The 125465-nt window shown below is 46.4% G+C and overlaps 1 protein-coding gene across 4 annotated transcripts; it reads right to left on the bottom strand.

Moving 5' to 3' along the window:
• Nucleotides 1–10092: 10092 nt before the first annotated feature.
• Nucleotides 10093–105464, bottom strand: LOC142560879 (cytochrome P450 3A4-like). Of its 4 annotated transcripts, none has more exons than XM_075673288.1 (6): nucleotides 50819–51033; nucleotides 32892–32975; nucleotides 30015–30207; nucleotides 26263–26452; nucleotides 12917–13128; nucleotides 10093–11176 (listed from the first exon to the last, which is right to left on the bottom strand). In XM_075673288.1, exons 3-6 carry the CDS (start codon nucleotides 30192–30194, stop codon nucleotides 10229–10231), a joined length of 1530 nt encoding a protein of 509 aa, XP_075529403.1. In that variant the 5' UTR covers nucleotides 30195–30207; nucleotides 32892–32975; nucleotides 50819–51033; the 3' UTR covers nucleotides 10093–10228. The 4 variants fall into 4 exon arrangements, with proteins under 4 accessions (XP_075529403.1, XP_075529402.1, XP_075529405.1 ...); XM_075673287.1 differs by having other exon boundaries at nucleotides 50886–51033; XM_075673290.1 differs by lacking the exons at nucleotides 32892–32975; nucleotides 50819–51033 and adding an exon at nucleotides 105306–105464.
• Between the last annotated feature and the right edge of the window lie 20001 nt (nucleotides 105465–125465).

The following is a 125465-nucleotide window of genomic DNA, read 5'->3' as shown; positions in this document are numbered from 1 at the left end:
TCGTCGCACGCGTCACCCACGTGTTGCCTGTGTCGATCTGCCGATTAGCGAGGTAAACGCTCCACTTCACTCCGTTTGCAACCTGCCGCGTGAGACAGATTGTACGCGCCAGAGATGTATATATATCGCGAAATGAAAACACGCATAGAGCTGAGCTCAAATTTCACATTAGGGAGTAGGGTAATTGTCGGTTAATTTTTCAGTTCGCACATTGCTCCTTGACTTCGTGCATGGGGTTTTAGTATCACTTTCGACGAACAGTATACTAGTGGCAGAGCTTGGATTTCGTGACGCTCAGGCGGCGCATTTTATTTCAGACGCAGGAAATCTGCACCATTATGTCGCAATGGAATGTTATTTTAGAACCTTGACATGGAAAGTCGAGGGTGCATGGGCAGTCTCCCAAGGCACTTTCAGGACTCTGGTCCGAAGACCTCGGGCAATGCACAAACCCTTTCGTTCGTAGCTCCTCACCGTTGGTCCACCACCTTGGCTAATAATATACCCAGCTTCAGAATTGGCTTGGATATTCTGAACGATTCGGGCGTAAGAGCACATGTGTTCCCGCGACCGTCTTGTTACCTTGAATCAACTTATGGGACCTCTTTTTCTGCGTACGAAATCGCGTTTATTGCGGAAAGATGATGATGTCGTTCGTAGATAGCATTTGCATTTTGAATGTTCGCTCATAATTCAATGAAAAGAAACAGTTTAATGGGCTAAATAGTGCCAGCAAGCACAAAAGATTAACTCGGCAGTTACAATATTGACAATCACAGTAGCTGCTGGCAAATCAGAGCCCGCATTCACAAAGGGTACTCACGTTAGGCCTGTTAGTAGGAGGTGGCGCTAGCGGATCATGATGATGGACATATGATTAACAAAGGTAGCCGGCCAATGACCAACAGCACTCAGGAAATAAAAGTTTTGTGGATTCAGCCCAACATTCTCGGGAAGTGATGATGAGGAAGCGGTCGAACTCACAGATAAATCCAGGTTTTCTAACACGCACGATTTGACGCATCGCATGAAACACCCGGCGCGGTAGCTTAGCGGCTTTGGTGTTGCGCTGCTACGCACGAGGTCGCGGGGTCAAGTCACGGCCGCGACTGCCGCATTTACACGGGGACGAAATGCGAAAACGCCCGTGGTCCCGTGCATTGGGGCGTGTTAAAGATACCCTGGCGGTTAAAATTAATCGGGAGTCCGCCCCCCCCCCCCCTCCGCTACGGTGTGCCTCATAATGGAATCGTGGTTTTGGCATGTAGAACTCCCGAACGCATTCACTCATTGCAAGAAACATAAAACACATAGAAAGTCGAAATGCGTTCGACACTCCTGGTTTAGACGCACGCATAGGTACATGTTGCTGAATAAACTGCCAAGAACGGCGTACTTCGAGAGCAATCCGTTCGCATTCTATTGGAAAGCTAAAGCACTGTCATAGCCGTCAGGAATTTTCAACGCCTGAGCAAGGAATTTGTTGCGCGTACGCTAGCGAAGGTGGGAATGGTAGAAAAACCTTGATGTCGGAAAACTCCAATGCTTGAGGCAACGCGCGGAGAATAGCTCTTTTATGGTGGAAAACCATGCAGGGAGTAGGCACTGGTCCAGCTGATCGGTACGGGCATTTGGCATGCAGATGATTTGCTTGAATCGCCTACAGGAGCTTTCTTAGCGTTCGTCTCCGTTAGCACGCAGCAGGAGTAGACGCCTTCGCATTGCACCCGGCCCTTGTAAAGCAGTGATGAATGGCATCCGAAGACGATGACTTGACGGCTTGTCTGTGTAGCGGGTCCCCTCCGCCGGTCTGGTCATAAAACGTCACTTTGTTATGTGCTGACTCCTGAGGGCCTGTCACCTACATCAGCTTAAAATAGGGTGTTGCTGAAGAACGTGGCGATATGATAAGAAGCCGTCTGCCAGGTAAGATAAAGAATTCCAACAAACGCCACTCGGAGCAACAGGGCTGCATAGAAATTTAAATTTAGCTCATGGTTGGCTAAGCGGCAAAGAATGGATGTTGTGGTTACGGATGGGGAAATTATGGAAGTCGTTCGATTTCCACTGGGACAGTGGAGTCTTGCCCGCAAGAGGGAGAAGCAATTTACGTGCATCAGTTTTCGACAGCGGTATAACTACTGTTTAGTTACTATAGCTGGTCTGATGCGCAGGTAGTTTTATTGGAATGGTTTAGCTGAGATGCAGCAATGGGCCGGTGTCATTGTTGACGTCTGTACAAGCTTTCCGCTTGAGTAGGCATCGCCCTTTCGCGGACGCCTATCGCTATGAAACTCAAGACAACTCATCTTCAAGACATCGCTTAAAATGTTAAGAAAGCGAATTGAGACAGTTATTCCCTTATGAAAATATGAGACGAGTTTCACATGAAAGTCTGATGAGTTTTGACATCACAGCCATTAGACTTTCTGATGAATTTCTTTGGAATTTTCTGATGTATTCCTAATGTCATTCTAAAACATATTGGCCACCGTCTTTCTGTAGAATTCTTGACGAGTGTTTTTCTTGTGAGCATGAAATGTCTTCCTAATGTGCGCTCCAAAGCAGTTTCCTTGCGACTTTCTCATGTCTTCCTAATGAATCGCTAATGAGCTTATACATTCAACTGCTGGTGCTCATAGCACACCTATAACAAAATTGGCCACCACGTGCGGTAAAATTTTCTTGTGTCTCAATGGCAGTCAGACCTTATTTAAATATGTTACCTGTGCGTGACTGTCTTTGGTGCTTGATATATGCAGCCTGTATGCATGTATGTATGTCCAGCGAAGATGCAGCACTCTTGAAAACATGTATATGGGCCCTACTTATGCTGCATGTTAGACATTACTCAACGAAAGAAATTTAACAAAAACATTTATTGGGCATATCAATGCTTCCTCAAATGCAGAAGGAGGTTAAATGAAAGGAAAACACAGTATCAGTCTGGTTACAGATGTGATATTTTCCTTTCATTTAATCTCACTACTTATCATTGAGGAGAGGCTGTTCTTGAGGTGGAGTGTCGTCATCTTGAAGTGCACGTGTACCCTGCATGGTAGAAAGGACAGAAAATTAACAAAACTTGGCAATCAACCACAGAAATACGCGCTGTATCACTTGCTGCAGAACGATCTGGAGTTGTTGTAGCTAGTTCTGCGAAAAATTTATGTGGTGTCGGTTCACACAAAGTTGTTGAGGAACCGTGTGGCCTTTGGGTGCAGCAGTAACTACAGTAAACAGAAATTGCTCTTGGCTGTACAAATGTGCAACGTGGATCAGCTGTGGCATGTGTACATGTCGTGAACTACTTCAGCTATATCGGTTTCCATTTGACAAAGGACAGCAGTGTCTGTGGATTGCTAGCGTGAATGAGACAATCTATTACTTGGCATGGAAATGAGCGTAGGAGTGTTTGTGTACAGGCAACCCAATGCATCTCAGAGACATCCAAGTGCCAGTCGTTATAGAATATTTGCATCAGCTACGGGCACAGTTCTCATACATTTCAAGCCTACTATGTCATGCCTGTGTTGGCCTCCTGAATGATGGCATATATCCCATTCAAGAAATACACCACACCATGTCTGGGGTTTTTTATCGTTTACACCCGAGCGCTGCTTTCAGAGGGAGGGCACAAGTTGAAAAACAAATGCGTAGAAGCATGATAAACAAGCTTGCATAAAAAGAATTTAATAAATAAGCTTGGTGGTTGCTATCCCACGTAGTTAGAGAGTATTCCTCTTTGTCATGCAATCATAATGAGCATTGACTGACACACGTCCCATTTTTGGATGTGGTATTCCTCACTGATTTTGTTGTATCAATCGGGTGCCATAGGCGAACGAAACAGATAATCTAAATCCAGTGCACAGCTTGTCGTGTCAATGCATGGTCAAATTGGACGAGCACGCTGGTTTTTTGTGTGAATTATGGTGCTCTCCTAGGCGCATGCTGAGGCACCGGCTAGTCAGCGTGCCCTATGTACATTGGACCAAATATGCACGTGATCAAAAGAATAGCCTACATTACCCCCGACAGATACGAGACAAATTTTGGGTATCTTTAACTAAGCAAGGCTCCAATGCCTGGGTGCCTTTGTCAATTAACTTGTGGACTGCAATGCACATATATTTCCAGCAAAAATAAGTTAGACAGCATATGCACAACAGTCATGTTGTATGGTCTCCCTTTCCTCGGTGCGCAAAATTTTGTCCTGAAAAGTTACCTGAACTGATTGAATTGAAAATTGAATTGAGAAAGGTAAGGAGGCAAGCGAGGCTTGCTTGGTTAAAGGTAGCACCAAATTTGTCCAGCACATGTAAGAGGCACTGTACTGTATTCCTTTCACATGTGGTCAAATGTACATAGCGCAGACTGGCTGGTGCCTAAATATGTACCTTTGAGATCAGCATATTTCACTCAAAAGACCAGTATGCTCGTCCGACTTGGCCACACATATCCGCAATGGGGCTTCAGGCCGGATTAGGATTGTTTATCTGTTTTCACCCATGGCTGAAAATTGGCAAGAGAATTCAGTCAGGCACACCACATAAATAACAAGAAGTGTGAGCCAGCCCCCATTATCAATGCATCAAGAAAGGTATCCTTTGTAGATTACAAGGGATAGAAATTAGTCTGTGCCTATTTACTTACTTCTTTTTATGCAAACACCGTTTATCATGATTTTATGCCTTTGTATTACAACTTCTGCCATCCCTCTCAAATTAACTGGTGCACAACACAAGCGTACATCCAGTGCTATTTTTGTTAATCCTTCCATCAACTTAAACAGTCAGTTGTCAGCCAAGGTCATGTTGCATGGTCTCCCTTCCCTCGCTGCCTAAATTTTGTCCTGAAAAGTTACATGAACTGATTGGCAAATTCAAATGGACACTACAAGTTTCGCCGAGTGGACACAGCTGGTTCTCAGAAATGCACAAAAACAGTGATGGGTATCTGTTGGCATCCTGTAGTGTGTGCAAACTAGCTGTGACATTGCTGCAGTAGACACACTCACAACTGCTACAATGCCTACCAGCATGAATAGGGGAAGATTGCAAAGAAAAAAATACGAAGAAAGTGAGAGAAAAGATAGCTTACCAGAAAACACCTCACTAGTTAAGTAACTGCAGCACAATGAATACTGGCCTTCCTATTTCATTTCAAGAAATGCGAGTCCATCAAATGTGTATTTGCCAGTGACAGTTATTCTGAGAACAAGACAGACATAATTGTAAATATCAATGTTAAACAATGGTATGCGTACTGTGTGCTTAGACCTGTGACATATATGGCACACTACACTTCGAATTCTAACATGGACAAAACAGCACATGTGTGTATCATAAGCAGAAAGGAAAATAGGGAAATATATGCTTCAGCATAGGAAACAGTTCCAAACCAATAAAACCAAAATAAAAAGGAAACATACTGTGTAATAGGCAAAAATAAAATGGACTTGCAGCCAAGCACTTGATGCGAGAAAAATACTAAACGTCAGGGCATGCGAGGTGTAGTTCTAACAGAACAAGATAACGTGTGCATAATGTCTGCAAACACAAATAAGCAGCAAGTGGAATAAAGTTGCATAAATATTTAGCCTATTTAGCAAAATGCATTAAGTAATCTGTCGATACACTTATCCACTAATGATACCGCGACCCTTTCTTTTGTGAACACGTACACTTAAAGCATACCTGACATGTCCATCCAGATTACACGCCGTGCTGCTGCAGCCATGGCCAAGGGTTATGTGGACACTGTTGTGGGTCACGGCTTCACCACTACAAAGAGAATTCTTTGTTAACGTATAGCTGTGGCACAATAAAACTATCACATCGTGAACACATGCAAGGAGCATGTAAAAACAGTCACGAAAATAATGCCTGCGCTGGTGCAGATTGGCAACAGAGCACATAGTTGAAGTTACTGATGAATGTCACGATAACAGGGACCCCTTCAACACGGCGAAATTTCACACGCAGCAGCAGCAGCGCATTACATGAATGTTTGTTTACATAACGATTCTAGAGTTTCTTTCACGACTTTAAGTAACTATCCCTTGTAATGTTTAGTTACGTCAAAGTTATGGCAACACTCCTTCAAAACAAACCTGTACCAGTAGCACGCTGTGATTGCTCACATTTTTTTCCCTAATACTGCTCGTAAAGCGAAAACCTTATAAGCAGATGTTATCTACAACGTAGAATCATTTATAAGCGAGGAAACGTCATTGCAGTAAGAATCGGTCAAGAGGTAGATGAGTAGTTATCATGCGACTTCAGCAGAAAAGCGGGAGCTCACGCACAAGCGCGCATGATGAACACGATTATTTCCGAACGTAATCTTTCTCATCAGAAGAAAACGCTTATCAAGATTTTCAATTCCGCATTATGGCAATAAATTCGCGCAACTAAACTCTGACACCCAGCAAGCATCGGCATAGGTTTCACTGTTGTCGTGGGAGTTCTCTTTCCTACGTTCGCAAGGCACCCTATGCCCACACGAGAGGCACGCACAACACGTGTGCAGTTAGCAAGCACGGTTACTCACCTTTTGAATGGCACGACGCGGTTGAAAAGCGCCGTCCAAGTTGCCGGTGCTTCGATGTTACTCCCAGCAGACATACCGGTGCATAGTGGACGAGTAGTGGCACGCTAAGAATAGGCATTATTTCTTTGCGACGTCCACCCAACTTTCCACGACAACCAGAGACAAAGGGAACGCACTCCACGGCATGAACATCGTTGGTCCACATTTGGCTGGCGCGCCACGCACACGGCGAGTTTGCAGCGAGACACAAGCTGTCTGTGGCACTTATGCGCACGCGAACTAAGTCACATTTCGTTACAGCAAACACAAATACACACGATCAAACAAGCACACCGTTGCAGCTCGCACGACCGACAGACTCGTAAACAGAGCGACAAGCTGATTGGATTGGATTGGATTGGATTGAAAACGGGGCGGTGGGTGGCGCCACCAACAGGTCGGTTGGGGCCAGCCAATGCCTCGGCCAGCGTCATCTGATGATTTGTGTGGCTACCTAATTGCGCATAGCTGTTGCAAGACAAACAGAACGACAGATAAGTCTATATTGTAAGCTATAGCTTGGCATAGAAAGAAATTTTATAACGCATTTTCAATTTGAGTCGCTTCTGCTATCTGCAGCCAGCAAAAGCATGGCCTTCGAGATCTGAAAATGTTAACCCTATAGAAAGCCGTTGCTGTGACATTATTAGAACGATTTGCACTTCGGTTACCTGTCATAAAACCCGTGAATTACGCATTTCGCTGCTCCCCATGCTACCTGCGCCGTCACTTCAATTTAAATAACTTCCTGCTGTCGTTAACATCAACTATATAGCCTCAGACATCGTCAACGCGATCTCCGAGGGCCACGTGCAGTGTGCGATGTTTCAGTGCCCGTTGCAACAGTGTCAGAGGGAAAGCATAAAATCTGCTCGTGTCGCGAAGCTTACACACCTGTCGTCCGTATCTTGCTTTCGTGTAGTGTGTTTAATGTTCGCGGGTTGCACTCCTGTCGCTCGTGCCTTCTGTGTTGATCGTGCTACCCACGAAGATTCCTCGAACAACCCACATGTCTCGGCAGTGTGCATTTGTCCTATGTGGTATATGCCAGAAATTTGCGCTGGCATACAATGTGCTTGCAACCAAGTACTACAGTGCGTTCCAGCAAATAGACGCTGCCGCTTACGCGCAGTTTTTTTTTTTTTTTTTACCCGCCGTGGTTCCTCGCGGCGGGTAAATTTCGCGGCCATAGCACGACCACTAACCGAGCTTTTGAAAAAAGACGCCACCCGCCGTGGTTGATCAGCGGCTATGGTGTTGGGCTGCTGAGCACGACGTCGCGGGATCGAATCCCGGCCTCGGCGGCCGCATTTCAATGGCGGCGAAATGCGGAAACACCCGTGTACTTAGATTTAGGTGCACGTTAAAGTACCCCAGGTGGTCGAAATTTCCGGAGTCCTCCACTACGGCGTGCCTCATAATCAGACAGTGGTTTTGGCACGTAAAACCCCATAATTTCCTTACGCGCAGTTTTTCAATTTATGATCATGTCAGTCTGCACAATTGTCGGTTTGCCACTTAAATACTAGTAACACATCCGAGAAATCAAACTGCTCAGAACAAGGCATACGCTATATGTTTGCACTGTTTACCAAATGTGAAACGGGGTAACACGAACTTGCACTGCTCTATAAAAAGGAAAGAAAATGACGTCGTTGTTTTGTGCCTAGCCCTGACATATCGGAAGCGATCCAGAGTACTGGGCGCTCACGCTGTGTTATATCGTTTTCTGCATTTTTGTCTCATAGACTGCCCCCAACGATGAATCGGAACCACTCCCACCAAATGCCAAGGGTCCGATTGTCTTAATTAACTATATCGTAATTAATATCGTCTTCAATAACACCAATGGTCATGAGTTCGACTCCCACCAATAGTCATGGGTCCGAGTGCTTTCATCAACTATATCTTAATTAACTGTACATTAATCAACATCGCCTTCATTAACGACAAAGTTCGTGGGCACGACTCCTACACAATATAATGGGTTCGAGTGCTTTCATTAACTATATATTAATTAAATATGCCTTAATTAACATAACCTTTAACAACAAAGGCCGTGGGATCGAGTGCCTTAACTGACTATATTAATTAACAGTACCTTAATTAACATCGTCTTCATTAACAACAAAGGTCGTGTGTTCGATTTCCACCCGAGGTACTGGGTGTGAGTGGCTTAATTGCTAGATATTAATTAACAAAGTATTAATTAGCACCATCTTCATTAACAAAGGTCGTGGGTTCGAGTGCCTCAAATAACTGTATCTTAACTTTGCCTTAATTAACACCGAAGATCGTGGGTTCGAGTGTCTTAATTGACTATATCTTAATTAACATTAGCTCAATTAACACCGCCTTCATTAACAACAAAGGTCGTGGATTCGATTCCCACACAGGGTAATGTGTTCGAGTGACTTAATTCCTAGTCGTAATTAACTGTGCCTTAATTAGCATCGTGTTCATTAACAAATGTCGTGGGTTCGAGTGCCTCAAGTAACTGTATCTTATCTGTGCCTTAATTAACACCGTTTTCATTAACACCAAAGGACGTGGGTACGAGTGTCTTAATTAACGACATAATAATCACCTGTGCCTTAATTAACATATTAATAGGCTTCGACTTCCACTAAGGGTCGTACGTGCGTTCGAGTGCACTAATTAACTATATCTTCAATAACTGTCTCAACGGTGCCTTAATCAACATCAAAGGTCGCGGGTTCGTAGCCTTAATTACCGCCAAAGGTAGTGGGTTCGACTCCCGTGAAAGGTTGAGAGTTTGTAGCCTCTTTGTACACCGAGTGCTCACGCCGACAATGCCGGATTTTCCGGCTCATGAGCCATTTAATGCAATGGCATTACAAAGAATTTTTCGCGACTTGGCATCGTACACATTCATATATGATGTGCTTTGACATTAGCAATAACACAAAAAAGCTGTATACTCCTCTCATCAGAAATCATAAGGTGCATTCTCATTTGAGTCTCTGATGTACTTGTGATGCCAAAAAACATTAGACGATGCATTTCTTATGAATGTCTGATGTCACATTAGGAACACATAACGTCCTCTACAGAAACTCATGGTTCATTTTCATAAGGGTTTACTGATTTTATACAGCAAATTATTGTTAATAAAATGCTAGTGTCCGCACGAAAGTTGCAGACAAGACGCTTCTGCTTGCCTTGCGTTAAGTTCGATTAGTGGAGCGATTTCATTGGAAAGATGGTGGTTCCAAGTTCAATTTCCGTACATCAGATCATATTTTTTCTCAACTTGAACATATCCTTTTTAGTAAGGAGAATGTGTTTCGTTGTACCTTCGATGTGCTTATAGGTTCATGCGAACTAACCTGTATTATGCAACTTTCTCCCATTGTGCGAACATGCCCGCAAATAATTTTCTTATTATATTGATATCCTTAAGTCACTGCTCACCTTCCGTATATATGTTTCTATAAGGAGAAAACTAGCAAATGCATAAAGTATGAAAGATATATGTACCCTGTACAACATTTATTTTATTAGAAAACGCATGGCGTCAGCTCAGTAGACCAGCAAATTAAAAAAAAATAACTGAATTCAAAGCTTTCGAGACGTAAGCGGAAGCCATGGGAAAACAAAAACAAAGTTCGTTTCAGTAGCTCCTTCGTGTCACTCGAAGCTTGATGTTCCGCATAGGATTGAGAGTGACGGTCGGCACGGTGAGCTTCATCGGCTCTTCGGTCTCGCCGCACAAACTGAAAACGTACGTCCTTACCAACTTGGCAAGCACTGTCTTCAACTCCAGAAGAGCGAACCGGCGCCCTATGCACTCGCGTGGTCCCAAACCGAACGGCACGTAGGCGGCCGCATGCCTTCGTTCTTCTTGTCCGGTGTCTGATAGGAATCGATCCGGGATAAACTTGTGCGGTTCGGGCCATATGTTTGGATTGTGATGAACATGCCACGTGGGCAGAATGGTATGCGCACCAGCGGGCACTGTGTAACCTGAGATCGGCGTGTCCCTTGCGCACACCCTGGCGGTGAACAGGACGATAGGAGGGTAGAGCCGAAGGCACTCGCTGATGACTGCGTCCATTCGCTTTAGCTTTTGCACGTCGTCGTAACCAAGGTGAGCAGAGCTCTCCGTTATCTGAGACTTAACCTCCTGGTACAGCTTGTCCTGCTCTTCTGGATGTCGGGCCAGTTCGTACAAGAGAAATGCGAGCGTCGTAGCAGTAGTCTCAAAGCCTGCGGCGAGGAAAACGAAGCAGTTTGCTACTAGGTGTCTGTCCGTGATTTCTACTTTGTCGATCCCTTGTTGAGCAGCCTCGATTCTGGAGTCGAGCATCAGCTGGATAATGTCCCCGGAACTTCGCTGCTTCCCTTCCTTTTTCGCCGATCGGACAGCGATAACCTCACGCAAGTTGTCCGAAATTTGGAGAAGCAGCTTCCCATAGGCGATCAGAGGAAAGATCCAAGCGTAGATCTTTCGGAGGATAGGAATGGCGACGGCGGAAGTCATCATACGTTGGTCCACTTGGAGGAAAATTTTCTGCAGAAGCTTGAGCGTAGGGTCATCGACATTTCTCTGGCAGTCAACCTGCATTTGTGTCAAAATAAAGCGCAAACAGAGTTAAAAGTAAAAAAAAAACGTATTGCGCGATTATAACTTACAATTTGATTTAAGAGGCACTAGGCGTCGCTATAACGGCGGGAGATATGTCCAGGTTTAGTAATGAAGGAGAGATGTTGCCCCTTTAATAATTACAGCGTGTCGTTGATGCATGTACAGAGAGTCCGCTAAATAAAAAAGAAGTGCAAGAATTTTGTGAAGGTGACAAGATTATGGTTGTCCTAGATTGGTCTGGGCATTGCACGTGCCACCAGATTTAAACAAGGGAACGCCATCAAGCATTCAATACAACACACAGCGACATGCGGATCATTTTCTTCAACTACGACGTTCATGTGAACATTCGTGAAACTAAATATGACATAAATTATTCTGGGCCATGAGTCTCTCAAATTGACAAATTAGATTTCCTTGTTGAATTTTTCTTTTTTAATATGTTTTCATACTTTGGGGTTTATTTGAGTCAAATAGAAGAACAAAAGGAACCAGTGAACCATTACTGGTTCACTTATATCTACTTCTGCAGTTGAGGCATCATTATTTTATTTCACTCTTCTTTTAAACATTAAGCCGTGCTTTTCCTATTGGCCCTAAGTAACGAGAGCTGAGTTCGGTGCTGTAAACTAGCTATTCCTTTTGTGACATAAGTTATTCTGCCAGAAAGAAAAAAAATTCCGCCTGCGGAAATACATTTACAACAAAATCATAAAGCCGCAATAGCAGCACTACGAGTCTTATCATATTTAGTCTGAGAACTAGAAAATGCTAGTCTGATCACTAGCATTTTGGTACGATGGCCTTTGAATGCTTGCACGTAAGATTGCGCGCAAACGTAAAGCAATGCTACAATCAAGTCAACCAATACAATTGCAAGACTTCTCGTTGCTCGCGTAATGCTACCCATATCGGAAGCCCGCTTTGCTTTGTCGGTTGAGCGTGGTGACCTGAAATCGTCAATTTTTCCTCCATGTTATGTACCCCGTGTCAATCACTGTTAAAATACGCACGTGTTTCTTTTCCTCTTTATTGACTGTCTTTTAATTAGCAATCTTTGGTATCCACATTCTTTCTTCAATTGTGTTCTTAACAAGCCAACATCGCTCGCACTTTGTGCTCGTTGAGGCTCCGAAAGCAGCGAGCACACTCTTCACAGCATCGCTGGGCTTCATCAGTTATCTGTATTGTGAACACCCACGACTGAATAATTGAGGTTTTCTATTTCGAAGTGAAAAAAAAAAATTTTCACTATGACCCAAGAAAATGGCAATCGCATGAACCTCCCTTAGATGGTGGATGAATATTTTGTCGGTTCTCTAAGTGGCATCAGAGATGATACGAGCCAGAATAGACATAGATGACAATTGTGACAAACTCGTGTTTGCTTCAATTTACAAGCAACACACGGCGTGATCAAATATTCAAGCACCTGTGACATATTCATGTAGGTGGATTTGTGAAGTCACCGTTCTTTTTCTCTTTTACTTCCTTTTTACTCCGCGGACTTTTCATTTCTACTGCGGGTTATTGTTGTTGGTGTAGGGCTCGTCGCAAGTTAGAAAACCGACTATGTGATTCTTTCGTTCCTGAACAATCACCCGACAAAAATATTAAAACTTGACAAGTGCTTGCTGGCCAGCAGTTTGCAGCACTGAGTTGACGCGAAACGTTGAGTTTCAGTGAAATTTCTTTTTCTCTCATGCGTCTCACCTGCCAAGCCAAAGCGCACTTAGTGATGACATCCATGGAAAGTGCCTGAGAGGTTTCAGTTACGTCGATGATGTCTCGATCCGCGGCAAGTCTCTCCGAAATCACCTCGACCAGCGTATCGGCACAAGCATTCATAACCTGCGACATCAACTTCATCTTGGCGCTGCTGAAGGTGGGATTGAGCAGAGAGCGCACTCTCTTCCACTCGTCACCTGCAGAAGAAAAGTGGCACTTTGCATTCTATGCACGCAGCGCAAAGACAAAATTAGAAAGCGCTTACGACACAGCAACAACATAAAAAAAAGCACTACACCAGGGATGGTTGCGACCATTCACGTAGTGTTCGCTGTTGTCCTTAGCGACTTGGAAACATTTTTTGTAGCTTCCTTAATTAGATATTTCCGGTAAGATTATAAAAGATTGGCTTAAGTTAATACATACTCGAAAATCTGCAGGGCGGTTTGTTATAAACACCCGATGCAGTTTTTCGCTTGAGGTGATAGGGTTTTGTCGGGCTTCCGACAAAGTTAGTCCGAGAAATATAAATAAGAAATATGCAACCCTTACGGACATTTTCGCACCCGTATTGTAGCACTACTATCAGCATTGTTTGCGTAGAACGAAGCCCCTATGCACTTCGCAGAGTACTTGGCGAGTGGTCTTGGCACACAGCATACGCTCGATAGTGACGTTTTCTTTTTGAAAAGAAAAGCTAGCTGATTGCAACTGATATAAGCAACGGGACGCCGCCGAAAGTGGATTGGAACTTCCTTGTCAGTTTGTTTTGGTGGCCGATGCGCAAATGTCGCTCGTCAACAACACACACGACAGCGCTGCAACCCAAGCGACCAAAGACGCCAATGAAGTCATTTTCTTTTTTTTTCATATTGCCAAGAGAATGCCACCGTCTTTCTGGCGCATCCTTCCATGCTCGGGAGGATGCGTGCTTCAGTGCGCGGGAATAGCGCGTAACATAGAACCCCTGCCGGTGAGAGTGCCATCTCGGCGCACAAGGAGCAGTAGGATCGTGTCTGTAAACTTAAGGCTTAAGTCGGGAGACGCGCATGATATCAGTGGCGGACGCGGCAGAGGATTCACTGTCCAATCGAGCGATCTCGTACGTTACGTCAGTGATCCTGCATAGGAACTTGTAAGGCCTGGAGTAGCGGGAAAGAAGCTTTGACGACAAGCCAACGTGGCGGCAAGGCTTCCAGAGGAGGACCAAGGAGCCCGGAGAGTAATTAACGACGCTGTGATGGCGATCGTAGCGGGCCTTCTCGACCAGCTGGGAGGCATAAATATTATCCCTCGAGATATGGCGAGCCGCTGCGGCCCGCGAGGCTCCATCGCGGGCGTTGTCTGTAACAAGGTGCACAGGTGATGGTAAAAGTGTCTCGAAGGTTAATGTGGGATGGCGGCCAAACAAGAGATAAGAGGTGTAAAAGCCAGCGGTGTCATGGCGTTACGAGTTGTAGGCAAATGTGACTTAAGGCAAAGCACTGTGGCAATCACGGTGGCCTGAGGAAACGTACATGGATAGCATTGTGGTCACCTTGCGGTTGAGGCGCTCGGTAAGCCCATGGGCTTGCGGATGGTAGGCAGTGGTTATCTTGTGACTTATGGAACACTAACGACAACGAATGTCGTCGATGGACTAGGGAGAGACATGAGCGACCATGGTCCGTTAGCAGCTGTGGAGCGCCGTGATGAAGAATAATGTCGCAAAGGAGAAAATCCCCGACGTCAGTGGCACAGCATGTCGGAAGTGCCCGCGTGATAGCGTATCGCGTTGCGTAGTCCGTAGCTACGGGAATCCACTTGTTACCAGTCAGAGATGCTGGAAATAGCCCTATAAGATCAAGGCCAATGCGGTAGAACGGGACACCGGGCATGTCTATGCACTGAAGAGCATGTGCTGGCGACAAGGATGGATGCTTATAGCACTGGCCAAACTCACAGCAAGCAACGTATCGGCGCACAACGCGATGGAGGCCTGGCCTGAAGAACCGACGCCGAAGGGGATCGTACGTGCGAGTTGCTCTGAGATGTCGAATGTTTGGGGCGTCATGAAGCTGTTCCAGAACAGTGAAACGGAGTGTTTCGGGAACACCAGGAGAAGCTCTGGGCCATCGGAGCTGGTGTTGCGTCGGTATAAGATTCCGTCACGAAGTACGAATAACAGTAGGGATGGAGCAGAGTGATGAGAGCGTAGAAGGTGGATAATTGACCGCAAATTGCCATGGTGGAGCTGTTCACTGCGTATGTCGGTTAAATCCAATATCGCGAAGACAAAGGGGTCCAAATCGTGCGCTGACAAGTCGGGAGGATCCAGTTGACGACGGGATAGGCAGTCCGCATCATGGTGCACTCGGCCACACCTGCAAGTGATGCCAAAGCTGTATTCTTGCAGGTTGAGTGCCCAGTGACCAAGTCGTCCAGTTGGATCTTTGAGGGAAGACCACAAGAAAAGCGCATGGTGGATTGTGATCACCGAAAAAGTGCGACCGAACAAGTATGGTCGAAACTTGCCGACAGCCCAAACTAGTGCGATGCGCTTGCGCTCAGTGATCGAAAATTTGCACTCTTAAGAGGAAAGAAGGCGAATGGCATCGGCGATGATGCGGTCTAATCCTTGTTGCTGCTAGGCTAGAAAAGCGCTGATGCCATGTCCATTGGTGTCGGCGCGAAGTTCAGTGGGGCCTTACGGGACAAAATGGGCCAAGATGGGTGGTGACGTGAGTAAAATCGTGAGCGTGTGAAACGCAGTGGCCTGTTCAGGACCCCCAAAAAATGACGTTTCCTTCTTCAAAAGCTGCGTTAGTGGACTGGCAACGCCGGCGAAGTTCTTGACAAAACGTTGAAAATAGGAGCACAAGCCGACAAAGCACCATACGTCTCTAGTGGAACGTGGCTAAGGGAAGTCTTTGACAACGCAAATTTTTCCTGCATCAGGTTGCTCGCCTTCAGCAATCACAAGGTGGCCAAGCACAGTGATTTCGCTGCAGCCAAAATGGCATTTGGCAGGATTGAGCTGGAGACCTGCTTGCCGGAAAGCTTCAAGAACTGCCGACAATCGGCTGAGGTGGCATTCCAATGTCGGTGAGGAGACGATTACATCGTCAAGGTAACAAAGACATGTTGACCATTTGTATCCACGAAGGAGGGAGTCCATGACCCTTTAAAATGTGGCTGGGGCATTACACAGTGCAGAAGGCATTACCTTAAACTGGTAAAGTCCATCGGGCGTAGCAAAGGCGGTCTTTTCACGGTCTTGATCATCGACGGATATCCGCCAGTATCCTGACCTCAGGTCGATAGAAGAGAAGTAGGCAGAGCAGTGCAGACAGTCGAGAGCGTCCATCCGCGGCAGAGGGTAGACGTCCTTGCGCGCTACTTTGTTTAAGTGATTCAGTGTACGCAGAAGCGCCAACTGCCATCTTTCTTCTAGACTAGATGATGGTGACCGGTGATGCCCACGGACTGCATGAAGGTTCAATGATGTCCTTGGTAAGCACCTTGTCGACTTCACGCTGTATCACTTCTAGGCTCGGTATAAGACACGCGATAAGGACTTCGTCTGATTGGGCTGGCGTCCCCAGTATTGATCGTATGAGTGACATCAGATGTCTGTCCCTAAGGACGGTCATTAAAGTCAAAGATGTTGCGGTAGGACTTTAATATGCACCGCATATCGGCTGTCTGAGCAGGAAGGGGGTCAGACGCTTTCATCTCGTTAATATCACCGTCGACGAGACTGTGCGAGGAAGGGGAAGTGGCAGAGGACAAAGAAGCGCCGGTGACGAATGCAGAAATGGCACACTCATCGATAGAAGAGACGTGGGCTAGAGCCATGCCCACTGGGATAAGTTGCGTGCAACAGCTAAAGTTCAATATGGGTAGAGACGTTCGATTATCCGTAACTGTAATAAGTGTTTGAGGAAGAGCAACGTTTTTGGCGAATATGACTTTAACGATCGCGGTCAAGATGTAATTGCCATCGGGAAAGGGAGAAAAAGACCGCAAGTTCACATATACAACGGCTTGAGGAGGTACACGAACGTAATGCACTGAGCAAAAGCGCGGTTGACATGCCGCAGGAGCGTCATGGTAGCACGGTAGGTCTAGCTGAAGCAAGCCGGTTCCCCAGTCAATAAGGGCAAAATGGGCAGAAAGAAAATCTATAGCGAGGATGAGTTCATGGGCGCATTTCTCGAACACGGCAAGTAGTACGCTTTTGGATCGGTCAGCAACACTTATTCGAGTGAAGCACATCCCTAGCACGGGAAACGTTCCGCCGTCGGCGACACGAATGAACGGTACTGTGGGTGGTGCTAGGGCCATCTTAAGGCGGCGAAGAAGCGCCGAATTCATCACTGATATCAGAGCTCCAGCATTCACTAGAGCACCAACATGTGCGTCATCCAGTTTGACGTCTATCAGGCTCCTTCTAGCCTGCAGTGTGGTCAGATCATTTGGCATGCGAGTTGTTGATGCAGCATGACCTCTGGGAGCTGCATCGTCTTGCTTTCCCAAGGGAGTCGTTCAATCGGTGACGTATGGCAGCGAACGTGCGAGATGACTGGCGTTGAGACAACGGTGAACGGGACTGGTGACCACGTGGGGATGGTGAACAACGATACGACATGGAGGGGGCGTTGTCGCCGGTGGTTTGGGGAGGCTCGCGGTAGGGCTGAAATTGGCAATGATCTATGTCGGGGTGACGGTTGTATCCATAGGGAGCATGATACCAATACCACCGGCTGTTATAATGGCGGGCCACGTGTCCAATACGGCGGCAGTTGAAGGAAATGGGACGGTCATGAACACTCCTCTACTCGGCTGGATTGCGAGTACGGAACGGCGGTCTTTGGCCTTGGGCGTGCGAATGTGAGGAACGGCGGTCGATCGGCTGGTAAGGAGCTGCGGCACACACAGAATCCAGGCCAGCATTGGAGAGCTCCTGATGAACGACAGCTTGGGCTAGTGGCACCATCTGGGAGCTATGGTCACAGGTACCGCCGCACGTAGAAGCAGGAGACATAGCGTCAAGTTCACGTCGGATGATCTTCTTAACGTGTTCTACGTTGAGCGGCGCCGACGGCTCAGGTACGTCTTCGCACGACCACGTTGCTGTCGTGTTCGAAAGTCGATCGAAATGACGCGCAATGCGTCGACTTTTGCCGGCCTCAAAGCGCTTGCACTCTTGGATGATGACATCGACGGTTCAGATCAACGGTGCATTGACGGTCCTTGCAGATTAGCAGATTGAAGACATCACCTGCTATGCCCTTTAACACGTGGCCCACTTTCTCAGACTCCGTCATGCCGTCATCGGCTTTACGTCAAACGGCAAGCACGTCCTGTATATAAGTCAGACACGGCTCTGTCGCTGTCTGTGCACGAGATGCCATCTCCTTCATTGCTGCTGCCTTTCTACCGGCAGACTTGCCGAAGAGGAAACGCATCTTTTCCTTGCATGCATCCCAGCTCCCAATTTAGTGTTCTTTATTCTCAAACCACACCTTCGCTGTTCCTTTGAGGTAAAATAATATGCGTGCAAACATGATCATCTGATCCCAGTGATTGTTCTTATTTGCACGCTCGTACAGGGGTAGCCAGTCCTCGGTGTCGGCGTTGTCAGTCCCGCAGAATGAGCCTTGGTCCTTTAGCTGAGCCAGGATGGCCGCTCTCGTTGCAGTCGCCTAGGTGGCCGCCGACCACTCATCTGCCATCGCGGAGAAAGCCAAGTATCGGCGGCTGCGGAGCTCCGTTTTACCGTATGGGTACCCGCACCTCCCACCAAAAGCGCCACGGGGATGAGAGCAGCCAATAGGGATAGAAAATTGCATTTACAAAACACATACACAGAGAGACGGATGCAGGCTAGATGGCAGAACAACACGAGCGCTACTCGGATCATCGTTTTCACCGTTCTTCTGGCGCAGTCTTCTATGCTCGGCAGGATGCATGCTTCAGTGCGCGGGAATAGCGCGTAACAATATTTAGTGGGCTTTTACTGTTCATGGCCCGAAACGAAAAAAAAGAAAACTACGTGCAATGTAATTTCATGGGACCAACAGCTTTGTTTTTGTCGACATTTCGAAATATACCTAGCAGCCTAGGCCGAATATTTAAACAAACTGCAGGACTTAATTACTAACTGAAAAACAAATGGCGCACTTACATTATCCTCAGTCGCTGAAGGCAACTAAAACCAACCAAACCGTTAGTCCCATCCGTCTAGAATCTTCACTTCAGTCCACTTTATTTCCTTAGAGATTCACGATTTGGGACGTAATATAGAAGGGGTGGGGTACGAGATTTAGGAGTTTGAGCCCATGTAATGATGCCAAGCGCCCCGCATACGGATTTATTACTTTTGAGTTTTATGAAATTTTTGAAAATCGCTGGTTGCAGAGAACATAATTCTAGTTCTTGAGCTGGATTGTGTGCTGGAGTAGATGAACCAACTTGCCCCCCAAAAAGTATTCATGGATTATTCAGATAGGCGGCCATAACTTGCACTAGAACTCGAAACATATATTACACTCTAAGAAGAAAAGGGGGAAATGGGGTATTCAGGTTACTCCTTTATGGAAGAAACTGATCTGCCACAACCATTCCTCCCTTTAGGGGGTAGGTGCGAGCGGATGAACTATTACTCCTCATGCGGTACTCCTTCAAGGACTAACAGTTGCCCTTTTCCGATGATATTCAAGGGCGCAACTGTCATTCTTAACGATGCTCCGCAAACGTGGAATTATTGAAATTAGGCATTTATACCCAGATAAAAAACTACTGATCTGAAAATAAAAAGAAACAAAAGGTCCCAGAAAGCAGTATTTCTACTCAGGTACTCATGCTCACAGAGCAGGTCTTTAAGGCAAAAAACCACGGCGGGTCGGTTGGCAGGCCGGGATATTGACACAAGGTTAAGCTCCAGAACGCAGGCGCGGCAATGTAAAAGCGACTCGACATTTTGCGTATGCTATGCGGGGGATTCTAACGCTGAGCGTAGTTACAACCATAAGTGACTGCAAAAAAAAAAAATCTGCCCGTTATTCATAGAGTGATTTAAACTGAGGTGCTACGCGATGAATACGTGCAGCTAGCTCAAACGGGGCACCTAAGACGACAGAGAAAGTGATTTCACTGTCGCTTAGCGTGTCCCGTTTGAGCTACACGTCGCTTCCGTTAAGTTTCTAATCTCCTTGGAACGGAAGGAATGGCAATATTGACCAAGAAAACATATCAGTCTATCAATTACTTGAGCGTTAATGTGTATCGCTCACCTATGGTGTGCGAAGGGCATGGCCTAGGCATGGCTCTTCACATTCCAGCTTTTAAATTTCACGCAGTTTTCTCACGAAGAGGCAAAGTGCTGCTTTGCATGCAGTTCGACAGACCGTGCACGAACTTCGAACTATTAATGATTTATAGACAATACCGTTTTCGCCGCATCGCTCCACGACACGGACGAAAACAAGCGGAGTGCATGGGGAGTAACTGTTGCCGTTCGTCCTCCCGTTGCTCTCTTTTCGACCAGGGACTAAACACTTACTCGTCGAAATTTGCACACGGCACCCCCATTCACGCAGTTAGTCCCTTGAGTGAAGAAGGCGCCCTTTTTAGGACCAACCGCCCAGTTCCTACAGTTTTCCCCGGGATCATTCTTAGAGTTTAAAGTAATTCACAAAAATCACTAATTATCTTCATAAATAATTACTTTACGACACACATGACGGTGTACGAATTGTAGCCGGTGTGTTTGTGAGGTGTATCCACTCGAAATGAATTTTAAGTTTTACACGAGCCTGAACCCCTCCCCGGCCACTCCAACGTTACTAGACTAGGTTCAGTTGTCAAACTCTCCGTAGGCGCCGTACATCGCGGGTGCCCCCTTGTCTTGGTTTGCCGCCAGAGGGCGGGAGCACCGCAGGTAGCTCGGGCGCAGCTCGACGCGGGCGCAGCTCTGCGTTGGCGAAGGGGCTTGAGTCCTCAGACTTCGCAACTTACGTACTCAGCGTTTTCACCGATGCGTCTTTAAATGTTTGCATAGTCTCGCGTTTAGGAGATTGATTAAAAAACTTTACGTAGCTGTGAAAATGCTGCTGCGCTGCCCCAGAGTGCACTGTGGAGTCCTTAGTCCAGGGCCACAGCAGCCCCGGCCGTCCACTGCGCTTTATATTAATCAGCTGTTGGTGATGAGTAGCTGCAAGTAGCTAATTAGTAGTTGTAATAAGCTGTTGCTGCTTAGTAGTAAATAATTATTAATGCGAACGCATGGTATGACTCATGAGGCGATGTTAGCGCGACCACACGATGGTGCAAAAAAGTCACGGGAGCCCAAGCGAACCAATCAAGGCAGTTCACGACGCCAGTCAAGGCAGAGTTAATTAGGCGAAGTTAATTAAGGCACAGTTAATTAAAATAGAGTTAAGGCACTCGAACACACGGTCGATGGTGAGAGTTGAATCCTCGACCTTTGGTGGTGGCAACAAATTACATAACTAGATGAACTAATTTATTAATGAGTGAATTAAGAAGTACACTAACAATTATTGGATAATTATTAATTAATTAATAATGAATTAACTACGCATTACATAACTAGGCGGATTTTGTAATTTGAATATCTCTAAGCTACGGCAAACAACATTACCTTGGTTGTGCCCAGCTACGCGGCATTCGCATATTTTAAAACTCTCGCTGAAGTTAGCTGGGACACACTGTATATACACACCCTCAGAACTTCATTTCGGGACGAAAAAAAATGAAGCTAGCACTATTTCTTTCATCAGAGCACCGCTTTCACAAGTGCAATGTTGAAACCTATTTGAGCTTTGCTCCCTTGCGAGCAGACTTGCACATTCAAAGTAGGTTATCGCTGCAGGAACTGAGCATAAATATGCATTCGCGTCACCAAATAAAATCGGATGATACGGCCCGTAAACTCTTCAAAACGCACACGGCATTTAAAATGCATAAGAGTGTCGCAAAAATGCACTGAGACTGCATCAAAACACGCATGTATACAACCCGCCAAAACACAAAAACAACGGACAGTGCTTCGTCGCCCTGTCCACGCCGCGCTGACCGAGCAAAGTGCGACAGCAGCGCCACGAGATGCGAGGATCGGTGGTGGGTCCATGCAGTCACGGGAGTTTGAAAACTGAACCTAGTCTAGTAACGTTGGCCTACTCCCTATACGGAGAGGGCTGCTGTGGCGTTCCACTAGCAGCTTTAATCAGCTGGGCGTTGCCACTGCCGGCGCCCAGTAACATACAAGTTAAACAAGGAGTCATGTTAAGAACTAGAATTACTGTTTTCAGGGGCGGTAAAAAGAACCCGTACAAGTAATTGCTTATGCTTATGGAATGAAGTATGTACGTACACCCTTCGAATTTTTAAGTTTATATGCACGAACGTAGACTTGATCTTTTGTTGCAAATGATGTGCACAGAACACGACGCACGTATGCAAATATGTTTGGTTCTTGCATGAAGTCCACAAACGGGTGGTCACATTGCTCCGGTCTCCGGCATGGCATGTCAGGAAGACGGCCCGGGTGAAGACCGATTGCTCTGAAGAGCTGCAGACACGCTTGGTGCCGTTCAGGGCAAGTGTACCTCATGGTCAATGCATTAACGGCGATGTCCAAGAATGAGCCCGAGGATCCTCCACAAGCGGCGCAGTATTGTGGCGGCCAGACGGCTGTCGCGGCAGACATAAACGCAGCCCCGCCGCGAAACCTCTGAAGCACCGGTTCCTCTCCTTGAGTGAGGCGCCTCACGGAATATGAATGCTCGCGTGGTGCGTCGGAGACGGTCCTTCTGGCGTAGCAGTTGTCCGCAGGCATTTTTGGCAAGCTGCGGTAGGGCGTGCCACATGGCGGGCGGGCTACTAATCCGTTTCTAAGTGGTCACGTAGAGCTGCATATGGGGCACCCACTAGATGAAAATCGGGGCACTTCTCGACAGCTGGTGAATATCTGGTGGCGAGGTGGAGTGAGCTACACTACTAATGTCTGTGCGGATGACAAGCCCCAAATACGGCGCGACCTCGACGAAACGTAGCAGTGAGTTGAATTCCTCTCGTACGGTGGCGAGTTCAGCGAGATACGCTTCAGGGTCGGCTTCATATATGCGCTTGGTGCATCTTGCTTCTGGTAGATTTGGGCACTTGCATTGACGTATTATGCAAGAGTTTCCAGCTCTTGTGTGTCATCGTTGCGACTGAGGCGGGCGATCAGTGCCATTGCCCGGTGAGACACCGGGTGAGGGAGATAACCAAAAGACTTGTCCGTGAGTCGCGCTCGATGCAATAGACGTTCCGGGTTTGTGGTGGTTATGGTGTAAGTACTGTGTCTTCCAACGTATCAAGCTAACACGGAAACGGGTCAAAATTTATATTCACATCGTAAGGGCGCGAGGAGAACAGCGCTGATGCACCAGCACTTGCTCCTCTTTCCTGAAAAGCTGGAACGGGAGTCATGCTTGGCAACACAATCATGGCCCGCTGATCCATAGACTAATGATGTGGCCTTCGTGAAATGGTGGAACTGAGTTCGATGGGCGAGATGCGGCAGTTGTATAGAAATTATCGAGCGAAGCTGGTGCATGCTCCGCCCGACGTTAAGGCTATCGGGCGTATTGGTGTGTCGTCTCTGCTCGCATTGCTTTGCGCTCTTGACCCACGGGGAAGCAGAACCTGTCAGCGACTTCGAGGCCCAGTCTTACTGTACAGGTTCCTGACTGAGGAACAAGCAAATGGGCCTGTTCAAAAGCTAGTGGAGCTCGTACTTGTTTGCTACAGGCGTATGTGATGCTGTATCTTTCGAAATTTGAGTGAGTGAGAGAGAGAGAGAGAGAGAGCGAGAGAGCGTTTATTTTTTTTCTTCACAGAAAATGAGGCATAGCTAAAGGCTGTTCAGTTGACGTGGCTGCATTTCAAGCAGAAAAAAAATATATGTCACTGTACTTATGACAGACATAGAATGGCAATCAGCAGTCAGATAATTGCAAATTACCAAACGAATAAAAAAATATAATAATACATCAAGTAAGACAAAGCTGTTCATACAACAGGCGTTTTTAGACTACATGGGTTATGGAAACAATGCTCAGCTTGACTGTTAAAAAGCACAACTGAAAATAAACGGGCAAGAGAAACTAGCAGCGCATATAACTTAAAGGGACACAAACGTGAAAAATGATTTCTTCTGCATCAGTAAATTACCTTTCTACAACACCAAAAACACCACTCTTACAACGATAAGACGTTTGGCAAGCCAGAAAAAGCGCAATACCGAAATACGGGTGGCGACGCCTACTTAAGTTCCTGCACCTGGGGGCTATGACGTCATGAACTTTTATGGCATCTTCTAGAGCCTAGTAATTATAGACAGAGGTACAGATTGACTACATTGTGTTCTAAAGGAACCAAATATTAAACATGGCAAGTTTCGGGAACCTTTACTCAGCCAACGCGTCCCAAATGCGAAAACATACTTCGGAATCCCTGACGTCATGCTGACGTACCGGCACTGGGGTTTCGGCGCGAAATTCAAATACTGATACTTGGACCTTTATTTTCTCATCTAATATCCAAACTATTTTTTTTAAATGACTGCCGGCAGGGTTCTGAAGCAACGTTTCATTAGACTAAAGTGATTTATTGTTTCACTTTAGTGTCCCTTTAAACTGTGGTTACTAAAAGATAGAAAATTAGGCGAGTTGGTATAAGTTGAGCATCTGGAACTGTAGCGCAAAAAAAAATGGAGCAGAAAAGAAGAGGAAGCACACAGATGATCAATACACCCACAGCTCTACACTGCAGTTCATAAATGGTTTAATTGTATTGTCTGCAAGACAACACCGCCTATTCTCATTTGGCCCTATCAGTGATCAGTCAAGTTTAGGGCTGTATGGAACGCTTACTTTTGGCGTGCGAGACCAGGATAGACAGTCCACATAGTAATGCCGTCGGCATACATGACGTAGCAAACGTCGGGTATCACCGTTTTTTACCAAGCGAATGGAAGAAGGGGGACGCTAACGAGCATTGGTGCAAGAAAGGAGCATTCTAGGGCATTTCAGTATGATTTGAATAATCCTGCTCGTCCAGCCAGGTGAACAGAGGAGGTTGTGACTCGAAGATAGGCCTCGAAGAACGTGCACACGCGTACAGTGAAGCCTGTGGGAAATTCTCACAATTGCTTCGTCGTAGGCTTTACAGATGTCCATCACCAGTATGGTTCGAACGCGGCAAAAATATCCTCTCACAAGTATTTATGGTTGGACAGCGCATACAATAACTCCATAAATTATGGAGGCTATCAACGCCGTGACGCGGAGCAATGCTGTCAATGGGCCAGAATGCGCGCAATTGTTAGTCCGATGGAAGCGTGGTCAGCTGGGCTTTTCTGAATAACCGACACCGCTCAACTTTCTTGCGCCCGTCATAGCATTTCGTTTTGTTTCCTGCACGCCGATAAGTAGGGATTAGCAAAAGCCGCGTGGGTGATCCTTGAGCAGACTCGGATGCAACGTGCGCTCGCTAGCTATGCTACCTGTGTCTGTTTTCCTTTATTTTGCCAATGTTTCACGAAGCGATCGCAAGGAGGGTGTGCGAATAGTGAGTTTTAAGACCGAATTGAACATGAATAAAGAAATGCCCGAACCAAACCAAATATAACATGGAACAGTTTTCGAATAGTTTTCTAATAAGCAACGTCCGTCTCGGAATTATCAAACAACGATGTTCACACACTAATATTCATAATGTTAGCAAGTTTCTGCAGTTGCAAAGTTCTTTATGAAGCTTTATTTCTTAAAAGCACAAATGGAGCATCAGGAAGAAACACGCAGTTTCTTTACATGCACAGGGCTTTTCAATAAACGCGAATGATCGCTGTATAGCCTGTAATGTATGGCTACTTAAGCGAAGCACGTAGGCTGCTCTGCTACGCAAATTCTCGCGTTTGATGTCTATACTATGCCCGCCGAGGTAAACATTTACCCTACTTTTGCTCCAATGTTATTATGTTCGTTCGTGTGCAGTGGACGTTTTGAAATATTTGGAAATATACTCGTACTTACGAATAATGACTGCACCATTCGAAGACCGAATCGAATAGGACGTTATTCTATTCGTTATTGGAAAGTTTCCAATATTTGCACAACCCTAAATCGTAAGAGAACCAACGTACTCTGTAACATTGCGTTGGTCGACTTTGCGCTTCCTGTGAAAAAATTAACAAGCTGTACAGGATATCGCAGCCGCTGGGATACCACTACCTTTGCTATAGGCCTTAACATTTGGTAGAAGTTGGTAGCACAAGGTACCTCTAAGAGCGAGTAGACTGCTCTTCACGGGCTCCACTTCTATGATTAAGGGCATTCGGTCACGGAACACGTCTGCCTGCTTGACGAAGCATTCCTTGATCATGTCGAGATCACTGATGACGACTTTTGGAATCTCGCCCTCGTAGAAGCCGAACACCTTGCCGTATTCCCGGATCCAATCGTCCATGACCTGTAATAGGTAAAGAAAGCTTGATGGGGAAATAGAATTGATCTTTAAACTTATACTCTTAAAGGAACTGTTGTCTCAAATTTCGCAATGCTAAGTTATAAACATATTTTTCAGGAGCGGCATTTCAAGCCTACGCAGCTCCTTTTATACTTTTCTCTTGCTCGTGAACTATATGGCGTTGGATTTGTCACGCTTGAACCACTCAGTGTACTGGCCATGCGCATAATGCAGCCTCACTTTTTCCAGCATTGTTCAGTCATGAAAAGCTCTCGGCCTCATGATGGTGGTGTCTATAACCAAAAATCCAGTGCACAGCTTTCGGGATTGGCTCATCGAAGTATATAGTGCGCCGCTGATGTAGCACACCTAATGATACGCACATTTCAACGTCTAAAGTAATTTACTCATAAAACGGCTCTATAACGTGAAGCTATTCCAATCTGTTTTTATTCCAATCTCCTGACATTACATTTGCGTAAGCACTGACGCAAGCTATTGGGCGGTTACCCGCAACGTTGTTACAACAGCCCAATGAAACGCATTCCTCGTTTATAGGAGGTAACGTTATTTTTAGTTCAAAGCGAGTATTGCCTATAATGAGCAGATTTTCTCATAAAGTTGGCTGAAAAGTGGTGAGGAGCACGCTCAAGCGGTGAGGGGTTCGATAGGGCTGAAAGCCAGCGCAGTGAATGTAGGTAACCGGGTGAAGAGGATGGTGCCGGCGTCTCCGATTGATCCGCTTCCCCTTAACTTACAGTGGCTGGACAAAAATCGCGGCGGCTTGCAACGGAACGTTGAAAATGCCGCCAGAACCTATCCTCAGCAAAGAGTTGGCAAAGTCATGTCGTATGCGTGCCGAAAGGGCTCGATAACGTTAAACTGCCACTTGAAAATGTTTATTATGCACAAATAAATCCACCCCGGTCACTTTGAGTAGTTAGTGCCAGAGCAATCGGCGGGCGGCCATCTTCTATTCCTTTCGGCACGGGGCAGTCGCCGGATATGAAGAAAAAAATTCGCTTTGTTCGGCATATTAATGCGTCTTTAACGCCTACACGTCACTTTGACGCGGTGAGTTCTCGCGGTTTTGTGACGTCGAGTGACAGACAGGTGAAGTGGGCGCAGCCCGAAAACGTTTCATCAATGGCAGAGTATTGTGGCGAAAAAGCCGACGAATCAGAAATATTATTTTTCTTTTGTTCGATCCAATCTTGCGTAATCAGTGTCCACACTTTATATCAGATTTCGCGACGTCGCGTGAAAGACAGAAGAAGGGGGGAGGCCCGAAAATCTTTTGACCCGTCATGGAGGACTGATTGCAGAATTGGAATAGAAAAGTTTTGCAAAGCGCTACGTTAGAGCGCCCATGGTCTTACAAAAATTGACAATCACTTTAGTATACGCCAAAGAACGTGAAAGCGAAAGACTGCGCGCTCAAGAGACATTCATTAAGTTGGTCGACATGCTCATTGGAATTCGTTGTTACTTCGCACTACTTGCTTGTTTCCACCAAAGGACGTGGGATTGAGTGCCTTAATTGACGTTACCTTAACTGTTTCCTAATTACCTCCACCCTAATTAACAGCAAATGTCCTCGGTTAAAGTGCCTACATTAACCCAATATTAATCACCTGTGCCTTAATTAGGTTCGCCTTAACTCCACAGGTTGTGGGTTCGACTTCCTCATGAGATCGAGGGCTCAGCTCCCACCGAAGTACATGGGTTCGACTGCCTGTAATAACTGTATTTAATTTAACTTTGCTTTGTTTTTTGTCAAGATGAGCGGCATCGGAGCCAGCTTTGAAAGAACGTGACGGCGAACGCGCGAGCAGTGGCACGAGCGCGTGTCTTTGCCAGGCGAGCTCACCATCACTTTCTGTACCGCACACCGCATTCCGTCAGCGAGTGTTTTACATGCGACGCATGTACTACTAATGCATGGAGCGTACCATATTCGTGCTAGTGGAAGTAATAGAGAATTCGAATTGCAGTCAGACGTTGCCGCAAAGTGCATGGGGACCCACCTTGCCTTACTAGCTCAATTGGGTGATAAATAAGCGAGTTGATGACTGTCGATATCTTTGTTTTTGCGCTTTATGCGAGACGGAGAGATGAACATATAGATGAACCAATTCGTTTTGTTCGTTTGTGTCGTACACAGCGCAAGAGGAGAAATATTCCTAACTAGGCACGCCGTGTGGAGCACATACGATATAAGTACACAGGTGCATGGTCTCGCGTGGTTACAACTCAGGTTTAACGTTTAAACACGTTAAATCTTTAGCCGAGAGTTCCGAATACAAAATGCACCAACATTTGTTTTTGCACGGTTACTTCTGCATGATTCTATAGATTTATGTTTACATACGTCGGAACGTAGTGAATGCTTCGCGGGCCTTATATTAAGGACGCCGGAATCGTTCTGACTATTCGCAGAAGAATCTTATATGTGAGAACTATATATATGTGTATTATACCATTGTTCCCCCAGGCATGCAAAGTAACCTGAAAGTGGTCATATCAGTGTATAGTCAGAAATCCCTGCCTTCCAAATGAAGCCCCGCCACCCTCTTTTTTTACCATCTGCAGTGCACTCTTCACACTCCGCCCGCGCCTACATCCACAACACAACAGCTTATCTATTGCGCAGGGGCAGTTTGCTAGCTGCGACGTCGCTGCGATTCCGCGGCGGTCACTTAGCAGCCATAGCGTTGCGCTGCTATGCGCGATATCACGGGTTCGTGTACTCGCCGCAGCGGCAGCATTGCGGCAGCATTTCGGCAGTATTTCGGCAGTGCCCGGGTGCGGTTGTGCACGTCAAAGTACCCTAGGTGGTTAAATCCGGAGTCCCCCACTATGGTGTGTCTCATAATCGGATCGTGCTTTTGGCGTCGCAGAACGCCTGGTTTTAAAAGTTTTTCCATGTCATTGCCAGAAATGTAACTGGCATACGGGTAACGCCGAACAAACATTATACATTAAACGAATTGTGTGGGGTTTCCTGGAGGAGCTTCCTGTTGTTTTAGTGTTTCGATGAATTCTATATGTAGTACTACACTTCTTAATTACCATCTTTGCAGCCATGGTGTCAGTAGTAGGTTTGTAGAGCACATTTGAGGACATTACTTACACGTGTTTGCGACCGCGTTATCGCCGCTCTTTATGCGAACAGCCTCATATTAAGTGTTCCTTTTTGACCATTTCGTCGTAGGGTTTCGCAAGCTCTTCGTTGTGCCACGCACGGGAGCTTATCATCAGTCGCCCGTAAGTACAATATACTGTTTATTCAGCAAAGAGAAGTAATTTTTTTTCTGCAATTAGTTGCTACACCGACGTTACTATGCTTCGTGTTCACAACGTTTTCACGCCAATATGACTACACAATATCAGCCACCCCACTTCTTACCGGAGATGTGACCAATATATACAGCGAAACAGAGAAACAAGTATTTTTGAACTGTTTCCTTTGTAGCTGCTTTGCTGCGTTTGTGTTTCTGCGCGTAAAAACAAAGAAAATATATGAAACTGAGAAACGATACGGAAGAAAATACTTGATTCATACCTCGAGTCTATCTTCCTTCAGCTGCTTCCAGTTTCCAAATAAAATGCTGGGCGCGGGTCCAGGAATCCCGTACCTTCGGAATAGACGCTGCTGGTGCCTTCTCTTGACCACCCAGGAAATGCAGAGGACAACCACAGTCGACAGCAGCGCTGCCGTCACACCTGACGCTCCTATCTCCATGACTAATATTCACCTGCCGTGCAGAAAGATGCATGGTTACATTAGCGGCGTGCCAAGTAATTTTTTCCATAGATATGGGATCATTAATTTATTTATTTATTTTACCCTCAGGGTACATTACACTACGTTACAGGGGCGGGAGTGCGAATTGTACATGAATATATAAGTCTGATAATAGTCAAGGAATAATTAAGAAAATAACATGGCTAAAACAATATAGGAGCAACGGATGAGCAAATAAGCACAGAATTTCAATAATAAATACAATAAATATATAAGACAACACGCAGAAACACAATAAAGAGAACGTAGCTGCACAATGGTTAGACCAGCTAATCAACTGCTAAGGCGTGTTTAAAACGTATGGGGTCGCGGATCCGTCTTATAGACTGTAGGGGAATATAACGATTGATAGTTTCTTGAACTTTGCTTTTGCGTATGCACAAGTTCATTTCAACAGCGCGTTCGAGATAGATAAGCAATTTTCAATGAAAGTAAGGAGTTCGGCGTTTACAGCTGAGAACTTAGCTTTTATATAATCCCTGATAAATTTATAGGTTTTACGTTGGGATGGTCATGTTGATGTAACCGGGAAATGCAAGATGTAATGATGACTTAAACCCGGTAAATCTGTTATCCCTGCAGTGTGATCAATAGATGACGTTAGTACTTGATCAAGAAGTGATGAAGTATTATGCGTTACACGTGTTGGTAAAGCAACGGCCTCGGAGAAGTGAAATTCAGAACATAAGGTGATAAAGTGTTCAGATTGTGTGCAAAAGGGCGGTGAAAAGGGGGATGCGCATGTCCAGTTAATATGCAGCAAGTGGAAATCACCCATTAATATAACTTCTGCTTCAGGAAAATGAACTTTAACTTGATTCAAAGATTCATGTAGGCTGTTGCAGAATGAACTCAGGCAAGTAGGAGGGCGATAACAAACGCTGATAATGAGCTTCTTGTAGTTGATGGTAACACAACACCAGAGTGATTCTAAAACTGTATTTAGAGATACACAAAACGAATTTACGTCTTCTTCTATTGTCAGCATGAGACCAGCATCAGTTCTTTGTGTTCGGTGGTTGCGGTAGACAATATATTTGTGATTTGCATAAATAAGCTTCAAGTTAGATATTTCGTTAACCACGTTTCGGCTAGCTCTATTACGTTTGCATTTGTATCGCTAATTCTGCTGCATAGTTCATCTCTCATTGGTATGATAGTATGTATGTTGGCGTATAGCATCGAGATGGCTGATGGTCTAGGTGTGTGGCCACCACCCCTCTCTTTTTACCTATTTCTTTGCCACAGGGTGAGCGTGACCTGAGCGAAGGGTCAACGGGGTGAGAGACGGCGGTCTCTAACTGCAGTCGTTCACGGAAGAACTTCGTAAACATTGCCATAGATTGGATTATATTGATAGCATTTCCCGTCGACCAGTAGCCTCTTATGCCCCAGTTTAAATGGTCTCAAGGTTCTTGCCGAACTCAAATAACTTCTTCCGTAAGTTGCGAGTCTTCGGGCAGAAATCTTCGCGAACGGCTCTGTTACAGCCTTTGAGCATATGACAATTTGAAAGAATCACTTCTTTTATTTTGCTCTGGGTAAATTTTAGTATTAGTGGCCGGGATTTAGATGGGTCATAGCGTCCGATTCTGTGTGCCCGGGATGTGCACTTGTTGAAGACAGGACCTATTTTTCTCACACCGCTGAGTAATGTACACCAGTCTGCTCATTTAGGCATCAAGGGCTCCTTTGGTACGTTATTCAGTCGGTTTACTGAGAATCAGTACACTAATATTTTATCTAATTAATTAATTAATTAATTATTAATGACAGAAGATGAACTTTCAAGAACGCACTACCTTGCATATGGTCGCAGGGCATGATTTGAAGCGGCAAACTTATATGTATGCTTTTCACTCTCCAGGTACTTTTCATAGCACCTTTCTGTGTGTGTGGAATGCGAACTCCCAAAATATAACTTTCTTATTTTGCTATAGCGGTTTAAATCCTTGTATGCACAGTAATAACAACTGCATCAGCAAAGCACTGAAATTAGAAATTGTAGCTATCCGTGGTCCATTGCTGAACTGGGGCCGAATTCACAGTTAACTTACTAAAAACAATTTGGCGTAAGAATATTTCAACAGCCTAAGTGCATTCTTCAAGTTAACAAAAAAAGAACCTTGTCAGACTTCCCTAGTTATATTTTCTGCCGCGAACATGCGCACTGAGGTTCTTGGGCGATACGAGAGCAACGGTGACGGAGCTCCAATGTTTTCGGTGTAGCAGGAAAGGTGCTCCAAATAGAATAACAAAAATAAACTATTACTTACCAAAACCACGGTATGATTATCAGGCTTTCCTTATTGAGGGCTCTGGAATAATTCGTAAAACCCTTTTGACCGCCACATTCAGAAAAGTGACCCGCCGTGGTTGCTCAGTGGCTGTGGTGTTGGCCTGCTGAGCACGAGGTCGCGGGATTGAATCGCGGCCACGGCGGCCGCATTTCGATGGGGGCGAAATGCGAAAAGACCCGTGTACATAGATCTAGGTGCACGTTAAAGAACCCCATATGGTCGAAATTTTCGGAGTCCTCCACTACGGCGTGCCTCATAATCAGAAAGTGATTTTGGCTCGTAAAACCCCATAATAATAAATAAATAAATGAAAAACTTTGAGAGAAGTGCTGACCACTTATGTGAACTTCATGGCTCGGACGATCTTACACGGCTGGTGCAAGATGAAGCCGCAACCGTACCGTTGGCATTGGATTGCCTAAACGAAATAACAATGTGCGCATGAGTGGTGCATGGTGCTTATTAGATGGCAGAATGATTTTCAAGCCCTCGTGTTGTATTTTGTGACGTCGCGTTTGTTTGGTACACAGTCGTTATTCCCTTTACGGGAGTACAGGAGGCCACAGTTAAAGATTAGCTTCGTTTTTTTAGATATTTGCGTTCTGTGCTATGCTTTAGAGGATTGCGAATCGGCACTGTGAACTAGATTAGGCGTTGCGTACTTACTTCCACTTAACGACTGCGTTTGGCTCTACAGTTTTAAATGAAGAATTATTTGCCATGTTTGAAGAGAAGCCACGAATAGAGAAACGCAAGCTGTGTTGGAAATACACTTACATAGTGGGACAATAACTTTCTGCATGGTCTCGCAAGCCTTGAGGAAGAAGGAGGAGGATTCGATTATAATGAAGAGAAAGGAAGAGAGAAGTTCGGCCTGGAGAGCGTGTCGCTAGCCTTCTGCTTCTGATGGGGTAAGGGTAAGTGGGAAATACAGGTAAAGGCAGGTGGCAGGTGATTATGACACATTTCAGTAAGCTACTATATACATGTTGTCTAAAACGCTGATAGGCGTTTTAGATGGACTACGCGCAGAAGGAATCTTGTCCGCAAAAACCCTAATCGTGCAAACACATTTCGCACTGTCTTCACCTCTCAGAGGTCCTAGAGACGACCGTCTATGCCACAGATGAACTTCACTTTGGCCTAGTTGGTTTTCGCGCCAATTTTGTGCAGGATTTGTTAAGTGACCTGAGACAGGGTGCTTGATGAGGCATTTGGGGGCGCGTTTTTAAACACTTTGAACCTTTTTAGATATATGGATGACTTCTTAATTGCTTTCAACGGTCAAGGCAGTTTAACTACTTGTGACAGCCTTTTAGACGTTTTAGCCACGCGTTCTGGCACTACTTTCCTCGGGCACAGAAGGTTTTGATGCCATATGACTCCACCCAGTGAAAGATAGTAAATTAAGGAGTAACGATGCTATGTTTAGAATTGGCTCTCCTGAAGTCGTGCATACACAGGGTGCAGCTTGCATTTGATAATCAGATTTCCTCTCTTATGATGGTAGGGTTCCCTTACTCGATGGTAACGCCACTGATGGAAACCCTTCTGCAGAAGGTAAAAGGATCGAGGAGCAAAGAAAGGGTGAAGACGACTAATATGGCCGTAAGACCTAAAGTGGTACCGTATGTTCACAGGGTCGCTCACAACTTAAGTAAGGTGGCAGGCAGGTTCGGAGTCCCCCTTGGTTTTTCTGCTCATTTTAAGCTCGCACGGCTCTGCCCTCGCAATTACGGCTATCCTAAAAGAAGGCAAGGCTGTGGCGAGAAGCATGCCAAGCTGTATGCCAAACAGAATGTAGGAGTTGTGTATGGTATCCCCCTGGCGTGTGGCAAGTCTTGAATAGGGCAGACTGAATGATCAAGCCAGGGAACACGAAGAAAAGTTACGTCACTGGGAATTGGCGCATTTGCCTGCGCACTGCAATGGCTGCCCATGTAAAGCACGTTTCAGGGAAATAAGGACTCTGGGGATAAACAAGGAGCAGACTGCACGCGAACTGATAGAGGCATATCATATCAAAAGAAAGGCCAAGACTGGGTTAGTGATACTTCCATTACGCTGTTTCAAGCGGAGATATATGTTTTTTGATAAGTGGTTGCCCCTCTAGACTGATGAGGGGTCTTATTTCTGTGTTCTGCGCATGTTATATTTGCCTATATAATTTCATCTGTTAGCGTAATTAAATCAGTTGAAAGAGACCACCCGCGTCGTCGTTTTGTGTTCTCTTCCCCTGTCATCGTCTTTGTTAGCGCTAAATATGATATGCGTCTAAGCCAGTGTGACATAGAAAGTTGAATAGTGATATTATGGCCCTTCGGATGTTCAAATCTTCTCGATTAAAATGTTTTCTTCCTAAAAATGGCGGGAGTCCAAGCAGTCAACACTAGATATAAGTTTCCTTCGCTCGGCCTCATATTTATGGCGTACGTAAAGCATGTGAGGTATTGTCTCCGGAGTGTGAATGACGTTAGAATCAGGGTCCGATTCTCGCCCAACCTTCTGAAGGTAACGGTGAGAGTAGCCACACGGAGCCGCAATTGATGAATGAGTGTTTCCTGGCCTCTCCGCCAAATCTATGGTGGCGTTCCTGTCGATGTTCGGAGTTGTCCCATTTTCGTGCCACAGAGGTTTGGGTGCAGTTATAGAGCAAGGCGTTGATGTTATACCGGGAAAAGTTAGGTTTTATAACCTTCCCCTCAGCGTGTCTCTTTCTTGCCTCCGCGTTAGCCTGTTCATTTCCAGCTATTCCACACTGGTTAGGAATTCACTTCAGCACGGTGGTATGCCCGGATTGCGACGTCTCAGCAAGCATACCCATGATGTAATAACCCATAGGACTATATGCGGTTCTGTGATTAATATGCAGAAGTCAAAGATAATGATAAATAACCGGGTTAGGGAACAAGAGTTCAAGATCGTAAGTCAGCATCTGGAGTCTGTGAAGGGGTACGTTTACCTTGGTAAACTAATCACAGGGAACCGTGGCCATGAGAAGGAAATTCAGAGAAGAATAAAAATGGGCTGCATCGCACCCGGCAGGCATCGTGAGCTCCTGACTAGGAGCTCGCCGTTATCATTGAAAAGGAAGGTGTACAATCAGTGCATCTTACCGGTGCTGACATATGGGACAGAGACATGCAGACTGACAAGCAAGCTTGAAAACAAGCCAAGGACCACGCAAAGAGAATGGAACGAGGAATGCTAGGCATAACTTTAAGAGACAGAAAGAGAGGGGTTTATATCAGAGAGCAAACGGGTATAGACGATAGTCTAATAGACATTAAGGGAAATAAATGTTGCTGGGCAGGTCATGTAATGCACAGATTACATCACCGTTGGGCCATTAGGGTGACAGAATGAATACCAAGAGAAGAGAAGCGCCGTAGAGGACGACAGAAGAATAGGTGGTGCGACGAAATGAGGAAACTTGAGGGTGCTAGTTGGAATCGGTTGGCGCAGGTCAGGGGTAATTGGAGATCGCACGGAGAGGCCATAAAAGTGGACATAATATATGATGATGATTATTGTAATGATGATTCATATGATCGCCTATGAGACAACTACGCATTTTTCGAGGCTTTGTTGCAGTATGCAGCGGACTGCTTCTAGAACGCCGCTCAACTCTGCTGCTGTTGGCAATGTTAGATGTCCTATGTTGACCCGTTTCGTTGTCTCCATTCCAAGTATGGTTTGCGTTATCTCCGCTCGAGGTATGGTGTAAGCTGCCGTGGGAGAGATCTGTGTTACAGAACCATCTGCAAAAACATTTTCAATGTATCCGTACATATAAGCAATGGAGGTTACACCGAAATGCTTGAGCGCAGCAAGTGGCAATTTTGACTTCTTTGTTATTCCGTGGATTGAGAGTCTCACTGTCAGCTTGACACCGTCCAGAGTGCAACTTCTTCTATGTCATGCGGTGCGAAGTCCCACGGCAGTAGATATTGTGGCCACAACACGGCTTCTGATTAGGCGGCGTCAGGCCGTATGCTTGTGACGTTTGTCAGTGGATGATTCCTGCGCCGAGTCAGTAGCCTCACATGTACTCGTAATGGCTCACGTTCCAGATAAACTAGAGCTCGGTACGCGCGTGCATCTGCGATCGTGCCCCAAGTAGAACCACATCGCCGTAGTCCTAGGCAAATTCCTAATGCACGAGCCTGAGCACTTTCAAGTCTGCGTACGCAGATGTACTCATCCGAGATAGCACAGGAGCACTGTAGCAGAGGTATCTAACAAAAAAGTGCCTGCTAGAGCTGCAGAAGATGTGATCTGGATGGCCCCCACGATTGTCCCGGCATATGTCGAATGACTTGAGCAAACCTGTCCAGTTTTTTCTTAATGCAGAGATGCGCTTCGACCAAGACAAGTCACGGTCGATGCTGAATGCTAGAGACTTATAACTGGTTTCGAAAGGTGTAATTTTCCCATCAATCATAACGGGGTAGCAGACCATTGACTTCCGTGTAAATACCATGGCTACATTCCTTGCAGGGAGCGCTGTAGTCCACGACTGTCTAGGCATGTCGGCATTACTGACACTGCACGCTGTAGCTTTGTTTGTACTTTCAAGCGCATTATGCTCTTTGTTTATTGCTGATGTCATCTGCGTGCACCGGGACCCAGACTGTGCCTACGAGTTCTCTGACGAGCCCGCCTCCCCCCCCCCCCCAAACCAGGACAACATTAAATAAAGTTCGGCTGACTACACCTCGCCCCACGATAGACACGATGGTTCCTTTTATCGCTCTCTAATGTTGTCATAAATATCATTGTTTGTTTAACATAGCCAGCTATCCACTGATGCAGACGACCAACAATACCATATTTTTCAAAGGCATTTAAAACTGCATCATATAGAACATGGTGAAAATCACATTTGATATCAAGAAAAACAGCAGCCGTCAGTGTATGGCGACGTTTTTTATGTTCGACAGCTGTTACTAGGCCAATAACGCTGTCGATTGACGACCTACCCTTTCGGAAACCTGTAATTGTGTCTGGAGGTAGATTACGCATCCCCAAGAACCACTCCAGTAGCGTCGAAACCATGTGTTTTATGGTTTTTTCTACAACTGCCAAGCACCACATGTTCTTAGGAAAGCATAGCATGGGGTGTCTTTCCTGATTTCAATATTGCCATGATCTTGCTTGACTTTCAGTGTGCGGCTGCTGTTCCCGAGGACCAAGAGAGATTGTATAAAGCCAGAAGCTCTTTAGTCGATCGAGGGCCTAGATGGTGCCAGGTAGGATAAGGTTTGCCATCGCGCCCAGGTGCACTTGAGTGTCTTGAAGAAGAAATCGCTGCGCATAGGTCCGTAGCTATTGAAGCGTGAATGGAAGTTGGATAGCATCGTCAATTGCTAGAAGAGCATACCTGAGGGGTGAAGCTACCGCTGCTGTAGAGCCGGAGAAGTGCAATCAAGAATGTTCCGCCATCTCCTTCTCACTGCGCATCTGGACGATTGCCAAAGCTCGGAAGGGGCATAGTTGTTGCGGAGAAGATGGCAGGGCTCGTGCAACAAGACATATCGTGGAAAATGGCTTTCTTGGGTCCATGCTCGTTCAAAAGGATCTCCAACGTTGTCACTCGAGCTTGAATAAGTATCTCTGAATTTTCTTTTGCACACAGCGTGATGTCCTCCAGTATCATACCAATTTAGTTCGCCTGTATGTCCTCCCTGAGCGATGTCGGACTGCTTGCAGCTCTTCATATGCAACCTCATTCATTCATTCATTCATTCATTCATTCATTCATTCATTCATTCATTCATTCATTCATTCATTCATTCATTCATTCATTCATTCATTGATACTGTTAGCCTTTCTCAGGCTATTACTGTAGTGGAAAATCTAATAAATTCACATTCTAAACAAGGTTCATACATTTCACAACTACGATATCGACACAAAAACGGATGTTCTGGAATTTGATGCTGCGACGGCGTGTGTGGTTGCGTGCATTGCTGCTCTAATGCGTTCTTGTACCTCTTTCCGATAAATAATACAGTCATAGGCCACTGTCAGTTTGTTTTGAAAAGCATCCCAGTCATTGCGTTGCGCCTGAGAAATTGGAAGTCTGGTAAACCATCTGAATTGTACGTAAGTAGGTAGGGGATCATCGCCATACGTTTCAGCATATGTGTAACAGGCAGCAGAAGACGAAAAGCATCGTGAAGCGACTGCTAAATCGAGGCAGCTACTGTACGTTGTGCCACGAAAATATGTTGGTGAGCCGTCTTTCAGCATGCCAACGCCATTTTTGCTTATGAAGTCAAGAAGTTGTCTTCCTCGAATGTTTATGACCCTGCTACCCCAAAGATGGTGGTGTCCGTGGAAGTCAGTTAGGATAACATGAGGTTCTTGGCTGGAGTCAAGAAGAAATTTAATGTGTCCAGCGTCATATAGCCACCGATGACTGAGATTGTGTGGTGCTCTAGCTTCAGTGTTATAGAAACGTACTCGTTGCTGTTCTGCAAGGGATCATGGTTTAGCGAATGCGTCAGTACACATCGTATGCATACTAAAGCTTTGCTAGGATATCCAGTTGTCTCAGACGCGTACTGTTCGCATCCTATCCAAGAAGTCTAAATGTGGATGTCATGTTCGCCTCGCAAATAACAATAACTCGAAATTGTTACTTGAGCAATGTCTGTTTAAAATCTCCGAGGTGACCTGATAGACCTCGTGCGTCCCACTTAAAAATTGCGGAACAGGCGATCCCTTCCTGCAGTGATAACATCGAAGGGATGATTCCGTGTTTTTGCTAGTTTATATGACAGCAAGCACCGGTTCTAGTGTGTCTAGAATTTGCACCACAGTGTCGGCAAATGGCGCCTTCCTATAAGCAGCATTCGCACGCAACGAACCAATTGTGCAATCGTCCAGCTGATGACGGAAATTTACGTTCATGCTGGCGTTTCGGCTGCAATTCTGTTCTCCGAAATGGCAGGGAAGCCCATACGTAGGGTACTTGGTGTTCAGAAGAGTAGACATAGAAGAGTAGTTCAGAAGAGTAGACAGAGGTGGCCCCGACAAATGAAATTTAAGAGGAGCGCATGACGACTTTTGAGGGAGTATAGGTTGTCCAGTTGTCGATGCTAATCTCCTCGTGCGATTATGCGAACTCCTATGGTGGCAGTGTACGTCGGTAGCCGCTTGTCTGTGCAGAGTTATCTCGCATCATTTTCCTCAGCACGTATATTTCAGTCCTTTACGGACATTTCAATCCTTCGACGTTACTTCGTGCCGCCCGTCGCAGTTACGGAACTGCAAGTCCGCCACATCCCACGAAGACTCATCAAGATCACTGCCACAGCGGGGACATGTCTTGCTCGCACAAGCAGCACTCACGTGCCCGTTTCTCTCACATTTACGGTACTGTAATAGCCTATGGATGTATGGACGGGCAGGATGTCTCATGTATCCCACTTTCACACGTGTTGCTAAGTTGTCTCCCTCAAAAATGAGCTTTATGCACCCGGCCGTCCAAAATGATGCGGGTCTGTGATATGGACAGTTGAGGAGACTAGCATTAGTAGATCGCCATTATCAATATCTGTATTCACATCGTCGATCACAGTGGCAGTAGTGCTGCCTGCATGCACGCTGAATAATCGGACAAGTATATTTCCTAACTTAGTTACCCTTTTCAGTGTATCCAGAATGGTTCGCGTAGACACATCGGCAGCATGCTCCTTCTGCGATTATTTCGGACCTCTCTAATTTGCCCTGGAGCCAGGCTCTCGGGATAGGCAGTGAGAGTTTGCATGCTGAGGGAATTGGGGCTGCCTGTAGCAGCGACTGGGATTTAGGCGATTGTGTACGCTTGCTGTGAGGGCGGCCTATTGAAGTTAGGCTCATTCACGCTTGAAGTCTTACGAAGTTTCCTCTTCAACGAACGGTTTGTGGCCAAGGTATATGCACCGTCAGATTCCATGTCGTCTACATCAGAGAAGCTCGATGACCTTAGAAGAGTCACGTTCGGGTGGTCGGGAGCAGAAGACCGACTTGCAACTTTGAGGTAGCCCCCAACCTTGGCGGCTGAGGGGGTGGAACGCCCTTCATTGATGTTGATACTGTGTCCCTGTGTCCGCCACAGAAGAGTCAATACGCACAAATTTGACTGGAAGACCACAGCGAAGCAGTAATAGCAGATGGCCGAGAACACGAGTTCTTTGCCCTTTCATACCTTAAACCAATCAAGACACCATCAATAGCGCAAAATACCAGCCTCTTGGCTGACGCTGCTTACTTTGAAAATTGCCCCTGCTCCAATTATATGAGCATTCTGGAGTGCGATGCAGTTACTGGATCGCATTGCGTATAAAGTACCACAAAAATGCACTGGCGAAACGCTTTCTATGAAATTTCTATGATCTCGACAAAGCCTACCATGTATTAATAATTTGTCTGACGAAGCGTTCAGCATTAAACTTCGGACACACAATGTTGTGGTGACATCGATTCAGCACTGTCAATTTGATAGATCTTCAGGTTGAAAAAAATCGCTATCAGGGCCATATACCCTAAATCTCAGGGCCATATACCCTAAATAATTTCATAGTGGGGACAAAAGTTTCGCTTCATCTTGAATATTTAAGGAGTAAGGTCTCCTATTCTCAGGTATGCCCACCCGCAGATGAGTAGCGGATTGTATATTACTCATGGTGCCCTATAAGAAATTATCTAAGAACAGCGCGCAACGTTCCTCCAAGCGCAATGCTTCCGCTTGACGAAGATAACAGAAACAACCAACCTTTTTGATGCAAACATCGAACTAAATTTTTCCCTCTTTGTGCGCAAAAAAGTGAAAATATCGGATTGCCCTGTCTCAACAAAAATACCAAAGGAATGTCACTTGCATGGAGTATCTTTTACATCAAACGATGAGGCAAGCAGGGGAGGGTTGTTGCAGCAAGTATTAGGAACACTAAATTCGTTGCCTAGCTACGTAGCTCTCGGCAGGAGGCCGACATTGAACGTTAACAAGGTGACGTCACTCACTTATTTCATTGCACCATCTCTGATGTTCGCTGCACCGTTTCTTGGGCGCACATAGGAGAATATTAATATTGCTGGCACTTTCTGAATGCGTCTTATTTCTTGCATGCAAACCCTAAAAAGTGAACACACGAGGAACACACTTGTGTGGTTGTGGCACCGCGTGAATTCAACAACTACGTATTCATGACGTGGCTTATAACCACTTACAATGGATCGGATAGTTACTTGAAAGTGTAATGAATGCTGCTTCCGTTCTTGAATATTCGCCATCTAGCATCTTCAAATGCGCCAATCGCTGGACCGCTACAAAGGAATAAATAGCTGGGCGATTGGCCACATCTGGATCACTTGTCCGCTGTAATGTGAGGTATCCGGTAGGCAGCTGTAGTTCCTTCAGCGCTATGGTTCGTCTGGCGAGAACAGATGGAAGGATGGATGAATGGATGGAGGGATGTTATGAGAGTTCCCTTTGTAACGGGGTGGTGGGATGTGCCACCAAGCTCTTGCTATTATACTGCCTAGTATCCTACCTACGCTAAAGAATAAAAAAATAAAAAGGAAGGGAAAACACGATGAACTCCCACAACAAAGTTTTCTGACCCCCTATTGTGAGCTTTGCTTTTGTACGTCCCCATTTTTTCATGTTTCCCTACTTTTCTTCAACCAATCTTCCAAGCGCCTCTTACTAATCTCCACTGCGGACATGTTTAGTTTCCCTTTGCTCTAGCTGAACCTACATCGACCGCTGGGCAGATGTCTTCATATTATAAGAAAACATGCTCTATCGTTTCCCTAGCTTTACCGCAGGAAGCACATGCTTCTTCTTCCTTCTCATATCTCCTTTTATAGGCGCGTGCTTTAAGGCATCCTGATCTCGCATCGAAAAGTAATGAGCTTCCCTTTGAGTTGTCATCAATTCTTTCTTTCCTGCTTTCGTTTTTACCTCTTAAGTAGTTACTCATGGCAGGTTTCTTTTCCATTGCCGCCGCCCATGAGATTATTTCAGCCTCTCTGACTTTCCTCTTCACGATCTTGCCGTGTTGCTCACCCTACAGGCAGCATACTTGCTGGTAAGCTTCCTGGTTCTTTTCCTCCACTGTGAATGAATCTTTTTCCTGTACAAATACCTCCCAACAGTCTCCCAGCCAATTTACATCCTTCCATATTCCTCATTCGTTCTTCATAATCAATTTTGCGGTGAGGTTCCCTCACTTCAAAACTAGTCCAGCCCACATCACCCTGCACAGCTTCATTTGTAGTCTTCCCGTGAGCGTCCAATGCGAGCGTCGGTGGAGTTCAGCGTCACTTGTGCGAGCGGCTGCATGTAAGGGTCACGCGGGGCGGTCAAAAGAGACGCGTGGTTCGACAACAACACGGGGGCGGAGAGTTATAGCCATAGGGAGGGGAGGGGGAGCTGTGGTTTACGAAGAGCGCTAAGCGAGTTGACTATGAGTCGGGGCTTCCGCCGGTCGGTTCGCAGAAGCAGTGCCGTGGCTTTGAAGTCAACTCCTCGCCGCTGAACCGCACCATGGCGAAACATTCCGCAAATGCACCAGATGCCCCAACGGGGGGTGGAAGTGTTTCCTTCGGGGGAGTGTGTCTTGCGAGGTTGTGAAAGAAGGAGACTCGTTGCGCTGCAAACGATTTGTGGCAACGGCCTGCAACTCCGGATAGTGTCACCCTGGAGCCCCGTTGTGCGCAAACTGCGCGCACCGCAGTGTGATTGGACGAACGATGGGGCGAGGAGGGTGCTGGGAATGCTTTTAGGTACGTGCAGGGCCGTTGATCGCAGATTCTGTGGAGATTCCCCTAGTAGTTTTGACTCGTAGTTGGATGTCCTTGTAAATATTTTCCATTCTATCGCCCGCCTACTCTGTCTTAATAAACAGTTAACCCCTTTGCAATCAACCTCCCTGCCTTGCCTACAGTAATGTGACTTCGCGTCATCCATAACATCTTCAAGTTTCCCTCACTGACATTGCGGCGAACATCAACGGCGTCCCACTGACTTTTGGTTCCCATCGAGTCCAAATTGTACCCCTGATTTCAAGCAAGCAACCGCATTTCCAAGAGTAAGTCCTCGAACCGTTCCACCTTTCCACATACCACGGAATACCTCGTGCCTACTGTATGACCATAGCGCTCTATGCTTACATTATGGCTGCATTTCTCTTCCCCTTTACTGTTTTTGTTTTTTCCTGTATTTTTATATAGTTGTTGCCTTCGCTTACCACTATACCAATCTATATATATATATATATATAAATATATATATATATATATATATATATATATATACTTTTGCTCGAGGTGTTTCCTGGCCATGTATTGCCACTATTTGTGCACTGTTTTCATTGAATACCATAACATCTGATTTTCTGACACTAAATTTCAAACCTATATTCTCTACTTCCTGTACACAAATATTAGCCAGACGTTGCAAATCACATTGCTTCTTAGCCAGCAACACAATGTCATCCGCCTAAAATAAACAAGGACGCTGTTGCTCTACTACTGTACCCGCCAGTTTGTATGAGAAATTAAACCCGATATCACTTTCTTCTAGCGTCCTCTCCATCCTCACTGTGTACATCATAAACAGCAGTGGGGATAAAGGGCACCCCCGCCTCCGTCGCTTGCTGATATAAACGTTCTTCTCGCTGCTAATCGCTTTTTATTCAACGCAAACGGTATTTTCTAGGTAAATCAATCTCAAAAGCTTTTTACAATCGTCGCCTAAGCCTTCGCCTTCCAGAATACCCCACAAAATGTTGTGGTCTACCTTGTCATAGGCTCCTGTAATGTCTGAAAAGGCCACATATAACGGTCTACTTTCTACACTTGATATTTCAATACACTGTGTAGGAACAAATAAGTGTCACCCGAACGCCTACCTATTCTGAAGCCATTCCGAAGTTCTCCCAAAATGCCATTATTCTATGCCCATGCTGGTAGCTTTAATTTGATTGCCTGCATTGCTGGCCTGTATATTACGAATGCAATGGTCAACGGTCTGTTCGAGTGGATTCTATCTTACTCTCCCTTACCTTTACAAATTAAATTTATTCTACTTTGTCACCAACTATCTGGTATTCGTCTTTTAAAGTTTTTTTGGCACTGCTTTCACCAGAGCTTCCTTACTTTTTGGTCCTAGTTCTTAATTCAGCCTTGTGGGAACCTCGTCTAGCCCTGTGACTGTGCGCTTAGGAATTTTCTCTTCGGATTTATTCCAGTTGAATTTTGTCAGCACCAGCTCCTTTTCAATCTGAGTCCCTTCCATGCTCTTCTTTGTCTCCAAACACAACCTCGTCGTTATTTTGGAAAGATTGGGCGGTTATTTTTTAGATGCAATCTAATGCCGCTTCTCCTTCCAGTTTGTTTCCATCTTCGTCTAGGATATGTTATTGTAATCTTGCTGACTTTCTGCCAAATAAATATGTGCGTTTTCAAAACATTCGAGCAGCTTTCTTTTTCTGACGTATTTCTGACAACCAACGTTCACTTTCACCTTTTATATTTGCATGCACCAGTGTTTAAACCACAGACTTTTTCTCCCGGTATATTTCCCCTTTACTGGTTACTTCATCCTGCGTCAACTGTGCCTTCTTTTCCAGCCTGTGCTCTCGCGATGCTTTCTGTCGTTCGGCGATCGCTTCTCGTATCGCGTCTCGCCTTTCGGTTTCTTTTCTCCTATCCAACGAACACGGTTTTATTCCCTATTTCTGCCGTCATTACACTTTGAAGCTCACTATTTTCCCACTGAGAATGCCTGCCAAACGCACCCCAACCCATTTTTATTCTTTGGATTATGTCAGTCTCATGATCCGGATACGCGGTCACTAACTACACTAAGTAGATGTATCCTTTACCCCTTCCAGTGTCTCGCTACCTATTCTAAACTGCTGTTCTCTTAGTCGACTGTTAAACATCACTTTAGTTTTCTGCAGATTAATTTTTAGACCCACCTTTTTGATTTGCCTCTCCAGGTGAGTGAGCATGCATTGCAAATGGTCCCCGGAGTTACTAAGCAAGGCAATATCATCTGCAAATCACAATTTACTAAGGTATTCTCTATTAAATCTTATCCCCAATTCCTCCCAATCCGGGTTTCTTAATATCTCCTGTAAACACGCTGTGAATAGCATTGGAGAGATCGTATCCCCCTGCCTGACGCATTTCTTTATTGGGACTTTGTTGCTTTCTATATGGAGGGCTACGGTGGCAGGCATTCTGAGATCATGAACAGCAGGTTGCCATTATCCCTCAAGAGAAAAGAGTATAACAGTTGTGTGTTACAAGTATTCACATACGGAGCAGAAAACTGGTGGCTTACGGAAAGGGTCCTACTTAAATTGAGGACGACGCAACGAGCTATGGAAAGAATGATCGGTGTAGCGTTAAGATATAAGAAAAGAACAGATTGGGGTGTGGGAACAAGCGCGAGTTAATGACATGTTAGTTGAAATCAAGGAAAAGAAATAGGCATGGGCAGGACAGATAATGAGGAGGGAAGATAATCGATGGTCATTATGGGTTACGGACTGGATTCCAAGGAAATAGAAGCGTAGCAGGGGACGGCAGAAAGTTAGGTGGGCGGATGACATTATGAAGTTTGCAGGGACAACATGGCCACAATTAATACATGACCGACGTATTTGGAGAAGTATGGGAGAGGCCTTTCCCCTGCAGTGGGCGTAACCAAGCTGCTGCTGCTGACAATGATGATGATGATATTACCATTCTTGGCCATTTAACAAGTTCTTCCTCGACTCTAGTGACTATATTTGTTATTTGTTCAGTGTTCAAATTTGGACTGTCCATTTTGCACTTCTTGTTCTCTTTCCCAATTACATATCCTATTTTCAATATGATGCATTTATGGTGACTCCCTATGCTGGTATACGCTTCCTCGTCAATGGCCTTTTCTCGCAGCTTATCATGAACTTCTTCTGTTATCAGACAGTAATCAATGGCCGATTGCCAGTTTCCAACTTCCCACGTGATCTGGCCTTCGCACTTAGGCTCGGTATTTATGATAGCTAGGTTATGTTGCTCAAAAATGTCCAGCATTGACGTCCCGTTCTTGCCGGTATAGACATCTAAATCCTGTATGTGGGCATTCATGTCGCCTAATAAGATATGTTCGGCATCATTCCCGAAACCATTAATATCAGCACCTATGCACTCCAATAACTCTTTATTCTTCACTCTGCAATAATTTCCTGTCCACAAATACGGAACGCCCCGCCATGTTGTTGTTTTCCACTCATCGTACTTAATAACCAAAGATAATCTTGACAGTTTGAATTTACTATTTTCCATTTTGCTCCCTGATGGATGAGCATTCCGACTCCCCCTCCCTTTCTGTCCCACTTAGTACTGTTGCATCCTTCTCAAACATAATTTTCAATCACTGTCGGCTCTTCGGAGTCTCTAAGATGCTTTTCTGTAACAGTATTGACCCCTATTTGTTCTCTATTTAACTGCTCCTCAACCTGTGCCCACTTTTCTTCTGCCGCGCCGCATGCTTATGTAGCCTATTGCGTGACGAGCTCTCTTTCTTCCTTACCTCCTTTTTCTGTTATTGAGAGCGGGGCTATACTGAGGTTTCATTAGGGGACCTTCTTCCTTACTACCTACTCTGGCCTCCTGAGTGCCCGGAAGCCCTCTAAAAAAGAAACAGCGTGACCAACAAGTCGCCAGCCCACTTCTCGTTCTAGGCTGTAGTTGAAGTGGACCGTCTCTTTGAAAACTACCACACGTTCTCACTTCCTTGCTTACTTCGGCAACCTCGAAGCCTTTCTCTCGGCTGATTTTCCATATCGCCTCATTAGCAGTCACTACGCCTCTTTGTACGTGACTGCCACGTACAGACACCTCCGGCACCGTGCACAGCACGATCTGTACCTGAGGGGATAGCTCGCGCAAGTCGGCCACCCCCTTCGCGAAGCGCTGGGCTGGTCATGTCCTTTTCCTGTTTAGGATGTCATTTAACCGAACCGAAGGTTGCGCACGTGGGTATTTTCTGCGAGCTTTATTTCTGCTCGCTCCATAACAGAACCCAGTGTCAGCCCTGGAAATGTCCCTACCGCCACTCTTTTATTGCCACAGTTGCTTTTGAGCACCTAGCCAGGTTTGAGTCGCCGGCGATAATCACCATTCCACTGAGTACTACCTGTCCCTGCTTGTCTTTGTCCTTTTCCTCGTGATTCGGACTCGACATGTGGCAGTGACCCCTGCTCTCCTACTTTTTGTGTGCGGCGGCTTTAAGGTTAATGCGGGTCTTTCCAGCTACCTCCTCCCCAGGTTGAACGCGTTTCACGTTCTTGGCTGACACTTCCTCTCTTGTCTCGTGGGGGGCTGCGTACCATTGTCACGCCCATTCTTCTTCATAATGACAGCCCTGTTCCGCTTTTCCTCGGCTGCTTAAAGTCTTTCTTCCACTACCTACCGTGCATCACGCTACCCAATTAACTCATTTTTGAGCACTTCAACCTGCTTGACAAGCTCTTCGTGGGAAATCTTCATTTTCTTCAGCCTAGCATCGATGTCACATTGTGTGCCGATTGACTCGATTCGCTCTCAATTCTCACCTGTCCCTTGATCTGCCTTGATGGTGCTCCGCACACAGCACGCTTTCCCCGTCTACTTCTAATGAAAATACTTTTATACCATAATAACGCAGAGTACGTGTCTTCTTGCAAAAACAGATACGCGCAGGATCTAAATCCTTAAAATGTTGCAAAGTAATTCTCACCAAAGTTTTAAAAGTAACCTGTGCCGCACCCACTTAAGGTATGCCACGTTTTCGCACGTTTTCCACCACGCGGCCGCGCTCTCACTTTCCTACCAAAGCAATATTCCCGACACCAAAATACACACAGTAAAAGCACTAATAGCTATTAGTCTTGCCACTTCCAAGCTAGTATTTAAAGGCTTTATAAAGACTCTAAGTTTCCACCCGGTTGCACGTGTTGAAGCATGTGGTGCGAAAGGACGCTCCGACTATCCTGCAAAACGAAATCTACACGAAGCACACCCACGCAGACGAATAAAGAGAGACACATAAAAGAAAACCACCCAATTATTGTTTAAAGGGTAAAACAATCAGCAAATTAAAAACAGAAGCAAGGTCAAAGCATGCACAAAAAACTTGTGACTTCGTCACCGCCACGGATCTTTGGAAAGCACGTCCGTTCACCACAAGATCTCACGCCGCGGTTCTTCTCCATTTCCGCCGCCTACTGGCAAACTGACGTTCTTCCTCGCATTTCTTGTCATCAGTGTTTTTTGTGTGCATGCATGTGTTTGTGCAAGTATCTTGGTGTGTGTGCATGCTTGCGTGCATGCATTTGTGTGGGTGTGCCAGAGGACTACGCTAACCTTGATGATCCTTACCTTGAGGTGATTAAGCAATATAGTGCACATAATATATACTCGGTGAAGGGTGTATTTTGCATTCCACTGTACTTAAGTGAACCATCTCAATGTCATTTTTGTATATTAGGGTCGATTTGAACGGCTAGATATTGTCAAGTGATTGCTTATAATGTAATTGATAATCGCAAAGCCGACAGCCGTACAATTTACTTTAGCGAATCAGCGAAACGAATTTCACTACCCCGTACAAGTTAGGTTTGAATACTTTCGAATAAGTTGTCGTTCTAACGCACGTCGAACATGCTTGACTTCAGGCTTGATCAATGACACTAATTTTATTAAATTCGCGTGGCCTGTTAACAGCTTGCTACAAGATGAGTCGAAACGAAACAGTTGAGTATTTGTCGGAGAAAGCATGTAACATGTACAGCAAGAAGTTCCAACAGAATGATGGGTTAATGATTAATGATTAAAATCCTGGCCGGCACATCATTTAAATTATTATATTTGAGAACTGCAGTTCAAAAATTAGCCGGAGCCTTCCACTAGCTGCGTCTCTTATAGCTACCGCGTTCATACAGACGGTAAAACTAATGCTATTCCTTATCAGGGCGCTTATCAGGAATCTCCTGAACCGTATCAGGCAACTCTTAGATAAACGAGCCGACTTTGGTGCTGCCCAATAAAGTTATTGCTCACGAATTTCTCCATATTCTGAAGAAAGCCTACAGTTAAATGGTGCTGCACTGTCTAGAAATAAATTTCAACTGAAACATACAATGTCAATATATGCCTTTACTAATTCAGCTCATAACAAGAACAGAACGGAAAGCCACCACGTAGCTTAAGAGTCTTCGCGCGATAAAATGGTGGAAGGACGTCTAATAAAATTGATGTGAGAGTAATTAATATGAACTTTTAAACTCGCACTGCGTGAGTCTTTACAAACTATTCCATACATTGCGTTCACGTCACTGGACGAAATGACGCGCGTTTCTGAAGTGTTTGGGTGATTGATTTATTGATGCTACGTGATTGAAGAAAAGAGCATTATTGGGAGGTAGATGAGTCAGTGTAATGCATTTTATCCTCTCCCTGACACTAGGCGTCTGGGAAAGCTGGTCGAATGTAGCAGTCCTATTGAAGTATCGACGTCTACGGGCCCCCAGTGAAAGGATGATATTAGTTTCCACTTGGCACACCCCTATCGATAGCTGCAGCTTTCGCTGTTTATTGCCTTCTCGGTTTCCCTCATTGCCTATACAGGGAGTGGAGGAAACCGCGCACGTCAGGCGGCAGCGTGCCTGGCAGACGTCCGTAGGAAGAAGGCGCCAAGCTTCAAAGAAAGGCGATTCGTCGTATCGCAATACAGTCCAGGCACCGGACGCGTACAAGACCAGCGAAATTCCACGTGACCTTGTGAATTAGCGCTCTCTCTCTCTCTCTCTCAAACGCTGATCATAGGCGCTCACATTCGGTGTCGCATTGTCTCCTTGGTTGCTTGAAACTCGTAGCTAAGAACAGCGTACCACGGAGAAAGTTTTCTGAATACGGCCCATATTTTATTATCATGTTTTGACGCTCATAAAAGAAAACACGAGAAGCCGCATTTCGTTGGGGGTGAAATGTAGGAACACTGGTGTACGTGCATGGGTGCACGTTAAAGAACCCCGGGTGGTCAAAATTAACCTGGAGTCGCCCACTGCAGCAGGCCTCATAATAGTATTACGGTTTTATCACATAAAACCCAAGAATTGCATTCCAAACACGAGAAAAGAAAAGTTCACCGTTTAAGCAAGTGAACTTGCTCTAGCGACCAAGCGTAAGTAGCCGGGCGTTCCAGACACGTGCGGGTCGAGCTCAGCTCACCGTTTCACCGAACAGCTGCAGCAAAAATTATTCACATGGACTCCGTAACAGCAGATGAAACACGCACCTTTCATCGCTCGATTCGTTTTCGCAACGCCGTCGATGCCACGGCTGACTCGCTGCGTTACCTCGCAATTGCGACAGTACTCAGATTGAGGACACAGCAAGTGCGCACGTACGCGAGCCAGCTCTCTGCCGCACGCGCCTCGCGAAGAGGAACGACGGCGGGATAAGGAGCTGACAAGCGCGGACCAGGCTCGTCTGACGAGGCACATGCGTGGGTTCAAGGACTGCCGCTCGGTTTCCGATGTTTACGGCCGACGTTCAGGAAGCGTTGCCTCCTTGTAGGCTCTGGCTCGGTTATTCGCTTGTCTCTGGGCGCATGACTGTGTTTCAGGATGCGTGAGGTTGTTAGGAGTGTGGAACTGGAGAATCGTGGTTGCAGTTGGCGTCATTGTTGAAATAAATAACGATGATTTTTGACGTTGCGTGTTCCAAATTTATATTTTTCAGTTTGAAATATAAGAAATTGACAGCGATGGAAAAATAAGACAATAACGTTATCACTTATGTAGAAATAGCTCTTTTGCAATAGAACACAGGTGTGCGAAAACGAATTTACTTTACGCCTACAGAGAACAAAACATCTTTCCCCGTACAATTGATAGCGTTCACGTAAACATCTCGCGTGCGTAATTTTTCTTGGCCAGGTGAAATACGTGCCTATAACTGAACGCATCGAAATCTATCTTGTTTGACAAGGAGAATTCATGCTATACGCTCATTAATTAAAGCGAACAGATAATGAAGCCGAGGAAAGCATAGGAAAATTTAACTGCATTTTAATTGAAATGTAGAAATGATAAACTAAGAGAGAAGTAGAAAGCAACAACAATAGGGAAACCGAACCAAAACAAATTGGAATGAACCCTGCTTCATGAGCGTGTAAAATTCCCGAACATAATACTCTACAGGTGACTGCTAAAGTAAGAGCTCCCTGAATAACACAAATTTGATAACGTAATCCCCGTACCAAAAACTGACAGCCCAACGGTAGTCTCCTCTTTCTGGCCTATTTCAATGTTTTAATCTTGTGTAAATTTTTCGAACACATTGCATTCAAACATATTTCGACATTCTTAGAAGCTAGTAAGCTGACTTATCAGTGACACACGGATCTCGAAGGACCTATCAACATAATCATCATCAGCCTATTTTATGTCCACTGCAGCACGAAGGCCTAATTGGACATCACATAATTTTCAATTCTGCGATCTCCAATTACCCCTGTTCTCATGGTCGGATTAAGAAAAATGGGGGCCCTGGGCAAATGCGCATGCTGGCCCCTTTCCTTATACTGACCACCTCCCCTTTCGTCTGCTACGCTACTGGAAATATGCCATGTTTCATTTGAATTCCACCAAATTAAGAAGAACGGAGTGCGATCAACGGCATTAATATTGTCGTTATTACTATAAGGAAAAACAGCAAAACTTGCTTGGAATGCGTGCTGTTGTAAGCACCAACACATATGTTCACTCTGTGATTAATCTGCATTCTTTTTTTCTGCAATAGCTAGGCTTTAAAGAAAAGTTTAGTGCACTCAAGACGAACAAGAGCGTAGAAAAGACAACACAGCTCAGATGTCGATCCTTCTGAAGCTAGGCTTTGTTTGCATCACTAAGTTTAATCCCGTGAGGAGACGCATGGTTGTATACAAAACATTCTTTATTAAAATTCAAGCATCAGACGGCAGTAATCGTTATACACGTTACTCTATAAATATGCAATAGATATATACAATACTTAAGGCAATACAAATACCATAATATTCACTAGAATACAGAAGAAAATTACTAACTGTAATTACAAAACATATTTTGAAAATATTTTCGGGAAAGATAAGACCAGCAAGGACGACACCAAATGAACGTGGCACTCTCAAAAACAACGGAAATACAGTTATTTATAAGCACGCTAAATATCACAAGAAGAACAAACAAGAGACGAACAACGAAGATTTGCATATATTGAATTACACTGCTCAGCGTTTCATTGGCAACGTGGAGCTGAAAAGCGACACAACGAACGTATTGGAACTATTCATGTATAGCGCAAATAGTCCTCTTTTAAAATGGCATCTTTCGGGCTTTCGCTTTGGCAAAATCAGATATAGTCTGTTCCAAGGATAGATCGCGGAGGAGATCACTTTAAATGGACATGATAGCAAGCGAGTTCACCTTGTCATCAAGGAGGCTTGAACGAAGGCGATTTTTTATCAGCGACAACTTGGAAAACGATCGTTCGGTCTGACAGTTTGCGACGGGTATGCTTAAGTACATTCGCAAAGCAATAGAAATGTTCGGAAACGCATCAATAGGCTTTCTTTCGTGCAGCAACTTCATTTTTTCCTAGGGACTCGTGTCCTGGGACACAGAGTTGTGCAGAAAGTTCGCAAACTGAACGATTTCAGCGGAAAATGCTGGCTCGAAATCATTTTTGTAGGTTTTCACGAACTTCTCAGCCTGCTGTGCCAGAGAGGCCTCGCTCCCAATTTCTGTCAGCAATTTTAAGAATCCGCATCTTTCACAGAGTTCAGTGTAGGCAGGCTTTCTCGTTCGAAAACCAGAACCTAGACTGTTAAGTACGACATTCTAGGTCTCTACAATAAACTTTTTTTTTTACCTTGTAGCGCACTATCGCTTTTTCCGTCCGGGTGCTTACTCAACATGGTGCGTTTGCCCTCATCCTGATAACATTGATCCGTACTTAGCGTATGTGCTATGTGCTCTCCCTTCGAAGGTATCAAAGAGAGGTTACAAAGAATTAATAAACCCTTCTAGTGAGCTCAGCAGGTCTACATCAGTTGAAATGTCTAGGCCTGGTTTTTGAAATGCTACGCTCATTTTCTCAAAGCGCTCCATGATATCACTCCAGAAAATCGCCATGAATGCAGTTTCTAGTTTTCTCATTTTCTTGAAGAGAGAGTGCGCTTCGTTCCTAGTGTCACCGTTTTCTTTCTCGTTCTTTGATATAGCTTCAAGGCAACACAAGACTGCATTGAAATTTTTCAGAATGGCCTGACATGATTCAGCGTGTCTTGACCACCTGGTCTCAGAGAGATTTTTCAAAACAAGCTGTTGGCCAGTTCCGCCCATGCTGTCCAAAAGATACCTCCATCGCTTAGGTGAGGCAGCAAGGAACGCGTAGAGTCTCTGAATTACAGTGAAAATTTGACTGCCTCAAGGTAACTGTGAACGCTACACGCCCCAACTATGTTCGGTGAATGACCAGCGCACGGGACGTAGACTGCCAATTCGTTCAGGTGTTTGATTTGAGCTTGCAGTCCTTTGTATTTTCCTGACACATTACTCGCATTATCATAAGCTTGGCCCCAATCATCATTGAGAAGAACATTGGTCGTTAAGAGGGACATCACGGTATCGAAAAGATACAAGCTGGCATACGATTCAATTGGAAGAAATCCGAGAAATCGTTCATAAACTTTTCCATTTAGATAGTATCGTAAAGGAACTGACAGCTCATCAAGGGGAGTAAGGTCGGGAATCAAATCAACAATTAAAGAGAAGTATTTTGCGCGTTTCACTTCGTCAGCGAGACGTTCCTTGACAGCCTTTGCCATATGCTCAATAAATTCATCAACAATTGTTTTTGACAGATACTATGGGCGATCTTTTCCTGTGTTCCCGTAGCGTTTGTTGTGCTCCTCTAGAAAGGGATCAATCTTGGCAATGGCCTCAAGCACTCCCATATAATTGCCATTTCTCGGTGAACCAAAAATCTCATCACTGCCCCTAAACGTTAGGTTCCGCTCAGCTTGAACCTTACCTACAACTACTACGCACGTCAACACCTTTGTCCAGTAAGCGGTCTCAGTGACAAGATGCTTAACTAGCTCCTTGTCAATTGTGCTGCTCAAGTTAGAGCGGGCGAGCCATGCTGCCACGTAGTTCCGGTATGGTATGGTGTGAAGAACTTTATTTAGGTCCTGAGGGATCAGTCTGGGACTGATGCGGGCCGCTCCCACGTCGGTACAGAGAGGCCGAGCCCCTCTGCCATCACACGGGCCCTCTGGACAGCCCTGAGTTGGTCCGCCAGCACTTCACTGTGCAGCATTGGCTGCCACCACTGTTCACCTCGAGAACCATCACCGGCCAACGCCAAGCAGCGCCACAGCATGTGTTGTAAATCGAGCAAACCCCCACACTTACTACAATAGACTGAAACCCCGCAGTCCGGATTAATTTTATTCATGATGACCGGGTTAGGGTACGTCCGTGTCTGCAGAAGCCTTAATGTAACCGCCTGCGGCCTACTTAATTTAGGATGTGGCAACGGGAATGCCCTGCGCCCTAAGTAATAGTGCTTGGTGATTTCGTTGTAGGTTAACAGTTGGTCCCTGTACTCAGGAGCGGGAGATCCAGCCCCTTCAGGGAGTACACGGCACACTAATCCTCGTGCCTCCCTGTGCGCCACCTCGTTGAGGTCACGCGGGGCTCCCTCCACTGTCCCCATGTGCGCCGGGAACCAAGTAACGGTATGCGAAGTGATATCCCTACCCTGCAGCAGTCTGTTAGCCGGTTCCGCAACAAGTCCTCTCGAGAAGGCTGTAATCGCAGATCGCGAGTCGCTAAACACCAAAACTCTTCTAGAATCAATTAGTGCTAGAGCAATAGCCACCTGTTCAGCAACCCCCGGGTCTTTGGTATAAATGGAAGCAGCATTTCTAACGCTCCCTTTGCCATCTACTACCACCACCGAATAAGCTTTTTTACCATTAATCCATGCGGCGTCAACAAACGCAGACTCCTCCTCCCGATCCTTTGCCTCTCGCAACAAAGCCCTAGCTCTCGCGACCCGCTTCCCTACATTGTGCACGGGGTGCACTTTCCGTGGAAATGGACGAACCATGATATTTGCCCTAAGGTTCACGTTCAACTCGTGTAGGGGCGCCCTATCGTGCGACACAGCCACCGATTCTTCAATTGACTGTAATATATACCTACCGGCTGGTGTACCTAGCAACCGCTCCCTCTGTGCGGTACGTTGAGCCTCAGCAATTTCATCTAAAGTATTATGCAAACCCAGTCGTAACAACATATCGTTTGAGGTAGTCATAGGCAGACCAAGCGCAGCCTTGATGGCTTTTCTGATTAATGCTTCCAATTTATTTTTCTCCCCCCTATTCCAATTTAGCATAGCTGCCACATACGAGAAATGACACATAATAAATGCGTGAACGAAGCGCATCGCACCTTCTTCTCCTAAACCCCCATGCCTATTAGAGATCCTTCTTATAAGTCTTATGGCCTCCTCCGTTTTCTTGGTAATACGCTGAATCGTTCTAATGTTCGATCCGTTCGCTTGAAGTACAAAACCCAGGACCCTGATTGCTTCAACTTTGGGTATCACCAACCCTTCCCTAGTATGAATTCTAATGCAAGGCTCAACTTCCGGTACCCAACCCCTCGGCCTACGACCTAGCTTCTTAGATTTGAAGATCAACAACTCCGACTTTTTAGTGGAGCACTTGAGCCCCATGAGACCCAGGTACTCCTCCGTAAGCGTTACCACCTGCTGCAGCCTAGCCTCAAGCTCTCCATCACTACCACCGACACTCCATATAGTAATGTCATCCGCGTAGATAGAATAGCCAATATCCTGCACAGTGTCCAGTCTATTAGCCAACTTCGACATCGCCAGATTGAATAACATAGGCGAGAGTACGGATCCCTGCGTAGTACCACAGCAACCCAATTTAACGACTTCCGATTTTATCTCCCCAAACCTGAGACATGTGTTTCTATCCGTAAGGAAAGCCTTGACAAAATTGAAAAGCCGCTGCCCCATATTCAAGTCCGATAGCACCCGTAGAATGAAAGAATGTCGGATTTTATCGAAAGCTTTTTCCACATCAAGTCCAATTAGTGCCTTAGTATCCCTTGTTCGCCGGTCAAGGATCTGATGCTTAATCCTGATCATAGCATCCTGAGTCGAGAGGCCGGGCCGAAATCCTATCATCGAATGCGGAAAGACCCCATTGCCCTCAACAGAACGCGTTAGCCTATTTAAAATGGCATGCTCAGCGACTTTTCCCAAACACGACGTCAGGGAAATGGGTCTGAGATTTTCAAGCCCCATGGCCTTGCCCGGTTTGGGTATCAGAACAGTAGTTGCCGGTTTCCACTCTTCCGGGAAAGAGCCTTCCTTCCATAGGCAATTGATCTGCCGCGTAAGGAACTCAATTGACCCATCGTCTAAATTCCGTAGCATTTTATTCGTAATGCCATCCGGCCCTGATGCCGATCGACCATTAAGATTCTGCAGCGCCATCCTGATATCACTTTCAGTAAATTCCGCGTCCAGAGCTGCATTTACGTCTCCACTATATTCCAAAACCACATCAGGTGTATCGTGCCAGGTCTCCAAAGGAAGGTATCTCTGAGCCAAATCCTTTAGCAACTCCTGCTCCGTGGAGTCCCGACACGCCTGATGGACCAGCTTACCTATCACAGTCCTCTGATTAGACTTAGTGTTTGTCTCATCTAGTAAATGTCTGAGCAAACTCCATGCGCCTCCCCTCTTAATGCGACCATCAATAGAATTGCACACTTCATCCCATTGCTGCTTGCACAGTACCCGACAATGGTCTTCAATTTCCTGATTAACCACTGCTATACGCTTTCTAAGCCTTCTATTTAAACTCTGACCCTTCCATCTCGCTAACATCGACTGCTTTGTTTCCAACAAATGTGCCAGGCGACTATCCATGTGTTCCGTGTGAATATCGGTCTGAACCTCTTTAGTGGACGCCTCAACGTCACTTTTAAGCTGACTAGTCCACTGTTCCAAGGTCAACTCATTTCCTTCATCATCGATTCTCTGCGCTCTTCTTTTCCTAAATGCGTCACAGTCAACCATCCTGAATGTGCGCTCCTTTTTATTAGCCACTGCCAAAGTAATCATAAGTATGTAATGATCGCTACCAAAATCTTTATTAGAATTGGACCAGGACGAATCCACCACCCCCCGAACAAAAGTGAGATCAGGTGTCGAATCTCTACATGTCGACGTGCCACATCTGGTGGGATACGAGGGGTCTGTAATCAGAGTTAAATTCAAGTCTAGTGCCTCCTGCCATAGTCTCTCCCCCTTAATAGTGCTATAAACATACTTCCACACATGATATGGTGCATTGAAGTCCCCTCCAATAAGCAACGGTGCATCCTTAGCCAGATTGGTTGCCTTGGTCAAGAGAGATTTGAAACTCTGCTTCGTGTCCCGAGGGCTACTGTACAGGTTAAGCAGGTAAACGCTCCTCTGACATGACCTTTGCCGACCTAAGATTACTTCCACCATAATATATTCAATCTTGCAATCTGCCATGGGAAGATCATGTCTAATATACGCCAACCTCCTGTTAATGAGAGTAGCGAGTCCTCTGCCCTGTTCATTATCCTTAAATTCCGCTTTGCAATTCGTTAAGGTCAAGTTAAACGTCAGTGTTTCCTGTAACATGATAACTTGAGGCTTGACACCATGCGTTCTAACAAACTGCTGCAGAGACGCCTTCTTATGATTGAACCCCCTACAATTCCACTTCCAAATACTAAATGAACTATTTAATAGAGCCATCTTGACCACGGAAATTTGGTGAACTAGTTTTGAGCTCAAGTCCACTCGGCGACTTACCCTGCTGGGCTAGCGGCCGAGTGCACTCCCGCTCCATAACAGGGACCACCGTCTCGTTTAGATATATTTCAATTTTGCCTAATCTCTGATCCGTGATATTTTCCCGTTCTTCTATCCGCTCCAGTCTACTAATGATCTGATTTACACTGACGCAGCAAAAGCCGAGCAGCAAAAGAGGTTGCTGACTCAGGAACAGGACAGGGCTCTGTTATCGTTGGTTCCGCAGAAATATGGGCGACCGAAGTTGGCACCGTTTTCACAAGATCCAGACAACCCAGATGAGTCAAACCTTGCTTCTTGCCAGGAAACCGTGGTGATGGAGTTGGCAAGTCCTCCACAGAAACACAGTCGGTACTATTGGGAGTTTGACACGGACTCTGGGTAGAGAGATCATACTGCTCCGCGGACGCTGCATTCAGTAGGTACCTTGTTATCTTAGTTATCTTTGGTAGCTTCTTTTACGCTCTTCTCTTTCTAACTTCGCCTTTCGTTTAGACGCACCACTTTGATGCTTCCGACGGAGAATTTTTGCATGAATGGATGCTAATTGTTCACCGGGCACTTCGTCAGTCCGACGCGACTGCAGGTGTCCAACGGTGGCAGTCCTGATGACTGGCGCACGCTGCCTGGATGGTCCGTAGCTGGCCTAGAGTGGTGCGTCCCCCGGGAGCTCCTCAGCGGGCGGGCTTATGCAAGCTTAACCGGTGGCTTGGAGCTGAATCGCAGCCCGCGATAGACGCGCGCCGCGTCTGTGTGTTTCTAGCGCGAAAGCAGGCGTTCACATACACGTAGAGTTCCTTGTACAAATTCCCTCCTTCTCCGTACAAACTCACTTCTTCTCCCGTTCCGGTCTCGTCTTTCTTTTGGCTAAGAGCAATCGTCTGTTCTGGGAGGTTCTCAATTTTTCTTTCACCCCGTCGACGCTGAGCGCGCGAACGAAGGGGAGAGGGTGACTCCTAGCGCAGGCGAAGTTACGCGCCCTCCGTTGTATCTGAGGCATCTTTTTATAATTTCTGTGAAGTTCGGCGGCCTGTCTGACATACTTTTTCCGTCGAGTGCGCGTGGGGTGTGCAGCCACTAGGCAGGAATGGGCCCTGGAGACAGGCCTTTGTATCGAGCTTTCCAACACCCCCCTTCCCTCTTCCACAACCCCAGCCCGAACAGTGAACATTCCATGCCCCAAGGCACGTGGACAAAAGCACGTGTGACGTCTTCTTTCATCTCCTGCCTAGACTCTGCCATCAGACACATCATCATCTGCTACCGGACTAATCCTCCCCCGCCCAAGTTAGCATCACGGTGAAGGAAAGTCGAATGGGAGGCACTGTTGGGTACTGCACCACATCCTTTCTATGAGAAGGACAGCGGCGGAGCTATTTGAGAGGTCGAGGGTGCCGCGGTGGTGACGAGGGGCAAGGGAGATTTAGGTCCTCATCCCACATTACATGTTTTACGTGTTTCCCTCTTGCCCCTCCTCTACAGACAGCACTGGAAAGACGAACTAACATGAAATCACGAAAACTCTTCCAAGCAAACACACCTGGCTTCGTAAGAAAGAGGGCCCCACCGGGGTGGCGGGGGATTCCGGTTTTGACAGCTCGACAGGCTGTCCCCCAATGATCAGGCTAAACTCATGCTGTTACATTACGCGGGGAGTCCCGTCTGCTCGTACTGGTTTTCTCGCTTCATACCTGTCGCTGGAAGTTCCGTTGCCCCTTGCGTTCCATATACTAAGCAGGTTAGAATAAATGGGCTCCCTTCTTGTACTGCCCGAGGTGAGGCCCTGGGTTGCAGCCCCCTTAGCCCCCCACCCTTAATCCAGCGCTGCCTGTCCTGCACCGTCCGATTTCAACTACCGCCCACAAATTTCCTGATGTCGTCGCATCACCTAGTCTTCTCTCGTTCTCTACTGCGCTCACCTTCTCTTGGAACCCGTTCAGTAACCCTAATAGTCCACCAGTTATCTAACCTACGCATTTGTTGACCTAGCCAGCTCTATTTTTTTTTTGCTCTTAATGTCAATTAGAATATCGGCTATACCCGTTTGCTCCCTGGTTCAAGCCGCTCTCTTTCTGTCTGATATGGTTATGCCTAGCATTATTCGTTCCATTCCTCTTTGCGCTGTCCTTAACTTCTTCTCAATCTTCTTTGTCAATATCCAAGTTTCTGCCCCTTATTCTAGATCCTGTAAGTGCATTGATCGTACACCTTCCTTTTCAATGATAATGGTAAGCTTCCAGTCAGGAGCTCACAATGGCTGCCGTATGCGCTCCAGTATATTTTTATTCCTTTGTGAATTTCCTTCTCCTGATCAGGCTTCCCTGTGAGTAATTGACCCTCGTAAACGTACTACTTCAGAGACTAGAGGCTGACTGTCGATCCTGAACTCTTGTTCCTTTGTCCGGCTATTCATTACATTTTTCTTCTCCATATTAATCTTCAACCCTACTGTTACACCCTCTCTCTTAAGGTCCTCAATCATTTCTTGTAACTCGTCGCCGGTGTTGCTGAACAGGCCAATTTCACCTGCCAACCGAACGTTGCTCAGATATTCGCCGTTGATCCTTAGTTCTAAACCTTCCCAGTTTATTAACTTGAATAATTATTACAAGCGGTAGTGAATACCATTGTAGAGATTGTGTTTTCTTGTCTGACCCCTTTTCTTTATAGTTATCTTCATACTTATCGTGTTTAGTATTAAGGTGCCTGTGGAATCTTGTAGACATTTTCCAGGGTATTTACGTAAGTGGTGTATAATCTTTGATTACGCAATGCCTCTATGACTGCTGATATCTCTACTGAATCAAATGCTTTTTTCGTAATCTATGAAAGCCATAAAGACAGGCTGATGTACTATGCGGATTTCTGGATAATCTGATTGATGACTTGGATGTGATCTATTGCAGACTATCCCTTCCTGAAGCCAGCCTGTTCCCTTGGTTAATTAAAGTCTAGTGTTGCCCTTATTCTATTGGAGATTATCTTCGGTGAATATTTTATGTGATACTGGGAGTAAGCTAATGGGCCTATAACTTTTCAATTCTTTAACGTCTCCCTTTTTGTGCATTAGTATAATGTTTGCATTCTTTCAGTTCTCTGCAACCCTTCAAATCAATAGACACTTCGTATAGAGAACCACCAGTTTTTCAAGCTCTGTCTCCTGCACCTTTGGTTAAATGGACTGTTATTCCATCTTCCCCTGCCACTTTTCCCTGTTGCATGTCTTGCATTGCCCTTCTAACCTCATCGCTAGTTATAGAAGGAGTCTCTGCAACCTATTCATTACTGCTTCATATGGAGGTATCGTGGCTCCACTGGGTACTGCACAGGTCAGTATGCAGTTATTCGACTGTTTTTACTATACCTTCGAGATTGCTAATGATAGTACCCGGTTTATCTTTAAGATCTTGGTTTGTCCTATGCCAAGTTTCTTTCTCACTGATTTGAGGATGCGTCCATTTCTTACGGCTTCCTCGGTCTTTCTGACATTATAATTTCCAATATCCCTTATTTTCTCCTTGTTTATCACTTTTGACAGTTTCGCGAATTCTATGTTATCTCTTGAGTTGGACACTTTCATTCTTGGTAATTCCTTTATAAGGTCCTTTATTCTTTGGGAGAGCTTGCCTACTGGTTGCCTTGGTGCCTTACCTGCCACTTTAATTGCTGCCTCTAAAGCCGGCCTAGTTACTGTTTGATTCATTACCTCTATGTGATCTTCCTCTCTGTTCTAAGGCTGCATATTTATTCGCAAGTAGCAGTCTGAAGGGATCTCGTTTTACTCCTACTGCGCCTAGGTTGGTCTGTTTCTTCCTGACCAATTTTACTCTTTCTCTCTTCAAATTGAGGTGAATCTTACACTGTAAAAAATTGCCGTCATTATACGGAGGAATTCCAAGTAAATATACGGAAAGTATGTCGAATTTTAAGAATATGGTAAAACCTCCCGTTAATACACGAAAAGTCCTCTACGTTTTAAGCTTTACGGCCATTTCACTGTAATAATACAGTGGCTACACTGCTTTGCACGGAGACAGAATTCCGTAATTTTGTTACGCGAACATCCGCACTTTTGCGAGGAAGACTATACACGTCGTCTGAATGAGCGCTTGTATTTTCAGATTCAGCTAACAGTATTTTATTGAACACGCAAATTGAATGCATTCTGAGGATGCGTACCAAATGTGAGAGTTCTACCAGAAGCTACAATAACAGATTATATATATATAAATATATATATATATATATATGCATCCCCAATTCCGGTCGCAGTTTGCCGCGCATACGGGCCTTGTAACGCTGATCATATGCGCAAATATACGTGTGTGTGCGATGTGCTCAAATTAAGCGTTTCGTAGTTAATAATACAGCATCTATGTTTAAGTGAACGAAGAGCCGTGGGCATACGTGCATCCGCAAACAAACTTGCGGCACTCAGGTGCTGATGCACCGGGAATGACTCTGGTGCTCTACGCCAAAAATTGTCCGCACTATAAATCAGTACTGAAACGTAGGGAGACGTATAATGACTTTAACTGCGTTTATATTTAGCACCAACTGGTCTCGAAGGCGACTCGTGGCCTGTATATCCAAGTATACAACGGCCGGGTGGAATTTTCGAATGCGAGAAGCAATTAACCCAAGAGTGAAAGGGCTTGGCAGAACTATAAGGTGAGTGGTTTAACTCGTTCCCACGATATTTCCAAAATATCTCGTCTCTGTCACTAAATGTCCGTTCATTGACCGACAACAATTACGCATAATTTTCACTGTTCATGTGTTCGGAATTCTTGCGGCAAAATACAATCGCAAGCATCTGGCGCTTCACCTTGAAACAAGACCGTTGAGCGCGCACGTTCTTGTACGGCAGAATAAAGATCGCGAACATACGCCGATACTTGTGCAATCTACGGGAAGGTAACCGGAGGTGAAGGACCTAGTACCGTGCTCGTGCTGTGTGTACTGTCAAAAACAAGAAAAAAAGAGAAAGGAAAGAAAGAACGCCTAGTGCCAAGTTGGCGTAACGATTCAAGCTTTATTTCTTTTTGATCCGTCATGCAACACAAGTTGTTTCATGTGATTTATCCACTTATTTACCCGTTAATTGCATGCGCCAACCAGCCTAAATTAACACTATAGTAGAGCGTATTGACTCACCGCAGTGCAGTGCTTTGCACTGCATTGCAAGACTGGGGTTTGCTATCCGCAGAAGCAAACCCTCTGATTGACCTCCCTGAATTTCTTCTTCTTGCATATTCTATCTGTTTGTATGAAATGCACTACCTTGTTGGAAAGAAAGCGCGCTCGTCTTTCAGAATTCAATTATTTGTCAAGCAATTATTTTACTGTTTCAGAGGCTAGCGCACAAATGCGCAAACGAAACCAATTCTGTTTTGTTCTCCGTACTCGCAGAGTGCGGCACCACGGCACAGCGCGCGCTGCGCTTCGGTGAGGGGCCACCGCCAGGCCCCGAATACTCTAAAAGTTCCACAAATGGCTACAGAGGGCGAAACTATCGACCGCGCGTCGCTACTAAGAAAACAAGCATAGTACACCAATAAAAAGTTTCCCCCGTGAGGGCATTATGTCCCGCTAGAGGCGCCATAGTAAGCGCAATTTGAACCTACAAACTTTCTTCAACAACAAAGGTAGCATTTTTATTACATGAAAAAGACTACCAAATTAACGTTCCTAGTTTCATATTCTACTCTTTGTTACTAACTTCGTTGTTTTTGCCGATATAAATGCAAACTAGCGTTCAGCATCAGCGACCTCCCACCTGACCTCTCGCTTAGATTTAAAATTTGTACCGCTATGTTGGCATGCACGGCAGGTACGGATTCATTGGTTCTTGTATTGGTTGCTTGTTTTGTGCAAAAACCAGTTTATTGCGCTTCCATGCCTCGCGTTATTTAACCTGGGGGTGCAAGCGCGAAAGCTAGGTTTCACTCGTGAGCCGTGTGGAGCACGTCTGCATCGAAATGGGAGCCGGATCCTGTTGCGACTGGGCCCGGCAATACCGGTGAGTCGTTTAACGTCGCTGCTTCAATCGCTACGTAATACATTCGTCTCGTTCGCTTACAGGCGGAGACATCTTAACGAAGCAGCTGTTGCATTGCATATGGGCAGTCAGGACCCTCTGTTGCAGTTTCCGAAATAAACTTTTAGTTGCGAGGCCATCATTATGCACGCATTCACAAAAGAGAAAGCGATATCGGAACACGCGTCACATTTTTCATCTCGTAGCCATCCATGGGTGACTGAGTAGCCTTATCAATATATATTTTTTTGAGTTCGCCGACAACTTCTTTCATTCACAGACGCGAATAAGCCTTTGATAAACTGAAGCTAAAGTACTGAATTTAATATGTTAAACAGTTGCACCCATGATAATTCACCCATATTTCGTATCTGTTGGTTCCAAATGTTCTTGCTGTTCAGTTTGGTTCCCCTGCACTGCATCACGTTCACACAAAAAAATGCGTCATTTCTAATAGTTTCACGTCTATCATTTATTTCCTTCTAAAACCAGCAGTGAGCGCACAAATGTTCTCACTTGTGATCTTAATAATACCTAAGCTGTTGACATGCATTGTAGTTAGGCAGAGATCAATTTTATGGAGCGTAGCTATATTTACCACGCTTTTTAAGCGCTCTAGAAAAACAGTGTACGTTTGAACGTGTCCCGTAGTCACAAATCATTAGAATGCTCACACCTTCTCGCAATTAATATTGCAAAATTGTGCTTATTCAATGTCTGGCGCAGCCAAAACGTCTGTTCCAGACATGCAGTAATGAGGACGGTACCAGTATAAAGCAACACACTCCGCGCGCTAAAGCGAAGCTGCTGCCTGCTAAAATAACGTCATTGCGTTGACTTTGGCTGCTACGACAAGGTAAGAAAACACCTTTTTCAGAAATAAATATGCTTGCTATATGCTGTATTGGCTTGCTAGTGTTGAGATACATGTCAATTGTTTCTAGCAGATGATATGAATGTTTGTTCATGTTTATGGTTCAGCATAATTGGTTGGAGCACAAAAGAAAACATTACAAAAGTTTGGCTAATCTGTGCTGCATCTCAAGTGTCACTGTTCCGTCCCAACAGAGTCTGTGCCAAGCACATCTTGGTCATCACAGGAGCCGCCATCTACACCAGCCGGAAGGGGCTGGAGCAGAATTTGCAAGGCTTTTACACCACGAACAACGAAGCGGATGCAGAAGTATTTGGATGAAATATAATGTCTACGGAGCACTGTGTGAAGAGTGAAAAGAGCCCCCGCCATCATTCCGCCAGCACGGATATTGGCCGAGTCATGCAGGTACCTCAACAATAAAAATAATGTGTCCTCAGGTGTACCTGCAACCTCTGAACAAGCACACGACCCTGGCCAAAAAAGTTCTGTCATCTGGCCCTTCCTTCATTCCCCTCAAACATTATTCGTAGATTCCTTAGTTGTATCACTTTACAATCACATATTTACAAGATCTAGGTCAACCAAATTTCTGTGCATTATCTTAGATGAGCACCTAAATTCAACCGCCCCCCCCATGCCAAATCTCTTGTTCAAAAAATTTCTTTTGGCAATCACGTGATTATGAAATCGCACTCCCTTTTTCAACCAAGCATTCTTTTGTCTCTGTATTGCCCGTATATTCACACTCATGTTTCATATTGCCTGTCATCGTGGGGTAATACGCACTTCGCCCATCTCCACCAACAAGAAGCTTTACAAAAGCAAGCGGTACGACTGATTTCAACTTTTCCGTCTCACTCTGCTCTCATTTTTCGTTCCCTAAACCTTATCCCCTTGCGCATGTTATTCAATCATAAGCTGTTGCTAATAATGTTCCGCGTCATAAATACGGAGATAGGTATTGAAAGTTTTATCTGTACTGACCTCACTAATAATAATAACACAAGGTTTTCCGCTCGTCACAATTTGCTCCTTCCCAAAATACGAACTGTGGGAAATTTACTATCACGTTTTCAGGCATATCACTGTTGAATTCGATTCCGTCCGATATCAAATCATGTGGAGTTTGTGGGGACTGCGTAGCCCATTTCGTTGCAGCGCCATAGCGCAGCACGTTTTGGGCATAGGAGCCGAGCGCGGCGAGGTCGCTTTCGAACTTCGCGCGCGCGGTCCACCGCTTTCCCTCTCTCTCATTCCTCCGAGGGCGCCGAACGGCAGCAGGACCGTAAAACACTTGCTGCCGTCCGCCCCCGAACGGTCCAGGGGCTCACCCGATTGGTCTGTTTGGGTGGGAACCCGCGTTCCCTCTCTCCTGGCGACTCAAGTCGACCGAGGAGCGGCAACGCGGGGAGAAGCTCTCGGACAGCGAAACGGTGCGTACTGACTTCCCATTCTCCCGGTCATCCCTTTGGTTGGCCGGTCTCGCCGAAGGTCCTCGACCCGAGGCGGTTGCGTACCTATTCGCTGCTCCTGTTCTGAAGGCTACGCCAAAGAGACGCGGCTCACTTGACGTGCGCGGTCGTACTGCGCCGAGTCGCCCTCGGAGGCTACCCCGAGCTGAAAGAACGTTGCCCTGGTAGCACGGTCGTTGGGAGCCATCCTCCCGTATAGCGGCGTGCTACCGCGTTTTGAGATACTGAGTGTCACCCCTTGACTTGCGGGAGCTTCGGCTCATGAGCCTCGCGCCGAAACGGGTGTATACGGTATATCCTGAACGCCAAGGTGGTCGTACAATAAACGCCTTCCTTGTACTCTGGGCCTTCTCCTTGCGGCGCTCTGTTTCGCTCCCAGAGGAGACCGAACGAGCGTCTGCTTCGGGCACACGCTACACACGCGGCTGAGCTGATCGTCCCCCTGAGGGGCTCGGATCCTCGAACCCGCGCGGTGGTCTAGGTGACTCCCGGCGGAGCACCGCTATATAGGCGGAGACCACAAAGTGGCGCCCAACGTGGGGCCAAGGGCTCATTAAGCCTTTGGCCGCTTGATAGCCGAGCCAGAACGCTTTAACGATCAGGCTCGCCGCGTCAGGTCTGGTAGCAAGAGTGGCCCTTTGCTGCTTTCCGCTTTCGGACGACCCTCTGCCAAGTACCGAACGAGCGTCCACTTCGGGCACACGAAACACACGCAGCTGAGCGTATCGTTCCTGCGGGATCGGATCCTCGGCGCGCGTGGTGGTCTATAGGTGGACCCTTAAGGAACACCACGTGAGAGAGACCACGAAGTGTCGCCTGCAACACACGCGGCTGAGCGTATCGGTCCCTTTGGGCTCGGATCCTCGGCATGCGTGGTGGTCTAGGTTGTTCCCATAGGAACACCACGTGAGAGAGATCACAAAGTGGCGCATAAGTTCGTTTGCTGGCAGAATCATTCTCGCGGACGCTCGCTGCAGCCCACATTGGGGTTGAAAACACAGCGTGGTGCTACGCTATCGCTCCCACTGGAGCGGACGTAGCACGTTTGGGAACGGAGCCTTGCTTCCCCCCAAATTGTGCGTGTTGGTACAACTGCCTGTAACGGCTCCCTGCGGAGCTAACAGCAGTTCGTCCCCACCTTGTAGCGTTGGCTACAGCACATTGTTGAGTTAGTCGCCTTTGCGATTTGACTCGTAGTGTCAATTCCGCTAGCCATTGCGGCCCCTTGCCGCCTTTCGCTATCGGACGACTCTCTGCCAAGTACCGAACGAGCGTCCACTTCGGGCACACGAAACACACGCAGCTGAGCGTATCGTTCCTGCGGGATCGGATCCTCGGCGCGCGTGGTGGTCTATAGGTGGACCTTTAAGGAACACCACGTGAGAGAGACCACGAAGTGTCGCCTGCAACACACGCGGCTGAGCGTATCGGTCCCTTTGGGCTCGGATCCTCGGCATGCGTGGTGGTCTAGGTTGTTCCCATAGGAACACCACGTGAGAGAGATCACAAAGTGGCGCATAAGTTCGTTTGCTGGCAGCATCATTCTCGCGCACGCTGGCTGCAGCCCACATTGGGGTTGAAAAGACAGCGTGGTGCTACGCTATCGCTCCCACTGGAGCGGACGTAGCACGTTTGGGAACGGAGCCTTGCTTCCCCCAAATTGTGCATGTTGGCACAACTGCCCTAACGGCTCCCTGTGGAGCTAACAGCAGTTCGTCGCCACCTTGTAGCGTTGGCTACAGCACATTGCTGAGTTAGTCGCCTTTGCGATTTGACTTGTCGTGTCAGTTCGCTAGCCACTGCGGCCCCTTTGCTGCTTTCCGCTATCGGACGACTCTCTGCAAAGTACCGAACGAGCGTCCACTTCGGGCACACGAAACACACGCAGCTGAGCGTATCGTTCCTGCGGGATCGGATCCTCGGCGCGCGTGGTGGTCTATAGGTGGACCTTTAAGGAACACCACGTGAGAGAGACCACGAAGTGTCGCCTGCAACACACGCGGCTGAGCGTATCGGTCCCTTTGGGGCTCGGATCCTCGGCATGCGTGGTGGTCTAGGTTGTTCCCATAGGAACACCACGTGAGAGAGATCACAAAGTGGCGCATAAGTTCGTTTGCTGGCAGAATCATTCTCGCGCACGCTCGCTGCAGCCCATATTGGGGTTGAAAAGAAAGCGTGGTGCTACGCTATCGCTCCCACTGGAGCGGACGTAGCACGTTTGTGAACAGAGCCTTGCTCTTCACGAATTTTGCGTACCTGCACATTTCTGGCAACTCATTTGGAAAGCCTTAACGCCTGAGCGATCTGGCTGACCGCACCATGTCTGCTAACCAGAGCGGCCGTTGTCCCCTCATTACGTTAGCAGACGTTGCTTTGCGCGAGACCGGGGCCTTGTCCCCCCTCGAGCCGAGCATAAACTCACGCTCGCGTACTGCCGCCCCCAGTGGGGTGAACACGACAGCGAGGCGCTATGATACTGCTCCCACTGGAGTGGACGTAGCTCAGTACGCGAACGGAGCCTTGGCGCTCCCCGAACCGTGCGTGTCGGCACCGCTGCCTACAGCTGTTCCCAGTGGAGCTAGCGGCAGTCTGTTGCCACTTCGCCCCTCATCGGCTCCCTGTGGAGCTCACGGTGGGCAGATCGGTACAGTGGCCTCAGCCATTTCCGAGTTCTGCCCGTTGGCTGCGAACACGTTGAGCAGTGAGAAGGCACCGTGGTCAGCTGTGACCCCCTGTGGGGCACCCAGCCGTTCCAGAAACAATTCTGCTTCTCAGGCTCCCTTTGGAGTGCGTGGTGCAGCGCCCAGTGGCGCAGCATCGGAGCAACGACCCATTTTGTCAACGCTGGCCGAACGTGGCTTAAGCGACTCCGCCGCTCTCGGTAGCGACGGAAGACAACGGGACGGTCCCCCTAGGAACCACATTTGTTCCGGGGCTGGCGCGGACGGAACCCCCTTGGATTCCGCGCCGCTTATCGAGTTGGGAGCCATAGCTCCTTCGCTCGAGAGCACCTGCAACGCTCCAACAGTTTCCTGCGAAGCTGGAGCAGACACGTTGCTGCGCAACGCTGCAGGCATGATCCAAACCCTCTCTGAGGCGGTGAAAGCCCTTGTCGCTACGCCGAGGCTCACTCGCCCAGCGGTAAAGTTGGCCATTCCGATATACCGTGGATACGGCGATCTGGTGAGTGCCCGAGAATTCATAGAAAACCTGGCGCATTATCAAAGAGCCCTGGGATTGGATGAACACGAGGTGCTGGGACGCGTCGTTCCCGCAGCACTGACTGATGCGGCTGCCAGGTGGTATCGACTTGTCGGCCACCGAGCAGCAAACCTAGGGGAATTTCGCGTGGCCTTCCTACGCGAATTCCTACCCGCAGACTACCATGGTAGGATGCGGCGAGAGCTGGAGCGACGCACACAGGCTCCGGATGAGTCATTGCAGGAATATGTGCGAGCGATGGAAGAGTTGTTCTCTATCGCTGAGCCCCAAGCCTCAAACGAGGAACGCGTCGACCGGGTGATACGGCAGGCACATCCGACTTTTTCGGCCTACCTGCGTGGCAGTCGGTTCCGTGATTTAGAGGAACTGGCCGCCGAGGCGAAGCGCATACAGGGGGACATTCTCTCCACTCGTGCGTACCGCCCGCCACCGCCGGTCAGCGAGGCCCTTGAGCCGCGCTGTGCGTGGGGTGGAGCCATGCTCTTTCCCCCCCGGCGCCCCGCTGAGGCTGCCTGTGCAGCAACAAGCGGGACGAACAACTGGGAGCTGAGCGAACGAGCTCTGGACCCGTTCTCCTATGAGAGGCGCGTGGCTTTGACTACGCCGTCGCTCGAAACGCGCGTAAAGGGACGTCATCCGTCTTATCGCGTTGAGGAGCCTCAAAACAGAGAGCCCCGCGGCACTCCGTCGAACCAACCCGGGAGGAGAGCAGCTGATCCAGCCCGTGATCGAGATCGGGCTGGAATGCGCTGTTTCCGCTGTTCGCAGCGGGGTCACATGGCAAGGGAGTGCACCGTTGACAGGCCTCCGGCGAGGCAGGGAAACGGAAACCGCGGTCGCTCGTGAGCGCACGATCGGCCGAACCCTTGTCAGCTCCCTGTGCGTACCGGGCAAGCTGTGATGCAGGTGCGCACGCGCCGTTTATTCCGATCACCCTTGCTGGTCGTGAATTTGCGGCGCTACTGGACACGGGCGCTAGCGCCTCGTTGTTCGGCGATGAGGCTTTCTCCCATTTGAGCAAGCACGCAGTGCGCTTGAGAGACAGCCGAACGACTTTCAACCTTGCGAAAGGCGTGGCCCATTCGGCAGGCGCCGCAAGGCTGACCGTCAGATGGGGGGAACGACTGAGACGCACGCGTTTCATTCACCTCCCAGGGCTCAGTGTTCCTGTGATTCTCGGACGGGACTTTCTCCTGAAAACCGGGATCGTAGTGGACATTGCTAATGGTGGCTATCGCGACGGACCTTTTTCCTCGCTTAAGCCGTTCATCAGCCCGCCGGCGCCGACTCTTGCCCGTGCAGAAGAGGCGTTTGGACCGTGCCGCGCGCAAAGTTCGGGGGCAAGCCCCTGCGCTGTGCGCTCGCCTGCTCCTAGCCCCCATTGGCATAAAGCGGCACGGCACGTTAAGGCACTGCACCCGTTGGCCGCCAGTGCGGTTCACTTGGGTGGTGCACAGAAGGCTCTGTTGTCGTCACTATTACGCCAATACGATGAGCTATTCACCGATCTACCTGGCTGTACCGATCTAGTGAGCCACAAGATCGAAACCGGTGATGCGCTTCCACTGAAGTGCAACCCTAGGCCTGTCAGTCTGGCCAAGAGGCAGGTGATTGACGGTTTGCTGGATGAGATGCTAGCGACGGACATTATCCGACGCTCTTCCAGTGCCTGGGCGTCTCCAATTGTGTTGGTGCCTAAGAAAGATGGCAGTCAGCGCCTTTGCGTAGACTACCGCCGTCTGAACGGAGTGACTCGAAAGGATGCCTACCCGCTCCCGACGATTAGCTCCATTGTAGGAAACCTGGGCAGTGCGAGGTACTTCACTACGCTAGATGCCTCCAAAGGTTACCTACAGGTCCGGATGGATGATCGTGACCGGTGCAAGACCGCGTTCACGTGCCACAGAGGGTTGTTCGAGTTTACTCGTATGCCCTTTGGCCTCTGTAATGGTCCGGCGACCTTTCAAAGGCTGATGGACCGCGTTCTCGGGGAAGCCAAGTGGTCACACTGCTTATGCTACCTCGACGACATCGTGATCTATTCACGAACCTTCGAAGAGCACTTGACCCATGTTGCCGATGTGCTCGAGAGGGTGTGGGCAGCCGGGATGACTTTGAATCCGGCGAAAGCCCAAATCGCGCAAACTCGAGTTCAATTACTCGGGTTTACGCTGGGCAGCGGCTCCATTGAGCCGGACGGGGAGAAACTTCGAGCCATACTCGATTTTCCCGTGCCAAAGGACGTACGCGGCCTGCGCCGCTTTCTGGGAATGGCCAACTACTACAGGTCGTTCATTCCGTCCTGTGCCCGAGTGCAGGCACCCTTGACCAAGCTATTGGGAAAGTCTGTCGAGTGGCATTGGGGACCTGAGCAGCAAGAGGCGTTTCGCCGTCTGTCTAGCGCCATTGCGGAGACAGCGCAGCTCCGGCTCCCCGACCTGACCAGAGAGTTCGTTGTCCAGACTGACGCGAGCGATTTGGGATTAGGAGCCGTCCTCCTACAGGTATTTGATGGCGTGTTGCAACCGCTGGCCTTTGCCAGCCGCTCCTTAACACCCTCGGAGAGGAATTATTCCGTGACCGAGAAGGAATGCCTCGCCATCGTGTTTGCACTACGTAAGTTCGATGTCTACCTTGACGGGACGAAATTTGTCGTGCAAACAGACCACAGTGCGCTAAGCTGGCTGATGCGGCTCCGCGAGCCTGCAGGCCGGCTCGCGCGCTGGGCCCTCCTGATACAGCATTATGACTTGTCAGTGCAATATCGAAAGGGGAGCACCAACGTGGTAGCTGACGCGCTATCTCGTGCTCCATTGTCCACCGGGAGCCTTCCTCTAGGTGCGACAGTCGATGGCGGCGCCTTTGCGCCAGCAAGTATCAGGGGCGAGACGGTGGCCGAGCTGCCGAGCGGTGAGAAGGGAGAGCCCGCAAACGGGCAAACCCGTGCCGCTATCCAGGCAAGCAGCGTGCCGCAAAGCAGGCGAGAGGGGGAGCTTCTTGAAAGCGAACCCACGACGCCGACGCGGGCGGTAGGGATGGCTGCAGTCCTGAGTGGGGACGAGACTAGGCCCGCCTGCGTGGGTACTGGAATCGCATTCAGCCGGAAAGAGCTACTGATGGCCCAGCAAAATGACCCGTTTTGTCGCGCTTTGAGCGACGGTCTCCGGGAGACAGAGCGCCGAGACGCTGCTTGTACTGCAGCGGGCGCGGTGGAGGCGAAGCCAGCGTGTGTCGCTGTGGCCTCTGGGGATTCATATTTGCTGGATAATGATGGGCTCGTGCTGAAGTACATAGCCACCGATGATGAGTCCGTAGACGCCTTTAAGGTGGTTATCCCCAAAAGTCTGAGAGGCGCACTGTTGCGATTCTCTCACGACGAACCCTTGGCCGGTCATATGGGTGGCTCCAAAGTTTTTGCAAAACTGAGCCAAACTGTGACCTGGCCGGGCATGAGGCGGGATATACTCCGCTATTGCCGCTCCTGCCATGTCTGTCAAATGGTGAAATCACGAGGAGGCAAGCCACCTGGATTGATGAAACCAATTGACAGTGTGCGTCCGTGGCAGATAGCCACCTGCGATTTAATGGGGCCTTTCCCCAGGAGTAAGCAGGGGTATAGCTACTTGTTGGTAGTTGCTGATCATTTTTCGAAATGGGTTGAACTGTTTCCTCTTCGGAAGGTGACAGCACGGGCGGTGCTAGGAAAGATCCTAGAAGTGTTTAATCGGTTCGGCTACCCGGAAAGGCTGATCACGGACAATGCGTCCTATTTCACCGCTCGGGTGTTTGGTGCGACGTGCCGTTCCTTTGGAATTGATCACCGCACTACTTCGCCCTACCATCCCCAGTCCAACCTGACAGAGCGAATGAACAGAACGCTCAAACCCATGCTCTGTGCCTTTGCCGAGCGCCAGAAGGATTGGGCTGACCACTTGAACGAGCTCGCGTTCGCCATCCGAACCTCTGAAAATCGTTCAACTGGTTTCTCTCCTGCCTTCCTCAATTTTGGAAGGGAGCTGGCGAATCCTATGACCAGGATAATTCGCCGCCAGCACGAGGATGAGAAGGCGCAGGCAGACCGCTCTGCTTACGCATCGAAGCTTCGGGACCGTCTTTGTCAGGCTCTCAGTAGAGCAAGGCAGAGCTTGACGAAGGCCAGAGCCCTGCAAAAGGCTCAGTACGATCGCAAGCACCGCCACCTCTCATTTAAGGTGGGTGATCTGGTCCTGAAGCGGAACCACGCGCTTAGCGATGCTAGTAAGGGGTTCTCAGCCTCGCTGGCACCTAAGTGGCTTGGTCCGTACCGAGTGCAGAGAGTTTGCTCTCCGCTCGTGTACTTGTTGAAGGGTCCCCCTTCGGGGAAACTAAGTCGTGCCCATGTCGCAGACCTGAAAGCCTATGTCGCTCGGGCTGGCGATTTCACGCCCGAGCCCGTTCGCACAAGGCGCCAGCGACAGGGCACACCCGTTGTGGCCAACCACAAACGGTACAGTCTGAGGAAGCGATCACCTGTGTGATATCGCGCCGGACGGCGGACCCTCTCCGCCACCGAAGGCCCTCAGGCAACGCGCAGCCTCAGTAGGCAAACTTCTTTCTCGACGGGCGTTCCCCGAAAAGAGGTCTTGCCGCAGCCCATGCTAAGTAATTTTGCTCTAAGTGCATGTTCATTTCATTGTGTATATGATATTGCGTGTTGCTCCTGCGTAAGTACTTTTTATTGTTGTGGATGTAAGTGCTCTGACTTTCCACTAAGCATGTGTTCGTCCTTGTTTTGTTTTGCTGTAAATAGCGACGAGCCGCAGTTTTCCGTGTAGTTAACTGGCCGTCAGTGCGGTGTCGCGGGTTTTCTTCGCTGGCCCATTCGGGGCGGTGGCCGTTGCGGGAACGCGGCGGGGAGTCGCGGGTTTTTGTTTTGTATGTGTTTTTGTTTGGGAGGCCAGTTTTCACGTCGGCTACGGCTTCCCCTCGAGGGGGAAGCTGTGGTCGCCTGGCTGTTGCTTCCGGATGTGCGCATGCGGGAGGACCATCGTAACGGTGTTGCGGGGTTGTGGTGTGCTGGCGCGGCTGGTTGAGGGCGGCAGCGGGAGTGACTGCCGAAAATGCGTGCAAGACGCTTGTTGTGTTGTTCTTGTGTCGGGCTCTGCGACGCGGCCGCAGCCGCTTTGTGTGCGCGCGTCTGGCGGCATTCCTGTGAACGTGTTGCGTGGGGGTGGTGTGTGCGTGTGTGAGTGCGCCCGTGCCCGGGGCGAGTGTGCGTGCGCGCTTCGTTGGACGCCCTAGATGGCCGGTAGCATCCCCGACCTTGTGCCCCTACTCGCACCTCCCCGGGGAAGGCGAGCGAAACCCACTGCGGCCCGCGACGCGAGACCCACCTCGCTTCCCCCGGCTGGCGGGGGGGGGGGGGATGTTTTACGGCATCGGTCCTGTCTCACAGTAACGGGATAGGGTTGCGCCGGCGGTCCTGGCCCAATGCCCTGAGCGCAACTTTGAACCGCCGTTTACGTGTGTGTGTACTGCCGTGTGTGCACTGGTGGCCGCCTCGGTGGGGGTCGAGACGGACGGGCGAATAGGGAGGCTTCCCGCGTTTTTTCGGGCGCCTCCGTAACTCTTGCGCGTTGTGCGCGGGCACTTGTCTCCCCGACTTCGAGGCGCAAGGTGTACCATCGATGGCTCTGCAGTTCTCCGCAAACGGCGACCGTCGCGGCGACTCCGCTCTGCGGCATCCGGGGCCCGGGGCAAAAGAAACCCTTGGCTCGCAACGGGACCTGGTTGAGGCCGGCCCGGCCCCTCGGCGGAGCCGGACATCCAAGAGGAACCGCCGGCCGGGTCAGACGAGTGCTCGGCGCCAGGACCGGGCTGCGAGGAGTGTGGCCACGTGGACGTGCCAGCAAGATGGGGCGCCACCCCTGACCTTCTGCAGCGGCGCACCATGGAGGGCGCAGAGGCGGGTTCGCCGAGATCGCGAGGTGAGCCTGGCGCCCTATCCATTCCGCGGCCACACGGTGGCTGAAACGAGCGGCTCGGCGGCGGCACAGTTCCCTCTTCCCGACGGCGTCCGCTGTTGCCGGCTATGTGCCACGCCGGTCTACTCAGAGAGCCATTTCCGAGGTTCTCTGCACCGGGCTCGGGAGAGGGCCCTTTCCGAGGCTGGTGTTGGCGACCGCAATCCGGCACCAAGCGGCCCTAAGATTGCGGACGCGGAGTTGGCGGCCCTGTGCCGGCAACGCTTGCGAGAGAACCCTGGCTTCGCGGCAATGGTCGGTGCGGCGACACCGACGGCGGCTATCGAGGAGAATACGGCACCGGGCGTCAAGACCAAGGTGACGGGCTGCGGAGCTTCCCCCACACCCCCGCGTCATACTAACGAACTGATACACGAACTGGGGGGGCTTTCGTGGCCGTGACCGGGCGTTGCGCAGGGGGAGCGTGGGCACGGACATAGCCCTATGGGACTGCCGTGAGTGCCATTGTCCTTGTTCGGGCCACCCTTACTATTATCATTTTATTTTATTGTGTTATCATTTTGTGTTTTGCGTTTAACTCTACTATACTATACCCGTTTTCTGTGTGTAATTGTAAATAGTCTTCGTTGGGGTGGAACTATTACCGTTTCCCCCCCCCGCTCCTGTATTGCTGTTTTTGTTTGTTTATTTGCGTGTGTGTGTGTTTTTTTCGTTGGGTATATGCCGTGACTTATAATAATATTATACTGATGTAACATTATAAAATGGTTTCCGTTCGTGTTTTCTTTGTATCCATCAGTAGTTATTTTTTTAATGGTTATCTTAACATAGACATGCATGCCACTATTTACGAGCAATGGTAGAAATTTGGGCTGACCTGAGGTTTGCGCGCGCCCCGCTAGTCTGACCACGTCAGGCCGGTGGGAGGGCGATTTAGGAGGGGAGAGTGTGGGGACTGCGTAGCCCATTTCGTTGCAGCGCCATAGCGCAGCACGTTTTGGGCATAGGAGCCGAGCGCGGCGAGGTCGCTTTCGAACTTCGCGCGCGCGGTCCACCGCTTTCCCTCTCTCTCATTCCTCCGAGGGCGCCGAACGGCAGCAGGACCGTAAAACACTTGCTGCCGTCCGCCCCCGAACGGTCCAGGGGCTCACCCGATTGGTCTGTTTGGGTGGGAACCCGCGTTCCCTCTCTCCTGGCGACTCAAGTCGACCGAGGAGCGGCAACGCGGGGAGAAGCTCTCGGACAGCGAAACGGTGCGTACTGACTTCCCATTCTCCCGGTCATCCCTTTGGTTGGCCGGTCTCGCCGAAGGTCCTCGACCCGAGGCGGTTGCGTACCTATTCGCTGCTCCTGTTCTGAAGGCTACGCCAAAGAGACGCGGCTCACTTGACGTGCGCGGTCGTACTGCGCCGAGTCGCCCTCGGAGGCTACCCCGAGCTGAAAGAACGTTGCCCTGGTAGCACGGTCGTTGGGAGCCATCCTCCCGTATAGCGGCGTGCTACCGCGTTTTGAGATACTGAGTGTCACCCCTTGACTTGCGGGAGCTTCGGCTCATGAGCCTCGCGCCGAAACGGGTGTATACGGTATATCCTGAACGCCAAGGTGGTCGTACAATAAACGCCTTCCTTGTACTCTGGGCCTTCTCCTTGCGGCGCTCTGTTTCGCTCCCAGAGGAGACCGAACGAGCGTCTGCTTCGGGCACACGCTACACACGCGGCTGAGCTGATCGTCCCCCTGAGGGGCTCGGATCCTCGAACCCGCGCGGTGGTCTAGGTGACTCCCGGCGGAGCACCGCTATATAGGCGGAGACCACAAGTTCAAGCGTTCAAACGCAAAGCTCAGGCATATTATATTAACTCTTTACCGAACTCCTAGTATATCTTGTGCGAAGTATATATTTGTATTGTACTGTTAATAATTTTCATTTTATTTATATCTTATTCTTTTCTGTCCCTGTCAATACTTTACGGCATTGCTTATTCCCCATGCTACCACCACCTAATTCTGTTTAAAACATTGTTTTTTTTTCTTTCTTCCTGGTGAAGACTTTTCCGCGTTGCATGTTCGACACACTACTACCACACTTTTGCATTCAAAGCTCTGTTTTTTCTTCTTCATTTCTATCCAGTTTTTTTTCTGACAAACACAACCTTTGTGTGATGTAGCCTGCTACTGTTGCCACAATTGTACTAACCCCCATTTGTTTCTTGTTTAGGAGGTCCCCCTGACAGTTTTTACTTCAGGACCTCAGATTACGCAATTATACTTCACCTGCTTTTACTGCTGTTTGTACTACTGATAAAAATAAATTCAGCTTAATCAGCTTCGTGGCATGGTCAAATTCCATTTGTTGCAACTATATTTTTAAGAATGCAAGCCTTTTCATTCCACATTCTTGTAGACATCATTCCTCTTCCTCAACCAAACATAAAGGTCAACCGATTCTTCGCTCATACTTAATACCAGTCACTGCCAAGTACCGGGGATAAAGGGCACCCCTGCCGCAGTCCTTTTTGATATGAACTTTCTCCTCACACCTCATCCCTTCCCATTGAACGCAAACGGTATTTTCTAGGTAAATCTCTCTCAAAAGCTGTAGACAAACGTCACCTAAGCCTTCCCCTTCCAGGATGTTCCACAAGATGTTGCAGTCTACGTTGTCATAGGCACCTGAAATGTCTAAAACGGTCACATACAACGGTCTGCTTTCTGCTTTTAAAATTTCAATACACTGAGTAAGAACGAACAAGTTATCATCCAAATGCCTACCTATTCTGAAGCCATTCTGAAGCTCTCCCAAAATGCCATTATTCTCTGCCCATGCTTGAAGGTTTAATTTAATTTTCTGCATTGCTAGCTAGTATATTACCGACGTAATATTCAAGGGTTTATGCGAGTGAATTCTGTCTTCCTCCCCCTTACCTATATATATTAAATTAATTTTAGTTTGTCGCCAACTGTGGTATTCGTCAATCTTTTTTTCCACTGCTTTCACCAGAGCTTCCTTACTTTTTGGTCCTAGTTCATTAATCATCCTAACGAGACCCTCGTCTAGCCCTGTGGCTGTGCGCTTAGGAATTCTCTCTTCCGCTTTCTTCCAGTTGAAATTTGTCAGCACCAGCTCCTTTTCCACTTGGGTCTCTTTCGTGCTTTTTTTTTCTCCAAATACAGCCTCGTTATTGCCTTCGAAAGATTCGGCTGTTACTTTTCGGATGTAATTTATTGAAGCTTCTCCTCCCAGTCTGTTTTCATCTTCGCCTAGGATATGTTGTTGTATTCTTGTTGACTTCCTGCCTAATAATTTTATGTGGTTCCAAATATTTGAGCTGCGGCCTTCTTTATCTCACCTATTTCTGACAACCAACGTTCACTTTCACCTTTTAATTTTGCTCGCACCAGTATTTGAACCATAGACTTTTAATCACGGTATATTTCCCATTTACTGGTTACTTCATCCTGTGGCAACTGCGCCTTTTTGCCCGCCTGTGCTCTCGAGATGCTTTCTGTCGTTCGGCAATCGCTTCTCGTATCTCCTTGTTCCACCAGCTTTTCTGTTTCTTTGTTCCTTTCCAACGAACATGTTGTTTCTCTTTCCGTATTTCTGTCATTATTACACTTAGAAGCTCACCATATTGTCACTCTTTACTTGGCCATTTGCCAAGTCCTTCTTCGACTCTAGTGACTATATTTGCTATTTGTTCAGCGTTCAAATTTGGACTGGCCATTTTGCACTCCTTGCTCTCTTTCGCACCTACGTATCCCATTTTCAAAATGATGCGCTCATAGTCACTCCCTATGCTGATAAACCCTTCTTCATCGATGACCATTTTCCTCAACTTCTCATGAATTCCTTCTGTCATCTGACAGTAATCAATGGTCGATTGCCGGTTTCCCCCTTCTGACGTGATCTGCCTTTCACACTTAGACCCTGTATTTAGGATAACGAGTTATGCTGCTCACAAAGGTCTAGCAATGACATCCCGTTGTTGTCGATATGGCCATCTAAATCCTGTATGTGGGCATTCATGTCACCTAATAAGACAATATCAGCACCATTTCGGAAACTCTTAATATCAGCGCTTATGCATTCCACTAACTCTTTATTCTTCTCTGTGCAAGTATTTCTGGTTCAAAAATACGGTAACGCCCAGCCAAGTCTTTTTCGCACTCATTGTACCTGATAACCAAAGATGCTCTTGACATTGTGAATTTACTCTTTTCCAGTTGGCTCCCTGATGGATGAGCCTTCCGCCTCCCCCTCCCTTTCTTTCTGACTTAGCTCTGTTGCACCCTTCCCAAACATAATTCTCAATAACTAGCGGTTCTTCTGAGCCTCTCAGGTGAGTTTCTGTAACCGCATACACCCCTATTTGTTCGCTGTTTAACTGCTCCTCAATCTCTGCCCACTTTTCCTTTCTTCTGCCGCCCTGCATGTTTATGTAGCCTATTGCATGGCTAGCTCTCATTCTTGCTTTCGTCCTTTTTATGTTATTTACGGTGATGCTGTTCCCAGGTTCCCCTAGTGGACCTTCTTCATTACTACCTACTCTGGCCTCCTGAGCACCCGTGGGCCTCCTAAAAAAGCTACAGCGCGACCACCAAGGCGCCAGCCCACTTATCGCGCCAGCCTGTAATTGAAGTGGATCGCTTCTCGTTTAAAGGCACCACACCTTCTCAGTTCCCTGTTTACTTGGACAATCTCGAAGCCTTTCTCTCAGCTCCTTTTTCATATCGCCTCGTTAGCAGCCACTACGGCTCTTTGCACGTGACTGTCACGCACAGGCACTTGCGGTACCATGCACACCACGATCTGCACCTGAGGGGATAGCTCGCGCAAGTCGTGCACCCCCTTCGCCAAGCGCTGGCCTAGACCTGTCTCTTTCCTGTTTAGGACGTCATTTAGCCCACCTGCTACTATGACAAGGTTGCGCACGTAGGCATTTTCCGCGAGCTTTTCTTTTTCTGGCTCCATGACAGAACTCAGTGCCCGCCCTGGAAATGTCCCTACCACCACTCTTTTATCGCCTTCCACCCTCTTCACCATTGCTTTTGAGCACCCAGCCAGGTTTGTGTTGCCGGCGGTAATCACCCTTTCACTCTCTTCTAGCTCTCACTGCTTCTCTTCGTCCTTTTCCGCATGATTCGGACTCGACAAGGGGCATTGTCCCCCGGGCTCCTGCTTCTAGGTGGTAGGTGCCGTCTTTCCAGCTAACTCTTCATCACGGTGCACGCATTCTATGTACTTTGCTGACACTTCCTCCCCTGTCGCGTCGGAGGTCTGTGTTCCATTGTGACGCACATTCTCGTTCACAATGGCCGCCCTGTTCAGCTTTTCCTCGGCTGCTTCAAGTCTCTTTTCAACTACCTTTCGTGCTTCACGCTCCCTGTTTAGCTCATTTTTGAGCTCTCTCAGCTGTTTGACAAGCTGTTCCTGGAGAGCCTCCATTTTCTGCAGCCTAGTATCGACACCACATTGTGCGCCGGTTGATTCATTGTGTGCCGGGGCGGTTGTGTACCCTCCCTATTCTCATCCGTCTACTCATCTGCCTTAGGGACCCTCCCGCGCACTGCCTGCATTCCCGGCTTTCTCGCCATGCATTGCATGGCTTTTGGCAAATACTATAATACTATGGCAGTGCTACTACTGATGCTAATACTATTATGCTATATCAATGCATAGCACGTGCCTTTTAGCAAAAGCCGATAATCACAGGATCCAAATCCTCATGTTGCCGCAAAGCAACTCTCACCACTGTTTCAAAAGCAATCAATGCCGCGAAGACCGAATATATGACACGCTCTCGCACGCGCTGAACCACGTGGCCACGCTCACACTTTTATACCAAAACACACACAGCAAAACCACTAACAGCTATTAGTCTTGCCACTTCGAAGCTACCATTTAAAGATTACAAACACTCAACGCCCCACCCGGCTGCACGTGTACAAGCACTTGGCGCGAAAGGAGCGGGCCACCCGAAATAGGAGAGACAAAGAAAAAAGAAATAAAAAGAAAACCACCCATTAGTATTAAAAGGCAAAAAAATCAGCAAATCAAAAACAGAAGCAAGTTCAAAGCATGCACCAAAACCTATGATTTTGTCGCCGCCACGGAGCCCAGAAAAGCATGTCTATCCGCCACAAAATCCAAACCCGAACCCTCGGCCGCTACTGTTTAAATAGCGCCATTTGTCGGGCCCCCGGTAAGTTCCATGCGCTGCCGCTTCTTATTTTAGTAGCACTGTGGAAGGTACAGTTTCCCTTCTCTAAAGTTGGTTCTTTATTCTGTGTGATGGCTTGAGATTTTGCGGCGAATATACATGTTTTTAGGGCTCCGTGGCGGCGACGAAATCATAACTTCTTGTGCATGCTTTGAGCGTGCTTCTGTATTTGACTTGCTGATTCATTTTAACCTTTAAGAAATAATTGAGTAGTTTTGTTTGTTTTTCTGTCTCTGTCTTTTTTAGTGTGCGCGGCTGTGTTTCGTGTACATATGATTTTGCAGGATAGTCAGAGCGTGCTTTTGCGCCACGTGCTTCAACAAGTGCTACCGGGTGGAATGTTAAATCTTTAGAACCTTTAAATACTAGTGTGGAAATGGCTAGAGCAATAGTTATTAGGGGTTTTACTGTGTTTTTTGGCAGGAAAGTGGTAGCGCGGCCGCGTGGATGAACACATGCGAAAACGTGTCATACCTTAGGTCTCTGCGGCATTGATTGCTTTTAAAAGATTGGGAAGAATTACTTTGCCACATTTTTAAAGATTTAGATCCTGTGCCTATTGGTTTTTGCCAGAAGGCACGTGCTCTGCAATATTATAATATTATAGTATTAAAGTATTTGCATTAGAATAAGCCGTGCAATACACGACAAGAAAGCCGGGAAAGCGGGCAGTTTGCGGGGGGTCCCTGAATACAGATAATGGGATGGATGAGAATGGAGAGGGAATCGAGTAAATGGGCGCACACCGTGATGTCGATGCTAGGCTGAAAAAAATGGAGGCTTTCCAGGAAGATCGTGTCAAACAGGTTGAATAGCTCAAAAATGAGCTAAATAGGGAGCGTGATGCACGGAAATTAAGGGAAAATGTCGAAGCAGCCGAGGAAAAATTGAACAGGATCCCATTGTAAACGAGAATGGTCATGACAATGGAACGCAGTAACCCGATGTGAAAGGGGAGGGCGTGCCAGCAAAGTACGTGGAATGCAGGCAACGTGGTAAGCGGTTAGCTGCAAAAAGGCCGCCACGCTGAAAAAGCAGGAGCGCAGCGGTCAATGCCCCTTGTCAAATCCGAATCACACAGAACATGACAAACAGAAGCAGGGAGAGGTAGGAATGAGCGGAATGGTGATTATTGCCGGCGACTCAAACCTGGCTAGGTGCTCAGACGCAACTGTGGCAATAAAAGAGTGGCGGTAGCAACATTTCCAGGGCAGACACTGCATTCTGTCATAGAGCGAGCAAAAGCAAAGCTCGCGGAAATCGCCCACATGCGCAACCTTGTCATAGTAGCAGGTGGGCTAAATATTTGCCTAAACATGAAAGGGTCAGGACTAGCCCAGCGCTTAGCAAAGGGGGTGGATGACTTGCGCGAGCTATTTCCCTAGGTGCAGGTCATGGTGTGCACGGAGGCAATATCATTACTAATATGGATCAGATAGTTCAAGTGGCTGAGGAGTTCTATAGAGTTTTATACAGTACCAGTGGCACCCACGACGATAATGGAAGAGAGAATAGTCTAGAGGAATTTGAAATCCCACAGGTAATGTCGCAAGAAGTAAAGAAAGCCTTGGGAGCTATGCAAAGGGGGAAGGCAGCTGGGGAGGATCAGGTAACAGCAGATTTGTTGAATGATGGTGGGCAGATTGTTCTAGAGAAACTGGCCACCCTGTATACGCTATGCCTAATGACTTCGAGCGTACGGGAATCTTGGAAAATCGCTAATATAATCCTAATCCATAAGAAAGGGAACGCCACAGACTTAAATATTTTTTATTTATTTCATGATTAATTAGTACATACCGATAATTAGACCGATTATACACCGACCAGCTTACTGTCCGTTGCCTACAAAGTATTTACTAAGGTAATTGCAAATAGAATCAGGAACACCTTAGACTTCCTTCAACCAAAGGACCAGGCAGGATTCCGTAAAGGCTACTCAACAATAGACCATATTCACATATCAATCAGGTGATAGTAAAATGTGCGGAATATAACCAACCTTTATATATAGCTTTCATTGATTACGAGAAACCGTTCGATTCAGTCGAAACCTCAGCAGTCATGGAGGCATTGCGGAATCAGGGTGTAGACGAGGCGTATGTAGATATACTGAAAGATATCTATAGCGGCTCCGCAGCCACCGTAGTCCTCCATAATGAAAGCAACAAAATCCCAATAAAGAACGTCAGACAGGGAGATACGATCTCTCCAATGCTATTCACAACGTGTTTACAGGAGGTATTCAGAGACCAGGATTGGAAAGAATTGGGGATAAGAGTTAATGGAGAATATCTTAGTAACTTGCGATTCGCTGATGATATTGCCTTGCTTAGTAACTCAGGGGATCAATTGCAATGCCTGCTCACTGACCTGGATAGGCAAAGCCGAAGGGTGGGTCTAAAGTTAATCTGTAGAAAACTAAAGTAATGTTTAACAGTCTCAGAAGAGAATCTCAGTTTACGATAGCTAGTGAGGCACTGGAAGTGGTAAGGGAATACCACTACTTAGGACAGGTAGTGACTGCGGATCCGGATCATGAGACTGAAATAATCAGAAGAATAAGAATGGGCCGGGGTGCGTTTAGCAGGCATTCTCAGATCATGAACAGCAGGTTGCCATTATCCTTCAAGAGAAAAGTTTATAACAGCTGTGTCTTACCAGTACTCACGTACGGGGCAGAAACCTGGAGGCTTACGAAAAGGGTTATACTTAATTTGAGGACGACGCAACCAGCTATGGAAAGAAGAATGATTGGTGTAACATTAAGGGATAAGAAAAGAGCAGATTGGGTGAGGGAACAAACGAGAGTTAATGATATCGTAGTTGAAATCAAGAAAGAGAAATGGGGGTATGGCAGGACACGTAATGAGAACGGAAGATAACCGATGGTCATTAAGAGTTACGGAATGGATTCCAAGGGAAGGGAAGCGTAGCAGAGGGCGGCAGAAAGTTAGTGTGGACGGATGAGATTAAGAAGCTTGCAGGGACAACATGGCCACATTTAGTACATGACCGGGGTAGATGTAGAAGTATGGGAGAGGCCTTTGCCCTGCAGTGGGCGTAACCAGGATGATGATGATGATGATGATGATGATGGAGTGCACGGTACCGGAAGTGACTGTACGTGAAAGTGACGTAAAAGCCATAGTGGCTGCTAATGACGCGATATGCAAAATTAACCGAGAGAAAGGGTTCGAGGTTGTCGAAGGAAACAGGGAAGTGAGAAAGTGTTGTAGTGTTGAACGGGACGGGATCCACTTCAATTACAGGCTTGCACGAGAAGTGGGCTGGCCACTTGCTGGTAGTGCTGTTGCTTCTTTAGGGGCCCCACGGGCGTGCGGGAGGCCAGTGTTGGTAGCAAGGAAGAAGGTCCCCTAACGGAACCTAAAAATAGCATCGCCGTCAATAAAAAAAAAGGAGCTAAGGAAGAAAGGGCGCTCGCCATGCAATAGGTTACATAAGCATACAGGGTGGCAGAAGAAATAAAAAGTGGGCAGAGATTGAGGAGCAGTTAAATAGGGAACAAATAGCGGTGTATTCGGTTACAGGAACACACCTTAGAGACTCGGCAGAGCAGCTAGTGATTGAGAATTATGCTTTGGAAGGGTGCAACAGAACTAAGTCGGAGAGAAGGGGAGGGGGTGTCGGAATGCTCATTGATCAGGAAGCCGAATGGAAAAGGGTAAATTCAAAATGTCAAGAGCATCTTTGGTTATCAGCTACAGTGAGTGGAAAAAAAACTTGGCTGGGCGTTAAGTATTTGTGTACCGGAAACAATTGCACAAAGAAGAATGAAGAGTTAGTGGAACGTATAAGTGCCAATTTTAAGGGTGTCGGCAATGTTGCTGAAATTGTCCTATTATGTGACCTGAATGACAACATACATCATTTAGATGGCTATACTGACAACGACGGGTAGGCAATGCTAGACCTTTGTGAGCAATATAACCTCGTTATCGGAAGTACAGGGCCTAAGTGTGAAGGGCAGATCACCAGGGAAGTGGGAAACCGGCAATCAACCATTGATTACTGTCTGATGACAGAAGAAATTCATGATAACTAGAGAGAAATGGTCATCGATGAGCAAGGGTGTAGCAGCGTAGGGAGTGACCATAAACGCATCAAATTTAAAATGATGCGTTTATGGTTATCACTAAAAACTGGGCAACGCAGTAGCGAAATGTGCAACATGCTTAGAAGCCCCTTTATCAACGCATTCCAGGTTGGGGCTCTGCTGGCAAAGTGCGAGCTTTTGTTGGTCTGCCGCACCGCAACTGCCTCTTGGAATCACAATATAGGACGACTTGACATCCTGTTATCGGATCTGGGGACATGTGACACGCCGACAAGATATCGAGCCCAGGCATCACAGCTTACACACGGGATCCACCATGGATGACGTCGTCTCATGTGACCCTGCAGGAGGACCTAAATGTGAAGCCAGCACCGCGCTACTCCAGTGGACAACGCAGCAGCGAAATGGGCAACATGCTTTGGAGCCCCTTTTTCTACGTATTCCAGGTCAGTAAATATTTGCTGAGGGCCTGCTACCGTGGCGGTAATAGGTTTTTGCTGCTACTGCGTTGTCCACTGTGTCTTGAATGCCTTCTGGTTCGTCTTAAAAATATTGCTGTAAATATTTTGCTTTGTTGCGACGTTGAGGCCGAACCTGGCCCTACTGAGAAGGAAATATTGATGGAACTTCTTGCCGGTCAAAATTAATTGAATCTAGCTATACAAGATGTACAGGCGTCTCAGAAAAAGATTGGCAAGCGAGTCAGTTAAGTAACTGATCGTGTTGATGGTTTAGAGCGCCCACTGAGCAACCTAAGTGTAGTTACCAAGCGGGTTCAGGATATGGAGACTGCGATTTCTACGGTTAGAGCAGATATAGCCTCTATTGTTGAAAAACTAGATGATTTGGAATATTGTAGTGGAAGAAACAACTTGGTCATTTACGGTCTTGACTAGCCAAGCAATTGAATGTTCTCATGATCTCGAAGAAAAAGCAGAAGATTTGTTTCTCAGCAAACTGTGTATTTCTGTGGCTAATAAAAAAATTCCATAGAATTAGAAACAGAAATGTTAGTCATGCATGACCGGTCATGCTTGGGTTGCTCGATTATCGTGAAAAAAGTTAATTTTGAAGGCTGCATTCAAATTGAAGGGTGCAGCTATTTTAATATCGCAACACTTCTGACGTAAGGCTCGAGAAATTCAAACGAAACTATGGAAGAGTTCTACTCTAGAACTCTAGAAAGAAATTCTGGCTCGAAAGTCAAACTTATGCACAATAAACTGAGAATAGAAGGCGTAATCTTTGGCTCTGATGAAAGGAAAGGTGCACCTGTCCAACCAAAGAAAAATCAAAATTGACATTTTGTACAAAAGCCTCAGGAGCTTAATATACTTAACGCGAACTGCCGGAGTGTTGATAACAAACTCACAGAACTCGAGGGAATATTGGTAACCCATAGCCATGAAATAATGATTCTCATGGAAACATGGTTAAATGCTTTTAAACAGTTAACGAATTTGTTCCTCGTGGGTACAATATGCACAGGTAAGATCGAGGGAGGAAAGCTGCGGTTGTTGCTTTGCTCTTCAAGGAGCGTTTTAATATGTTGAGAATGCCAGATATACAAAACATTGAGGGCCTATTCTGTAAAGCTTATCATGGCGCAATTAGATATGTATTGGGAGCACTATACCGACCACCTAATTTCTCTCCTGATTTGTTTGCTCGTTTTCAATGTTTCCTGATTGCTCATGTGAAGCTTGTAGATCGAATAATTCTGGGCGGCGACTTCAATATGACAAACGTGGATTGGTTAAACTTCACACTAAACGTTTCTACTGACAAGCTACAAGAAGGGTTGTTTGATATGATTTCTTCTTTTTATCTACGGCAAGTAGTTGACAGTTTAGCTAGAATATAAGGTAACTGGTGCTCCATCCTTGATCTGTTTTTCGTAAGTGGATCTATTACGGGGCAATCAAAGTGTGCAGTGCTGCCTCGAATTTCCGATAACTTTGCTACGTTGTTGACCCTTTCGGGCACCTCTGTGAACAAGTCCGCTGATGTCACTTCCGTGCTCAACTTCTCGCGCGCAGATGATGAGGGCATATTGCACACGCTTTCGTGCAGTTTTGACCCGTTGCAGGGCAGCAGCGCAGACATTCATACACTGTGAAATCAATTTAAAGATCTTGTAAATGATTGCATAAAGCGCTTTGTTCCATGCATGTGAAAGAAAAGGAAGGCTAATCTCCTTGGATTTCTCGGTACATATAGCAATTAAGTAGACGATTAAAACACCAGAAGACTAAAAGAGGTACCGCAAGAGACTTGGACGCTTTGCTTGCTGAAATTTCCGAGCTCTCTTCCGAGCTACGAATGAAACTTTCTTTAGACAAGCAACGCTACTTTGGGTAGAAACTTCCCAAATTTATTTCGACATCTCCTGAAAAGTTTTGGAGGGTAATTTCTCCGAGTAAGCAAATAATGGTACTTTGGTCGTAAACGGTGTTTTGAGTGATGATAGTATAGTAATAGCAGATGCACTTAACATTCACTTTAGATCTATGTTTACACATGACAATGGTTCACTGCCATACTTTCATGCTTTATACCCCCTATGTGTGACGAGACGTTACCATTAATCAGAATGGAACACTTAGCATGCTCCTTAACCTTGATATTAAGAAAACACCCATTCCTGATGGTTTGCCAAATGAATTCCTAAAGCGTTATGTGCAACGGGTCTAAATATCTGAGTGTACTATTTTCTAAATCACGAAATGAAAGTGAGATTCCAATCGACTGGAGAACAGCAGCAGTGAAACCTATCTTCAAAAATGGTAATAAGCAGCACGTCTTGATCTATCGTCCTATTTCTTTGATTTCGACATCATGAAAACTTCTGCAGCATATAGTAGATAACCATATTACTGATTTGCTTTCAAAGAATAAAATATTATGATGCCATCAGCATGGCTTCAGATATGGTTTTTTCTACAGGCACACAATTAAGAACTAGTGCACATGATTTCGCTGAGGCAATAAATTCAGGTAAACAGGTTGATGCAATCTTCAAGGACTTTGCGAAAGCCTTTGACAAGCTTTCCCACAAATGGCTACTCCACAAATTTCACGTTTGTTACATAACAAGAGTCTCGAATTCGGCAATGTTGATGCCTTCAGGTAGCATGTGTGGGTTTTGTGACCGGTTGCCTTCCCCCAGAAAAAGATCACGTTCTCTTGATGTATGCGGTGAAAGGATGTTCTACATCCGCCGCCAAGGTCTGTGGGTGGTGGCGCTGGCTAACACTCCCAAGTTTCTACTAGGCAACATGATTACCCAAGAAAGTGGATGGGGAAACGGCGCCGCGGTAGCTCAATTGACACAGCATCGCACGCGAAATGCGAAGATTGTGGGATCGTTGCCCACCTGCGCAAGTTGTTTTTTTCATCCACTTTCATTTCCGTAATTTATTATTTCTTTATTTCATTTATTAAGCACAAGTACTTTCCCCTATGATGCCCTTGGTGTCAGTGTTTGTTTGCTGCTTGTGATAAGACTAATCAAAATCGGACCCTCGGTTAACCCGCTTTCTTCCCATTTGCCACAAACCTGATGTTACTCTGGGCAATGCCAAAATTATTACTTGGCTTTCTACACATCTTTCAAACCGATATGAGTATGTTTCATTTAAAAAAACCATGCCTCTCGGAGGCTCTTCCCGTTGACTCTGGTGTTTCACAGGGTTCGGTGCTCAGACCAATTTTGTTTCTTGTTATTAATAGTAGTTTCGTTAATGACATTCCCGTGAAAATTAGACTGTATGCGGATTATTCTGCAATGTATTCAGAAATAGATAGCGTCAGTGACCAACTACGACTAATCGAAGCCTTTCAAACAGTTGTGAAGTCGTGTAGTGATTGGCAAATGTCTAACAATTTTGAAGAAACTGTATTTATGAAAATTTCGCGCAAGCGTAGCCATCTGCACTTCCATTGCTCGGCGTGTAATGTCTTGCTATCTGAGGTTGGGCACATAAAACATCTTGGTATTTGGATTTCTAAAGATCTTAGATGGAACAAACACATCAACACTGTGTGCAATTCTGCCAATCAAAAGCTTTTCTTTCTCAGACGAGCTTTGAGACTGACAACACCTGAGGCTCACCTTCTTGCATTTAACGCAAATGTGCTGCCCCTTTTAGATTACGCATCTATAGTTTGGTATCTTCTCACTAAAAAAAGACATGGATAAAGTAGAAGCTATGCAAAAGTGGGCGGTTCGTTATATAATAACAGCTTTGGAGCCACGTCGATGGTAGGATTGCTAAACAGAGTCAATCTGTCAACTCCGACCCTAAGGAATCGTTTTCTCAGATTAAAATGTTTGTTTCAGCTCATCAAGGAACACTACAGCGTAGATATTTCCGAGCTTATTTCCTTTTCAACAGGTCGTGCTACAGGACAAAGGCATGAACTGGCAATTATCCCCTTCACTAGCCGCAAAAGTTGCTTTAAATACTCATTTCTTCCGAGGGTCGTAAATGAATGGAATCAGCTGTCCAACAATGTGGTGTTGCCGCCATCCCTGAATTTGTTTATGTCCCATATTGTGTAATTTCATTATTCTTCTTTCTCGCTCTCTTACAATTGCCCCTGCAGCAGATGCATTGATTCAGTTGTACTCGAAGCGTATCGTTTATTTCATGATATCTGTATTGCTTTTTTTACAAGCACGTGTAGACATAATTTTTCTATTGTTTGCCCTGATAAACATGTCATAACGATATATCCTCATCCTGCAAAAATCCCGTCACGGGATTGCAGTATTTGTAAATAAATAGGTAAATAAATGGGATATGTTGTTGGGAAGGACTGCAAATAGTGCAAAATGGCTAGTACAAATTTGAACGCCGAGCAAATAACAAATATTGTTAGTTGTTACCTCCACACCGCACCTCCACCACCATGTTACGCGAAGGACGAGTAAGTAAGACGAGCAACTATTTACAGGTTATATTTACAACAGCGGTTGCAGCGCTGACCGGTTGGATTCACACCGCGAGCCCAGTTTGTTGCTCCTCTTTTCTCGAGTAATTGAGCCCACGCGCCTCGATCAAACAAGCAAATATCACACAAATGTAGCGATATAGTCATTAGAGTCGAGGAGGAACTTGGCAAATGGCGAAGTTAAGCTTGGGAATGTAGTGAGTATTTAAGTGTAATAACGACCGAAATACGGAAAGGGAAACAACATGTTCGTTGGAATGGAAAAAGAGAAACGAAAAGTTGGTGGAACAGGGAGATACGAGAAGGGGATCGCCGAACGACAGAAAGCATCGAGAGAGCACATGCAGGCAAAGAAGGCGCAGTTGCCGCAGGGTGAAATAACCACTAAATCGGAAATATACGGGGAGAAAAAGTGTATGGCTCAAATACTGGTGCGAGCAAAGGTAAAAGGTGAAAGTGAGCGTGGGTTGCCAGAAATGCGTGAGAAAAAGTAGGCCGCACGTGGAATATTTTGGAACCACATAAAACTATTACGCAGGAACTCACCAAGAACATAACAACGTATCCTAGACGAAGATGGAAACAAACTGGGAGGGGAAGCGGTAATAAATGACATCCGAAAAATAACAGCCGAATCTTGCCAAAGCAATGACGAGGTTGTATTTGAAGGAAAAAAGAGCATGAAAGTGAACCAGGTGGAAAATGAGCTGGTGCAGACAAATTTCGAGTGGAAGAAAGACGAAGAGAAAATTCTCAAGCGCACAGTCACAGGGGTAGGTGACCTTCCCGTTAGGCTGCTTATTGAACTTGGACCAAAAAGTAAGGAAGCTCTGGTTAAAACAATGGACATAATCCTAAAGGATAGACGAATACCAGAGAGTTGGCGACAAAGTAGAGATAACTTAATTTATAAAGGTGAGGGAAAGAACGATAGAATTAACTCGTATAGACCGTTGGCCTTTAAATCGGTAATATTCAGGCTGGAAATGCAGCCAATCAAATTAAAGCTGCAAGCATGGGCAGAGAATATTGTTGTTTTGGGACAACATCAGAACGGCTTCAGAATAGGTAGGCGTTTGGATGATAACTTATTTGTTCTTACACAGTGTATTCAAATATCAAGAATAGGAAGCAGACCTATATGTGGCCTTTTTAGACATTACAGTAGCCGATGACAATGTATACCGCAACATTTTGTGGGATATTCTAGAAGAGCAAGGCTTAGGTGACGATTGTCTACAGCTTTTGAGAGAGATTTACCTAGAAAATGCTGTTTGCGTTGAAAGAGAAGGGATGAGGAACGAGAAGAAGGTTGCTATCAAAAACGGACTGAGGCAGGGCTGCCCCTTATCCCCACTGCTATTTATGATGTACATGGTGAGGATGTAGAGGGCGCTAGAAGGAAGTGATATCGGCTTTAAGCTCTCATACAAACAGGTTGGTACAGTAGTAGAGCAGCAGCTTCCATGTTTATTTTATGCGGACGGCATTGTGTTGCTAGCTAACAATTAAGCAAAGTGACTTGAAACGTCTGTGTAATATCTGTGGACAGGAAGGCAAGATTTTAGGTTTGAAATTTTGTGTGAGAACATCACTAGTTATGGTATTCAATGAAAACAGCGAACTGAAGGTCGCAATGCAGGGCCAGGAAATACCTCGGCTAAGAGAATATGAATACTTGGGTATATGGATAAACAAAGGCAATAGATATATAGAAACACGAGAAAAAAAATTTAACAGCGAAGTGGAATAGAAACGCAGCCATAATGAAGCACAGAGCGATATGGGGAAACAGTAGGTATGAGGTGCTCCGGCGTATGTGGAAAGGTGTAATGGTTCCAGTATTTACTTTTGCAAATGCGGTAGTTTGCTTGAAATCAGGGTTGCAATCAGGACTCGATGGGAACCAAAGGTCGTTCACGGTAAGACTACAAATGAAGCTGTGCAGGGTGATACGGACTGGACTAGTTTTTAAGTGAGAGAAGCTCACAGTAAATTTGATTATGAAGAACGACTGAGGAATATAGAAGAAAGTAAATGGGCTGGGAGAGTGTTTCGGTATCTCTAAAGGAAAAACACTGATTCAGAGTGGAGGAAAAGAACTAGGAATCTTAACAGCAAATTAGCGGCGTGTAGAGTGGGCAACACAGCAACGAAGAACGTCAAGCGGAAAGTCAGAAAGGATTAAATAATCTCATGGGCGGCGGCAATAGAAAAGAAACCGGCCATGAGTAGCTACTTAAGAGGAAAAACCGAAATCAAGAAAGAAACAATTTGTGATATCTCAAAGGGAAGCTCATTACTTTTTGATGCAAGTTCGGAATGCTTTAGAACACATACCTATAAAGCGAGATGTAAAAAGGAAAAAAAAGCATGTGCTTGCTGCAGTAAAACTAGGGAAACGATGGCGCATGTTTTATTAGAATGTGAAGACGTCTGCACATTGGTCGATTTAGGCACCACTGGCCTCCTTCAAGCCCTTCGGCTCAGCGAGAGCACTGGAAAAGTAAACATGTTCGCAGTAGAGATTAGTGAGATGCGATAGGAAGATTGGTGGAAGAAATGTGGGGAAACGAGAGAAAACGGAGACGTTTTCTCTCGTTTGTGCGAAAATTTGGTTGTGGGAGTTCATAGTGCCTTAGTGCCTTTGTTTCCTTTCTTGCCTTTTTTAAGCTAGGTAGGACATCAGGCGCTATAATAGCAAGAGCTTGGCGGCGCAACCCACCGCCCCGTTCCACAGGGGACGCCCATAACATCCATCCATCCTGATCTAAAGAGCGTCAGACAAAGCTGCACTTCTGCAGTGAACCGGCTTTTATCATTTGATGTTGTAAAAATTGTTAGTTTACCGTAAATATGTCTTGATTTGTTCTGAAGAGAGGAGCAAGGCTCCAGGGAAGAGAGATTGGTGCATCGGGAGCGAAGAACAGAAGCGATGGACGCTTACGCTGCTTGGGTCTCGGCATGTTCGAATTCGCAAAGTTCCGAATTCGTCGCTGTATGGTGTACGCTTGTGTGCTCGTCATGTGCCATCATAGCGCGGGGATATTCGCGCTGACTGTGTTTCACTTCGTCTACGAAACTCTGCATGCTGGAGCACCGAAGAAGTTCTGCGTTGGGGTGCACGTATCCGCTTGGCCACGCGATAACTTCCTGCTCTCCACGGATGTTCGTCTACGTGCGCTCCTAACTTGCTCATGATCTAAGCCCATTTTAATTTTATTTGGTTTGCATAAGGTAGGCGTTAAAATGATGTGTGGTAAGCCGGCGTCGCGAACATCAATATTGTTTCAATAGGACGCTAAGCAGCGTATTGGGGTAAAAATGACGCAGGAACGGGGAAAAGGACCAGCTATCTTTTCTGATGGATTTCAATGGTAGCGCGATCGGCTCGATCACGATCGCAATTTTCCGTGTGACACGGCTAACCTATTGCTCACTTGTGTTAAAAGCGTAGAATAAAACTGCATTGAGTTGCGCACGTGTATTGACGCTTGTACCAGCTTGAGAGCATACTGTATTCGATACGGCAAGAACTTCTGTTAGAATATGGAACTAAACGTTCGAGATAACAGCAGTGGCTCCCTACGTGTGATCGTTACTTTTTTGCTATCATGAACGTTCTTATTGTAGTGACCAAAAAAGTTATTCGCTCTGGCTGCTTTGTTTTCTTGGGGCAGCTGCTTGCGGGGCAGCAAGACGTGTTGCTTCGTATGATGCCTGGGCAGTCAAGGAATTCGCGGCAGTAAGCAAGCTGTAAATATTGTATCTGTTGAAAAAAAAAATGGACGTACAAGTGAAGCGAATGCAATCATCATAGACTGTATTTTACGAATAATTCATTAGTATTACTAAAGCGGGGAGTAGATATGCATGGAAATCAGATTCTATTCATACTTAGCAGGAAAAACGGAACTTACGATTACTGATCGATGATCTTACTTTACTGAAAGACTAGTTGCTGTTGCCCTGCTGGAGCTCAGAAGAGGTCTGCTACCTGATTTGGGTCCATCTATTTCAAGTTATCGTAGTATTGCTGCACTCAAAGGGAGGGAATTTATTTCTCAGCTTTTTGCTACCTGAATCATGACCATCTACATAGCTGTGTAGGTTATCACTGTTAGCGACGTTGGAGTACTGGTGGACAAGCACCCCTTCATTATTGCAACACACACGACAGAGCGCATCTGTGGCAGTATGCGACGATTGTAATCTATAAGCCAAATTAGGTTTTCTGAGTTAGTATGTTAATGTATTTATGTCATTCGATAGTGGTCTAGCAGGCAAAAATGCTAAATAAGGAGAAGTAATTTTAATTTGCTCTTCGTAATTTCTGCGAGCAAATCAATTAAGCTGTTACACCTGAATTAGGATATTTGTAGATGTGTTCTACAATGCTGCAGACCCGAATAGCTTTAGAGTGAGATGATATACCACTACAATTTCTTTGTAAAGCATGCAGCAAGGTTCAGCGTTGTGGGAAGCTGGCATAAACAGAGGTATATTTCCTGTCAACTTCGAATGAGGTGTTCCTATATGGGTGACTATGGAAAAGCTATGCTTTTGTTCTAATCTTGTATGAGGCAGACTTACATGTGAAAATTTATTTCTTTTTAGACAATGGCAAAACTGCATAGGTAATACTTGCATGCATAGACATTACAGCGCTATTATTTAACCAAGTGGTGCTCCTGCATGCTAATATTTACAAGGCTGTGATTGAATAATGTCATCTTTTGTTGTAACATTAAGGCAACGCCTTTTATATTATGAGAAGTCACTTTATTGCGTACCATCACGGTGTGATATTTGCATTAAATGTATTTGACTTTGCGTATGAAACCCTGCACACTGGTGCAATTTGAAAATTTATGGCGTGAAAGATGTCACGCAGCTTACAAATTTGCATGAATGTAACGCAAGATGCTTTTTTCAATAGTTTGTGGCCTCAGAATGCACTTCACGTTATATTTTTGTTCGCGACAAGACTATAATGCAGTTTTCTGTCTTTAATTTTTCTGGCACATTAAACTGCGCGTGACTAAACAACTGGGCAGCAATACTCGAATCGCTACCGCGTGTGAATACGTGTTCAAACACACACAATGTAACACGGCGTTTCCTTGTTTGACTGTGTAGCGGGCATTTCTGAAGTACTGCCTGTTCAATAATCTTGGTGGTATGAAAGCGCCTTTCACTTCTATGTGTTGCGTACTGTTTAACTGTGGCATCACATCACATTATAATCATAATATATAAGCTCTTTTCTAAGTATTACATAGCCCTCTTCTTGTGTTATATTTGCGGTCTCATTATTTATGTGCAGATGACGAGTGCTCCAAGTTCCATTTTGTCGCAAAGTAAGCTACCAGTACCATAACAATTCTGTATAGCAGAAAACCAAAGCCGAACTGCCGAACAATACCAAGCAGCCGCCTCACTGCAGTCTCAAGTAGACATTGCATTGGTCATGCAGACGTGCACAGCATACTTCTTTCTTACTTGCTGAGCAATTAAGGTGTGGGAAAACTGTATATTTATTTAGCTTCAACCACGTGTTATTAGCCATTGCTCCTGCCCTTAGCAAATGCTGGAGATTATCACGGCATTTCTTTTTGATATTTTTTTAGTACAGTGGGATTATGGCATGTGTAAGTAGGAAACGAATCACATACGCAAATAAAAGCCAATAATGTGTAAACTTGTAACATTGATTGTACACTTTTATGACTCAGAGTAAGTAGAAACACGCCATAAACACTTCACAATTAACTTTCACTTGACACAGAGCTAGACCACACAGTAACCATACTGTGTAATCATACAGTGTTCCAGATTTAATTTGTAGTGCAGCTTTTCAGTGTATGCTTATATTGCTGCATTCTGTCAGATGGCTGGTAACTTGTTTCACACGTCTAGTAACTAGCCTGTCTAGCCACAGTAGTAAAAATGTGCCAACTGATTTTTTCAATAATTTGATAGAATCTGTCAGCCATTCGCTCAGAAAAATAGACCCATAGAGTCAATGCACAGTGATGTGGCTCTCTCTGCACGTGTTGCAGGTTCAGAAAAGTAAGGTGTGGGCTGTTGCCCCAGTTCCGACCAGAAAGGAAAAACCAGTAAAAAAGGGTCCCCACTACTGATCTCCACTACAAAGGGTGAATACCACATCAAGCTCCCTTTGCAGCAGCACTTCCTTTGCACTGGTGTGTGACATTTTCCCCCTAAAGTTCCCACCTGTTGTGCCGTGAACTACCAAAGCAGGCCAGAGCAATGTTTCGAGAAGATGTCCAGAATTTTTCTATTGCAGCGTCCACAGCGTCGCTAACATAAGGGGTGGCACTAGAAACACTTATAAATGAGAAAGCACTTTAGGTGAGGAAACACTTTCGTATATGGGTTTAGATTATCGTAAATGTGCTTACCATACATCTAGAGACAACATCTCCTAAAGTGTGGAAAACAACAAAGAATTTTTTTATAGCAGCAATATTTTCTGTTCACAAGCAATAGTTAGTGCTCTATACGCCCTGCTTCCAGGACAAGCTGCTGCGTGACACATCTTCAATTGGTTAACTTGCATCCAGCGCGGCTAGCGGCGCCCAGCGAAACATATATTAGAGACCAGTGGTGTAAAGTCTTCTGCGTCCCCTTTCTTAACACCAACGAACGCGTGATAACATGCTTCCAAAGCAGAAAAACCGAGGGCAAGGGTTCTGAACACATTGCATTTTAATGTGGTTGGTACTGGGAAAGCAAGTACTGTGGAATAGTAGATTTGCACGAGGCAAGCTAGGATCAAGAAAGTCTGCTGGTTGCTTGCAAATGGCTAACGTATTGTTAGCATGTTGAAGTTCTTTGTTATTCCCATCGCTTATTTGTGTAGTGGAGACAGCTTTCACAACTGGAGAAAAAGCCTTGGAACATGAAACACTTCACGAAACCTGCTTAAATATATCATGTGTCTGCATCACATAATTTCATGGCTTCATCAGTAAGGTTGACATGGTTAACATGCAAGAGTGTTCATGATGTTTGTCATGCATTGTCTACTTTATTTGGAGACCAACCTTATGTTGAGGCTCAAGCTGATGTCGCCTTTAGAGAAGTTGTGGCTGCGAGCTTGCTTTCTTAGAGGAGGCTTTTGAGAATACCGAATGAGCTCAACACATTCAACGCCAGAACAAGTTGTTCACGATTTCAAATGAAGCATCTTGAAAGCCCAATTCATTTAGGGGTGTTAATATAGTGCTGAAAGTTCTTGATTATTACGTTCATATGGTGCCCAAACATTCCTGTAACAACTTCTTCACTTGGTTCTGATAGAAAGGGCGTACTCTGCATAAGCTGGCAGCTTTTTGCTGCATTTTCAAAGGGTGGTTTCTTGTTCAGTTACGATTTTCAACATTTGCAATCTTTATTAGGTGTTTTGAGCTATTTTATTTTTCTACAGCTTCTTAGTTACACATCTGAATAGTGAACACAGTTTAACCGTTTCGCTTGATTTTCTAAATTGCACGCCCTTGCTGCAAACAATCTAACTTTAAAACTGATTCCACCTTATTGATAGAATTACTTGAAGCAGCCATAGCCACCAATACCACGCATGACATGATCATGAAAATTATAATATTTGTTTCATCTACTCGGGGTGTCCCAACTATCATGCACCAAGATTTAGAAATATGTAAATGCTATGTAGCTACTCAAAACCAAAGTAATGTTTTCATTGCTCGGAGATACTCAGATTATTTTGTTGCATTCTGCCTAATTACATAATTACTCTTAATCAATAAATTTCTCAAATAATTGGTGAAAAGTGCCAATGAGAAAATTGTAGGACAACATGAAAGCCTCCTGATACAGCTTTCTGTTGCTCATTGTGTCCTACGTAAATGTGTCTTTCCAAGAAATAAGCTCGCGAATACACGTAAAGTTCCTTGAGTGGCCAGTCACACGGCAATTTTATGTCGCTAGGCTATGAATACAAGTTAAACGGGTTCTTTTAAGAGAAAGACTTAGCTAAGAAAATTATCCTTTTTTATGCAGCCTGTGCAAACAAGGTTTCTTGGACATGGCCACGACCCTCAAGAAAGATGCCGAGGCCACAGTAGTTGACAGCTTAAGTCAAGATGACAAGCAGTTCCTCCAGCAACCGTGAAAAAGTCCCCTGGGACACAAGTCTAATTTTGCGCCACCGCCTCTCTCCTGCAGCTTTTCTAGCTACTTAGCTAACTACTTAGCCTGGGCTCATCTTCCTTTCTGTTGTGCCATCCCGTTGCGCTATATTTCAGGATGGTTCTCATGTCAAAATACCGGCTAGGCCAGCATTAGACTCCTTTAACATGTTTCATATTATGAGTGAATTCCTGGTCTGTCTCTACTTCTGTTGCTTTAGCCTATGGGCTGTTAAGCACAATAAGCCTAGCATCTCTTTGTTGCGACGGCAATTCTAGAGACGCTCGAGGCACATTTAGTGGCGTCACCATTGGCGTCGGCGTTGTCGTGCTGTCCCGCTAGCGACGACGTATGAGTAGAAGACCTCCAGGGAAGGGAAGCGCATTCTGCTTCAGGAGCGACCAGTGGACGCAACGTCACACTCCGCTCAAGTCGCGTTGTGGCTTCCGCTGTATGAATGTGGCCGCTGTGCGCGCACTCAGTAGCGTCCATGATGAAGTAGCTGTTTGCACTTGCCGCCGTGGTGAACGTGAGGGCAAATTTGCATAAATTCTTATGTAGGACATCAACCGACACCGACGATCTTCCGTCGGTTGTATTACACAACGCTTGCAGCGCCATTGGGACGCTCCTCTGCGCGCCAATGTTCTGAGCCGCCTCTTGTGGAAAGCTAAGCCTTGCTATCGCTTTCAGTGCTTCGCCTTCTGGCTAAACGGACAATTTATGGTTTTTCTTTTTCTTCTTCGAATTAGAATGTCACACTTCCTAATTTGGGCTAATACCCAGGGAACCCGCGTACTGCCAGAAAGAGGGGTGGGGGGCAAAGGTGATTAATATGAAGCTATAGGCCATGTCATTTATTTATTTATTCATGATACGCTCAGGGCCAAAGGCATTACAGAGAGGTGTGGTGTTAATATACAAGCAAAGCGTAAAAGAAAAATACAATATTCGCTCATAATACATCGTTAGCTATATCATTAGAAAAAAATACATAAAATATTAGCACGATAACATGAAAAACGAACATTACAAGGACCCTGTTTATACACTGTTAGCTAGAAAAACTCGGAAGTGTTGGTTATCACTGACAGATACAGAATTACAAGGAAGGTGATTCCAATCGCGAAAGTCCTGGGCCAAAAAGAGCGAAAGAAATGCTTAGTGTTGCAAATCTCAATTCCAACTTTGTTGCTGTGGTCGATGCGATGGGATCGGTAATGCGGCCTATAGATAGATTGGTCGCGCAGGACAGCACGATAATACTACTTATGAAAAAGAGTTAGTCGGGGAATTTGGCGGCGCGCAGACAGGGATGGGAGGGCAAGATTAGACTTGGATTAGATGGCAATTACTCTAGCGGTTCGATTGTAGTTACACAGAATAAACCTAACGGACTTATCTTGAACCAGTTCTCGTGCCGTTACAAGTTTATCCTGACTTGGATCCCATATCGTGCATGCGTATTCTAGCTTGCAACATATTAGTATTTTGTACAGCGATAGTTTAGGTGACGATGGCGCTCTAAGGAAGTTACGACGGAAGTAACCTAACATGCGGCTTGCGTTGCTAATTATATGTTCCGTGTGAAGTTTCCAGGTTAAGTTAGTGTTAATGTGAACGCCAACGTATTTGTACGGGGTGACTGATTCGAATTGAACATTGTTAAGATAAAAAGGAGATGTGGAGGCCTTTGTGCAAGAAATATGCATTGTTTTACGTTTGCTACTGCTAAGTCCATTAACGATGCTTTGGACCAGGTAGCAACAGCATCAAGATCGGACTGTGAGGGTAGTGTCATTAACAGTTCATATTTCGCAAAAAATAACACAGTCGTCAGCAAATAAACGAACCTTAGATTTAAACTGAGAATCGAAGTCACTGATATAGATAAGAAAAAAGTTGTCCAAGAACGTTTCCCAGCGGAACGCCTGAAAACACGTGGCTAAAAGCAGAGCAGCACTGATTCGCGACAACAAACTGGGAACGATATGTAAGAAAAAATTCAATACATCTTAACAAAGTAGCGTCTAAATTTAGTTGATTTAGTTTATGAAGCAGTAATCTATGTGAGACCCTTTCAAACACTCTTGAAAAGTCTAACAATATGCGATGGGCATGAGATGATCGATCTAAGATTTGGTGCAATGTGTGAGTGAAACATATAAGTTGCGTTTCACGTGAATATGTTTTGCGAAAGCCGTGTTGAGCCGCGCCAAATAATGAGTTTGATTCCAGAAGTTAACCAAGTTACTGCACATTACGTGTTCTAATATTTTGCATCAGTTGTTGGTGAGAGAAATAAATAGGATAATAATTACAAAGGAAGTTTTTATTGCCTGATTTAAAGGTTGGAATTACCTTCCCTATTCTTCATTTTTGAGGGAGCGCACCCGTGTCCAAAGATTGTTGGAATATTTTTGTTAATGTAGTGTACGAGTACGCACTAGTGTTTTTCAAGAATTTGGTGGTGGTACCGTCGAAGTCTGGAGATGACGAGTTATTTAACCCTCCGATAAGCTTAGCGACACCAGATACATTGATTCGTATTGAAGGCATACCTGTATGATTGAACGCTTGTGTCGAGGATAATTCATTTGAAGAAGCAGAGGAAAAACTGTGTACAAATGTTTGATTAAGAAGAGTCGCACAAAGATTGTTGGGTACGAGTTCGTCAGAAGAATCATGTACGGTTACGGTGGCGCGAGGCGGAGAGTTAATGGTGTGCCAAAATTTCTTTACGTTAGAGGCAAGCATCGACGAAAGCACAGTAGATAAAAAGTTTTCTCTGGCATTTCTGATAGCTGCAAGATAAGAGTCAGATGCAGTCTTGTACGCATCCCAACGTAAATTAGAAGGTGAGAGCCTGGCTGCGTGATAAAGACGTTATTGCTTATCGGATAGCCATTTTAAATGGAGGTTATACCACGGTGCCTGCAAATCAGTGGTGATGACTCGCTTTGGAATGTATTTTTTGATTAGTTCGTGTGCTTTAGTTTCGAATGTGTCCCAATTAGGTTGTACTGAGGTATTGTCGAAGCTATGCAAGAAGACATCTATGAATGCATGAAGTTCAGTATTTATTCCGTCAAAATTTGCTCTGTTGTAGACAAGAATGGTTTTGCGTTGTTTCGAGCGTTTTGCCGCGGCTGTTTCAATGTGAAAGTAAGCAGTAAGTGGTCACTAATTCCAGGATAGCAAGTAACGTCAGAGAGAAGATCAGGGGTAGTTATAAGAATTAAGTGAAACGTGTGTGGTGCAGTAGAGGACAGTCTGGTTGGCTCGGAAACAATTTGGGTTAACGAAAAGGCAGAACACATATCGAAAAATTCTTGTGATTCGGTTCAGTACGGAGTTAAAGTTGGAGGGTTCGTATTCCATATTATATTAGGGAAGTTTAAATCCCCTAAAAGTATGACGGGTCATGTACGAAACTGCGGTAACCCACGAACATGATGAGCAAGCTATTTCCTTCAGTGCGCATGTGTGCACTCTGTCACACCTTCCCTCTCCCCTTACCTTTTCTTTATATTTCCGAGCGTGAATAAACCCGGCGTTCTTCGGCTGGAACAACTGTCTCGTTCACTACGGGAGGGGCGTTGCCTCCACCCGTCAACCGTCGTAACAGAAACAGAGTGCAAATCGTATTAAGGACGGCATGCAGTTCATTTAAAAACAGGAAAAGGAAGAAAAGGTCTATAGCACACTCCTAAAATGAGTTTGCGATGGTCAATTTTTACTGATGCCCAGATGATTTCGGCGTAAGTGCTAACTGATATGCTCGATTAAGGAATATCATTTGAAACCGCAAGTAGTACGCCCGGACCTCGAGACGCAGTGCAAACGCATCGGTGTATGTTAACATGTGAACCTTCATGAAAGATTTCGCGATCTTGTATGTTAAGAAAGAGCGAAGTTTCCGTAAGAGCAACACTGTTTCAGCGTTTCAACAGTAGCGTTTCAAAATATCATTCAAAAGAAAAAAAATGCTTTGATAGATTGTATTTCCGTGCATTCTGTTTAATTTAATACATCCACTTCAGAAAGTGTACAAAATTCTGCAGCGTCTGCGATGGTTTGAAGTATTTATCTAAGAACACTAAAGTCAGAATTTAATTATGTCTGATTAAATATGCGACAATATGCCGCCCTTTATTCATCTCGCTTGAAGAAAGGATGAAGAAGTAAATGGAACCCAACATCGAGTTGCACAATGCCTTTGCACGCAACATAATATGTGGAGGTACATGCGAGAATTTATTTGCTGCTGTCAAAATAATTATTTTATTGCTCTAGGAAAGTATTAAAAATTTAGTTTATTTATATTCTTGCAATTTAACGATAACAGGCAAGGTAACGCGAGGTGAGACAGAATTAACTGCTGCCAGAAGTCTAAACCTATTCGCGCTGAAACAAATGACTGCACAACCACTCTGCTATAAGCATGCCTTCTGCTCTCAAAAACTGAAATCAGATTCACTGCAATTTCTTTCACTGCTTGCAGTCGTGGCTTCTATACAACGAGTACATCTGGCACTTTTTTTCTACGAGCCTTGTATTATGCAGGCACGTGTCCAATATCTTCAACGCCATCGCAATGCGAACTCGCCGTCGCTTTATTCCGACTTTGTGACGCCTCGCCCCACTTGAAGTTACACCCTGGTTCACTGCCTGGCTAATGTGCTTCCCCATGTTGTCCAACAGAGTCGCTGTCACTCATGTCATCACCTTCACTGGAACGTCTCGTCGTCTGTCTTTCGACTGAGCGCGATGCTCGCCTCAGATAATTTGAGGCTTTAATAACGCAAGAAATACGCCCACCAGAGTTTACGTGTCACGAAGATTAATAAAAAAATGTTTGGAAGAACCCGTTTCACGATGACGGTCGACGATAGTGCATTTCGCATGGAACCATTATAGCCAGGCAACGTATTCCCACCGTCGAAAGGAGTTGTGTGTGAGTCGTGTATCCAAGCGCACGCCAATGTGCGATTTCTAACTATGTTTCCTCAGGATAGCAGCCAGGGGCGCTACCCATTTGACCACGGACTATCCAGTGACGCAAGTAGACCTGAAATAAGTTAGGTACAAATGTACATAGATGCAAACGTACATAAATAGTTGGCCCCAGAAAGTGCCTGAAATACCCTACAAATACTAACTCATCAAACTTGGGGCGTAGGCGAGCGTGAGTGGCTAGTGGTACCAATTCCCCAGAAACTGAGGGAAGGGCTAAAGGTATTTGGTGGACTGTACACCGTTGCCTTTACGGGACCTGCCTGCGCTGGTTTTCTTCGGCGAATAGGCCGTCACTGAACCGAGATTCTTTAAGGGTTGCAACTTTTAGAGCCAGCTGTTTTACAGACATTTAAGTTCTGTTACGGGACCGACTCAAGCGCGCGCCCGAACCACTCCCGGAGCTTCTAGGGCCGAGCCTGACCTGGACTTGTGTCATAACTTGCTTACCTTTTACGTAATCCTTACGCCCCATGGTTGGTAAATGTCGGTGAATACAAGTCATTGTATACATGACAAAATTGCATGGCGTATCTTTTAATTCTCCATTGACAACTGAACTGACAGCATTCAAAGATGGTTCTGAAATATGGAGCAGCTTCGACGAATGCTGCCGCAGCTGCGACAGCAGCAGCAACATCCATCGCAGCAGCTGTTGCGGCAGTGTCGCCGCTGTAAAGCTGTAACGTCGGGCGCGTGCTCATTGTTCTTGAATTTCGCATGAATGAAAAGTAGTCACGATTGTACTCACCCACGATGCCAGAAGTTGGTCAACATCTTTCACCCTGCCGCGTGAGCAGCGGCTGCAGGCACAACAGCACACGTAAAGGGTCGTCGTCGTTTCCTTGTATATCGCGGAAACAGCTACGCGTGCCCCCTGTCCGCACAGCGGCCCCTGCAGCCTGTCGAAGGCCTCTACCTTCTGTGTGCCTTTACACACACGCGCCTTGAGGCTAACACGGACGTCCTTGGTGATGGCGCGCGGGGCTCAGCGATTCGGTGGCCTCCGTTCGTGGCGGCGTCGGCGCGGCCTGCGTGCCGCACAGCGTATCGGCGTGCCTTCGAGCCTGGCCTTACACCGCGACGGGGTTGCCTTGAAGAAGTGCTGTTTAGAAAAAGAAGTGGTACGCGTAGCCACCTAAAATCACAAATTAAAAAGAAAGGTAATAGACGTTAATTCGTTAAATCCGCGCATATTATGGCGCAAATTAAATTCTATGCAGTGGCTACCATTCTGGACACTATAATATCATCACTCAGTTCGTATTGCTGAAAATGTAAAGGTTTTACGGAGCTGTGGAAAAAGCATTCGTTATCTCACCTAGCCCCTTCAGAGCAGGTTTGCCATTATTTCTGTGGCGCGGCGACCTTGATTGGAGTAAGAAGCATAATCGAGCAAACAGTTCCTTCACAAAAACTAAAATTTTCCGCTATCCATGAATACCCCACTTCCTCTTCAAAAGAAATAGAAAACTGCGAGCCTTCCATTTCTAGTTAGCCAATAAATTATGTGATATTTGGAAGCATATCAATAGGTACTCAATATGTAAGCTAATGAAATTATTTGACTTTTATATCAAGATATTAGAGCATTGGTCTTCTTCATATAGGGACAGCTCCACAATGAGCTGTGGTCGAATTTTGCCTTTCTGGAGAAGCGCCTGAAGGAATTAACCTATTCGCAACATTTACTCAGTTCATCCGCAGAAAATAAAATATGTGTACGTAGGTTGAGGAATCCTACTGAAATCGGCTGACCTACTGGAAACCGCTAAACGCGGAAAATAATTCGCAGCAATGAATACGGTAGCAACAGGAGAACCTAGTGGGTAGAATACTATGAAAGTCGTACGTGCAGAATAGATGGCCAACGAACTCGGCCGCTAATTTTTTAGATAACGTCCTCAGATGTGATGCTGTCAGGCATTGCAAGGATGCAGAGAAACCAGACGTAATGAACTGATTTAATCTGATCTGTGTGGTTTAATAAATCGAGGATCTAGGCCTCCCTTTAAAAGTTTCGGATACACGTGTAGCCTTTACTTACTCCGAGATTCAATATGTAATGAATACCGCCGGCTTCAATTTATTTATTTAGTTATTTTATTTATTTATTTATTTATTTATTTTTTACAATACCCTCAGGGCCAACAGGGGCGTTACAGAGGGGGTGGGTGGATAAACAAAACAAACAAATAAAGTACAAGCAGAAAGCAAAAATCATAAGCTTGTGGATGGCTGTGTTGAACGATGGTGTGTCTTCAATGCAGGCAATAAGAGGAGGAAGGTGGTTCCACTCTGCGCTAGTCTTAGGTAAGAAAGACTTAAAAAGCACATTTGTTTTGCAGCTAGGAATGGCAACATTATATACGGATGATCAACAAGTTATTATATATATGATGGGATTGAAGAAAAAAATTCCTGTTTTAGTGTTTGGTTATGAAAAAATGATGTGGAAAAGACTAATGTATGCAGTTTTTCTACGAACTGCAACATCAGACCAAGTTTTCAGTTCATTAAACAAACGCTAGCTGTGCGAGAATAATTCGAAAGGATGAAGCGAGCTAAGCGAATCTGAACAGATTCTATAGTCTCGATTGAAGTTAGTTGTACGGGGTCCCATATGGATGATGCATATTCTAGCTTAGGCCGTATTAGTGTTTGACACAAAATTAACTTCAAATGGGATGGTGCCTGAGAGAAGTTTCTGCGCACGTAGCCAAGAGCGCGGTTGACATTGTTAGTCACATATTGGATATGCATACGTCAGGATAGGTTGTTAGCAATGTGAACACCAAGATATTTATAAGATAGTACACTCTCTAGTGAAATTCCATTAATCTTGTAATCGAACGTTTTGAACGGATTAGACTGGCGTGAGATGGACATAACTTTACATTTAGACGGATTAAAAATCATACACCATCACTGACACCGACAAATACGTTGTTAAGATTACACTGAAGGGCGCAACTATCGTCAGGATCATGTATTGCACGAAAAAGAACACAGTCACCAGAAAAAAGCTTAAGGGAAGAGTTATTTCCAATCGGAAGGTCATTAACATAAATAAAGGGCGTAAAGAAACCAAAATGGAACCTTCGGGAACACCAGATGTTGCGGCACATGGTGATGATGAGTCGTTAGCTGTTACAATCTAAGAGCGGTTAGTCAAGAAACGTTCAATCCATTTGAAAAAATTTGGGTCAATATTCAGGGAACTAGTTTTACGAACGAGTATTTGATGTGACACCTTATCGAAAGCCTTAGTAAAGTCTAGAAAGATACAGTCGGTTAGCAAACCACTATCTAAAGATGATGCTAAGATATTAGTGGTAGGCAAGAGTTGAGTCGCGCAAGCAAAATTCTTCCGGAAACAGTGCTGAGAAGAACTGGAAAATGATTAGCTTTCAAGGAAAGAAACGAGATTAGAATTTATTTATTTATTTATTTATTTACAGTACTACTATCTCATTTGAGAGAGTTGCAGTTGGGCGATAGAGTATACATGTATATCAGTACGCATCTAGGCAGAATAGTTAATTGAAAAAAAGGAAAACCAAAGAAAACAATTGCCCAACGATGGCAATATACGAAGGATGTTGAGCTTAGGAACAAAAATGCTTATTTTCACATGACAGTTAATTGACATAATACTAGCAGTGAAGAAGATGTAAGTTACCAGTTATACATAAAGTAGGAGCGAACTGAAAGATAACACTTAACGCGTCAAGAAATTTTAAAGTTGTGTGAAGAGATGCGCCTAAAACATATACAGTTTGAGAGCGGGAAGAAACGAATTGAAGAAATATCTAGGCAAGCAATTATCAGGAAAATGGCAGTTACAACAATAACCTTAGGACTAGAAGTAATACAGTAATGACAATTTATTTTGGCAACAGGGCGTACAATGTGTCCACATAACAACAACCAACAGAAAAAAGGAAAAAAGAAAAATGGGACGTCGAAAGCAACACAATGCGAAATTTGTGACGATGATACATGCGTTGATAAAGGATTTTATTTACGCAATGCAGTTTCTAGTTGTGAGGTAAATTCGGACAACGATTCGATGGCGGTTATAGCAGGATCAAGTCGCTTCCACTCAGCTACTGTAAGGGGGAAGAATGAATTAATAATTAAACGCTTCGTTGAAAATGAAATGTACCTGGACATATCTATCTTACAGTTATTTTTAGAAGCTGAAACAAGAGCTTCAGGCGGGGGTGTTTTGCTCTGGTAGATAGCGTTTGTAATCCAGACTGCGTTAGAAGATTAGTCGGTGAGTCAGGGCGTTTATATTTGTTGTGAATGAACCTTATAGCCTTTCTTTGTACTGCCTCTAATTTTGTTATGTTAGTCGTCGTATAAGGAAAACAGACTGTGTTTGCATATTCTAGAATTGGCCTAGCGAACGTTGTATGGGCCAGTAGCATTGCTGATGTCGTAGAGAGCGCAAGGCTTCTTTTGAGGAAGAATAGTTTGCGTAATGCTCCTGCGGTGATATTCGAAATATGTTTATCCCCACCAAGGTCTGAGGTTAATGTAACTCCCAGGTATTTATGTTGCTCAACTTTAGTTAGTGGTATGCCGTTAATCTCATATGTGAAGTTAGATGGTCTTGTTTTCCTTGTTGTGGTGATGACCACAGACTTATTACGTTAATTGACATCCGACAATTAGAGCACCAAATAGCTAGAGTGTTGAAGGATGTATTAAGTGCGATGGGGTCGCTATAATTAGTGATTTCGCTATAAATAACGCAGTCGTCGGCGAACCGTTTTATATTACAACCAATGTTAGCTGTGATGTCATTAATATAGATAAGGAAGAGTAATGGCCCAAGAACTGAGCCTTGGGGAACTCCGGAAGTAACGGTGACAGTGTTAGCATTTTTTCGTAGATTACAAATCGTGAACGATTGGCTAGAAATTCTTCTATCCAGGCTGAAAGGATTCCTTTCCCAACAATATTTTGAACTTTCGCGATTAATTTCTCATGACATGCAGAATCAAATGCCTTAGATATACCAAGTAAAATCATGTCAGTCTAGCTGCGGTGATTGAGAGTAAATGCAAGACCGTGGACTAGTTCTGTTAGCTGGGTTACTGTTGATAAACCACCGGGAAAGCCATGTCGGTAGGGAGACAAGAAGCCAATGCTCTCTAGAAAAACCGTTATGTGCTTTAAGATTATGTGCTCTAGAAGCTTACAGGATGTACTAGGTTATGAAATAAATCTAAAATTTGAAATTTTTGCTTTCTCGACTGTTTTATGTATATGTATTATCCTTGCAATTTTCCAGTCGTTCGGCAGCTGCGAAGTCGTGAGTGATTTACGAAAAATTATGCGGAGGTATCTACTGCACCATTCCGCATACCTTTTAAGAAAGACGTTAGCTATATTATCAGGACCGCTGCCTCTTTAGGGTCAAGATTAAGCAGAAGAGTAAGTATGCTAGCGTCCACAATGTGTGATTTGCCAATGCTTACATCCTGTCTGGTTAGAATGGGGGGAATAATGTTATTATGTGTAGTAAATACTGATGGAAAGAAAATGTTATATACGTTGGCTTTCGCAGTTTCTTCCTGTGGGCTTAAGTGGGACGCTTCTCTCTCATTGGTGCGAAAGTGCCTCCAGACCCTTCCGGGATTATTAGTAAGAAAGCTCGGTAACGTTACATAAAAATAATATTTTTCTGCATTTTTGGCTGTAAGCTTGAATTCCGCGATGACATTAGGCAGTTTCGTCACCCCGGATTCGTCTCTTCCTTTAATTTTTATTGTTCTGCGCAATCTTTTCAGGTGGTGCTTTCCTTGAATTACTTCTGGGGTTATCAAGGGATTATTTTTTAGCGGCCGCTTCGTTTCGTGACGCACTAGAGGAGGATAGATTTGAACATAAGCCAAAGGGAATTTACGTCAACAGAAGCATTGGAACCCATTTGGGAAAAAGGCTGGAACTCGTCATCAAGGTATGTTAGTATGGTGTTGGCATTAGCGTTTTGGAAGTTGGTTACTATGGACACAGGAAAGTGGGCAGTAATACCAACAAGTGGTAACACGCATACTGGTATGCTATGAACTCATATGCCACGAATTACGTCAGTTCGTACATGGATAATATCGAAATGATCGCTGATGAGTATTAGGTCAAGAATGTTTTGAGTAGTTCCCACCGAACGCGTTGGACGTGGAATGACCTGATGAAAATTGAAGGTTGACATGAGATCAACTAGTGCATCCGAGGTTGCTGACGAGTAGTGCATGTCATTCCAATTAATGTCAGAAAGATTGAAATCACCCATAAGGACGATGCGTCAACCATGGGCGTGACCTTGCATTTATTCGTGAATGGCACTGATAAATTTTTCACCTGAGTTCGGGCTCCGATAAACACACCCCAAGGCAACGTTTCTATCTTCGCAAAGTAAAACATTTTATTTGGATCTTAAATATATATATATATATATATATATATATATATATATATATATATATATATATATATGTATATATATATATTATACCTCAAAGGCCCCAGAGATGGGATATTACATGAGGGATGGGCTTTAACAAAACAGTGATTCGAGAGCAGCCTTGAAGTGATGAGTGCCGGAGTGGTGCGTGATGTCGGCAGACAGACCGTTCCAGTCCCTGGCGGTTTTTACAAAAAATGATCGTAGATGAGAGGTAGTCTGCGCCGGTGGAGGATACACGGCTTTGCTGTGGTTAATGCGGCTGGACTGACGATGAGCTGGTAATATAGCTGAAATGTGGAGTGGTGAATGATATAATTTGTGAAAAAGACACAGTCTAGAAATAAGACTTCGCGATTCTAGATTAGTAAGACCGCCACGGGATTTTAGTTCAGACACGCTTGCATGATAAGAATATTCAGAGTAGATAAACTGGGCTGCACGGTTTTGAATTGATTCCAGTGTATTAGATAGGTTATGTTGATGAGGATCCCAGACAGAGCATGCATATTCTAACTTAGGGCGGACATATGTAACATAAGCTAACAATTTTACTGATGGGGGAGCAAGTCTTAGATTCCGATGAAGAAAACCGAGCGTTCGATTCGCGGCATTGGCTAAGTTAATGACATGATGTGACCAATTTAGTGTAGTTGAAAAGGTTATGCCGAGGTACTTATACGAGTCTACGGATGAGATTTCGGCGCCGTATATGTTGTATTTCCCTGATTGGTGATGCTGTCTGCGATGGAAAGAAACTAGCGAGGTTTTTTTAGTATTCGAAGACATCAACCATTTGTTACACCATAATTCAATGCGTTTTAGGTCATCTTGAAGCAAATTCATGTCTGAAGTGTTAGTTATGCGTCGATAAACTACACAATCGTCTGAGAATAATCGAATGTTAGAAAAGACCTCAGTAGGAAGATCATTATTGTAAATTAGAAAGAGTAGTGGTCCGAGAACTGTGCCTTGTGGCACGCCCGAAAGGACAGAAGATCTTTTAGATGACTGTGTGTTAGCAAATACAAACTGCTGTCGGTTAGTGAGGAAGCTACGTATCCAGTTTAGTACAAATGGATTAACCTTGAGACGGGAAAGTTTTAGGAGTAGCTGTTGGTGTGGAACTTTGTCAAATGCCTTTTCAAAGTCTAAGAAAATAGCATCTACAGGTACGTTCAAGTAGAGGTTAGAGCTTAGATCATGAAAAAATAAAGCTAGTTGGGTGTCACATGAAAGACCTTTACGGAAGCCATGTTGAGCTGGGTGAAAGAGGTTATTGGATCCTAAAAAGTTTACGATCTGAGAGTAAATAACATTCTCCATTAGTTTGCAACAAACACTGGTGAGTCAAATCGGGCGATAACTAAAGCACAACGATGGAGGACCTTTTTTGGGGACTGGAACAATCTTGCCTACTTTCCAGTCTTCCGGCACCACTCCTGATGGCAATGATTGCTGAAAAATAGCACATAACATCGCGCTCACATTTGTTTTGTTGTATTTCAGCATTTTAACATTTATTTCATCGACGCCAGACGATGATGTAAGTTTATTTGAATTGATTAGTTTCTCAATGCCGTAAGGACAAAAGGTAATATCAGGCATGACTGCATGATCCGAAAGAGGGAAGCGAGGTAATATGTTAACAGGTTCAGTTGTGAAGACGGAAGAAAAAGTACGGTTAAGTTGTTCAGCAAATCGCAATCGGGAATACGATGGTTTTGATCATTAAACAGAGCTAATGGCTCGGAGTTATTAGGGTTAATAACCTTCCAGAATTTTTGGCGGTTATTTCTTAACATTGACGGCAGCGTTTGCGAAAAAAAAGCGCGTTTTTCTTTATTTGCTAGAGCTTCGAATTCTTTTTCTGCAAGGTAATACTTATTCCATGCGCCTGCGTTGTTAAATCGTTTAGCCGAGCGAAAAAGCCTTTTCTTTTTTATTGTTGAGACGCTTTAGTGTGATATTTAGTGTGATAGTGTGAGTCTGCTTGGACCACATGATGTCTGCAGTATTATGTAAATAAAAAGAAATAAACCATGGGGATGACTGTTTTTCGGTTAGGGTGATAACGGGTACGTATCTCGCGAACGCATCGAGCATCTTGTTTTTAAAAAGCAGCCAGTTAGTTTCGACAGAACGCATCAAAAAACTGATGTGGAATGAAGCAGCAAAATGTGCGAGTTCCGAGTTAATTGCCGAGTAATTCCCTTTGTCATACAGTTTGATCACTTTGGTTATCTTTGTAGGTTGTGTAAGCTGACAGGAGTACGATGCATGGATTATAGAATGATCACTAAGACCAGGCAAATGCGTCATTGCATAAACTTTGTCAGGATCAGAAGCAAAAATGTGGTCGAGTATGTTAGAAGAAATACAACTTTGACGTGTAGGTTCAGTGACAAGTTGCGTTAATCCAAAGGTTAGGCAGGAGTTAACAAAATCGCTTTCGGTACTGTGTTGCGAAGTTGCTGATGTTAGGTTAGTCCAGTTTATGGCGGGGAAGTTAAAATCACCGAACAGTAACATCGGAGAATGGCGATGCAATTCAGTTACCGAACGCAATGTTTCGTGGAATGCTGCAACAAAGTTAGGATCATTACTAGGGGGGCGATAGCAGACTGCGATAATTGTGGGTGTGTAAGAGGCATTACACAGGACGAACAGAATTTCTAGGGAGGACGATGTCTTAATTTCAGTACATTGAAGGTCCTTATGAGCGCCAATGAATACCACGTTTGGTATTTCGATCATGCCTGAAGATATTGAAATTAGGGAAAAATGGCAATATTTCAGAATGTTCTATTGTAGAATTCAGCCAAGTTTCTGTAAATACGATTAGAGCAGACTCTGTTGTGTCAGCAAGATTACTGAGAGCGGCAAGCTTCGGAAAAATGCTTCTAATGTTAGTAAAAACAAACGAAAACGAATTTTTCTTGGAGTTAGCATTGCTGGGGCCTAGGCACTTAAAGCACGAGGGACAACCTTTTGGGCGTTGCGGTCAAACGTGTAAGCTTTGTTTCCAATAGTTCGCTTGTCATGTCGGAGCTTGAATGGTTTCTGTTGTGTCTTGGCGAATTCGACTAAACGCCTTCTAGCTGTTAGAGTGTTAGGAGAGTAATCTTCTGAAATTCTATATTCAGTGCCCTTGAGTTTCCTACCCTGTGAAAGAATTTGTTCTTTCACTTTGAAATGCGAAAGTTTTACAATAATTGGTCTGTTCTTGTTTACTTTGAATTTGCCCAAACGGTGGGCACGTTCGATGTCCACCGACTGAACAGTTATATTATTTACAGCATAGATCTATTATTAACGATTCTGACTCGGCCGACGTTTCACGTTCGCGACCTGTTAATCCAAAGAATACTAGGTTTGAGAGTCGCGCGCGGTCTTCCGAGTCGTCCAGCCTGGCCTTAATCAATGATTTTGATCGGCAAGCGTCCGGATATTGTGAACTTGTTCTTTTATTACTACCAGGGATGCGCAGTCTTCTTCAATTTTGACAAGGCGGTTTTTAATATCTTTTATAGCGCTGTCGCTCTGGGACAGCTTACGTTGCAGGGATTTCATTTCTTTTAGTAGTGAAGCTTGGCCAGATTGAATTTCAGTCAGTGCTGTCATTATGTCACTGGATGTTTGCGTTTCGCTTGCACGGGTGCTTGGGCCTGGGTTTAAATCGACGTCTCCGGACAGTATTAGTAGTTGATGAAGGGCACGTGCGCAATCGAAAGCAATATCAATACAACACTGTGGGCTCGGCAGCACAACAAGGGCCGTATCACGAGTACGTCGGCCATACAATGAATACTGATAATTTACCTGCAGAACGAAAAGGCGTCGCAGGTAAGGGGCTGTTGTCATGGCTGTTGTGCCACCGAGCCCACAGAATGCCGCGCTGCACGGTGTCACACTTATTTAGTCCTGGGTAAAAGGCGAGGTTACCTGGTGGCTTGGCAACGGTAGAACCAGGGGGCGCAGTTGTGAGAGCCAAGGTGGTGGCTCGTGAAACGGATCTTGGGGCGGCGATGTAGCAGTCCCTCGTGATTTCGGTGGGGTGCGCTTCGTCTGGTGTGGCAAATCAAGGTCATCTGCTGCGTCTGGCCAAGCCGGGAGCCAAGAGACCTCCGGGATGTCGCCAGCGCATCCGTTGTCGCGTGGTCGAGGGCCACACTAGAGCAGAACCTGCAGAACGCAAAGACGTCGCAGGTAAGGGGCTGTTCTCATGGCTGTCGTGCCACCGAGCCCATAGAGTGCCGCGCTGCACGGTGTCACACTTATATAGTCCTGGGTAAAAGGCGACGTTATCTGGTGGCTTGGTTACGGTATATATATACATATATATATATATATATATATATATATATATATATATATATATATATATATCTTGTCGCGTATACCCTGCTGGAGTATACAAGCTGAATAAAGACACAGGCGGTTGCACTTTACAAAAACGCAAGCGGCGACGCGCGATGCCGAGACGAACCTCGTTCTCCTCTTCTTCAGTCTCTAGCTGTGCCACACCATGTGGCATTACCCCTCTTCAAAAAAAGAAAAAAAAAGAAGGAAAGCATGCATAGGCTTGACCTGTGAGCGCCGAGATGGTCTAGGGCGAACACATAGGCTATAGTCACAGTCACTGTGGTGTGCGATATTGTCACAAGGCACTGATGGACGAGCAACCACAAAACTAACCGAAGCGGCTAAAAACGTCGAATATTAGGGGCTATAGTACGGTTTCAACCGCACAACGTGCACAATCTCAGATTGCGGTTGTCGATCTCGGGGAGGCTGACTTCTGTCACGAAAGACTTCGTAGTTCACGTCACTAATTCGTTGCAACACTCTGTAAGGTCCGAAGTAGCGACTCAAAAGCTTCTCGGATAGTCATTTTCGGCGCACGGGAGCCCAGACCAAAACTTGATCACCAGGTTGGAACTGGACATGTCGATGGCGGAGATTGTAACGGTGCGCATCGATGCTCTGTTGTTGCTTTATGTGCACTCGGGCAAGCTGACGGGCTTCTTCCGCTCGTTGCACGAAAAGTTCGGCATCTAGGGCGAGGTCGAGATGATCGATGTTGTCGCACGGGAGCATTGCTTCAAACATAGTTTGCACTTCACGGCCGTAAACGAGGTAAAACGGCGTGAAGCGTGTTGTCTCTTGCGTAGCAGTATTATAAGCAAACGTTACGTAAGGGAGTATCTCGTCCCACGTCTTGTGCTGTAAGTCTACGTACATAGACAGCATGTCAGTCATCGTTTTGTTCAGTCGTTCGGTCAAGCCGTTTGTCTGGGGATGATAGGCAGTTGTCCTTCGACGGGTCGTGCAGCTGAGTTTAAAAACGCCCTCAATGAGCTGTGCTGTAAAGGCTTTGCCTCGGTCTGTGATGACGTGAGATGGGGCGCCATGCCGTAGGACGATGCTCTGTATGAAAAACTGGGCAACCTCGGAAGCTGTGCCTCGAGGCAGCGCCTTTGTCTCAGCATATCGCGTTAAATATTCCGTAGCGACGATTATCCACCTGTTGCCAGAAGATGACAATGAAAAAGGGCCCAGAAGATCCATGCCGACCTGGTCGGAAGGTTTGCCAGGTGGGTCAATCGGATTCAGCAACCCCGCAGGCTTCACAGCTGGCGACTTTCGGCGCTGGCATTCACGGCAGGCTTGGACGTACCGCTTAACACACTGGGCAAGTCTCGGCCAGTAGTAGGATTTGCGCACTCTATCAAGCGTTCGCGTAAAACCCAAATGGCCAGACGGAGGCTCGTCATGACAGGCGAACAAAACTTCGGCACGGAGGTCTGCTGGAACGACTAAAGGGTAGGTCTTGGTGGCAGCGGAGTTCTTTTTGTATAAGACGCCATGTTGTAAACAAAAAGGCGACAATCCTCGAGCGATATGCCGGGGTATTGTTGGGTTTCGTCCTTCCAGGTGTTCGAATATAGGCCGTAGTGCGTCGTCTGCGCGCTGCCGTGTGGACAAATCAGTAACGCTTACGGCCCCAAGGAAATTGCCGTAGTCCTCAATGTCGTGGTCGGTAGTGTTGATAGGGGCGCGCGAGAGTGCGTCAGCGTCTTCGTGCATGCCGCCCTACTTGTACACGATGGTCACGTCGTACTCCTGCAAATGTAGACTCCACCGTGCCAATCGTCCAGAAGGGTCCCGGAGATTTGCAAGCCAGCATAACGAGTGGTGATTAGTTACAACTTTGAATGGGCGGCCCTAAAGGTAAGGTCAAAATTTGGCCAGCGCCCATACAACGGCAACACACCCTTTCTCCGTGGTGGTGTAGTTGGTCTCTGCACGCGATAGTGTGCGACTTGCATAGTCGATCACTCTTTCAATACCTTCCTGCTGTTGTACAAGGACTGCACCAAGGCTGACGTTACTGGCGTCTGTATGAATTTCCGTGTCCGCCTCCTCGTCAAAGTGGGCCAAAACTGGTGCTGACACCAGACGCTGTCGAAGCTCGGTGAAAGCAGTCTCTTGCTCCGAGGTCCAGACGAACGATACATCGTCCCTCGTGAGGCGGGTCAGCGGCTCCGCCATCTTCGAAAAATTTTCGATGAAGCGCCAGTAGTATGCGCAAAGGCCCAGGAAGCGTGTGACACCTTTCTTGTCGGTCGGTGTTGGAAACGAGGCCACAGCGACAGTTTTCGCGGGATCGGGGCTAACGCCTTCCGCGCTGACCACGTGTTCGAGAAACATCAGCTCATTGTAGCCGAAATGACACTTCTCAGGCTTAAGGGTGAGGTTAGCCGAATGGATGGATTCGAGAACTTGCCGCAGTCGTTTCAGGTGGTCGTCTAATGTCGCCGAAAAAACAACCACGTCGTCAAGGTAGACGAGGCAGCTTTGCCACTTCAGACCAGCGAGAACGGTGTCCATCATTCGCTGGAAAGTTGCTGGTGCCGAACAGAGGCCGAAAGGAAGTACTCTGGATTCGTAAAGGCCATCTGGAGTGACGAAAGCAGTTTTTTCGCGGTCTCGTTCATCGACCTCAATTTGCCAGTAACCGCTCTTTAGATCGAGAGTAGCCCGAGCGAAGCACGCGCTGAATTCGTTCAAGAGTTCCTGCAGTGCGCTCCTTTGGTCGTCCGTAAGCTAGGAGTTTACCTCGATGTCTCGGAGCGAACCGTTGTCTGTGTCCACCTCAGAAGCAAAGCACTCGACGATGTCCGTTGATGGCTCGGCGTAGGCGATGGCAGTGCCACGAAAAATGTGCCGATGCTCAAAGGTAAAGTTGGAACGAGGACCGTTGTCTGGCTTTCACGAAGTTCCACAAGGCTTCGCGCTACACAAATACCTTGTGCCAGCAACATAGAAATGTTGCCTTCGACAATGGCTTCACCGTCTTATAGTTCGTCGGACTTGACCGGAGCCATAACACTCGCACGCGGCGGTATCGTGATGCTCTCGTCCGAAACGCGAAGTGTGAAGTCCCATAGCGCCGGTCTGTTTTGCCCTTTGTGTCTAGAAAGTGATGCAGCGCTCGCGGAGGTCAATAATGGCGCCATATTCCCGGAGAAAGTCCATCCCAAGGATTAAATCGCGGGAACACTCGCGTAGAACCAGACAAGTGGCGAGAAAAGCACCACCGCGAATTTCTACACTGGCCGTGCATAAGCCAAGCGGTGGGAAGACGTGGCCACCTGCTGTACGAACTGGTGCCCCGTTCCAGGGCAACGTAAGTTTTTTCAGAACGCTCAACAGTTTTCCACTAAGAATAGAGTAATCGGCGCCGGTATCTATAAGTGCACTCACTGTTTTGCCGTCGATCAGCACAGGTATGTCCAGTGAAATCTTGTTCGAGGAAACTGGTTCTGGCGTCATCGTGTTTTCGTTGGTCTGCGGTAGGCACGATACGAGGTCTTGAGCGCATCGAGTATCAGCGGCCCCGCCTCGGAAGGTCGCTGACGTCAGTTTTCCCGGCGTGGACTTGGTGATCGCCCTTGCGTCGTCCTCGAGGTGGTATCGCGAGCAGGGAAATATCGCCGCGCTGAGAGTGAGCGTGACTGCCGCTGCGATGGGCCCGGTCTGCGCTGCTGTTCGAGAAATTCTGCGATGTCGGGTGGCATTTGGCCGAACCTAGGTCGAGGTGAATCGATAGAAAAGCCCCGCAGTCCGAGTCGTCGGTAGGGGCACTCCCGATACACATGCCCAGCTACACCGCAGTGGTAGCACAGCGGTCGTCGATCGGGTGCTCGCCAAACCTCTGATTTCCTCGCAGGTGTTCGGCGATCGTCGAAATACGGTAGCGGAATTGCCGGAGCGGCTTGCGCCGATTGCAACGCGACTGGCGGCGCCACATAAACAGGTGCGAAAGCTTGGACGCGGCTCAGTAATGTTTCTGCGTACGTCTTGCGCCGGGACTCGCTTGGCAACAGTGGTGCTTCACTGCTGGAAAGAGATGCCTGCAGTGCCTGCTGTACTTCGTTGCGTACGACGCTGGCGAGGGAGCTGAGGGAGGTGGCGACGTGCCATGGTGCTTCTGCAGCTCGTCGCGAACCACTGAGCGAATCAGCTCGCAAAGCAAGGCGACGTCGCACCCTAAGCCTACCGGCGTATCCGGAGTGCAGGCGGCATTTACTTGTCGGTTGTACAAGTTCGACCGTTGCCGAAGTGTCTTCTCCATCGCGGTGGCTTCGGTGAAGAATTCCGCAACATTCTTGGGCGTATTCCGAACAAGACCACCGAAGAGCTGCTCCTTTACGCCTCTCATCAGATGATGCACCATCTCTTCCGACATGCTCGGATCGGCACACTGAAAGAGACGCGTCATGTCCTCCACGTACATCGTGACGCTCTCGTTGGGCTTTTGGACGCGTGACTGAAGGGCCCGTTCCGCTTTTTCTCGGCGATCGGGGCTGCAGTAAGTCTCCAGTAGCTTGCGCTGGAACTCAGGCCAGGATGACAGGGCACTTTCGCGGTTCATAAACCACGTGCGAGCACCATCCTGAAGGTTGAAGTAGACGTTCCTGAGTTTGGCGTTGTTGTCCCACTCGTTAAACGCAGCCACGCGCTCGAACTCCGCCAGCCAATCTTCCACGTCTTCAAATGTGTCGCCATGAAAAGCTGTCGGCACTTTCAGCAGCGTTAGGTAAGTTGGTGTCACCCGTTCCGTAGAAGTCGCAGTGGTCGCAGTCATCACTTTTTCCTGGATGGTTCCAAATTCTGGGGCGATGCCTCGGATTCGCCAGCTTGTGCGGTGAACTGGAGTTTACTCCAACTGTGGGGTGAGGTTCTTGCTGCCCAGTGGGGTCTCCTGCATAAGTTGAGCGTACCCAGCACCTCCACCAAATTGTCGCGTATACACTGCTGGAGTATACAAGCTGAATCAAGACACAGGCGGTTGCACTTTACAAAAACGCAAGCGGCGACGCGCGATGCCGAGACAAACCTCGTTTTCCTCTTCTTCAGTCTCTTGCTGCGCCACATCATGTGACAATATATATATATATATATATATATATATATATATATATTGGTACGGTGAAGTGCAGGACGAAGTTGAATTGGACTAGAGGACGACGAAGTCTGGCTGTTGCCTTAACGCCATATGCACCATTTGTAAATATACGTTATTTTACACTCGTGGGCCTGCTTTATTCCCCGCAACATTTTGGTGGAGGTGCGGGGTACAACCACGGAACTTCGCAGCGGATGTCATCTACCTGCCGCTACAATGGCTAATCAACCGCCACAAGCGACAACGCCTCGGCAGCCCGTGCCAACGGTCATCCTCACTCATCCGCGGGACCCGAGGACATTTTGTGGCATGGACAACGCCGACATCGAGGACTGGCTTGCGATGTATGAGCGAGTGTGCGACAACAACAGGTGGGATCCAACGATGATGCTAGCAAACTTCCTATTTTATCTGAGGGAAACTGCGAAGCAATGGTACGACACACATGAAGTTGACCTAAAGAGCTGGGATGTCTGCAAAGAAAAAACGCGAGACCTGTCTGGCAGACCTGTCGGTCGTCAGCTGGCAGGCAAAAAAGAACTTGCGCGCTGCGCTCAGACGTCCACAAAATCCTATGTCGTGTACATACAGGATGTGCTGGCGCTTTGTCGCAAGGCTGATGACAACATGACCGAGGCAAAGATGATTGGTCATATATTGAAAGTTATTGCAGACGATGCCTTTAATATCCTGATGTGTAAGGATTGTGCCACTGTGGATGCAATTATAAAAGAGTGCCGGCGCTTCGAACAAGCGAAGGGCCGCCGCTTCGCTCAAACTTTCGACGGATTGCCGAATACCGCCACGGCATCTTCTTGCGAAGAGCCGCCGCGGTTCGCTCAGCCCACAGGACCCGAAGAAATAACGCGCATCGTTCGCCGTGAGCTTGAGGCCATGGCCCCGGCTCCAGTTCGTTCAGACTGTTAGTAAAGCGTACCCGCTATCTTCCTTATACAAGCGCCCGTTCAGGAGGAAATAAATAGCATGTTTGGGCATTCCATCTCTCTGCTCGGTCCGCCATACAAACACCTACCAGATTTCTCCTGCCGCTCGCTCCCAGACGCAAAGCTTTCCGCCACTGCGTCGCAACCCAGCTGACTGGTGCACAGCGGATGATAAACCCATCTGTTTTAATTGCTCCGGTATTGGACACATCGCCCGTCATTGCCGCAAGCACTGGTCGTCGCCTCCTCAGTGGTCGTGTCCGAGTCACTACCGCCAAGTACCAGACAATCTTACTTTCTCGCCCTATCCGCCGACTAGGAACATCAATGCCGACAGTACTCCACCAAGACCCAGCCGCTCGCCGTCTCCGCAAGGTTCTAGGTCCCGTTCGCCTCTCGTTCACTGCTCTTCGTCCCCTTCTGCAACCGGTCGCTTCGCTTCGGGAAACTAGGCGGTGCAGCTCCCGGAGGTGAAGCTGCAACTCTGACCCGGCCCACAAATCCTCTGTTGACCCTGCCTACATGTGGAAACCTACTGGACATTTAAGTTGATGGCGTTCCTGTTAGATCTCTGGTTGATACAGGAGCGCAGCTTTCAGTTATGAGCGCTGCTCTCCGCGGAAGGCTCACAAAGGTTCTGACACCCGCCGTACGTGCACTGTGCGAGTCCCCGATGGGAGTACTTCACCTGTCCTTGGAATGTGCACAGCACGTGTGACCATTGGGGGCCATTATACCATCGTTCTATTTATCGTAGTTGAACACTTTCCACACTACCTAATTCTCGGCCTCGACTTCCTTTCGAAACACTCTGCCCAAATTGACTGCTCCGCAGGTGTTGTACAGTTGGATCTGCCGATTCCTGCCGTCGCAACCACTTGTACTTGAGACCGCCTATGTTCTGCTGAGTTTGCAAGGCTGTCTCCACAGGCGGCTACAAATGTCCTCCTGACGTCCTGTCCTCCCGTACCTGATGGCGAGTACGTCGTGTCGCCGCTTACTGACGTGGTTTTGTCGCGCAATATTGCCCAACCGAGCACCTTAATCCGGATCCGCGAAAACTGCGCTCTCGTGCCCATCCTCAATTTTGGATGTGCTGCCACACGGTATCGCCATAGCGCACATCACTCCTTTGGAAGAATTTCAGATTTTTTCTTTGACCTCTGAATCCTTCCTCAGTACTAAGGGACCTTTGTCACCCACTCCTCCGTACTCGTCGCCTGCGGACGATGTTTCTAAGATGATCGCCCCTGACCTTCCTTCCGAGCAAACAGCACCTCTTCGTCACCTCCTGTCATTTTATCGGGACATCTTTGATTTGGACGACCGTCCAAATCAAAGATGCGTCCTCGTCCAGTCGCGCTTATACACTCTACTTTGGATTATGCAATGCGCCAGCTACATACGAGCGCATAATGGACTCTCTCTTGCGCGGCTTGCAGTGATCTACATGCCTCTGTTATCTCGACGATGTGATTGTGTTTTCGCCGAACATTGAGAGCCACCTGCGGCGCCTCACAACCATACTCTCCGTGTTTCGAGGGGCTGGCCTTCATCTAAACTCCTGCAAGTGCCATTTCGGTCACCGTGAAATTGACATGCTCGGCCATCTCGTAAGCGCCGCCGGAATCCAACCTGATCCACAGAAAGTTCACGCTGTGCGAAATTTTTCTGCGCCTTGTTGAACAAATGATGTCCGTAGTTTTCTGGGCTTACGCCCTTATTTCCGGCTATTTGTGATAAAGTTTGCCGACATCGCTCAACCTCTGACTGACCTTCTTAAGTAAGACGTCTCTTTTTTGGGGGGAACACTGCAGGAGAAAGCCTTCTCTACCCTAATTGAGCGGCTTACAACTTCCCCAATTCTGTCACACTTTGACCCTTCTGCAGCCCCTGAAGTACGAACTGACGCGAGTGGTCATGGCATCGGCGCTGTCCTCGCTAAGCGTCAACAGGGCCAAGACCGTGTCATCGCTTACGCTAGCCACCTTCGTTCCACGCCCGAGCGAAATTTCTTCATTACTGAGAAAATATGTAATAAAATATGGGGTTCTACGTGCTAAAACACACTTTCCGATTATAAGGCACGCCGTAGTGAAGGACTCCGAAAATTTGTACCACCTGGGGTTCTTTAACGTGGACCTAAATCTAAGTACAGAGGTGTTTCGCATTTCGGCCCCATCGAAATGCGGCCGCTGGGATTCGATCCCGCCACCTCGTGCTCAGCTGCCCTCTACGACGTGTTCTTTTTGTCAGGCCGTTGAACGAGCATATCAATGACGCCGAAACCACTTGCATGTGTGTAAATCTGTGTCAGAGACGAAGTATGGAAATTCCGAAGTATTGGCTGCCAAGTTAACAAATGTTCATCTGTTGAAAAACGTCAGCACACTCAGAGGTCCACTGAAACGGGACGTTTTTCTGCAAACCGCGCGTCTGAGGGTGAGAAACACCCGAAAACTCGCGAACGAACCACCAGAGATACTAGCAGAGCCCTAAAGAGCCGCGAAGCTCATTCACAAACTTCGGTGGTTCGCATGATTCGACGGTCGCAGTAATAGCTGCGTCCGGTCTAATGCTATCCTTATCGACAAGATCTCTCAGCACCAAAGTTTGGCGCTCTCCAGAACAACACTTTTCGGAATCGAGCACAAGACCAACTTTGTTAATACAGCCCAGCACGATACCTAGACGAGTGTCCTGCATCCAAAAATGAAAATGTCGTCAAGGTAGCACATACAAATCGCGCATTTCCGACCTCGCAGGAGAATGTTTATGAATATTTTCGAATGTCGAGGGAGCATTACATAATCAAATGGCATGACGTTGAATTTGTATAGGCGATCAGGGGTAGCGAACGCTGTTCTTTCTTTGACCTCCGAGTGCATGAGAACTTGCCATTACCCGGATAACCGGAGAAAAGTAGGAAGCTGAATGAAGAAAGTTTATGGCATGTATAATTCATGGCATCGGATAGACGTCTTTTCAGTTAGGGAACAAACTCCACGATGATCAATGCCGAATTTCCACGTACCATCTTTATTCACAAGGATGACTGCAGCTGCCCAAGGATTTGCCAAATCTTAATATAGCCTTTTCGCCAGCATCTCCCGCACTTGCTTGTCGATAATCTTGCGCTCTGATGGTAACACTCTGTAAGGTTTCTGCCGCATGAGATGGGCTGACGCAGTGCTGGCACGATGGCACATTCGAGATGCTGGAATCGAAGGCGGTTTGCTGAATTTTGAAAAATCAAACACTTTCTATTGCGTCTAAAAGACATACATAAGTGTGTGATGCTCAGTTGTTAGGTGACTTGCTGATCTTTTAAGAACTTGCAAGTCGTGAGGGTGGAGATGCACTTGCTCCCCTGGAGCGTCACCTAGTACAACAGCCAGCGTCGCGGATGCTGCAGTTTGAAAAGGGCAAGTCTCATGATGCCTAGCAAAACTGCAGCCTCCGTCGAGCAATTCGTCGTCCGTGCGCCAGTGCGTCCTTGAGCTACCGACACCATTCAATGAGAAAATAAAACGTTTTTTTTTTCATACAGGTTAAATGAATCGGCTCAATCACGGCCCTATACGTGGCAAAGCCGTTGCTGGAACAATTAACTGGAAAACCATGCCGAAAATGCGGAGACGACTTTATGTTCGGAAACCCACTCCCGCAAGAAATCAATGCCCAAAATAACGACGTGTGTAGATCGCGCAGTAACCGCAAATCCTTGGGAAACTACCGCACAGACACGTTAGCAGTGCAAACGCCAACGGGACACAACGTATGACCATTCCCTCGATGGAATACAGACGATGGAAATGCACCCCGCAATAGCCCCTGCACCGGCAAGCAACTAGGGCCCCTTACTGTGACTGAAGCTGGAGTCTTAGACCTACTACTAAATTTAGTCGCTAAAAAAGGATCGCGGCCTGATAACATTTCTAACACATTCTTGCGCAGATATGCCGAGTGGATTGCGAAGTTTTTAGTAATACTCTTTAACAAATCCCTGTCATC

The sequence above is a fragment of the Dermacentor variabilis genome, chromosome 10, assembly GCF_050947875.1.
Source record: "Dermacentor variabilis isolate Ectoservices chromosome 10, ASM5094787v1, whole genome shotgun sequence".
Classification (NCBI taxonomy): Eukaryota; Metazoa; Arthropoda; class Arachnida; order Ixodida; family Ixodidae; genus Dermacentor; species Dermacentor variabilis.
Note: the sequence above shows the minus strand (reverse complement) of the source record. Positions and strands in the feature narration are given on the sequence as shown.

Bases quoted from the DNA above. Each gene is read 5' to 3' on its own strand.
- LOC142560879 (XM_075673290.1), bottom strand. From the start codon at position 30,194: ATGGAGATAGGAGCGTCAGGTGTGACGGCAGCGCTGCTGTCGACTGTG. The intron at 26,453-30,014 runs GTATGAATCAAG...TACCTATTACAG, and splicing joins TGAAGGAAGATAGACTCGAG to GTCATGGACGATTGGATCCG. The intron at 11,177-12,916 runs GTGAGACGCATG...ACACAAATGCAG, and splicing joins AGTGCGCTTTGGCTTGGCAG to GTTGACTGCCAGAGAAATGT.